The 120,355-nt window shown below is 35.3% G+C and overlaps 10 protein-coding genes, 2 long non-coding RNA genes and 1 other non-coding gene across 36 annotated transcripts; 7 read left to right on the forward strand and 6 right to left on the reverse strand.

The window, feature by feature from the left end:
• The first annotated feature begins 8,071 nt into the window (after nucleotides 1–8,071).
• On the forward strand, nucleotides 8,072–20,759 carry LOC100875014 (organic cation transporter protein). 4 transcript variants are annotated; one of them, XM_076541536.1, is made up of 3 exons: nucleotides 11,286–11,510; nucleotides 13,371–13,531; nucleotides 17,286–20,759. In XM_076541536.1, the coding sequence occupies exon 3, from the start codon at nucleotides 17,549–17,551 to the stop codon at nucleotides 19,208–19,210; it is 1,662 nt and encodes a 553-aa protein (XP_076397651.1). In that variant the 5' UTR covers nucleotides 11,286–11,510; nucleotides 13,371–13,531; nucleotides 17,286–17,548; the 3' UTR covers nucleotides 19,211–20,759. The 4 variants fall into 4 exon arrangements, with proteins under 4 accessions (XP_003706502.1, XP_076397651.1, XP_076397652.1 ...); XM_003706454.3 differs by lacking the exons at nucleotides 11,286–11,510; nucleotides 13,371–13,531 and adding an exon at nucleotides 8,072–8,207; XM_076541537.1 differs by lacking the exon at nucleotides 13,371–13,531.
• A 3,817-nt stretch (nucleotides 20,760–24,576) lies between these two features.
• On the reverse strand, nucleotides 24,577–67,847 carry Vha100-2 (V-type ATPase subunit a family protein Vha100-2). 6 transcript variants are annotated; one of them, XR_013041081.1, is made up of 16 exons: nucleotides 67,674–67,847; nucleotides 36,768–36,910; nucleotides 34,891–35,070; nucleotides 34,038–34,166; nucleotides 33,845–33,960; nucleotides 32,387–32,513; nucleotides 31,782–31,820; nucleotides 29,815–29,991; nucleotides 29,048–29,260; nucleotides 28,644–28,857; nucleotides 27,580–28,000; nucleotides 27,152–27,279; nucleotides 26,861–27,093; nucleotides 26,195–26,583; nucleotides 25,947–26,100; nucleotides 24,577–24,801 (listed from the first exon to the last, which is right to left on the reverse strand). XR_013041081.1 is itself a non-coding variant. In XM_076541535.1 (15 exons), the coding sequence occupies exons 2-15, from the start codon at nucleotides 36,882–36,884 to the stop codon at nucleotides 26,001–26,003; spliced, it is 2,550 nt and encodes an 849-aa protein (XP_076397650.1). In that variant the 5' UTR covers nucleotides 36,885–36,910; nucleotides 67,674–67,847; the 3' UTR covers nucleotides 24,577–26,000. The 6 variants fall into 6 exon arrangements, 5 of the variants coding, with proteins under 5 accessions (XP_076397650.1, XP_076397647.1, XP_076397649.1 ...); XM_076541535.1 differs by having other exon boundaries at nucleotides 24,577–26,100; nucleotides 33,845–33,927; XM_076541532.1 differs by having other exon boundaries at nucleotides 24,577–26,100.
• Nucleotides 50,662–50,781, forward strand: LOC143266099 (U4atac minor spliceosomal RNA). The gene has a single exon (XR_013041203.1). It is a non-coding gene; the product is annotated as a U4atac minor spliceosomal RNA (small nuclear RNA).
• On the forward strand, nucleotides 55,667–62,040 carry LOC143266064 (uncharacterized). The gene is made up of 3 exons (XR_013041082.1): nucleotides 55,667–56,947; nucleotides 57,044–59,235; nucleotides 61,023–62,040. It is a non-coding gene; the product is annotated as an uncharacterized LOC143266064 (long non-coding RNA).
• A 2,580-nt stretch (nucleotides 67,848–70,427) lies between the features above and the next one.
• On the reverse strand, nucleotides 70,428–76,009 carry LOC100875127 (uncharacterized). The gene is made up of 7 exons (XM_076541542.1): nucleotides 74,850–76,009; nucleotides 74,677–74,772; nucleotides 71,631–71,804; nucleotides 71,300–71,562; nucleotides 71,112–71,228; nucleotides 70,878–71,040; nucleotides 70,428–70,814 (listed from the first exon to the last, which is right to left on the reverse strand). Exons 1-7 carry the CDS (start codon nucleotides 75,316–75,318, stop codon nucleotides 70,678–70,680), a joined length of 1,419 nt encoding a protein of 472 aa, XP_076397657.1. The 5' UTR covers nucleotides 75,319–76,009; the 3' UTR covers nucleotides 70,428–70,677.
• Nucleotides 72,134–74,566, forward strand: LOC100875243 (mitochondrial protein C2orf69 homolog). The gene is made up of 5 exons (XM_003706456.3): nucleotides 72,134–72,737; nucleotides 72,820–72,947; nucleotides 73,239–73,401; nucleotides 73,478–73,721; nucleotides 73,796–74,566. Exons 1-5 carry the CDS (start codon nucleotides 72,609–72,611, stop codon nucleotides 73,996–73,998), a joined length of 867 nt encoding a protein of 288 aa, XP_003706504.1. The 5' UTR covers nucleotides 72,134–72,608; the 3' UTR covers nucleotides 73,999–74,566.
• A 140-nt stretch (nucleotides 76,010–76,149) lies between the features above and the next one.
• Nucleotides 76,150–79,159, reverse strand: CCT7 (chaperonin containing TCP1 subunit 7). Of its 2 annotated transcripts, none has more exons than XM_012292690.2 (6): nucleotides 78,995–79,159; nucleotides 78,116–78,376; nucleotides 77,576–77,905; nucleotides 77,033–77,505; nucleotides 76,695–76,964; nucleotides 76,150–76,622 (listed from the first exon to the last, which is right to left on the reverse strand). In XM_012292690.2, exons 1-6 carry the CDS (start codon nucleotides 78,995–78,997, stop codon nucleotides 76,334–76,336), a joined length of 1,626 nt encoding a protein of 541 aa, XP_012148080.1. In that variant the 5' UTR covers nucleotides 78,998–79,159; the 3' UTR covers nucleotides 76,150–76,333. The 2 variants fall into 2 exon arrangements, with proteins under 2 accessions (XP_012148080.1, XP_076397654.1); XM_076541539.1 differs by lacking the exon at nucleotides 78,995–79,159 and adding an exon at nucleotides 78,454–78,486.
• Nucleotides 79,160–90,013: 10,854 nt separating this feature from the next.
• LOC100884103 (uncharacterized) lies at nucleotides 90,014–102,562 on the reverse strand. Of its 5 annotated transcripts, none has more exons than XM_076541583.1 (10): nucleotides 102,224–102,548; nucleotides 101,735–101,953; nucleotides 101,188–101,613; nucleotides 100,885–101,086; nucleotides 100,415–100,752; nucleotides 100,029–100,130; nucleotides 99,858–99,958; nucleotides 99,624–99,771; nucleotides 99,408–99,537; nucleotides 90,014–91,152 (listed from the first exon to the last, which is right to left on the reverse strand). In XM_076541583.1, exons 2-9 carry the CDS (start codon nucleotides 101,891–101,893, stop codon nucleotides 99,433–99,435), a joined length of 1,581 nt encoding a protein of 526 aa, XP_076397698.1. In that variant the 5' UTR covers nucleotides 101,894–101,953; nucleotides 102,224–102,548; the 3' UTR covers nucleotides 90,014–91,152; nucleotides 99,408–99,432. The 5 variants fall into 5 exon arrangements, with proteins under 5 accessions (XP_076397698.1, XP_012137200.1, XP_012137199.1 ...); XM_012281810.2 differs by lacking the exon at nucleotides 90,014–91,152 and having other exon boundaries at nucleotides 95,507–99,537; nucleotides 100,415–100,620; nucleotides 100,681–100,752; nucleotides 102,224–102,543; XM_012281809.2 differs by lacking the exon at nucleotides 90,014–91,152 and having other exon boundaries at nucleotides 95,507–99,537; nucleotides 102,220–102,562.
• On the forward strand, nucleotides 90,406–93,914 carry Ak1 (Adenylate kinase 1). 5 transcript variants are annotated; one of them, XM_012281803.2, is made up of 5 exons: nucleotides 90,406–90,544; nucleotides 92,575–92,823; nucleotides 93,071–93,196; nucleotides 93,271–93,456; nucleotides 93,534–93,914. In XM_012281803.2, the coding sequence occupies exons 2-5, from the start codon at nucleotides 92,638–92,640 to the stop codon at nucleotides 93,603–93,605; spliced, it is 570 nt and encodes a 189-aa protein (XP_012137193.1). In that variant the 5' UTR covers nucleotides 90,406–90,544; nucleotides 92,575–92,637; the 3' UTR covers nucleotides 93,606–93,914. The 5 variants fall into 5 exon arrangements, with proteins under 5 accessions (XP_012137193.1, XP_003701800.2, XP_012137194.1 ...); XM_003701752.3 differs by lacking the exon at nucleotides 90,406–90,544 and adding an exon at nucleotides 91,015–91,137; XM_012281804.2 differs by lacking the exon at nucleotides 90,406–90,544 and adding an exon at nucleotides 91,232–91,373.
• On the forward strand, nucleotides 94,066–95,973 carry LOC100874697 (C-type lectin domain family 6 member A). Of its 4 annotated transcripts, none has more exons than XR_013041109.1 (4): nucleotides 94,066–94,373; nucleotides 94,462–94,647; nucleotides 94,709–94,999; nucleotides 95,090–95,227. XR_013041109.1 is itself a non-coding variant. In XM_076541584.1 (4 exons), exons 1-4 carry the CDS (start codon nucleotides 94,127–94,129, stop codon nucleotides 95,257–95,259), a joined length of 834 nt encoding a protein of 277 aa, XP_076397699.1. In that variant the 5' UTR covers nucleotides 94,066–94,126; the 3' UTR covers nucleotides 95,260–95,973. The 4 variants fall into 4 exon arrangements, 3 of the variants coding, with proteins under 3 accessions (XP_076397699.1, XP_076397700.1, XP_076397701.1); XM_076541584.1 differs by having other exon boundaries at nucleotides 94,709–94,939; nucleotides 95,090–95,973; XM_076541585.1 differs by having other exon boundaries at nucleotides 94,477–94,647; nucleotides 94,709–94,939; nucleotides 95,090–95,973.
• A 466-nt stretch (nucleotides 102,563–103,028) lies between the features above and the next one.
• On the reverse strand, nucleotides 103,029–112,180 carry LOC143266071 (ras-related protein Rab-8A-like). Of its 4 annotated transcripts, none has more exons than XM_076541590.1 (6): nucleotides 111,573–112,180; nucleotides 110,319–110,379; nucleotides 109,378–109,516; nucleotides 109,109–109,312; nucleotides 108,677–108,815; nucleotides 103,029–105,745 (listed from the first exon to the last, which is right to left on the reverse strand). In XM_076541590.1, exons 1-5 carry the CDS (start codon nucleotides 111,694–111,696, stop codon nucleotides 108,717–108,719), a joined length of 627 nt encoding a protein of 208 aa, XP_076397705.1. In that variant the 5' UTR covers nucleotides 111,697–112,180; the 3' UTR covers nucleotides 103,029–105,745; nucleotides 108,677–108,716. The 4 variants fall into 4 exon arrangements, with proteins under 4 accessions (XP_076397705.1, XP_076397703.1, XP_076397702.1 ...); XM_076541588.1 differs by having other exon boundaries at nucleotides 103,029–108,607; XM_076541587.1 differs by having other exon boundaries at nucleotides 103,029–108,815.
• LOC143266072 (uncharacterized) lies at nucleotides 111,256–112,692 on the forward strand. Its single transcript, XR_013041110.1, has 2 exons — nucleotides 111,256–111,383; nucleotides 111,471–112,692. It is a non-coding gene; the product is annotated as an uncharacterized LOC143266072 (long non-coding RNA).
• Nucleotides 112,247–115,999, reverse strand: LOC100882437 (uncharacterized). Its single transcript, XM_003701751.3, has 3 exons — nucleotides 114,744–115,999; nucleotides 114,216–114,661; nucleotides 112,247–114,135 (listed from the first exon to the last, which is right to left on the reverse strand). Exons 1-3 carry the CDS (start codon nucleotides 114,937–114,939, stop codon nucleotides 113,950–113,952), a joined length of 828 nt encoding a protein of 275 aa, XP_003701799.2. The 5' UTR covers nucleotides 114,940–115,999; the 3' UTR covers nucleotides 112,247–113,949.
• Nucleotides 116,000–120,355: the final 4,356 nt, after the last annotated feature.

Here is a 120,355-nt window from a genome sequence, read left to right on the forward strand (position 1 = left end):
GTGCTGGGGGTTTATAGGGGTATAGGGATGAGGGGATTCTAGGGATATGGGGTATTAGGAGTGGGGGATTCTAGGGATATGGGGATTCTAGGAGTGTGGGGATTCTAGGGATATGGGGATTCTAGGGATATGGGGATTCTAGGAATAGGGGGGATTAGGAGTGTGGGATTCTAGAGATATGGGGATTCTAGGGATAGGGGGATTAGGAGTGTGGAGATTCTAGGGTTATGGGGATTCTAGGAGTGTGGGGATTCTAGGAGTGTGGGGATTCTAGGAGTGTGGGGATTCTAGGGATATGGGGGATTAGGAGTGTGGGATTCTAGGGATATGGGGATTCTAGGAATAGGGGGGATTAGGAGTGTGGGATTCTAGAGATATGGGGATTCTAGGGATAGGGGGATTAGGAGTGTGGGGATTCTAGGGTTATGGGGATTCTAGGAGTGTGGGGATTCTAGGGATATGGGGGATTAGGAGTGTGGGATTCTAGGGATATGGGGGATTAGGAGTGTGGAATTCTAGGGATATGGGGATTCTAGGAATAGGGGGGATTAGGAGTGTGGGATTCTAGGGATATGGAAATTCGAGGAATGTGGGGATTCTAGGGATAGGGGGATTAGGAGTGTGGGGATTCTAGGGATATGGGGGATTAGGAGTGTGGGGATCTAGGAATATGGGGATCTAGGAATATGGGGACCTAGCAATATGGGGACCTAAGAATATGGGGACCTAGCAATATGTGGACCTAGGAATATGGGGACCTAGCAATATGGGGACCTAGGAATATGGGGACCTAGGAATATGGGGACCTAGAAATATGGGAATTCTAGGGATATGGGGGACTAGGAGTGTGGGGATCTAGAAATATTGGGGGACTTGGAGTGTGGGGATCTGGGGACATGGGGTACTAGGAATGTAGGGATCTAGGAGTGTAAGGGTCTAGGATAGTATAGTAACTCAGTACAGTAATAGTAATAGTAATAGTAATAGTAATAGTAATAGTAATAGCAATAGTAATAGCAATAGCAATAGCAATAGCAATAGTAATAGTAATACTAATAATAGTAATAGTAAAATAGCACAGTAGACAGTACAGTAATACAGTACTACACAACCATACTAAAATCTTCTCCTCTACCGGCAATATAACAAGAGTCCACCGTACCTATCTCCACCACATACTTCCACTCACACTTCAACAATAAAATTCACCCTAAAAACAATTTCACATCATCAAGAACAAAATGTGTCCAATAACACAATTCACTTGAAATTTGAATTCGCAATACTGAAATTGAAAAAAAAGCGCGTGTTTTACAGCTGCCATATATCAGACGGCAGTATTACCTCGTTTCCATCAAAATGTCAGCGGACGAGCAATCACTGTCGCCCACGATCTATCGATTATTCGACATCCTGTTATTGGTCGTAGAGGGTGGAAACGGACGTTCGTACGGTTTCCTGCGATCCGGAAGACACAGCTGGTCAGGATGTAAAATGTTAGGTTACGGAGGGTGTGATACTTCTTGAAACTCCGTAGATAAAAATTCATTTTAGTGAAACAGTAAAACTGAATGAATTTCTTTCATTTTCGATCTATAGTTTCTTATACTGTGTTCTTGAATTGATGCTCATAGACCTAACCTAACTTTAATATTTAATTAGTAACCTCAACTTTATTTAGGAATATATATATTTACTTTAGGACATGTATATTTATTTTAGGTGCACATGTGTTTATAAACTTGTATGTTTAGTATGTAAAAATAAATAATGTTAATCAATGTTCATAGACCTAACCTAACTTTAATATTTAATTAATAACCTCAACTTTATTTAGGTATATGTATATTTACTTTAGGACATGTATATTTATTTTAGGTGCACATGTGTTTATAAACTTGTATGTTTAGTATGTAAAAATAAATAATGTTAATCAATGTTCATAGACCTAACCTAACTTTAATATTTAATTAATAACCTCAACTTTATTTAGGTATATATATATTTGCTTTAGGGTATGTATATTTATTTTAGGTGCACATATGTTTATAAACTTGTATGTTTAGTATGTAAAAATAAATAATGTTAATCAATGTAATTATAAATAAATGTTTTAGTAAGATTATGTTGCTGTATGACATCTAACCTAACCTTAATAAGAGACATTTTATCATATTAGATGTCTTATAGATTTATAGGTTAGTATGCACTACATTCTCCACATACATATCACATTTGTTTCCTCCTTAAAATAACGCCTCGTACTCTTACACGACATAACCAAGATCTCGTCATAAAAGACCTCAGACAATATTTCAAAACTGAACACCCGATGATATCATACGCAGAATTATTATTCTCTATTATTCACCATTATAAGTCAACCACAAACGAATCATCACAGTCTTCGATGATGTTTCAACAGTCGCAAAGTGAATCATCTCCTATGACTTAGCTAACTGAACCGAACAAAGATGCATAAAAATGCGTAATCGTAGAATGTTCGCTACCTGATGTTTTTACTTAAATTCGACACGTCGATTGTATCGGCCATTGTGATTTGTTTACGATTTCCGTAATGGCGGCGGGAGAGGCGCGTGCCGTTAGCCCTTTACAAACACCCTGGGCAATGTGTACGAGCACGAGGTAAAACAAATACGTGGCTCGTCGTCACGCTCTAATTCCTCCGGAATTAGCTCATAATTCATGCTTCGTGAGCAGCACGCACGTTTTTTCAAGACGCGCAAGGGGAGCAATGAAACACGCTCGTTACTGCGAATGATCGATAGGGCGATTTAAAATTAAAACGTAGGGATAAATTAATCACGTACTGCAGATTCTGGGATTATTTGCTATGATTGTATTCGACAAGTGAGAATTCTTTGAGGTTGGATATTCGTCCTTGAATTGGAGGTTACGAGTCATTGATTTGGAGGTTATGGGTCATTGAATTGGAGGTTATGGGTCTTTGAAGACCTACGTTTATGTGTGTGTTAAAATTATGGGTTGTAGATTTGACAGATTGAAAATTTGGGAATTTGGAAAATTACAGTTTGAATGTTATGTCATGTATTTCAGTCCAATAGAATCCATCTGCCAACTCACGAGCCACGCACCTAAGTTCTACGCAATTCCTTTCCACGTCGATTATAACCGATTAGAACTAGCAGGAAGTACACAAAATTGAACAGAAAGGAATTCGAACGAGAGGCTTCGTATTGACAAGTTTCTTCCGGAAGGAAGAAGCCCTTCGAATCTCGAAGAGGAATCTACTTCGAATATTCGCTATGGTTACAATAATAGTTTTTTCCTTCTTGGGTAAACGTACACCACAACGAAATTTAAGCTGGTCCTCTAGATCGAGCACGTCCTGTCAAAACGATCGTGTTACGTCTACATGTGCGCAGGATTTTCGATTCGCCCCTATCAAGGTGTCTCGGGAGATAGAGATTCTCCCCGAAGAAATATGATGTCCTCACCGTAGAAATTCGATTACCATACTACCGATGTCAACCCATGAGTTGGCGCGCGACCAACAAAACTTGACAACCAAACCTCCATTTGCAATCGGGGTACATTTAAGATGGCGTCCAAAAGTACAATACCGATGTCAATCCACGAGTTGGCACTTGGAGCTGTGTTTAGATTGGTTACGGTTGCAATTTTCCAAATTTAGAGATTCTTGAACTTGTAAATTTCTGTATCTTTAGATTTCTACATTCGTAAATTTCTATATTTATAAATTCTCAAATTATCGATTTCCCAATTTCCTAATTCTACTTTCCCCAATTGCCACATTACCCAATTCCACTTTTCTCAATTCCCACATTTTCTAATTCCACATTTCACAATTCTCACATTCCCCAATTCCACTTTCCCCAATTCCCACATTTCCCAATTCCCACATTCCCGAATTCCCACATTCCCCAATTCTCACATTCCCCGATTCCACTTTCCCCAGTTCCCACATTTCCCAATTCCCACATTCCCCAATTCCCACATTCCCCAATTCCCACATTCCCCAATTCCCACATTCCCCAATTCTCACATTCCCCGATTCCACTTTCACCAATTCCCACATTTCCCAATTCCCACATTCCCCAATTCTCACATTCCCCGATTCCACTTTCACCAATTCCCACATTCCCCAATTCTCACATTCCCCGATTCCACTTTCACCAATTCCCACATTTCCCAATTCCCACATTCCCCAATTCCCACATTCTCACATTCCCACATTCCCCAATTCTCACATTCCCCAATTCCCATATTCCCCAATTCCATACCCCCAATTCTCAATTTCCCAATTACCAAATTTCCAAATTCTCAAACTTTCAAATCTCCATATTCTCAGCTGACGCCAAACCGCCATTTGCAATCGGTGTACATTTAAGATGGCGCCCAAAAGTACAATACCGATGTCAACCCACGAGTTGGCGCGCGAAGCCGACGTGTTTAGAAGAGCTAGTCAGAATAGAAAAATGGACGCCTCACACGTATTTTCGGCGGAACAATTGGCTCTCGCCGGTCACGCGCACCGATTAGGCGAAAAACAATGAGAGTCGGCAAACGTCTCTCGAGTGAGCGAGATAGCCATTGCCTTCAGCAGTTGTTGTCATTATTATTCTTATGCGCCGAAATGTAACTGGAAGTGTTCACGGTGAGGAGCTTCTTTTATTTTGGGTCACGCGCCATCTCGTGGGTTATCTGTATGTCAATTGTCGACATCTGAAGCTGTCTAAAATTTGAAGGTATCATGTGGACAGTTACCGAAGGCACCTATCTAAAGTCTCTTTCGAATGGAACATAAACTTACATGTGGACACTTGTGAAGGGCTATCTAAAATTTGAAGACATTTGGATTATCGAAGTCTATGTAAACTATACCTTGCAAGATTAAACTACATATGGACACTTGTCAAGACCTAAAGCTATCTATAATCAAGATCTAGAGCTACTTAAAACTGAGACCTATAGCTGTCTAAAATATGAAGCTATCTACATGTGAACCTGTTGTCGCGCCAACTCGTGGGTTGACAACCGTATATCAAGCTTGCAGTAGCTCCCCCTTTCACGAGTCTGACTCCAACTGTAATTAACCTTCCCCGAATTTTTAATACTCCCTGAAGTTTGAGTGCAATTATAATTTGCATGGTCAAGGTTTACTATATACAGAATATGACATTTCAACTTTCGTTGTCTCCTTTAATATTGTAGCTGTGATTAGTTTGTTCCGACTGACGCACCTGACAAATAAGTCATAAGCCGTTAACGAAGACACGACTGAATTTGAATAAACAGTAGTCACGGTAATTAACCGACTTAAAAGAGAATAGGTCAGTAACGTTGTTCTTTCAGTCTTTTTTACAGGTGAACAATTAGCTTCTGTTTCTTGTAACTGCTTGTAAAATGTTTATTTTATTGTGATGTACAAATGAGTAATGATGATTGTAAAGTATGCGAATAAAGAAGTTTACGATGAAGAAAGCTTGTAAGAATTTCTTACCGTTTTCTGTGATATTATTCCAAGATTGTCATTCGAAGTGTGAGGTACTTGGATGATTTAGATATCTTGATATGTGAGACATTGCCATATATCGAGAGGGGTGTGCACCTGGGATGGGGAATCAAATGGTCTCGTTAGGGAGATTTTGGGAGGAATTGGGGGTTTAGGGAGATGTTAAAGTTCAAAGGGGAATTTTAGAGAGTTTAAAGAAAGTTTAGGGAAAGTTCAAAGAAAATTTAGGGAAAATTCAAAGAAAGTTTGTGAAAATTTTAAGGAGACTTCAGGGAGAGTTTAAGAAGAGTTTATGGATATTTTAGACTTATTTTAAATTTCAAAGAGAGTTAAAAACAAAATTCGAAAAAGTATTCAAGAACAGTTTACAGAAACTCTAAAAAGAACATAGAAAATGTTTACAAGGATTTTAAGAAAAATTTACGGAATAGAAAATCAATAAGTTACTCTTCCTTCCAGCAAAATAAAAAATTCACAAAACACGCGGATAGCGAGAATAGTCAGTTATCGGTCGCGATGACACCGGTGTCAGTTCGCTGAATAACTGATAAACCAACCACGTATCCACCGATGTCATTATCCACTTGGACCTCCTGCTTCTCCTTCTCCCATTATACCGCGCTACTTCCATGTCGTAAAAGTAAATCGTATAATCAAATAACGAGAACCATATCTCACTGATGCCTCAATGAATAACACGCGATAACTCGATCCTCAAATTGAGCTTTTCCGGCTATCTTTATTTCGGTTCTTCTTTTCGGCGAAAGGGAAAGTTCCCAACCTCTTTCTAAGTCCACGTTCTGTATCTACTTGAAGTCACAGAAAATCGCCGCTTCGTATGTTTGACAATTAATTCCTGGAATTTAATGTTACAAATTTATAAATTTATTATGCAAATTTACAAATTTACAATTTTTATAATTTTTAGAATTTTTAGAATTTTTATAATTTTTATAATTTTTAGAATTTTTAGAATTTTTAGAATTTTTAGAGTTTTTAGAATTTTTAGAATTTTTGCAATTTTTACAAGTTTTACAGTTTTTACAATTTTCTCAAATTTTAATTTGATAAATTTAGTTCTTCAAAATTTGCACTTTTTTGTTTTGTCAGATTTCAACTTTTCAAATTTACTGTTCTTTCAATTTTCCTAAATTTGCAATATTCTTAGTTTTCAATCATTTTAATGGGTCAAGTTTCCAAATTCTTCAAACACTCTAATTAGAAATTACAAATTTTGCAGAAAACGCGAAAGCTTCTGAATGACAGATAAATCGAATCTGTATGCGTAAATATGTAGATTGAGCAAGTCGACCCCTTATCTAATTTCCGTGTGTCGATAGGTCGTCGACACGCGCCTCGATATTGCTCCCTCCAGATATTTAAACTAATTGTTCTCGTTTAAATAACAGCGTGTATTGACCAAATTCAAACAAACCCTTCGTCGACCATTCCTCCACTTGCACTTACTCCTTACGTATAAACTTTCCCTCAACTATAAACCACCTCACTTTCCCTTTCCATCCAAATATTCCATCCAAAATATTGGGAGTGAGGATTTGAGAACGTAGAGATTTGAGGACGTAGACATTTAGGAACGTGGCATCTGTCTTTCCTCCACCAGCTGTTTGCACTTATTCTCATCAACCCTCAGCTACCTACAAACCACCTCACTTTCCCTTTGCGTCCAAATTCCTACCCCAATATTTCTGCATCCGCACTCTGTTTTCAATCCGGTGCAATCAGACCCGTCTCCAATCCCATTTCCCAGATCCTCCCATCCTAATTACCCTAATCCCCCTAAAATTCCGTTGCCGCTCCCATTTTTCCAGTGCAACCCCCCTAATAAAACTGGGACCCGAGGACCCAGGGTCAGTAATCCACAGTCTCTTTGCCGGTTCCACCCGTCCGTAACAATTATACCAAAATAACATAACTGTACTCGAAACTTGTAAGCTCGAAGAAATAAAGTACTTAAAAGCAACTCGTGTCGGGTGATTCGACAATATGAAACGGCTAAGGGAAACAGGAAGGCGAGTAACGCTCTTGAAATCAATGCACCGACGTTTTTTTCCTGTTGGAAGAAAAATGGAGATTTAAATGAGAACATCTTGCTCCGTCAGTCGTACTTGGGCAAAAAGTGGAATATCTGTTTTGTAGACGGTAACAGACACGGTGTACTTGCATGGAAAGCGATTAACGTGTTTCATAATGACGTACTGCACACGTTCGAGACAATCGAGACTAATAAGTTAGACGACTTTGAATAGTAATTTCTTGCTGCTCGCTTTTTGTTCGTTAATGCGCGATCGAAGCGTCTCGACTCGTAAATGAGTAATTATCTAACGTGGAGAAGTTAGAGGTTGACGTCTTGCAAAATAGGTAACTGTATTCGTTTGCCGACGATGTGCATGAACTGCTTCAATGACACGTCCGACTTTTCCCTCGCGGTTCGTAAAATTGGACACGGTATCGATAAACCTTGAACGACAAAGTTTTAGGGCATCTTTTATTAGACACCGCCATTTCTTTGTTATCTTCCAGTAATAAGAAGTGCGCGAGTCGATCACCAGAGTGCTTCGGGAACGCGTAGTGCGTTGACGGATGCCACAGTTTCGGCTGTCGTTCTATCCAGTGGTCCTCACCATATTTCACCGAAAAATTCACTAGAAGATCGTCGCAAACCTGCTCGGTAAATATACTTTCGTTTTTACAGACTTTATCGATTTGTACTTTTCTTAACAAACATTAATGAACAAAATTAACCGTTCTCTCCGTAATAGTTTATATATTAACACAGTTAAACTAGTTAATAAAATACAATAGATTAAGTAGGTTTTAAATAAATGAGGGATTTAGAAACGGATCGTTGTGGAAAAAAGAACTTCTTTCAAATAATAGATTATTTTGTGTAAATTAGAAAAATCGATGAATTTGTCTAGTTTGGTTATTTTTCAATATTCGTCGGGGTTGAAACGGCAATACTGAGGAGACGATGCGCGAGTAGCCTCGAAATCCATTTAGGTTTATTGGATCAGGGGGTGAGCTCCGAGGGAGGTCCTAAAAATCCAATATTCACCGATCGGTTTCCAGCAACGTAAACAGCTCTTCTACATGGAATTCATTAGGGTTTTATGTTTTCAATTGGGACGCTACCTTAACAATTGATGGGCGAGTAATTTATGAAAATTGCATTCTTGAGAATTTCGGGATTTTGGGATTTGGGGAGTGAGGATGTGGACTTGTGGAGATTTGGGGATGTAGGGATATGAGAATGTAGGGATTTGTGGATGACACATTTAGTATGTAAAAATTGCAAGATTGCAAAATTTCAAAATTTCAAAATTACAAACTTGAAAAATTGAGTAACCTCGAAATTATGCACCTGTCCACTTACGACATACAAAGTAATAAATCTTCAACTCTGATTAAATAAAGCTAATCAATTAGGATTACCTATATCCTGTTTATCTAAGAGAAGCCACGCTTGATCCCAGATTAGTTAGAAGCAACTACCGCGCTTTTATTACCGCTTCTCTGACTATTGTTATCATTTCTAAGTAATCCGTGTAGAACGATAAAAAGCGTCGGTTGCGGTAATTGAAGTTACCGTACTGCAATTGCGTGTACGTTCGATCGAGGACACTGCACCGGCGTAGAAGTTTTTCCATTCATCGGCACAATTCGACGCCGTCCCTTTTACAGACGCTTCCTGCTCCGCAGCTATCCTGGAATGTCGATACATGACTGGTCTTACGGTTCTTGCGAGATTACCTACCACGCGCGGCCACCTAATGATCGTTCTGTTTCCTTCGTCACTTCACGCGAGTGCAACAGACTCTCTCTGCGGTGTATGTACAGATGTCAATCCACGAGTTGGCGCGAGGTGTACAGCTTCAAATTTTAGATAGCTCTAGGTCTCGATTTTAGATAACTCAAGGTTTATGTAGTTTGGGTTTAATTTTGCAAGGATATAGTTTACATAGACTTCGATAATTGTCCATGTCTTTAAATTTTAGATAACCCTTGATAAGTGTCCACATGCAAGTTTATGTTCCATTCGAAAGAGACTTCAGATAGGTGCCCTCGGTAACTGTCCACATGATACCTTCAAATTTTAGACAGCTTCAGATGTCGACAATCGACATACAGATAACCCACGAGATGGCGCGTGACCCAAAGTAAAAGAAGCTCCTCACCGTGAACACTTCCAGTTACATTTCGGCGCATAAGAATAATAATGACAACAACTGCTGAAGGCAATGGCTATCTCGCTCACTCGAGAGACGTTTGCCGACTCTCATTGTTTTTCGCCTAATCGGTGCGCGTGACCGGCGAGAGCCAATTGTTCCGCCGAAAATACGTGTGAGGCGTCCATTTTTCTATTCTGACTAGCTCTTCTAAACACGTCGGCTTTGCGCGCCAACTCGTGGGTTGACATCGGTATTGTACTTTTGGGGGCCATCTTAAATGCACACCGATTGCAAATGGCGGTTTGGCGTCAGCTGAAGCGGTTCATCGATGCATTAGTTCATTAATACATTCATCTATCTACCTGTCAATACCTCAATATGTCAGTTTATTGATCTATCAATCTATTAATCTATCACTTTATCAATCTTTCAGTGTATCAATCTATTAGTGTATCGATGTATCAATCTTTCAATGTACCACTTTATCAATCCATCAATCTATCAACCTATCAATCTATTAATTTAGCAATGCAACCACCTGTCAGTCCACAAATTCATCAATTTATCAATGTACCAATTTGTCCATCCACCAATTCATCAATCCATCAATCCTCCAATCTATCAATCTAGCAATCTAGCAATCTATCAATCGACAAGTCCATTAATTTATCAATCCACCAATCCATAAATCTCCCAATCCACAAACCTTCCAATACATAAATGCTCCAATCCACCTATCTATTAATTCACTAACGCAACAACCCACCAATCCATTAATCTATCAATGCATCAATCCATCAATCCACCAATCCACCGATCCTCCAATCCAGCTATCTATCAATACACCAATCCAGCAATCCACCAATCCACCAATCCGCCAATCCGCCAATCCATCAATCCACCAATCCATCAATCTACCAATCCATTAATCTATCAATCCATCAGTCCATCAATCCATCAATCCACCAATCCACCAATCCACCAATCCACCAATCCACCAATCCACCAATCCACCAATCCACCAATCCACCAATCCACCAATCCACCAATCCACCAACCCACCAATCCATCAATCCACCTATCTATCAATCCACCAATGCATCAGTCCACCAATCCATCAATCCACCAATCCATCAATCCACCAATCCATCAATCTATCAATCCACCAATCCACTAATCCACTAATCCCCCAATCCACCAATCCACCAATCCATCAATCCACCAATCCATCAATCTATCAATCCATCAATCTATCAATCCATCAATCTACCAATCCATCAATAAAAAAAAAATAGCATTGCACACATCTGCAAAAGCAACAATAAACGTACCAGAAATGTTTATCACCGCGAAAATTTCGGCATTGAACTATTTTTTGATACTCCACGATAACTCTCCACGCTAAAACATCTGATAATTTGTTCATACAACATTTCATACGTAACCCGCGTTGGTGTTACACTATGCAAACAATCGTATCTCCGAAGTGATCGAAAGATAGAAGGTAGAAGTATAGAATTACCACGTGTACCAAGTGCACACGACTGCTAACGGTTTGCTCCAGTTTATCTGGAACACTGTACATCAGTCGTAAGACGCAAGTCGATGAACAAACATCATCTACAGACGATGCACCTTCCTCGCGTTTCCATCATTTAATTACGTTGACAAGAATTGGGGACACCAATCGTAATTGGACAAACGGTCCTTGAATAATAGCTTAAAAAACTGGCGACGCTGCGGTCGGTTAATTGACTTTGTGCGCTTTGGCTCGGATCGGGTGGACCTTGTGCAGTTACATCGTAAGTTTGTCTTTCGATTTTTTTATTGATTGTTAGGTATGGTGTATGGATTTGAGTAAGTAGGTGTCTAGTGTTATTGAATAGGTATGTTTTTATGGGGACTAGTGATTTGGAGCTTTCGAATTTTTTATATTTTTAGTAAGTGTCAAGTTTTTAATGTTAGGGTGGCAATTTACCTAGTTATTAAGTTCTCTTATTTCCAAATTTTCAAATTTCTATTTACTTAGTTCGCGCTTTTCTACATTTCTGGCCTTTCAATTCTGTTATTTTCCACATTTCTAGTTTTCCGATTTTCCTACTTTTCCACGAACATATTTTTCAATTTTCCAATTTTTCAATTTTCCAACTTTCCAATTTTCCAACTTTCCAATTTTTCAATTTTCCAATTTTTTAATTTGTCAATTTTCCAATTTTTCAATTTTTCAGTTTTTCAATTTCCCACCTTTCCAATTTTTCAATTTTCCAATTTTCCAATTTTTTAATTTTCCACCTTTCCAATTTTCCAATTTGTCAATTTTCCAAACTTCCCATTTCTCAATTTTTTAATTCCTCAATTTCTTCATTCTTCAATTCTTCAACTCTTCAATTCTACAATTCATCAATTCATCAATTCCTCAATTCTTCAATTCTTCAATTCTTCAATTCCTCAATTCTTCAATTCTTCAATTCTTCAATTCTTCAATTCTTCAATTCCTCAATTTCTCAATTCTTCAATTCTTCAATTCTTCAATTCCTCAATTCTTCAATTCTTCAATTCTTCCATTCTTCAATTCTTCAATTCTCCCATTTTTCAATTTTTTTTCTCGCAAAATTTTTCAGCTTTCCTACATTTTCCATTACATTTATATAAACTTGTATTACATCAATAATATTAAATTGGTGCAAAAGTACATCAAAGGAATGCTGAATGCAGCGCAACGCAATAAATTCGCAGCTTTCTCTACAACTTCTGCAGTTCTTCTCCGAACATCATGGTCGATTTACCAGTTCCCTGAGTGCAAAAATTATTTAAACAGTTACGTTTCATCACCGTCGGTTCTTATGAAACTACACGGGAAAACGAAAAACCGGGAAGTTGTCCCTCTTTATAAAATATTTTTTATATTTTACAAAACAATTTTGCCATTAAAAAACGTCGAAAATATTATACTTCTTTTTTCTTATTTTTCGTACAAAACAAAAATGTCAAACATGTATCTCAAAACATAATTTTAAAATAAAAAATTTTTGAAATTTTTAAAAATAATTCCTACACTTTTAAAATTTTGTTTAAAATAATTTCTACATTTAAAAAATTTTTTTAAACAATTTCTATACTTTCTAAATCTTCTTAAAACAATTTCTACATTTTTAAAATCTATTTAAACAATTTCTACATTTATTAAATTTTTTTAAACAATTTCTACACTTTCAATTTTTTTTACAATTCATTTATTAATAATTTCATATGACATTAACTTAAACAATAAATTACAATATCTTCAACTAAATAATTAAAGTCATTACAAGAAAACTTGCAACGTAAATCAAAAATACAATACAAAATATTTTTTAATATCACATCTATCACAAAATGACCCATCGCACCTCCTCTACATCCATCACTGCCTCCACAACATTATATTTATCTAAAAGCCTCGAAATAGCAGATTTGTCTGGAAATCACGCGACTCGAGCCACGTGAATGACGCTCATATAAAAAAAAAAACACGATATTTTTACGCTACGCGTATACAAAACAACGGACGCATGTAGATAATTTATACAAAAAGCTGGATGATTATACTCGACGTCGAGTCATTAGTATCCACTACCACGCGGGTTCATTGGCATTAATCGTTAGTTTCACTGCCTCATAAGGAACATAATCATCGTCGCTCACTGATTTCTGTGCGCGGCGGCGGATCGAAAGGAAGATCGAGTGAAAGCGCGCTTTTATATGCGCGCACGGTGCATCGCCGTCACGTGACGCGGTTCGAAAAAGGGCGGCGAATTTAAACTCGAAATTTGGGTCTCGACAGGTACGAAATGTTTTTATGCAATTTTTTTTGTACTTTTTTGGCGTTTCTTCTTTCTTTTAAAGAAATTTGGCTCTCGACAGGTATGGAATGTTTTTACACAATTTTTTTTTGTACTTTTTTAACGTTTCTTCTTTCTTTTAAAAAAATTTGGCTGTCGAGAGGTATGGAACGTTTTAACGCAATTTTTTTTACTTTCTTGACGTTTTTTCTTTCTTTTAACATTTCTTCTTTTCTTAGAGTTTCTTAATAGCTTAACCTCTAATTCTTTTTACACTTGCGAACATCAAAGTTAACCAATCACTCTTGCTATATTAAGATAAATATCTTAAACTTGATATGTTAGACTTAGAATTTAAAGATTAATTGTATAAATTGTAGGTGGTATTGAACTGAAAGTTGCAAGGCGAATAAAATTTGTTCTTATTAAACTTGAACTGTGGAGTCAAGAGTGTCAATGTCATAAGCCAAGGGGTTAACTCTTTGTTGTACTTTGACGCACTCTTGACGCACTCATGACGCACTCACAGTCCAACCGATTAAATTATTACCAGATTAGTCTCCCTCGTCGAAGGTGACCGATCGGAAAAATCCGATTTATGTCAAGTAAGTTTAGCATTTTTAATTAACATCAATACATTTCTGATCGTGCGAAATTCGTGCCTGTCTGGCTGTGATACGCTCGCACGCGAATACAATAGCATACATTAATGGTAATAACGGCTTGAAACAACACTTGTTTCGTAATCCTCAGAAATGAGGTTCTGGTTGAACGATTTGTTACTGGCTGTCTAGGAGTTCGTAAAAATATTTTTATCTGTTGCATTCAAACGTTAAAACATTTTATAGACGCTCTCCATATATTGCATTTTCCTGAAACGGACAGTATCGATTTATAATTGCACCTTACCGTCTAGGAGTTCGTAAAAATATTTTTATCTCTTGCGTTCAAACGTTAAGTCATTTTACAGATCCTCTCCATATATTGCATTTTCCTGAAACGTATAGTATCGATTTATAATTGCACCTTACCGTCTAGGAGTTCGTAAAAACATTTTTATCTGTTGCGTTCAAACGTTAAGTCATTTTACAGATCCTCTCCATATATTGCATTTTCCTAAAACGTACAGTATCGATTTATAATTGCACATTACCGTCTAGGAGTTCGTAAAAATATTTTTATCTGTTGCGTTCAAACGTTAAATCATTTTACAGATCCTCTCCATATATTGCATTTTCCTAAAACGTGCAGTATCGATTTATAATTGCACATTACCGTCTAGGAGTTCGTAAAAATATTTTTATCTGTTGAGTTCAAACGTTAAGTCATTTTACAGATCCTCTCCATATATTGCATTTTCCTGAAACGTACAGTATCGATTTATAATTGCACCTTACCGTCTAGGAGTTCGTAAAAATATTTTTATCTGTTGCGCTCAAACGTTAAGTCATTTTACAGATCCTCTCCATATATTGCATTTTCCTGAAACGTACAGTATCGATTTATAATTGCACCTTACCGTCTAGGAGTTCGTAAAAATATTTTTATCTGTTGCGTTCAAACGTTAAATCATTTTACAGATCCTCTCCATATATTGCATTTTCCTGTAGCGTGCACCATCGACTTATTATTACCATTTATCGAATTAAATCTCATTTAATGTCAATTCTAATAATTTCTAACAATAATAATTTCTGTTCTAATAATTTCTATTCATAAGTTTACACGATCGAAATCTTAGAAACCGCGAGAAAACTGATAACAGTGCAAATTCGTTGGGTGCAGTGGAAGGCTACCAGATAGAACGGGGTCGCATACATCAAGAAATACTCGAGACTGATAATATCGTTATGCTTGAACTCTGATGACACTGTATCTACGTTTATCTCGTCAAATAGACTATCAACGGAAATTTGAAACTGAGGTAGCCAATCTTGAGTTTGTTTGCAACGGATGTTAACGATAGAGTGTTCAAACTTGTCGAGATAGTATCGCGATAGCAGACCCTCCAAAATTTATTTCTTCGAGATTTTGATATCGATGTTGAGAAAGTAACACTTTAGGTGATAAATGTTTGGGGAGCCTCTTATTACTCTTCAAATAATGTAGATTTAAACGACGAAATTTTCAATTTTTCAATTTTTCGATTTTTCGATTTTTAGATTTTTAGATTTTTCAATTTTTCAATTTATAGATTTTTAGATTTTTCAATTTTTAGATTTTTCGGTTTTTCGATTTTTCAATTTTTCAATTTTTCAATTTTTAGATTTTTCCATTTTTCAATTTTTCAATTTTTAGATTTTTCAATTTTTCAATTTTTCAATTTCTCAATTTCTCAAATTCTCAATTTCTCAATTTCTCAATTTCTCAATTTCTCAAATTCTCAAATTCTCAATTTCTCAATTTCTCAATTTCTCAATTTCTCAATTTCTCAATTTTTCAATTTCTCAAATTCTCAATTTCTCAATTTCTCAATTACTCAATTTTTCAATTTTTCAATTTCTCAATTTCTCAATTTTTCAATTTCTCAAATTCTCAAACTCTCAAATTCTCAATTTCTCAATTTTTACATTTTTTTGTTTCATTCGTAAAGAAATTATTAAGAGTCCATTTTCCAGTTAGGCGAACATTACAGTTAAGTAAATAATAAAATATATCAAAGCTGATCAAAGAAGTTGTTTATATGCAATTATATGTGAACGCCATGTTGTTCCAATGACCGCCATTTTGTCCATGTCACAAGACAATGAAATCAACTGTTACGAGATTCCTTAAATTAATTCCTACATTTCTTGCATTTTTTGTTTCATTCATAAAGAAATTATTAAGAGTCCATTTTCCAGTTAAGTGAACATTACAGTTAAATAAATAATAAAATACATCAAAGTTAATCAGCGAATTTGTTTACATACAATTACATATGAGCTCCATGATGTTCCAATGACCGCCATTTTGTCCATGTCACAGCAAAATGAAATCAGTTGTTACGAGATTCCTTGAACCTATTTTTACGACGTAGCATAATGCACACTGAGTACATAGATAACGTATCATGGCCATATGGTAGAAATTGATTGATGCAGCGAATAGGTTAGTGCATCGACGCTCACTTTCACATTTCTAACGGTTGAAGGACGTATTAATAAAATTACTTTTCAGCACCTCCACGTTTCGCGTCTTACGCATATGGCTACCTTTGCCGAGAGTAATAAATACATAAATTAACGCGTTCGATTGCATATGTAGGATTAATGACCCTTGCAGTTTCATATCGAAATCGTGCTCAAGTTACAAACTTTGAAACACTTCAGGTTAAAATAAAATATTGTATACAATCAGTTTACTATCCTTTTGACATTTTATACAAATGTAATTAAAATCAGAACTATATTTAATTTTTTTTTACTTAATTATAAACAATTTGATTTTTATACAAACATATAGAACATGTGGACAATATAGACAACATCCAAATAAAATTTTAACATATCTTCAATATTGATATTAAGTATAAAATTAATAGTGCATTAAAAGACATTTACTGCATCATGGCAGCCATTTTGAATATAACTCATCTTACACCTGGACATTTCAAGCAACCCACCAGTTGAGAACCACTGACATTTAACCCAAAAGCCAGAACAAACTGAGAACCCTAACCCCGAAATTAAAAATAAACTCCTATCATATCCCTGGTATCATAAAATGTCACTGCAACAAGTGCACAAAACACCTGACAAGTATTTCTGTTTCCAGATCAGCAGCTCTAAAGAACACTAATTAGAAGTCGTGCAAAAACCGCAGAGATATCAACCGACCAAGGACAAACCGAATAAAAAGTAGAAAACCCCGAGTGCATTCCCTGGCCACAAAGAAACTATTCACTCTCCAGTCCGCCTGCGGAGCAAGTTCCAGCTCAGTCGTTCTCCGTCGACCGACCAAACGGATGCAAAAACGCATTAGTACCGGAAATGACTCGTGTCTAAAAGAAGCATAATCGCACCAAGAAGTCCAGAAAGATGGCAAGCGTCGACAGGAACCTGGAGGACCTGATGTCCCACCTGGGGGAGTTCGGTAAATACCAGTGCTGGCAGTTCTCGCTGCACATCCTGGGTGCCTTAACCGCCGGACTGCACATGCTGACGCTGCTAACCGTGGCAGCGGTGCCGTCGCACGAGTGCAACGTGCCCGGACCTAGCTACCTGAACGCCTCGGAGCCTAACGCGACGCTCCCGCAGGCTGTGGACTCGTGCCACTACCTGGACACCGACAACGTCATCAAGAAGTGCGACTCGTGGACCTACGACACACAGTACTTCCAGTCGTCCCGAGGGATGGAGTGGAACTTCGTGTGCTCCCAACGGTGGATGGGCGCCGTGGCGCAGTCCACGTACATGTTCGGCGTGTTCATCGGAGCAGTGACGCTGGGCAGCCTGGCGGACAAGCACGGCCGGAAGATAATCTTCTACGTGTCCTCCGTGGCCCAGCTGGTCCTGGGAGTGTCGGTGGCGCTCATCAACAACTACTACATCTTCCTGATCATCAGGTTCCTCTACGGCATCTTCGGGTCCGCGGGCGCGTACATAACCGGGTTCGTGCTGACCATGGAGCTGGTGGGCGCCTCGAAGAGGACCATCTGCGGGGTGATGTTCCAGCTGGCGTTCGCGGTAGGCTTCATGCTGGTCGCGGTGTGGGGCGCAGTGATCAAGGACAGGATGTGGCTGCAGATAACCTATGGTCTGCACAGCGCGCTGCTGATCGGCCACTGGTGGCTGATGGACGAGTCGCCCAGGTGGCTGTGGGCGCAGGGTCGCATCAGCGAGGCCCTGGCGATCATTCGCAAGGGGCTCAAGATGAACGGGAACAACGTGGAGATCGACACGGAGAAGCTGATCAGCGAGGGCAAGGTGCGGCAGACGGAGCAGGAGGAGCGGTCCTACGGGGCGGTGGACCTCCTGAAGACGCCCAACCTCAGGAAGAAGACTCTGAACGTGTGTCTGAACTGGTTCGCTAACTCCATAGTGTATTACGGGCTGTCGCTGAACTCGGGCAACCTGGTGGGCAATCCGTTCCTGATGCTGTTCCTGAGCGCCTTGGTTGAATTGCCGGCGTATATCCTGATCTGTTTGGTGATGGACCGTACAGGGAGGAGGTGTCTGGTGTCCAGCTTCATGCTGGTCGGAGGAGTGTGCTGCATCCTCGCGTCCACCATCCCTACGGGCACGAGCATCTCCTCGACTGCCATTGTGACCATAGTACTCGTGGGCAAGGCTTGCATAGCGGTCTCCTTCGCGGTCATCTATAACTACACGGCCGAGCTGTTCCCCACTGTGGTTAGGAACACCGCCCTAGGGATCGGCTCTATGTGCGCCCGTCTGAGCGGCGCGTTGACTCCCCTCATAATGCTACTGGACTCCTTCAATCCCAAAGTGCCCGCGGTGTTGTTCGGCTTCGTCGCTCTGGTGTCCGGTTTCCTGTCGATGTATCTACCCGAGACGGTCAACCAAGCCATGCCGGAAACCATCGAGGACGGAGAGAACTTCGGTAAGAACGACACCTGCTTTACCACGTGCCTGGGCTCCAGGAGGAAAGGCAGTAGCTATGAGGTTACTATGAACCAGCTGGGAGATAAGGATGAAAAGGAGAAACTCAACCAGGCGGAAAATGGGAGGGAAAGTTAACTTGAGAGAGTTGTTCTGATTTTTGTTAAACTGCCATGGACTTTGGTTAGGTTCTGGTTACGCGAGGAGGACGCTAGATGGCGCTGCGTTGGCTGGAGGAATTGTGGGAAATTTAGCTTTGTTGGGATGTTTCTTTGGATAAAAATAATTTGGAGGGTGTTTGAGTTATTGTTTATGTGTGAGGATGAGGGGATTGGAGGATCTAGGTCCTTATTTTGCATTATTAGAGTATGGGGAATCTATGGGGTTATTAAAATGGAGTTACCATGTGGGGAAGGATACCTCTTGCCTTATCTGTCCTATAAATTGCATATGTGTATAGACATGTGATGATACCTAAGGTCTTTGTTATCTCCTCATCCTAACACATATCAAGAAAAAATAATGAAAGATTCCTCCAATTTGTTTACAAGAAAACAGTCCACGTGTTAAACATATTTGTTATTACACTTTGTTTTTAATTTGGTCCATGAATTTGTTCTTTGTATACAACTTGGAAAGACTGACTTCTTTGCATCTTTCAAAATTATTTTATAATCAGTTTCAACTATTTGTTGCACTAATAATTTTGGTATAGTGACCATATGTGCCTTTGAACGTTTTTATATGAAAACAAAATAAGGAAGTTAAAGAAAATATTTTTCTATATAACGTGCACAATGAATTAAACATAATGAACATTATTGTGCCTTAATGAACTGTCTTTCTATCAGAAGATTTTCTACTGGGTTATCATTTTTCAAACTTTTCTTTTTCCCGCCTTTTTTTCATATCTACGAGAACACTTGCAGATATTTTAAATTGTTATATAGATTTATGATAAGTAATTCTAAGTGTTTGTAATTGTAAGGTTTTAGATAATTACGATAAAATTAACAATTAGATAATTAAGCTTAAATGATTATTTATTTACGATAAATTAATTACGTAATTTATACTTGACAAAGTTTATTTTCAAAGGAGATATGTTTAGAAAGTAGCTTAATATAAGAAATACAAATATTTTCCACTATTTTGTAAGTTGTTTTTTAGAAATAAGTAGGGTATATTCAAGGGACCAAATTTTTAAGAGGATTAAAAACACTCGATTCTTCAATTAATACTTCAAGTGGTTATCTCAATAATATGTACATACTCATAGATCGTTGATAAAAAATACCTCTATAAAAGACAATTATATTCAATTATGTAAATAGAGACTGCGATCGCACAACATCTCTTGTAATATATAATTGTCATAAAGATAACAGAGATTTGTTAAAATCCTTGATATATATCATTTTAAGGTTATCTCTGTCTATAGATAAGAAAATCGAATGCAAAGTATGTACCGCTGCCAACCCATGAGTTGGCGCGAAGAGACTAAAAATTTGAATGTACCAATGGGTTGGCATCTGTACACATGTATGTAATATAAGTTCATATAATATTTATGTGTTCTACTTTAACTGTTGATCAAATTATGTTATTTTATATCCTGTTGTTGAATAACAAGAGAAGTATTTATATGGTTGATGTTACTAATAAAGATTATTAATGTTACCAACAATATTTTATTTTTAAACTATCTTTTGACCTCCTTGTTATTTGTCCTTGTTATAGAAGATGGCGTTTAACAGTTGCTGCTCTTGTTTTCTTTATCCCTTTAATTATTTTTTGATTCTTATGTTAGTGATTATTTGCTGAAAATTATTTAATTGTTTGTCTATTTGACAAAAAAGAAAAATCCTCATGTAAGAGTTTTAGAATCAATGAAATTCTCATGTAACAGTTCTGAAATTGGATAAATTCTCATGTAACAGTGAATAAGAGGGGAAACCCTCTTAAGAATACTTCAAGAATTAGGTGAATCCCCATAAAACCTAACCTAACCATAAAACCTAACCTAACCATAAAACCTAAATAAACCATAAAACCTAAATTAACCATAAAATCTAAATTAACCATAAAATCTAAACTAACCACAAAACCTAGCCTAACCATAAAATCTAAACTAACCATAAAACCTAGCCTAGCCATAAAACCTAACCTAACCATAAAACCTAGCCTAACCATAAAACCTAAACTAACCATAAAACCTAAATAAACCATAAAACCTAAATTAACCATAAAATCTAAATTAACCATAAAATCTAAACTAACCACAAAACCTAGCCTAACCATAAAATCTAAACTAACCATAAAACCTAGCCTAGCCATAAAACCTAACCTAACCATAAAACCTAGCCTAACCATAAAACCTAAACTAACCATAAAACCTAGCCTAACCATAAAACCTAAACTAACCATAAAACCTAACCTAACCACAAAACCTAAACCAACCATAAAACCTAGCCTAACCATAAAACCTAGCCCAACCATAAAACCTAGCCCAACCATAAAACCTAGCCCAACCATAAAACAATTTCTCAATCAAAAAACCCAAAGAATTAAATAAATTCCAGTAGCTATAATTGTCATTGACTAGTATCGTCAATAATATATCGACTTCATGTCATTTAATCCGTCAGGAATTAACCTAACAATTAAGATAGTGGTAAAACGACGCCTTATATAAGGACAGGTCAACGCGTTTCAACTTTACGCGCCATTTGCTAACACGACATGTCGTGTTAAACTGATATACGTCTCGTTTAATTACTGTAAGAAGTTGAAACGTCGAACAAGTGCATCTACATTGCAAATTAATGCACGCAGTGTCTGAAGTACTTATAATGCAATTTACAAAGTGATTAGTCTGTACGAAGAGATAGGATCTTGAAGATATGAAGTTTGCTATATTTATTTTTATTAAATTTATGGATGTATGAGTATTTTATGGATGATTATTGTGAGAGTATGTTATATTGTGATGATAAGTTAACAGTTTCAGTATTGTTCCATTAAAAATTAGAATGAGGATCAAATTTATTGAAATGCAGATCCAATATGAATTATTAAGAGAGGTTATATGCAAAAAGTGATGTCATTCAAAATATGACTGTTTTCTGAAGAAAGAGGTAAATTAAAAATAATTTTGTAAAGTCAAAATGTTCATAAATATTCATAATCTTGTTTTCCAATGTAATTTGATATATATAATAGTCAATTAAGCTAATAAAATCAATTATATTAATTGAATTGGTCCGAAACGATGCACGTGGCGCCGCCTAGTGGCACATATGGGAACTAATCAAAGTAGAGTTTCAAAACAGTGTAGTTCACCCTGTTCGCCGGAGAGATGGCGCCACCGACCTCATTTTCCAAAAATTCGATTTTACGGCTTAATTTACTATAATATACATCAAATTACATCGGAATGCAAGTCTAATTAACTTAGGAATGCATATTTTAGTAAATTAAGCCTATAAAATCAGTATTAATTGAGTTTTCAGAAAATTGAACTAGTGGCGCCATCTCTCCGGCGAACAGGCTGAATTACACACTTTTGAAACTGCTACTTCATTAGTTCTCAAATATCCCACCAGAGGCGCTACATGTGCTTATGTACCGCCATCTAGCGGTAGAAAACGGGAACTAATTAAGGTAGTGTTTCAAAAGTGTGTAGTTCACCCTGTTCGCCGGAGAGATGGCGCCACCAGTCTCATTTTTTTTAAAAAATTGATTTTACGACTTAATTTACTATAATATACATCAAATTACATCGGAATGCTAGTCTAATTAACTTAGGAATGCGTATTATAATAAATTAAGCCTATAAAATTAATAATAATTGAATTTTCAGAAAATTGAACTAGTGGCGCCATCTCTCCGGCAAACAGGGTGAACTACACACTTTTGAAACAGTAGTTTCATTAGTTCCCACCTTCTACCGCTAGGTGGCTACCCATTCAATGCAAATTTTTTTATTTCTCGTTACATATGCTTTCCACAAAATCTGATGGAATTATTTCAGTTCGTATGAAGTCAAAGATCATTGTACTCATCTCAGAAAAGCATAAAAGTAAGTAATTTTAAAGAAAATTGCAATTTTCTTTTTTGTATGTACCATAATGCACCGCTAGATGTCGTCAGTACGGTGTTTTAGAAAAGCGCGCGCACAGATATGAATTTTAAAAAGCACCTATGAATAGAGCTTGCAAATCTCTTTCAATTTTGTAATTTAATTACTTTACAACGAGGTATTATGTTTTATACTCTGTCTAGGAGGTACATGATTAAGTTACTTTAATTTAAAATACAAATTTGACTAAAAAGTTTAATTATGTATTTAATTTAATTAAATTGTAATTCACACAGGTTCAATGTCCCAATAATATAATTATAGTGAAATAACTTCTATAAACACCTTTGTAAAAGAGAAGCAATAAAAGACCTATAAAATTTAATTAATAATTAAAATAGACATTGTGAGATATATTTAGATACGTAAATATTTCTCAAATGTTATATATTCAATCCCAGATTAATATTTAAAATTTTATTGCAATTAAACAGAACGTAAAAAACAAAAATCTATAAAATATTTACATATATATAAAACGGAAATTTTTCTCCCTTTATTTTATTTCGTTCAAAATAAATTTCATCCCCTAATTACTGAATACTCTCCAATTCAACCCTTCATAAATGATACTCTCCAACTCAACTTACATGTATACAATCAAACCCTCCAAATTTTTATCAAAAAATTCTCTCCAAATAACCAATAAGCCTCCACATCAAAGACTTCACTTCAGACATTTTATTTCTGTACCCCAACCAAGTCACCCCTATCACAAACATCAATACACAGTTCCAATATCTTTACTATACAAAAGGCATACAAAATATTTAACCAACTCTATCAAAATTGCCAACCATTCCTAGCAAGCTATCAAAAATATCGTGACACAATAAGAGATCGAAGTTGAGCCGTCAGCTTCCACCTGGGTCCATTAAAACTGTCGCGTCTCGGGGTGACTCCTACTGCGCATGCGTCGCTGCATGCACGCGTGTGTGTATATGTACTCACCTGTGAGCGTGTCCTCTGTCAGAAGAGGGGAAGACGCGCGCGCGAGCACAGCACACGACCGCGTCACGTCGACTAAACTCGCGCCGTATAAGTTGAGCGCAGAAAATCGTTGCATAAGCGCGCGCATCTCTGTCGAACGGGATGAAAAGCTACATACGTTCTACGTACTTTAATCTTACTAGTAAAAATCTTAATAAAAAGAAAAGGGGTTAGGTGTTTGATAAATATGTCCACAGCAGAGCTGCACAACTCGTTGCCCACGGGTCAAAGTTATATAACAAGTCAAAGTCGTATCTCAAAAGTCAGCTAATTTTAAAATGGGAGAGAAATATTTATATAACAGAAATATTTGATGCGGTCAGAATTGGTCATTGCCCGACGGGCACTAGTTGTGCACAGCTGACTCACAGTGTTGATAAAATATAGTCGTATGTATATTTGAATCACTCTCTTTATCAACATACATCTGTAACGGCGCTTCTCTCTATTCATCGAAGGACGTATACCTCTTGCAATCACTCTTACCAACAATTTGTACTCTTGGGTTACGTATCCCTCTCCAGATTTCGTTCGTACAATATTGTGCACACATTGTATTGTATGATGGTCGTCGTAGAAGATATTCTGACAATGATCACTGGAATGAATATAACGTGCACCGATCTCGTCATGTCGCGTGTTTAATTGACGCAACGCATTGCTGCGTGACCTAGACGAAAGACTAACATCTCGCTGCATCCCGAAACTACGTAAGGTACTGCTGGCAACCCATGAGTTGGCGCGTGAGATCAGCTGTAAACGATAGCTCCTCATGCGCCAACTCGTGGATTCGCGGTACGTTTTATTAATCTTCTATTCGTCATAAGACAACTTTGTATTTCTCGCGAGTCGCAAATAGTAAATTAATCGTGAGGAGACTGAACGTAACATTCTTCTCGTGAAAGTTTGATATTAATATTTTTAGCAAAAATTTAAGACTTCAAAATTGCGGTGATAAGTATTCTTCGTGTTGAGTTATGGGTTTTACTTTTAAGAGCCGCCGAGGAGGCTTATGGAAATAATAGAAGTTAGGTTAGGATTCTAGTAGGTTAGAAATGAATCTAGGAATCTAGGGATCTAGGGATGTGCTTCCATGGATATAGAGAGATTAAACCATCTAGGAATCCAAGAATACAAGGGTTTGAACATATAGAAATCTCAGGATGTACAGATTCGATACATAGGAACCTCAGCACATAGGGATTCGGCCATATAACGAATCTAGGCAATCTAGGAACCCAGAAATGTAAGTTCCACGCATATAAAGATTCAGAAACCCAGAAATCTCAAAATGTACGAACTTAGAAATCAAAATAGAAGCAAAACAACGTCCCTGCCCGATGAGGTACATTTACCCACAGCACTAACGGTAACGCTACGTAAACTTGCACCTCCGGGATTGAACTTATCCAACGACCAATTAAAGAGTTCGACAGCTCTAAACTCATGAAACGTCCTTAATATTTAATTTAAAACCTTAGGAAAGACTCCCTCGACGGCCTTGTAACCCAATTTCTGTGATTGTTCCCTTCGTTACGCGAATATTGCTAATGCAACTTTCGAAAGCGATAAGTGAAGCTCAAAAGATAAAAATGTTAAGTCTATCTTAAATATACGAAGTAACTCGTAGAAGACACCGAATACTGTTGCCTTACGATTTAAAAGGAACGACGATTCTTTTAAAATTCGCGATCACTCGCGTTCGTAAAAATTTCTTAAGATATGTTCTTTTGGCGAATGTACCTCGTTCTCGTATCGTAAAATTGATTATCTTTTATAAGGCCATCGATGAGCTAATTAATCCTCGCCGGTCTCTTCCGCATCTAGGATGCTCTTGAAACAGAATGGCTGGAAAGCTTGACCTTGGCCGTCGTAGAATTTACTCATGAACTCCACCCTGGAAAAATAAATCAGTAAACATTGTGAAGATCTTGTGTTGAATTTGAAGGTCCAGAATCTAGTAAAATAAGAATCTAGGAAAAATAAGATACCAGTGAAGTCGTAGAGTGTGAAGGAAAGCCGACAGCCCCTCCATCAGCACCAAGATGGCGAGCGTGAAGAAGGCCCAAGCAGCGAATGTGCAGAACAAGAAGACGCTCATTACATAGCTGTCCCCGGAAAGCCCCTTACGCAACACCATAGACCACAGCACTTCGGAGAGCTGACCATGGGCTAGTGACAGAGCCCATAGACGGAGATAAGAGGCAGTGTGCGATATCGTCGAGAGGACGTACTCTACGGTATGGATGGCTTGGTGGATCATCACGTCGCCGAACGTGTCGTGCTCGTCGTGGCCACCGGCGGCGTCGGTGTTCGACGGACCGGCGTTTTGCAGACCCTCGCTTTGTAATTCGATGTCTTGGGAGGTGCTTCCGTTACTCTGAAAGATGCATTATAATTATAATAGGATACTTCATAATTTATGTAGGTGCTTTGCAAGTTGTGTATTTTAGAGACAGGTCGTGAACCGATCTGTGCCTGAAAAGTGAAGGGACAAGTTAAATTCCCACCGAACCGACTATGCCGGAGAAGAGTACCGCTACCAATCCATGCGTTGGCGCACGAAGAAGTGTATTTAGAAAAACTACGGCTCGTGGGTTGACTGCTAGGTTATATTACTGATGTGCAGACAATATGCTAATAAAATTTACTCTTACCAGAATTTTACTCTGAGCCTTCCTGCGTTTCGTTATGAGGAAGTGTAATGGTTTCCCGAAGAGCAGTACAGGAATACATAGTGCGGCGACGATAACGCACGCTATTTGCACGTATGTTTGACCGGCGAACATATGCTCTGAACAACCTTCTGGTGGCGTGGCGTGTCCTTGAAGTATCATGTTGATGAACGTGATGAGGACCGACGGAGCACATGCAGAACCATATGCATAATCTGTAAGGAATATATGTTAGTATAACAGATGCTTGGTTATAAGATTATGTGTACTTACCCGGTGAGGAGGCATCGTATAGGACCCATTTGACGAACATCAAGACGACGAGATAAAAGAATAGCACTAGAAGGAAGAGCAGCTGGGGCAGGAATTCGAGTAGCAGGCTCGCGTACCTCTTGAAATTTCTGTAAACACATGGAGTTGATTATTAATGATTGAGGAATACATAGTTGGTATAAATATTTTTACACGGCTCTCGATATATTGCCGTGGAGTAAGGAAGCAGAGAGGGAGCGAAGATTTGGAGATTTGTAAATTACTGAATTTTAGAACTTCGAAACTTAGTAATCTGACAACTCCATAAGAAAAGAACGTCAAACGGCAATATAACAAGAGTCTACCCTACCAAGTAAAAATGCCAACTAAGCAATGAAGTATACAAGTAGTAATAAGTAATAAGTATGTATAAATCTGAAAGAACGTACATGATATTAACGACGCTGACGCAGACACCAAAAATCATGTGGACCACCCCAAAGATGATGGACAACTTCATTTTGTAGGAGTTCAGAAAAATGATCTTGTTATCAGCGAGCGCCCACACCGGATCCATGCCCATAGGATAGGGCGCCTGTGCATAAGCCTCGACCGGATTCAGCTGTAGAGAAGGATTCTCTAGGACCGTCGATACGTTGTACGGAATGGACCAACTAGATCCGAACAGGTTAAGCGACTTTGAGAACAAGTCGTTGTAGATGAGGCCGGTGTAAATGGAAAACAAACCCATCAGGAGGATAATATAACGGCCGGCAAAAAATATGTTCCATATTTCGGACGATGATTTTTCAGCCATAAACTTCTTCTCCTTTATGATCATGAACAATGCGAAAAGGGCCATGATCAAACCTGTGTCAGAACATACATTTCGATCAGTTTGGACTTGCACATAGGTAGACTTCAATAATTGTGCAGATGTCTTCAAATTTTAGATAGCTCTTGATAAGTGTACACATGTAAGTTTATATTCCATTTGAAAGAGACTTTAGATAGGTGCCCTCGGTAACTGTCCACACGATACCTTCAAATTTTAGACAGCTTCAGATGTCGACAATCGACATACAGATAACCCACGAGATGCCGCGTGACCCAAAGTAAAAGAAGCTCCTCACCGTGAACACTTCCAGTTACATTTCGGCGCATAAGAATAATAATGACAACAACTGCTGAAGGCAATGGCTATCTCGCTCACTCGAGAGACGTTTGCCGACTCTCATTGTTTTTCGCCTAATCGGTGCGCGTGACCGGCGAGAGCCAATTGTTCCGCCGAAAATACGTGTGAGGCGTCCATTTTTCTATTCTGACTAGCTCTTCTAAACACGTCGGCTTCGCGCGCCAACTCGTGGGTTGACATCGGTATTGTACTTTTGGGCGCCATCTTAAATGTACACCGATTGCAAATGGCGGTTTGGCGTCAGTAGATATTTTAGACTCATCCTCATGTGAACAGCTATTCGAACTCTACTGTACATTGTACCTAATGATCGCTTACCGTGTCCACAATCTCCGAACATGATGCTAAACAGAAAAGGAAACGTGATTATGGTGTAGAGGGCCGGATTAGCTTCGCGGTACGATGCCACTCCGTAAGCGTCGATCAAATTCTGGAAACCTCTGGTGAATTTGTTGGTCCTGTTAAACGTCGGGGGATTCTCGTCTGTGTAGATAACATTGAGGAAAGATGGTATCGAACTACCACAGAGACGCTGAAGGAAGTAAAATATTAAACAGAACATTGATTTTAAATGGGAAAATCTTATCTTCAGGGGAAAACAAATCTTTATGAGACAAATATCCGTAGATTTCTATAATTGAATCCGTAAATCTCCAGATTCAACATTGTTGATTGTCGATGTAAAAAATGCAAATGATAAGAAAAATAATATGAAAGCTAACCGATCCTTCGTTGAGACAGTTCCGGACAATAGTAAGATCCGCTATGGGTACCCAACATTCCCCTATAAGGCACTTCTTCGAAACGTCCATGTTGAAGAGGTTCATAGTATGGTATATTGCTTTCATTTTCCGGACCATGATCATCCAGTTGGGCAGCTCCTTGGCTACGTTGTGCAACACGCGTTGACGGTGGTCGTCAGTTTGATTGAGGACCTGTAAGATGGAAGAGCGGCAATATAACGAGAGTCGCAGGGAAGCAATTTTAGTGCTTCAATATTTCAATAGGCAGGAATATCAATATTTCAATAGGTGGGAAATTTGGAAATTCGGAAATTAGAGGATTGGGAACTTAAGGAATTGAGAAATTAGGAAGCTGGGAAATTAGGGAGTTGGGGAATTAGCGAGGTGGGAAATTAGGGAGTTAGGGAATTAGAGAATTGGGAAATTGGCGAGGTGGAAAATTAGGAAGGTGGAAAATTAGGAAGGTGGAAAATTGGGAAAGTGGGAAATTAGGAAGGTGGAAAATTGGGAAAGTGGGAAATTAGGAAGCTGGGAAATTGGGAAAGTGGGAAATTAGGAAGGTGGGAAATTGGGGGAGTGGGAAATTAGGAAGGTGGAAAATTGGGAAAGTAGGAAATTAGGAAGGTGGAAAATTGGGAAAGTGGAAAATTGAAAAATGGGAAAATGGGAAAATTGAAAAATTGAAAAATTGAAAAATTGAAAAATTGAAAAATTGAAAAATTATAAACCTCTTAAAAGATTCTCACCAAATTCAAATCCTCCAATCTAGTACGAACACCCTTAACCATTTCCGCCCGTTCAGCGTGGCTATGAGGACAGGGGTACAAAGAGGCATGAAATCCGCTGCAAACTTTCTTGATTCGGCTCTTGAGCTGCTCCCCTTGGAAGAACGCGACGAACGCGGTTTTGTACATCTTGTTACCCTGAAACAGTTCACGCGCGCAAAACTTGTACGTATCAAACTACAAGACTCGGAAGTGACGGTGAGGGATAAGTCGGGGTGTTTGGTTAGTCTCACAACTAATCCATTGAGACCCACACGGAGAACCTTAATAAAACTTGTAAAACGAGTCACACTCTTGGTGGCTTTTAGTTGCAAAGCATTTCAACCTTTTTAATAAATAATAATAATAATTTGATTTTGTTTTAAATGTCAATGGTTATTGTATGACACGTTGACGACCTTTTGGTGATTGTTGAATAATTGTGATGCAAAAATGGGTTGTGATATTATAAAAATTTGTATATGTTGCTATTATAGTTTCATTAACTATAGATTTAGGGAATTATTTTTAACATGTTCGTTTATGATACTGCGGTGAAATTGACATATTTGGATCAGAGATTTTCATGGTTTCCATAAATCTAGAGATAATGATGTGATACGAAGAATTATGGTACATTTGTAATGTATGGTCGTCAACGTGTTAATGCTCTGGAGCTGTTGTTCTAAATAAGTACAATCATACGGAGGTTGAAAAATAATGATTAACGAATGATTATTTTCTATAAATCATAATTTAGAAATTTGGGAGTTTAGTAGAGCAGGAAATTGGATAATTGAGGGATTGAACGATTGAGGGGAAAATTGGGAAATTGGGAGATTAAGTAGTTGGGGAATTAGGGGATTGGGAAGTTAGAGAGGTAGGAAATTAGAGAGTTGGGAAACTAGAGAGATGGGAATTTAGGGAATTGGGAAATTATGGAATTGGGAAATTATGGAATTGGGGAATTATGGAATTGGGAAATTATGGAATTGGGGAATTATGGAATTGGGGAATTATGGATTTGGGGAATTAGGGATTTGTAAAGGTAGGAAATTGGGGAATTGGGGAATCAGAGAATTGGGAAATTAGGCAGTTGGCAATTAGGTAGTTGGGAATTTAAGGGGTTGGGAAATTAGAGAGTTGGAAAATTCGGGAACTGGGAAATTAGAGAGTTGGGAAATTAGAGAGTTGGGAAATTAAAGAGTTGGGAAATTAGAGAGTTCGGAAAATAGAGAGTGTGGAAATTACGGAATTTGGAAATTAGAAACGTGGGAAATTGGGAAAGTGGAAAATTGGAAAAATGGGAAATTAGAAAAGTAGGAAATTGGGAACGTGGAAAATTGGAAAAGTGGGAAATTGAAAAAATGGGAAATTAGGAAAGGGGGAAATTGGGAACGTGGGAAATTGGGAAAATGGGAAATTGGGAACGTGGGAAATAGGAGAATTGGGAAATTAGGAAAGTGGGAAATTGGGAAAGTGGGAAATTGGGAAAGTGGGAAATTGGGAAAATGGGAAATTGGGAAAATGGGAAATTGGGAACGTAGGAAATAGGAGAATTGGGAAATTAGGAAAGTGGGAAAGTGGGAAATTGAGAAAGTGGGAAATTGAGAAAGTGGGAAATTGGGAAATTAGGAACGTGGGAAATAGGAAAATTGCGAAACTAGAAAACTGCAAACTGAAAAATTGAGAAATCTAACCAACAGAAAATTGAAGAAATGAAAAAATGGAAAAACTAGAAATCAAAAAACTTAGAAAATTAGGAAATGGAAAATTCATCTAGAAAAACAGGAAAACTGTAGTATTTAAATAATCGAAATGAAAATAAAATAGGACAATAACAATTAATGATTAATGAATGATTACGTTCTAAAAATAAGCTTGGTTTTATATTTGCATGTTTAATCAACACGTGGAAATTGAAAATTGATTGAAAGTATCTCAGTTACCAAGTGGCGAGAGTAATGTTGCTCTCCAGTTGCAACGCTCTGAAAACAAATGAGATCTCAATGGGTTAATTGAAGATACTGAAGCAACTCACGAACAAGCTTTCGTTTGCCACTACCGATAGCAAAGAATTTTCTTTCGACAAATGATATCGGAACGAATCAATGAAACGAGGAAAATATATACATTTATAATGATCGAACTCTATTTTAATATATTTTAATATTATTAAGGACATACCGTTACGTTTCCTGACTGCAAAATATTAAAATATTATCTGAATAATACTGTCATCAATAAATACATATTTCTAATAAATTAATTAATTAACAAATTATTTAAATGTTGCCCATCATTTTTCAAAGTTTCATATTTCAAATATTTTTGTATTTAATGAAGTTTTTCATAAACCTCAAAATGTGGCTAAAAATGAGAAAAAACGTGTGCGTCCGGAAAGATGGCACTTGGTTAAAGCCTTCTATTAAACCTTGTATTCGTACTTATTTTTAAAATTTTCTTCAATGGGCAACAATTTTAGTGAATTTCCTTAGTTAACAAAAGTAATTAGTGAAATAAAAGAGAATGGAATAATAAAATGTGGACTAACAGTGGCTGGATCCTCGAGCGGCCTCTCAAGCTCAGCCTGGCGCAGGAACACGTTCCCTCGGGATATCCGCCATAGCATTCTCTCGAAGGCCGGTACCCGTTCGCGATTTATCACTCCAGCAACGAATCTGTAATTAAAACGTTTTATCAAATCAAACGCATATGGTATTTGTATTGATTCTACACAAGTTTTGGGGATTTAACAAACGGGGAATTAAAGAAGGTTATTGGGGAATTTGGGGATTAAGGCAATTTGGAGGATTTGGTGGATTTAGGAATTTCGGGGGATTTGGAAGATTTGGAGGATTTGGGGAATTTGGAGGATTTGGGGATTTGGGGAATTTGGTGAATATAGGAATTTTGGGGGATTTGGGGATTTGGAAAATAAGGAATTTGGAGATTAGGGAATTTGGGAATTTTTTAACTGGGAAATTAGAGCATTAGGGAACTAGAAAATTGGGGAATTAGTGAATTAAATAATTATGGAATTGGGAAATTAGGGAATTGAGAACTTAGAGAATTGGGAAATTAGGGAATTGGGAAATTAGGTAATTGGCAAATTGGGGAATTGGGAAGTTAGAGAATTGGGAAATTAGGTAATTGGCAAATTGGGGAATTGGGAAGTTATGGAGTTAGGAAGCTATGGAATTGGGAAATTATGGAATTGGGAAGTTATGGAATTGGGAAATTATGAAACTGGAAAATTATGGAATTGGGGAATTATGGATTTGGGGAATTATGGATTTGGGGAATTATGGAATTGGGAAGTTATGGAATTGGGAAATTATGGAATTAGGAAGTTATGGAATTTGGAAATTATGGAATTGGGGAATTATGGATTTAGGGAATTATGGAATTGGGAAGTTATGGAATTAGGAAATTATGGAATTTGGAAATTATGGAATTGGGGAATTATGAAATTGGGAAGTTATGGAATTGGGGAATTGGGGAATTGGGGGAGTATGGAATTGGAAAGTTATGGAATTGGGAAGTTATGGAATTGGGGAATTATGGAATTGGGAAATTATGAAATTGGAAAATTATGGAATTGGGGAATTATGAAATTGGGAAATTATGGAATTGGGAAATTCTGAAATTGGGAAATTACAGAGTTGTGAAATTGGAGAATCAGAGAATTGAGAAATTAAGCAGTTGTCAATTAGTGAATTTGCAAATTCACAAATATGGGTCTTGAGAAATATAAAAATTCCATACTGTAAGATCTTAAAATTTTTTAAACTCGATAATTTAGTAATTCAAAAATTATGCTATCGACCAATTTACAAATCTAATAACCACAAAAATACAAAAACCATCCAATCCAAAAACAAAAAAATCTCGAAGTAAATACAAGAGAAAGAGTGAAAGATCTATAACTCCTCTTCAAACATCTTCCCAAGAGACACACTTCACTCATGTAGCGAACCGTTAAAGGGTTAAATATATAATATAAACGTACTCGAGACGTCCCCGACCCGTCGCGCTCGAATTCTGTGCCTCCTCGTTAATAAGCGTCCTGGTGATCGAGTCATTGGCCTCTTCCTGTTGATATAGAAGAAGATACGAATCTTGATTCTTCGACAGAACGGTAACATCGATTACACGAAGGAGGACGACCCTATGAGCAAAAGCTGCTGAACTACTTTAGCTACCTCCGTGAAAAACCCTTCCGTCTTCTCGAGCACGTGCTGTAATTCCGTCAACTCGAGATAGTTACTCTTCAGATTCACCGCGTTTTGACTCAGCTCTAATATATCGTTCTCCGTTTTCTCGAGATGGGCCTGTAACGATACAATCATACGTCGGTCAAATGAACATCTACTTCACAGACCGATACAGCTCTTCGTGAAAGTTCTCAGACACCCCGCAACGATGTTCCGATACCTTTGAAAGACCTCGTACTACAATGTACTTCCATATCGCACTTTTCACGTTGGAAATCGAGTTTAACCCTCGAAGCTATTTTTGCTTTAGGGAAGTAGCAACTTTGAAACTTTCTACTCGAGCTGTATTTGTACAATGCTGTACGGTCCTGGCCATCGAATTAGGACCACGTTATTTCGCTTTTATGACTGTACGTCATGTACGGAAAATTGGGGCGTGCAAAATTATTACCGAATACGGTGATGTAGCAACTGATTTGTTACTGTCGATGATCAAATTGGGTGACGGGCGATTAAGGCGCGGGCGTTTAGAGCGTCGATAGCTGGAGGTGAAATTTGAGTGCCGTAGAAAATGTCTGCCTATGAAAGACTAGTTTACGACTGTTCAACGTTGTGTGAGTTGAAAAGAATTATAGATGGTTTGGAAAATGAGATGTGAAGCGTATGATGGAGCTTGTCGGAGATGTGACCAAAGCAAGGGTGGACAAGATATTAATGTGTTAATGTTATGTAATAGTGAAATTTGATTGCCATAGAAAATGCCTGCCTACTCAAAAGACTAGACTCCAAGAAGTATAGTAAGAGTATTAGTTTTGAAACAGCTTATAAAAAGAAGTCTAACCTCGAGATCTATAATAGCGCGAGGATTGGGTGCCCTTGGTAGTTCCGTCAGGTTCTCCTCGATTGGTACTCCATCTTTCCTCACTTCCGCCTCGATGTACCGAAGCTTCCGCTCCATCTCATCGCACCGACGTACTTCGTTCACGAATTTTCGTTGGAAATAATTCACGTCGCCATTCAGCTGCGAGGAAACATAAATAATTTGCTTTCAACTTAAATAAATTACATGGTGAAATAAAACTGATCACAAATTTAAAGCATCTTGATAAAAAGTAGACATACTGCATGTGATATGAACAGTGGTTGAGGTACTTTTATGTCGGCCATTTTGAAAAAACAAATATTCAAGATGATTTAGTACATCAATTACTATTTAATATTTTTGCTATTACTTTTGTGGGTTTATATTATTTTATAAATGAAATAGTAGTGCAGTCGTGTCGGCCATTTTGAAAAAACAAATATTCAAGATGATTTAGTACTTCAATTACTATTTAATATTTTTGCTATTACTTTTGTGGGTTTATATTATTTTATAAATGAAATAGCAGTGCAATCATGTCGGCCATTTTGAAAAAACAAATATTTAAGATGATTTAGTACATCAATTACTATTTAATATTTTTGCTATTACTTTTGTGGGTTTATATTATTTTATAACTGAAATAGTAGTGCAATCATGTCGGCCATTTTGAAAAAACAAATATTCAAGATGATTTAGTACATCAATTACTATTTAATATTTTTGCTGTTATGTTTGTGGGTTTATATCATTTTATAACTGAAATAGTAGTGCAATCATGTCGGCCATTTTGAAATACATGTACCAAAATGGCGGTCCTCAGTGTCACATAACATTGTTGCTATCGCTTTTCTATTTAACATAGTTTGATGAATAAGGCAGTAGTTACGTTGATGTTGCATCAGCTATTTTAAAATAACAAATATTCAAAATGGCGGTCCTCTAGCATTGTAGCTGCCACTCTTTGATATAGTTTAACAAATAAAATAGACAGTAGTGACGTTGGTATTGCATCAGCCATTTTACGACAAATATTCAAAATGGCAGTCCTCATCAGTGTCATCTAACATTGTAGCTACCACTCTTTGATATAGTTTAGCAAATAAAATAGACAGTAGTGACGTTGGCATTGCATCAGCCATTTTATGACAAATATTCAAAATGGCAGTCCTCATCAGTGTCATCCAACATTGTAGCTACCACTCTGATATAGTTTAACAAATAAAATAGACAGTAGTGACGTTGGCATTGCATCAGCCATTTTGTAATGACAAATATTCAAAATGGCGGTTCTCAATGTCATCTAACATTGTAGCTACGACTCTATTTATTATAGTTTAACAAGTAAAATAGAGAACAGTTAACTTGACATTGCGTCAGCCATTTTGAAAGGACAAGTACTCAAAATGGCGGTCATCGACGTGTCTCCTAACAATCCTATTTCGTAATAACATTACTAAGTTAACGTTCTTCATTTCTTCTTTATGAATGTCCTCGTTTTTAACAACATTCCTCTTTTTATAAAATAACAACATTCAAAATGTGAATATTGTATAATAATTATCAATATTTTATTGAAAGACCCTACATAAATTCTCCACATATGAAAGCACCCTAATGTCACAAATACACTAAACATCGTTCCAATAAAATTTTAATGAATGGTCACGCATAGAACACCTGCAGGCGAGTAAAGAAGAGACAACAGTACTTAAATAATTATCACAGTTTGTAAATATTAATGCAAGTCACTGTATCGAGCGCTGGTGTATCCTTGACAGCGTCGACTTTTACTATTTACTAGTTGACCATGAAGGCTATCGTCATAAGAAAAAGCGAAGTTTAGTGGATCTTACATCGCGAAATTGCACCGTGCCAGTTTCTCCCAGTTCAGAGACAGACAAATAGGCTGATTCTGGTTGGATGAACAGCTGACACAGGGCCATCGTCTCGCTCCTGAATAGCGCCCCCATTTTGAAGGCGGGTTGTGGCTATTTTCCTGCAATAAACGGAGAGAAATCGTTATTTATGTATACTTTAGTGTACAGATGATAGAAGCACATAAGTAATGTTTAATATTTGCAATTTATTTTGTTAACATTGTAATTTTATATAATGGATGCATATTTTAAAGATGGCGTCAAGGTTATGACAAAGTTATGATTTTAGGGACATTTTGAATACTAGATTTCCCTAGACCTGGATGTAGATGTTTACATGTAGGTTTTCTATAGGCATCTCTCTTAGATCCAGATTTCCCTAGGTCCTACACAGTAGTATAACTAAATAGATTTCACCTAAGACAATCTAGGGTTTTTTCTAGGTCCACGTTCTCCCTAGGAATATATTTTCTACCTCAACGTTCTTTCTACAAATTCTTCCTAAATCTCCATATTACTCAGATCTAGATCTTTCTTACAACTAGTTACCCTAACTAAAAAGTAACTAAAGAACGTTACATATTCGATAGAAGATCTGTCATTGGAAGTTTACAAAATAGTAACGATAAATTCGTTATCGTTATTGTTATTGCTGATAAGACAATAATGAAATGTTCCACCGGACTCTGGGCCGGAACGTGATCTTATCGGAGAAACGTTCTTGATATCACGTAACACTTTTCAACTTACTCCGTAACGGGATACTTTGTATTCGAGTATCAATGATAAGCCGTTCGCAAATTAATCGCATCGACTTCCTCTCACTGAGGCTGCTTGAAACAAAGAGAGTAATATAAAAGTTACAATGAAAACGAATCGTGTTGACGGTTTGTGCGTGCTTTGGTTGGAGTCGTATATGGCTGAGGTGTTGCTTTTTATGCAGACTTGTAGGTCATTCTTGTGGACGCCATTTTGTTATTTAAATATTGTGTGAGGAGGTTGGAAGTAGGAAGTTGGAGGCGTTGAAATTTGGGGAAATTAGGGGATTGGAGAAATGGGAAATTAAGGGGTGGGAGTTAGGAAGGTGGGAAAAGGGAGATGGGAAATAGGGAGTTGGGAGATTAGAGAGTTGGGAAATTAGGGAGTTGGGAAATTAGGGAGTTGGGAAATTAGGGAGTTGGGAATTAGGGAATTGGGAAATTAGAGAGGTGGGAAATTAGGGAGTTGGGAGATTGGAGAGTTGGGAAATTAGGGAGTTGGGAAATTAGAGAGTAGGGAAATTAGGGAGTTGGGAGATTAGAGAGTTGGGAAATTAGGGAATTGGGAAATTAGGGAGTTGGGAGATTAGAGAATTAGGGAGTTGGGAGATTAGAGAGTTGGGAATTAGGGAGTTGGGAGATTAGAGAGTTGGGAAATTAGGGAATTGGGAAATTAGAGAGTTTGGGAATTAGGGAGTTGGGAGATTAGAGAGTTGGGAAATTAGGGAATTGGGAAATTAGAGAGTTGGAAATTAGAGAGTTGGGAAATTAGAGAGTTGGGAAATTTGGGAATTGGGAAATTAGAGAATTAGGAGATTGGAGAGTTGGGAAATTTGGGAATTGGGAAATTAGAGACTTGGAAATTAGAGAGTTGGGAAATTAGAGAGTTGAGAATTTAGGAAGACGGGAAATTAGGGAGTTGGAAAATTAGAAAGTTGAGAAATTAGCGAGTTGGGAAATTAGGGAATTGGGAAATTGGAGAGTTAGAAAATTCGAGAGTTGGGAAATTAGAGAGTTGAGAAATTAGCGAGTTGGGAAATTAGGAAATTGGGAAATTATGGAATTGGGGAGTTAGAGAATTGGGAAACTAAAGAATTGGGAAATTAGGAAATTGTGAAACCAAAGAATTGAGGAATTAAGGAATTAAACATATAATCCCAACCAACCAATCACTCCATTTGACTCAATCCATTGTCAATTCGGTGAATTAATTATCAGCCACTCAACTGGGTTAATCAAGCCGCGATAAACGCATTGCATATCTGCTTACGCAGGTATTTCACAAACACATCTGCAGCTCTCCGCTCAACTCGCCTATCTAAATGGTTATCAATATTTTCTCGAGATAGTTTTCACGCCGACAGCAATCGACACGATCATTCTTATTGAAAGATAAGGCAACAAAAGAGAAAATAATGAAAAGAAAAATGGGACATTGACGTACGTCCTACGTTGCGATAAGCTCCTTTAATCCAGAACGAGGTGCAAAGTACGCGTGTACGCTTTTGAGAACAATATTGTCACACGTGCGCGCATGCGCGATGCTTGACAAAATGGCGGACCACCCTAAATGATACTGCAACGAGTTACTCCACAAATTCTTTTTATATAATTATAATTTTGATAGATGCAGCTTGAGAGAAATAGATGTAGCTTGACAAAATGGCGGACCACCCAAATGGTACTGCAAAGAGTTACTCCACAAATTCTTTTTATACAATTATAATTTTGATAGATGTAGCTTGTGAGAAATAGATGTAGCTTGACAAAATGGCGGACCACCCTAAATGGTACTGCAAGGAGTTACTCCACAAATTCTTTTTATATAATTATAATTTTGATAGATGTAGCTTGTGAAGAATAGATGTAGCTTGACAAAATGGCGGACCATCCAAATGGTACTGCAACGAGTTACTCCACAAATTCTTTTTGTATAATTATAATTTTGATAGATGTAGCTTGTGAGGAATAGATGTAGCTTGACAAAATGGCGGACCACCCAAATGGTACTGCAACGAGTTACTCCACAAATTCTTTTTGTATAATTATAATTTTGATAGATGTAGCTTGTGAGGAATAGATGTAGCTTGACAAAATGGCGGACCACCCTAAATGGTACTGCAACGAGTTACTCCACAAATTCTTTTTATATAATTATAATTTTTATGTATGTATCTTGTGAAGACTTTCGAAAACAAAAATTTGTAAATCGTCATCGAGTAGATTGTAATTTCGAGTGTGTAGATATGGGGATTTAGGGATTATCGGGATTTGGAGATAGGAAAATATGAGGTTTGGAGATATGGAGATATAGAAATGCTGAGATTGTGGAATATAGAAATTTGAGAATGTAGATATTCGTGTATGTAGAGATCTAGAGATAATAATTATAATAATTTTATATCATGTGTGTGATATACGATAAACACGTGATCACGCGCCATCTTGAATTGCCTCCGAACTGAATACAATCAAATAAAAAATGAATATAAGAAAACTGAGAAACAATTCTAATTAAAAATCCACAAAAATTTATTAATATAAGCCTTCCTAAATAAATTATTCCTCGAAACGATCCAAACTATCCCTCTCCCCAAAAACGGCAATATAACGAGAGTCTACTGTATACTAACGTTGTCAATATACGATTGAGCCTTTCTCTCTAGAGGACTAAATTGTGAAAGGATTAAAACCAGTCCGGTATCCTATAATTCGTCGAAATGTCGTGTAATGGCCGTTCGTAGATCTATCGAGGGCGCTGCCTCGAAAAACCGCCTCTGAACACGTGGATCGCGTGTGAAACCGTGTCGTTCAGCCTTAATTAACGGAACAAGTATACATTTCCTGCGAAATGTGGGAAACTATCGGTGCTTCAATTTTTTTCAAACGTTAATTTCATTTCCATTATTCCTAGTTAGTTTATTACATTTTTATTGTTCGTTTCCGTTATTTCATTTTTGTTTCCGGTTTTACTATTCTTCTTTTTGTTTTCAGTGTCGAATCGACGATTACCGTCGTTAATAACCCGTTACGTTTGATCAATATTGAAGATATCAAATATTAACGGAGACGCAATATGACTGCAATTCTGAGACAATCATTTAATTCTGTGAAATACAACCGATACAAACTGTTGTGTATTCCTGGTAAACCTTAATCGCTTAAATCTTATTTACACTGGTGCAAAACGCTCTCAAATCTACCAATAAATTACACGCGGCACTTGAAAACACTGCAGCTGTGTTTTTCCAGCTTGCACTTCACGTCGTCGGGCTGTATCGCAACTTGGCGAAACTGCAAACGCTTTTAGTTAAACGTGATAGGAAATTCTATTGAACATTCGGAACATCCTGAATTTTCAGTTTCGAGAAGTTCGGGTGGAAAATAAGGATACGTGCACGCGTCCCAAGAGAAGTCTTATGGCACTAATCAGATATGTAATGCGTATGGACTAAAATTTTATGATACGGAATTATTTAAAGGATGTTAATGTTCAGTATTATATATATTTTTTTGAATTAATAAATTTTATGACTGTTTGGACACAAGTTTAAAGTTTAGCAACTTCTTTAGGATGTGATTCAGGGGTACAGTAAAAACTTGTAGTGGTAGAGTAAAATGCTTAGTGTATTGTTAGAAGGTATTTCTATTTACTACCTTTTTAGGAAATTAGGGAGATGGGAATTGGGGAGATGGGAAATTAGGGAGATGGGGAATTAGGGAGATGGGAAATTTGGGAGATGGGAAATTAGGGAGATGGGAAATTTGGGAGATGGGAAATTTGGGAGATGGGAAATTAGGGAGATGGGAAATTTCGGAGATGGGAAATTAGGGAGATGGGAATTGGGGAGATGGGAAATTTCGGAGATGGGAAATTAGGGAGATGGGAATTGGGGAGATGGGAAATTAGAGAGATGGGAAATTTGGGAGATGGGAAACTAGGGAGATGGGAAATTAGGGGGATGGGAAATTGGGGAGATGGGAAATTAGGGAGATGGGAAATTTGGGTGATGGGAAACTAGGGAGATGGGAAATTAGGGAGATGGGGAATTAGAGAAATGGGAAATTAGGGAGATAGGAAATTGGGGAGATGGGAATTGGGAAGATGGGAAATTTGGGAGGTGGGAAATTTGGGAGATGGGGAATTAGGGAGATGGGAAATTGGGGAGATGGGAAACTAGGGAGATGGGAAACTAGGGAGATGGGAAATTAAAGAGATGGGAAATTAGGGAGATGGGAAATTAAGAAATCAAGAAATTAGCGAGTTAGGAAATTAGGAAATTAATAAATTAGAGAGTTGGGGAATTAGGAAATCAAAAAATTAACAAGTTGGAAAATTACGAAATTGGGAAATTAAGGAGTTGGGAAATTAGAAAATTGATTATGTTACTCAACTACTTTATAGATTAATTAACTACATTTTAAGCTAAAATTTCAAAATTCAACATTCAAATAATTCCTCTATCTACTATTTGAATATTGAATTTCAAAATTTCCCGCCATTTCCAAGTTACCCATGCCCCACAAAAGATATGAAGCTACACAAAAATATAATAAGTGAACCTTACAAATATAGAATTAAACAAGCAATTAAAAAGGTATCAATAAACAGTTACTCTTATTAGCATCAGAATACTTTTAGCGCCATTTTGATCGTCATTTTATTGTCCACATTGAAATGGAGGACAGAAAGAAGCGGACGTACATTCCGCGTGCTAGCAGCCTGAACGACCATAATTAACACGTGCATGCGTTCACGACACGCGCCGAAATATTCCGTCGTTAAACCTTCCTAGGATTATAGAAGTCTCGATGAAACAATAAATCATTAAACTATCAACAAACATGCTTTAATCCTTCGTTATCTCAACTAGATTTAAGTCCTACTGTTCTGTACACCTACGATTTCATTTTATGGCACTTGCGGGCAGGGATGGATTAAGGAGGCATTAGACGGAGGTGCAGGACATGTTTTTTTAAAATGGCTCTCGTTATAAGAGTCATTCTAATGAAAAATTATTTAGAGATTATTTGGAGAAATTATTTGTATATTTTGGGAAAGTTAGATTCTCTGTTTGGAAGCTGTTTTAGATCAAATTGAAAGTGAAAATAAGTTAGATTGAAAGTGAATTTGTAAATATGGTGGACACTGAGAAAAAATATTAGAGAAGGTTTTTATACCAATTCAATTAGCATTTTCTATGGTATAGTAACACTAATACACAGCAAATAAATATTGCTTTCGAATAAAATATTAATATTAACAATGTAAGCTTGTTAAGAGAAATTGCCATATAGCGAGAGATTCTTATATAAATTCAATTAGCATTTTCTATGGTATAGTAGCACTAATATACAATAAATAAATATTGCTTTCGAATAAAATATTAATATTAACAATATAAGCTTGTTGAAAGAAAATGACCATATAGCGAGAGGTTCTTATATAAATTCAATTAGCATTTTCTATGGTATAGTAACACTAATACACAGCAAATAAATATTGCTTTCGAATAAAATATTAATATTAACAATATAATCTTCTTAAGAGAAAAGTGCCATATAGCGAGAGGTTCTTATATAAATTCAATTAGCATTTTCTATGGTATAGTCACACTAATATGCAGCAAATAAATATTGCTTTCGAATAAAATATTAATATCAACAATATAACCTTGTTAAGAGAAAATGACCATATAGCGAGAGGTTCTTATATAAATTCAATTAGCATTTTCTATGGTATAGTAACACTAATATGCAGCAAATAAATATTGCTTTCGAATAAAATATTAATATTAACAATATAACCTTGTTGAAAGAAAATGACCATATAGCGAGAGGTTCTTATATAAATTCAATTAGCATTTTCTATGATATAGTAACACTAATATACAGCAAATAAATATTCCCTTCAAACTAAATATTAATATTAACAATATAACCTTCTTAAGAGAAATGTGCCATATAGCGAGAGGCCAACACAACTTCTCTCATAACACGAGTACAACTGTACCCTTAATAACAGTATCATTAGATCTACATTCGATTCTGTTCAATCTTTCAAATTTGATAAAGTAATTGAAATTATGTGCCTTCCACAGATTACATCGTCCTTATACAAACTACTATGATTTTATCGAGTCTGGCAATTACGTGTGTCTATCACGTGACATCATATTCGGAAATATGTCAGATCGTATCGACCATGTTGTCGAGAAGATCAATATTTTTTTAAAGCAAGGTTTATTTATTAGCAAGTAAAATGATAGTCTGAAATCAATATTGTTGACTGATTGTGTATTGTACAATCGATGTGTGCTTATTATATTTGCTTGGACATGAGTGTCGAGTATTAATAATTCATTATCGGCGAGATTTATATTTCTTCCTCTGTCTTCTTCCTTAGAACAATATTAAAATACTCTAGATTAAAAAGTATGTTAAGATGGAAACCTAACCTAACTTACGAAGTATTTAAAAAGGCAAACCTAACCTAACTTAAGAAAGTTGTTAAAATGGAAACCTAACCTAACTTAAAAAGTATTGTAAAAGGCAAACTTAACCTAACTTAAGAAGTACGTTTAGGTAGAAACCTAATCTAACTTAAGAAGTATTTCAAGATGATGTCTTTTTATTAATTTAGTCAATTTTGCATCTTAGTAACTTAGGGATTTAGAAAATTTACAGATGTGGTGATTCTAGGGATTTGGGAATCTAGGGATTTGGGAATCTAGGGATTTGGGAATCTAGGAATTTGGGAATCTAGGGATTTGGGAATCTAGGGATATGGGAATCTAGAAATGTGGGAATCTAGGAATTTGGAAATCTAGGGATTTGGGAATTTAGGAATTTGGGAATCTAGGGATTTGGCAATCTAGGAATTTGGAAATCTAGGGATTTGGCAATCTAGGGATTTGGGAATCTAGGAATTTGGGAATCTAGGAATTAGGGAATCTAGGGATTTGGGAATTTAGGAATTTGGGAATCTAGGGATTTGGCAATCTAGGAATTTGGAAATTTAGAAATTCAGGAATCTAGGAATTTGGGAATCTAGGGATTTGGCAATCTAGGAATTTGGGGATGTAGAGATTTCGGAATTTAGGGATTTGGGAATCTAGGGACTTGGAAATCTAGGGATTTGGGAATCTAGGAATTTGGGAATCTAGGGATTTGGCAATCTAGGGATTTGGCAATCTAGGAATTTGGGAAAGTAGAGATTTCGGAATTTTGGGATTTGGGAATCTAGGAATTTGGGAATCTAGGGATTTGGAAATCTAGGGATTTGGAAATCTAGGGATTTGGGAATCTAGGAATTTGGGAATCTAGGGATTTGGCAATCTAGGAATTTGGGGATTTAGAAATTTGGGAATCTAGGGATTTGGCAATCTAGGGATTTGGAAATCTAGAGATCCAAGAAGATCTAGGGACCTAGAAAACCATGAATCTAACAACCTCCCAACTACCCTCTCTCCCTAGAAAATTTCATTCTCACCTTCCTACCAATCACATCTCTTATATCACCCCCACAATCTACCTATATTGCATAATCTCGAAATATTCATCAAAACCAAAAATTCAACAACTATGAACCCTCCAAAATATAAAATCCCATTCAAACCATAAAAGCAACATATCAAATTCACCAAAAAGGAACTCACCCTAACGTTTCACAGTACTCGACGATTGACCTCCTCTGAGCCGATCTTTCTCAGCGATGATAAACGAGGCGTAATAACGAGAGGAAATTACATAACAGAACGACGATCCAACGATTCGGCTCGATTCCACGGAATACCGAACCGACTGTCCCGTACTCAACGACTTACTTCACTGAATCTAATTCAACACACTCGACGAGCACACGTCCCACCTCTGTGTTTCGTGTGACCGGGTGGGAGGACAGGAGGAGCAGACCTCGTGATGAGTTCTTCATTCTACATAATCGCACCGTGTTAAGATACATACGTTTATTCGAATCAATTCAGGTAACAGACGTCGCGACAACGGAGCGGCACACGCGAACAATTAAAAACCCCAAGAACAATTTACACCTGTGGGAAGATGTAGGATGATGACGATTGCATGAAGATGTCATTTCGAAGTTGACAGCGGGTTCAATTTCATTCTAATTAAATTTGAATGTATTTTGAATTTTACAGATTTGAAGTTTGAGTACAGTTAAGTACATTACGGTTAAATTCCCGGTAGGTGCGTCACGGTGCGTCAGGTGGAGATTGCTATGATGCTAAGGATGTTAAGGAGATAATGGAGATTGCTATGATGTTAAGGAGATAAGGTGTAGGATTCAAGGGAATTTGAGAATTTGGGAATTTGGGAATTTGGGAATTTGGGAATTTGGGAATTTGGGAATTTGGGAATTTGGGAATTTGGGAATTTGGGAATTCGAGAATTTGGGAATTTGGGAATTTGGGAATTTGGGAATTTGGGAATTTGGGAATTTGGGAATTTGGGAATTTGAGAATTTGGGAATATCAGAATTTGGGAATTTGAGAATTTGGGAATTTGAGAATTTGGGAATTTGGGAATTTGGGAATTTGAAAATTTGGGAATTTGGGAATTTGAGAATTTGGGAATATCAGAATTTGGGAATTTGGGAATTTGAGAATTTGGGAATTTGAGAATTTTGGAATATGAGAATTTGGAAACTTGAGAATTTGGAAATTTGAGAATTTGGGAATTTGGGAATTTGGGAATTTGGGAATTTGGGAATTTGGGAATTCGAGAATTTGGGAATTTGGGAATTTGGGAATTTGGGAATTTGGGAATTTGGGAATTTGAGAATTTGGGAATATCAGAATTTGGGAATTTGAGAATTTGGGAATTTGGGAATTTGGGAATTTGGGAATTTGAAAATTTGGGAATTTGGGAATTTGGGAATTTGAGAATTTGGGAATATCAGAATTTGGGAATTTGGGAATTTGAGAATTTGGGAATTTGAGAATTTTGGAATATGAGAATTTGGAAACTTGAGAATTTGGAAATTTGAGAATTTGGGAATTTGAGAATTTGGGAATATGAGAATTTTGGAATTTGAAAATTTGGAAATTTGAAAATTTGGGAATATGAGAATTTGGGAAATTAGGGAATTGGGAAGTTAGGAAGTTGGGAAATTAGGAAATTGGGAAATTAGGAAGTTGGGAAATTAAGAAGTTGGGAAATTAGGAAATTGGGAAATTAGGAAGTTGGAAAACTAAAGAATTGGAGAATTAGAGAATTGGGAAATTAAGAAATGGTAAAATTAGGAAATTAGGGAGTTGGGAAATCCGTGATAGGTGCGTCGCGGTGCGTCAAGGTTTGCCTACAGTTAAGTCCATTACGGTTAAATTCCTGATAGCATCAAGAGTATATCGTGAATTAGGAATTAAAAGCAAGTAATTCCCCTATACGTGTATCGTCACGTCCCGTATTTCTCTCAACGTAGTAAGATAAGGTGCCATGCAATCGTGTACTGATTACTTTTTTCTACATCAGATTATTCGATAAAAGGATTATATTGTACGATTAGAATCAACTTTCCCAATCGATTAAATTCCGTTGATAATGACGTAGTTTGTGATAGAACTTCTATAAACAACCGGAAATTGTTGCAAAATATGGAGACGACATTTTGTATTGTTTGATAACAAAAACAAGTTGCGATATCGGTCAGTGAAGGATTAAGTGTAAATGCTTTGTTTGTATGACTCGATCACTGTTCCTATGAATGCGGTATATTGAGTGTTAGAGTTATCTCTCGTTATATCGCCATTCCCTATATCCAACACGCTTTAATCCCTAAATCTCAGCTCAGCTGACGCCAAACCGCCATTTGCAATCGGTGTACATTTAAGATGGCGCCCAAAAGTACAATACCGATGTCAACCCACGAGTTGGCGCGCGGAGCCGACGCGTTTAGAAGAGCTAGTCAGAATAGAAAAATGGACGCCTCACACGTATTTTCGGCGGAACAATTGGCTCTCGCCGGTCACGCGCACGGATTAGGCGAAAAACAATGAGAGTCGGCAAACGTCTCTCGAGTGAGCGAGATAGCCATTGCCTTCAGCAGTTGTTGTCATTATTATTCTTATGCGCCGAAATGTAACTGGAAGTGTTCACGGTGAGGAGCTTCTTTTACTTTGGGTCACGCGGCATCTCGTTGGTTATCTGTATGTCGATTGTCGACATCTGAAGCCGTCTAAAATTTGAAGGTATCATGTGGACAGTCACCGAGAGCACCTATCTAAAGTCTCTTTCGAATGGAACGTAAACTTGCATGTGGACACTTATCAAGAGCTATCTAACATTTGAAGCTGGCATAGAGGTTACGTGTACCGAAAAAGGAGTTAAACTGCGTCCCAAATCTAGTAAGCTTGCAAACCGAGGGTTTTTGCTTTATTTACCGAAACGATGGTACATATGCTTGGTCTAGATAAGATACACGATAACAGGTATCTTCTTTTCGGTTTGTTACCATGCTTTAAACGAATGTTTCTTTATCTAATTGTTCTACCCGTGTATCGAATGCTTGCATCGTTGTCATTATCCAAACGTAATACCAAAACATAGTACCTTCAAATAACTGTAGAACAGTAGTACTTTCAAAATACCAAAGTGAGATGTTTAAAAAACCCTTATCTCTATAGTAGGAAAGATTTTTTGGAGTACAAGTTATCTGCACGATAACAGCGAAAATAGGCTGCAACTACGGTGAACACGCTGTTTTATTGTTCTTGCTTCATACTAGAGTACACAATGGAGATTGAAAATTCATACTCGCGCGAGGAACAGAGACACGAGTACGTGTGTACACAGAGGCGGTGCTTGAAAGAATTTAAACGATTATGATATTTAAGGACACTCGACAATCTTAGCGGTGTAATAAAAGTGGTTTGGGTTTTATCTTAACGTTTCTTACGGTACGTGCTTTCAAATTTCGTTTATACGTTTTAGATTCAATTTTTTGGGATCGAGTTTTAATATTTTTTGATTGGAGGGTTTGCAGGTTGGAATCTTCAGCTTCTTAATTTCCCAATTCCCTAATTTCTCAATTAAATAATTTCTCAATTTCATAATTTCCAAATTCCATAATTTCTCAATTCCATATTTTCCCAATTCCATAATTTTCCAAATCCATAATTCCCCAATTCCATAATTCCCCAATTCCATAATTCCCCAATTCCATAATTTCCAAATTCCATAATTTCCCAATTCCACAATTTCTCAATTCCATAATTTCCCAATTCCATAATTCCCCAATTCCATAATCTCCCAATTCTATAATTCCCCAATTTCATAATTTCCCAATTCCACAATTCCCCAATTCCATAATTTCCCAACTCCCCAATTTCACAATACTCTTATTTCCCAATTCTCTAATTCCCTAATTTCCCAACTCCCCAATTTCACAATACCTACTCTTATTTCCCAATTCCCTAATTTCCCAACTCCCTAATTTCCCAATCCCCAAGGGGATTCCCACATCCCCAAATTCCGAAATCCCCAAATTTCTGCCCTCTCAAAGTTACAAAAATCTTCCACACACCCACATCCATTAAATTAGCTCTCACGCGTACGTATAAGTGAAAACATACTAACAAGACTTTAACAAGGATATTTATCTAATCTCAACATCGTAACACTGTTTACCCAATAGTATAAATAATTGTTATTAATTTGTTAGGTGCCATTACATAGACATATTACTTGATTCGATAACATATCTTCCTATTTGCATTCAACCTATAAATATGCAAATCAACCATCTTGCAAATTCATTAGTTCACCGTTTTACATAATGACAAATATTTGTAAAATCAACAGTAAGTAAGACATATCTAAAGTGTGCTTATGAAATTGTTCGTAAAATTAGAACTGAATGAGTTGTTCATTACAGAATAGAAATTGTATAACATTCTAGTGCAATTTCAGTGGAAATTTCGTGACAATGTAGTTCGAGGTAACTTAGAACATAATATAGTGGTTTTTAGGTCATTGCCACTTCGTAGCTTAACCCGTTTGTTTGATGATCACGTATTATATATTACAGATCTAGAAAATAAAATGAAACCCTTCAACTTTTTTATTATTAACAAAATTTTTTATGTCCAAAAAAGATTTTGCAAAAGAAATTCTTCTCTAGAAAATTCCCTAGCAATACTGTAGTGAATATAATAAATATTATATACATGAATTTTTACATTTTTATATTTTTATATTTTTATATTTTTATACTTTTATATTTTCATATTTTTATATTTTTGTTTTTATATTTTTATATTTTTACATTTTTACATTTTTATATTTTTATATTTTCATATTTTTATATTTTTATATTTTTATATTTCTATATTTCTATATTTCTATATTTTTATATTTTTATACTTTTATATTTTCATATTTTTATATTTTTATATTTTTATGTTTTTATATTTTTATATTTTTACATTTTTATATTTTTATATTTTTATATTTTCATATTTTTATATTTTATTACTTCATTATTATTTTATTTATAACATTTTGAAATAACAATTTCAGAACTTCACGAAATGATTTATTAATTTAATTTGTATAAACAATATACATCTTGAAACTCCCTAGAAACACTAAAAAAGATTTTACAATTTCATAATAAAATTTCATAATAAAATTTCATATTTACAAATACAGTAAAAATTAATTCCATTATAAAAATCTATATATCATCATAAAACTCCTAATTTAATAAAATTTTATCACAAAAATAAAAATTATTTATGACACATTATATAACACACGAATTCAACAAACCAGTCACCAAAAATCTACAAGTAGTACAATTGTCCCTAAACGAGGTTATCTACCGCTATCACCCATGATTTATAACAGGATTACCTTTAATCAATTTTATGTACATAGCTTTCGAGCCCTCGAATTACGATAACAATCGATCGATAACAGTTTCCGTGATTATAATGACCGGATTACGTTAGATACGTGCATACGCTTTTACGGTGCTATTATGAATGCACCTTCAAAGTGCATAGTTCACGCGCGGAACACTAGATGGCAGGGCTTTCTCGCAAGTCGATACATCCTCCAACGTGATATAACCATGACAGCATGCGGTAATCTGCGTCCTTGTCTTGGGGAGCAAAGTATTCGATGATCGTCTAGTGAGGGTACTGTTGCTGAAGCCCATTATTTAACAAGCCCGCATCCACAATTGTTTGTGAGATGCAATTTTTGAACAGCCTCTTTACTTCATAAGAGGCTCTATAAAGGAGTAGGACTACCGAGATTCAACAGTTTCATTTTTTGGAGTAGGCAGGTTTGGTGTTTTATTAGAAGTTGTTGTTTTTGTTTATTTATTTTGATTAGTAGAAACTTTTGGGAATTGTAGCATTGTTGTTCTGTTAAATTTTTGTTTGTTTGGGGATTTAGGAATTTAGGGATTTTAGAATTTGGGAATTTATGGGTTAGGGATTTAGGGATTTGGGAATTTATGAGTTAGGGGTTTAGGGATTTTAGAATTTGGGAATTTACAAGTTAGGGATTTTGGGATTTGGGAATTTATGGGTTAGGGATTTGGGAATTTATGAGTTAGGGGTTCAGGAATTTAGAGATTTTAGAATTTTAGAATTTGGAAATTTAAAAGTAGGGATTTAGGAATTTGCGAATTTATTAGTTAGGGATTTGGGAATTTATGGGTTAGGGATTTGGGAATTTATGAGTTAGGGGTTCAGGAATTTAGAAAATTTGGAAATTTATTAGTTAGGGATTTTAGAATTTGGGGATTTACAAGATAGGGATTTGGGAATTTATGAGTTAGGGGTTTAGGAATTTAGGGATTTTAGAATTTGGGAATTTACAAGTTAGGGATTTTGGGATTTGGGAATTTATGGGTTAGGGATTTAGGGATTTGGGAATTTATGAGTTAGGGGTTCAGGAATTTAGAGAATTTGGGAATTTATGAGTTAGGAATTTTAGAATTTGGGAATTTACAAGTTAGGGATTTAGGGATTTGTGAATTTATGAGTTAGGGGTTTAGGAATTTAAGGATTTTAGAATTTGGGAATTTACAAATTAGGGACTTTGGGATTTGGGAATTTGTGGGTTAAGGATTTGGGAATTTATGAATTAGGGGTTCAGGAATTTAGAGATTTTAGAATTTTAGAATTTGGGAATTTACAAATATGGATTTAGGAATTTAGGAATTTATTAGTTAAGGATTTGGGAATTTATGAGTTAGGGGTTCAGGAATTTAGGGATTTTAGAATTTGGGAATTTACAAGTTAGGGATTTACAAGTTATAGATTTAGGAATCTGACACCAAAGTTAGAAAGTAACAAAAATATCTAGTCATATTTACAAGACACCCTGTAGACACGAATTGCCTCCAACAAACCCAGTTTAATTCAACTCAAACATAAATAAAAAGCGAACAAGGGTCCGGTTTAGTGGCCGACATTTTCCGTTTACCTGTCTATTTCAATGGTGATATTGCACAATGCTCTTGTGCAACAGATACACTGCACATACAATGGCGCATACGTGGCACTGTAGACACCTAGTGAAAAAGAAAGATGTCACGCTGAAACAAATGCCTATACATCATGAAAGGAGCAGATATATGTACTTTGAATGCGTGGTACGTTTTTTCGAAACGATAATTTCGCATGTGTGTTACGTGGTCCATTGGTCGAGACGCGGTAATAGAACTGGCGGTGCTATAAATAAGCGAGACAGCATGGATCTCTTAGTATCGGTTTCATTTTGATGGAGTACGATTGTAGACTGAATGAAACTGTATACTGTGTACACTAAGCGGAACCATTGTACGGTTTCTTTGTAAAGGTAATTTACTTGTGTTTTTAAGAAATTGTCGACGTTGACTGTTCTCGATGTTTCTGATAGGTGCATGTTGGGAAGGTTTAAGTTATTTTATGAAATTGCGAATTTTTTTAAGCGATGATGATGATTAGTGTTATGAGCATCGACTGCCATGGTCATTAGCCCATTTTTTTTAAGTGGACAAGATTTTTGGTTTACTCTAATTTTTCAAGGTTCTACATTTTTTTCTTACAGTTTCAAATTCGTATTTTTCAAAATTACGAAGCTTAAAAATGTTTAAATATTCGTGTGGCAGAATTTGTAAATTCGTAAATCTTCGAATTTTTGAATTAGTAAATTTCTAAATACTGAACTCGTAAATCTTCAGATTCTCAAATTGCTAAATTCCTAAGTTTGTAATCTCTGGTCCACCAATTCCTAAATTTCTAATTCATAAATTCCCAAATCCCTATCCAAAATCCTATCCCTTTAAATCCCTAAACCACCAAATTCCTATATCCCTAAATTCCTGAACCCCCAAAATCCTATCCTTTAAATCCCTAAACCCCCGAATTCCTATATCCTTAAATCCCTGAACCCCCAAAATCCTATCCCTTTAAATCCCTAAACCCCCGAATTCCTATATCCCTAAATCCCTAAACCCCCAAATTCCTATCCCTTTAAATCCCTAAACTCCCAAATTCCTATCCCTTTAAATCCCTAAACCCCCAAATTCCTATATCCCTAAATCCCTAAATCCCCAAAGTCCTATATCCCCAAATCTCTACACCCCCAAAATCCTATCCATTTAAATCCCTAAACCCCCGAATTCCTATATCCCTAAATCCCTAAACCCCCAAATTCCTATCCCTTTAAATCCCTAAACTCCCAAATTCCTATCCCTTTAAATCCCTAAACCCCCAAATTCCTATATCCCTAAATCCCTAAATCCCCAAAGTCCTATATCCCCAAATCTCTACACCCCCAAAATCCTATCCATTTAAATCCCTAAACCCCCGAATTCCTATATCCCTAAATCCCTACATCCCCCAAAATCCTATCCCTTTAAATCCCTAAACCCCCAAATTCTTATCCTTTTAAATCCCTAAACCCCCAAATTCCTATATCCTTAAATCCCTGAATCCCCAAAATCCTATCCCTTTAAATCCCTAAACCCCCAAATTCCTATCCCTTTAAATCTCTGATCCCCCAAAATCCTATCCCTTTAAATCCCTAAACCCCCGAATTCCTATATCCTTAAATCCCTACACCCCTAAATTCCTAAATCCCCAAAATCCTATCCCTTTAAATCCCTAAACCTCTAAATTCCTATATCCCCAAATCCCTGAACCCCCAAATTCCTATCCCTTTAAATCCCTAAACCCCCGAATTCCTATATCCCTAAATTCCTAAATCTCCAACGCATCCAAAGTAAACAAAATGGCTTCCGTCTCTTAAAATTGGCGCGAATTCCACACAGAGCATTGGCGGACAACCTACGTGGACTTAGCAGAGCTCGAAATGCTTAAGTAGAACCTTGGATGGCAATCAACGGCTGAGTGATTCTAATAATCGTGACCATCTGTCCGTCTACCACATGTAACATGTGTCACTGCACATTCCCGGATTCTTTTGTTACCGCACCAATAAAATCTAGTTTGTAACACTCCGTAATACCTTAACTCATTACCAATGCTAATTTATTATTCTACTTACAACTTAATGAATTATTTATGAAGTAATATTTTACTGGAAAAGAAAAATGTCTTTTTCCAAATCGATATTTGCATTTCGTTATTAAGGTATAGCCTTTTTATGGCGACACGATAGCGCAAAGGAGAGGATATATCGAGCGGAAGTTCATGAACGTTCACGGTCACGCAAGAAAGGAGAGAAAGAAGTATCAGGAAACATGGCGTGTCCCCTCTACCCCCGGCCATTGAACTTTTACTTTTAAATTAATGCTGCGGACACGCACACATGCGGCTGCTTGTCGCGGGGAAAAATCAATTCGAAGAAGTTGGCAGACGTGAAATTTAATGTCTACGGGCTCCATAATTGAGCTATTATCGAATAAAATCTAATGTGCACTGTTAAATACCGTATTAACGTGGTAATATGTACTGTGCGAGTTATTATAGTGTAATGCATATTGAACGAGATTGAGGAGGCTTAGGATTAATTTACTTGTGTTTTCTTTAGTTTTGCAACGATTTTCATTAATCTTTTTTAGTTTTTGTCAATAGTTGTTGATGTTGGTCGATTTTTGATGATCTTCGTCGGTTTCCGCCGATTTTCGTTGATGTTCGTTGCTCTCCGCCGATCTTCGTTGATGTTCGTCGGTTTCCGCCGATCTTCGTTAATTTCCGCCGGTTTCCGCCGATCTTCGTTGATGTCCATCGTTTTTCGTTAATCTCCGTCGATTTTCATACAATCTGCCTACATTTTTTTCATTTTCTTTAACTTTTTATTGATTTTCATTGCTCCTCGTCGATTTTTATCACTTATTTTTTATTTTTGCATGGAGTAACTCAAGTTGATGACAATAAATATAAATTTTAAAGAAATGTTAAGTAAAGAAATACCAAGTTTCGAGTCATAATGAGACTACGGAAATAGTTTTATTCCTCAATCCCTCGCAATGAAACCATGACGTCACTTTAGAGACATTTTATGACATGCACACCGAAACAGATAACTGCATCGCGTTATGTACAGGCTCCTTCAAAAATAATATCAACACAAAACTTGTACTGACAATTCCTCTATTTAAGCAATTTACTCTTATTTACTTTGCAAATATGCAAATATAGAATCTCTTCAAGAATTAAAATTGAGCAACAGATCTCTATTAAAGAATAAATCTGTGAATTGTCTTGTGATATCAAGTGACTCACTTCATTCATCAAGCCCAGCAATGCTTTTTGAGAGAGCCTGTATAGGACTCCTAAAACCCGAGTATGTAAACCAATCATCGTTGCTCCGGCCATTTTCCTTCGTATCTGGTTCCTGAGTTATTGCTTGCTTGCTTTGTTTGGCCGGAAAGGAATCAAACTCTGGCGGACTCGGTTTTAAGGGACATAAATCCTGCGGTAAATTTATCACGTGCATGGATGTTTGAAAATACTAAACGAGTGTTAAGTTCTTGATTTATAATACATGCAGCACTCTATCGATGGAACTCGGTGTTTTTAACAACTCTAAAATTATAAATTCCGGACTGACGAGATCGAACAGGACAAATCGCAGACGTAAATGGCTATATCGTTAAAAAACATCCGTCATGTACGCGGTTGGCTTGTTTTGAAGACCTATCTTTCTGACGCCATTACTGAGAACACCGTAAACAGTCCCTCCCAAACGCGAACAAATTTTCACATTGACGACCCTGAAGCAAGGTTTCGACCAACATAAGGGTGCGGACTTAAATAAAATCGAACAAGGAGTCGAAAGGTGGAAGGTCCGAGCTTCGACTCGCTTCTGGTTTCAACGAATCCGACGAATATTAGCGAACGTAGCATTGGATTGTCTATACCCTTCCTATTTTAATAGCCGCTGTGGAAACCGGGAGTCGGGCTCGATAAAGTCTCGCGGCGCTTTTGACAGCCCGATCGAGGAACTTTCCCGCCAAGCTGCCGAAACCGAAGATGGCGGTGTCCGATATGGCGGATCAACTCCCATAACTTCGCCACGGTAATTCGTGTCGTGTGCAGTTGATCACGAGATCGAACCAATTTTTTCTCTTCTCGACGCGATCGCTTGTTAGATATTCGTGAAGTCCGATACTCGACCCGATCGAATAATTGTCCTCGTTATTTTGATTAATGGGTAAATGTTTCTATTACCACGCCCCGGTAATAACGGCAGAGCGAGATTATAGTCTAAATTTAATTTGAGCGAGATACGCAACGCGTTCTTATTGATACGATCTTTCAGAGGGTCACTGTTAACGATCTTATAGTTTCTGATGCAGTTGCTCAACGTTTTGTCAGCTATCACGTTGTCGTCACCATTTTAGGTCACTCGACGTTAAATAACTGAGACGCAGATTGAATCGTAGTGAGTAACAAAAACTACAATAATCAAGCTGTCACGACAGTAATTAGTTGCCGCATAAACACGTTTCGTCCATAAACAAACAGCATCGGTGTGAAAACGATGGAACGATAGTATTGTAATCAGTCGCCCTATTTTTTCCGGGCCGATGTAATTTTAATCTCGGGGGAATCTAACAGTGGCTCGTAACGCGAAAGAAAATATATACGTCTTATGCAGCGTCCGAGTTTTACCTCCAAAAAATATTTTCACGAGGTATATTTAGATTTGCCCCCATTGTGTGAGACTACATTAATCCGACGCGCTCATGCGAAACACGTGAAACACCGGCGTGCCATAAACTTGGAAACAACGTCTGTTTCTCCGTCTCTCTTTATGGGGTAGCGGAAATTTAAAAAAAGGAGATCGGTGATTCTTTGCAGACAGTCTGCGATTCCAGACGCGAATGTTAGGTCATTGCGGGAAACTTTTCTCCGTTTGGGGTATTGCGAAATGGCTCGCAATGTTAAATGAGGGAACTTTTTGTTTGATGTTGGTCTTTTTATAATTGTCAAAAATGTAGTATAGAAATGTAGTATATATGAAAATGAAGGAAGATACGAAAATGTAATTTTTTAATTGTTGAAGGTGGCAGGGTGAGCATAGGTTCTAAATGAAGTTGATCTAATTCAGGGTTTGTGGATGTCAAGATTGTTAAGATTTTGTGTTTTTAAAATTATGGATCATCAAGTTTATAGATTTCAAGGTTCTGAATTTTGGAAATCTGAAGGTTTTTAAATTTTTATGTTCACAAATGTTTATATAGCCAAATTAATACATTTCTAAATTTTTATATCCCTAAATCCCTAAACCCTAACTTATGAGTTCCAAAATCTGTAAAATCCAACTCATAAGTTTCCAACTCTCTAATTTCCCGATCTCCTAATTCCCCAACTCTCTAATTTCTCATTTCCCTAATTTCCTATATCTCTAATTTCCCATCTCTCTAATTTCCCATTTCACTAATTTTCCATTTCCCTAGTTTCCCATCTCCCTAAATTTCGCATCTCTCTAATTTCCCAACTCTCTAATTTCCCATCTCCCTAATTTCCCAACTCTCTAATTTCCCATCTCTCTAATTTCCCATCTCCCTAGTTTCCCATCTCCCAAATTTCCCATCTCCCAAATTTCCCATCTCCCCAATTCCCATCTCCCTAGTTTCCCATTTCCCTAGTTTCCCATCTCCCCAATTTCCCATCTCCCCAATTTCCATCTCCCTAATTTCCCATCTCCGAAATTTCCCATCTCCCTAATTTCCCATCTCTCTAATTTCCCATTTCTCTATTTTCCCATCTCCCAAATTTCCCATCTCTCTAATTTCCGATCTCCCCAATTCCCATCTCCCTAATTTCCCATCTCCCAAATTTCCCATCTCCCTAATTTCCCATCTCTCTAATTTCCCATCTCCCAAATTTCCCATCTCCCTAATTTCCCACCTCCCCAATTCCCATCTCCCAAATTTCCCATCTCTCTCTAATTTCCCATCCCCCTAATTCCCATCTCTCTAATTTCCCAACTCTCTCATTTCCCATCTCCCTAATTTCCCAACATTCTAATTTCCCATCTACCTAATTTCCCACCTCCCTAATTTCCCATCTCTCTAATTTCCCATCTACCTAATTTCCCACCTCCCTAATTTCCCAACTCATAAGTCCCCAAATCCCCAAAAACTCCAGCTCTTAAGTCCCCAAATCCCAAATTTGCAAATATATAAGTCCCCAAATCCCCAAATTGACAAATCCTCCATAAAAATTTGCAAGGTTCCAGAAGTTCTATAAGCGACACTGTTACCAGTGTCCCCGAGGTGAATTATTCTAAATAGTCGTTAACTATTTGCAGCGAAGTCGGTTCAGGACAATCACTGTTCGATAGTCTACTTTCAGTTACGATCGAAATGTCGAACGGTGAAACTTGGCGAGAGGACGAAGGATATACAGTATGGTCCAATTATATTGTTGTGGATATACGTTCACCGCCATTTCTGTCGATTCGCTGGTGGACACATTAATGACAAATTAACCTACATGCATTTGAATTTGTCTGAGAAAGGAAATGAAATGATTCAACTCGTTGACGAAAACATCAACGTTGTGCGTAATCGTTTTAATTATGTAATAACTAGTGCTGTTGTTAGACGAGGATCAGAATGATTTTATTTAGAGACCATCGTCAAATACAAACTAGACTCCTTCAAAATATCCCTAGGTCTCACAAAATGTGAACTAACCTATAAAAATATGAACAAGAAATGCAAAATAACCTAAAAAATGTGAAGCACTCTCCCACAAATGTGATGTAACCCACTGAAATGTGAACTAACCTATAAAAATGTGAAGAATCCATCAAGAAATGCGAACTAACCTACAAAAATGTAAATTAACTTAAAAACAAATCCATATAAAATGTCCCTCAAAGACTTCAAGCTAATCTTAAAGAAATGTGAAACGATTCATAAAAATGTATCCCAAATTATGAACTGTATCAAAATTATGTCACAATAAAACTTGAATACTTCAATCAAAATCGTGTGAAACATTCTTGCATGAAAGAGTAGTGAACAAAGTGACGGTAAATAAAAGGCCACCCTGTACGTTTGGAAATCGTGTCTCGCGTGTTGCCCTCAAAGTCGGTTCGATGACGCATTGCACTTTACACGAATGGTTCGGAGTTAAAGGCTAATAGAAGGAGGAATGAGAAATTTACGGCAGTTTCGGCGAATTATGTTTGAGCAGGAAATTGCGTCCACAAATCTCCATCGAGAATGCATCATTATTCATTACGTAAGTGTGCAATTACTGTTGATCACGATTAGAAGGTTTTCTTTCCTTAAGGACATGTTAGCAGAATCTGAGGATAACTAGAAAGCTATTAAGGAAACTGTGAGGGTCTTAAAAGCGGTGAGGAGAAATCTTAGAAGTGAACTTAGAATTTAGGGAAGATATTGGGGAGATATTGGCAAAATTATTTTGGAGAATCTAGGGAGTTTTTGGGGAGACTGGGGGTGGAAATGTTAGAGCACAATATGGGTGAAACTTAAGGAAACTTTAGGGAAATTTTAGGGAAAAGCTTAGGGGGACTTTTGGGGATCTTTGAAAAAATCTTAGGGAAGGTTTAAGGGAGTCCTAGGGAAATTCTAGTATACTTCAGGAGATCCTAGAGAAATTCTTGAGAAACCCTAGGGAAGGTTTAAGGGAGTCCTAGAGAAATTCTAGTATACTTCAGAAGATGCTAGAGAAATCCGTCAGAAACCCTAGATTCAAATCCCTAAACCCTAACTCATAAGTCCCAAAATCCTTAAAATCCAACTCGTAAGTTCCCAACTCTCTAATTTCCCGATCTCCTAATTCTCCAACTCTCTAATTTCCCATTTCTTTAATTCCCCATCTCCCTAATTTCCCATCTCTCTAATTTCCCATTTCACTAATTCCCCATTTCCCTAATTTCCCATTTCTCTAATTTCCCATCACCTTAATTTCCCATCTCCACAATTTTCTATCTCTCTAAATTCCCACGTCTCTAATTTCCCAACACTCTAATTTCCCAATTCCCTAATTTCCCATCACCCTAATTTCCCATCTCCACAATTTCCTATCTCTAATTTTCCATCTCCCAAATTTCCCATCTCCCTAATTTCCCATCTCTCTAATTTCCCATTTCCCTAATTTCCTATCTCTAATTTCCAATCTCCCAAATTTCCCATCTCCCTAATTTCCCATCTCTCTAATTTCCCATTTCCCTAATTTCCTATCTCTAATTTCCAATCTCCCAAATTTCCCATCTCCCTAATTTCCCATCTCTCTAATTTCCCATTTCCCTAATTTCCTATCTCTAATTTCCAATCTCCCAAATTTCCCATCTCCCTAATTTCCCATCTCTCTAATTTCTCATTTCCCTAATTTCCCATCTCCCTAATTTCCCATCACCCTAATTTTCCATCTCCCAAATTTCCCATCTCCCTAATTTCCCATCTCCCTAATTTCCCATCTCCCTAATTTCCCAATTCCCTAATTTCCCATCACCTTAATTTCCCATCTCCACAATTTTCTATCTCTCTAAATTCCCACGTCTCTAATTTCCCAACACTCTAATTTCCCATCTACTTAATTTCCCACCTCCCTAATTTCCCATCACCCTAATTTCCCATCTCTCTAATTTCCCATCTCCACAGTTTCCTATCTCTCTAATTTTCCATCTCCCTAATTTCCCAACACTCTAATTTCCTACCTCCCTAATTTCCTAATTTTGATTTCTAGAGAAGGCTTAAGGTCATCCTAGGAAGATTCTAGTATACTTCAGAAAATCCTAGAAAAATCCTTCAGAAACCCTAGAATAGCTTAAAGAAACCTTAAGATCTCTAAAAAAAGTCGTAAAACCTAAAAATCCTAGGGAAATTCTAGAACTTAAAATAATCCTACAGAAATCATTCAAAAGAAATTCTAGGGAATACCTTAATCCTGCAGAAATCATAAAATAATCAAAAGAATATAAAGTTAGTCGAAATACTCTTACGGAGATCTTAAAAAGAACCTAACCTTATAGGTTTTCTTAACAAAAAAATGTTTCCCAGAAATGTACGTGCATATATGTACTTCGCACTCGCCGTCTGTCTGCGAATGCACTGGATCCACAAAGATCGCCGCGTTTGTTTGGCAACAAAAATTGGCAGGCGTTTAGATCAGCGACGCTGAAGTAATAAGACGCTCATGAATGTCATCGGCAGCGTCTAGAAGAGGCGTGTCGGGGCTTTTTGGCAAACAGGGACAGACGCCGAAGACAGCAGACTACAAACATCCGATTGCAAGATATTTGCAAATGCACTTGTGGAAACTTTTAATCATTTATATTATTATACGCTTATGTAGTTTTGTTTGGATTGAGAGACAAGTACGAATTGCATCGGACTGTTGTTATTAATATTTTGATATAATAAATTGTTATGGAGTATGTAATAAACATATGAAGTATAAAAATGAATAGTTTCAATTTGACTGTGTAACTTTTTGTATAAAATCATGTTATAGTACAATAAATAAAATTGCACAAATAATATGTGTAATAAACATTCAAAATATGAAGACAGACAGATTCAACTCAACTGCATAAAATTTTGTATAAAATCATGTGATGATACAATAAATAAAATTACACATATAATATGTATAATAAACATTCAAAATATGAAGGCAGACAAATTCAACTCAACTGCATAAAATTTTGTATAAAATCATGTGATGATACAATAAACAAAATTACACATATAATATGTGTAATAAACATTCAAAATATGAAGACAGACAAACTCAACTCAACTGCATAAAATTTTGTATAAAATCATGTGATAGTACAATAAATAAAATTACACATATAATATGTATAATAAACATTCAAAATATGAAGACAGACAAATTCAACTCAACTGCATAAAATTTTATATAAAATCATGTGATGATACAATAAATAAAATTGCACATATAACATGTGTAATAAACATTCAAAATATAAAAATATACAAATTCAATTCAACTGTATAAAATGATATGGTAGACGATTATACTAAAATACAGCATATATTGCAGCTAACCGAACCTAACCTAACCATACTTATTTAGTAGCTAATAGTAAATAATAAAAATCTTTTCCATATAACGAAAACCAATAAAAGACAGCGAATCTCTTTCGATCGATTTCTTCCCTCAAAAACTCCCTACATCCAGATCTGCGAAATCCGCCATTGGTATTTCGGTAAACTAACCTAACCTAACCATATTTATTTAGTATGTGATATTAAGTAATAGAAATCTTTCCTGTATAATCAAAACCAATAAAAGACAGTGAATCTCTTTCGATCGATTTCTTCCTTAAAAAACTCCCTGCATCCAGATCTGCGAAATCCGCCATTGATATTTCGGTAAACGGCACAAAATGACCGTTTCCTCCTTTCTAATTTCGTGCTGTCACCATGAACGACACATCCTAGCCAGAAAGAGCTGGATATAAATAAAGCGGGTGGTATCGATTTTGTATGGGCGTGTGAGGGAATAAAACCGAAGGGTGGAAGAATTGCAATCGATATCATTATCGAGTCAACCACCTAACTGGCTGCTTTTATCTGCTAATAATCGAGCGCAACTTTCACGCGGATTCCGCGAGTTAATACACAGTATTACAGGAAACTGGTAATATCGCTTCATATACTGCAATTACTGGAACTAGTATGTTCTCAAGTCAATGCGGTACATTTATCGCGTGCATGTTTGCAAATACGAGTGTTAAGTTCTTGATTTATAATACATGCAGCAGTCTATAAATGGAACTCGGTGTTTTTAACAACTCTAAAATTATAAATTCCGGACTGACGAGATCGAACAGGACAAATCGCAGACGTAAATGGTTATATCGTTAAAAAACATCCGTCATGTACGCAGTTGGCTTGTTTTGAAGACCAATCTTTCTGACGCCATTACTGAGAACACCGTAAACAGTCCCTCCCAAACGCGAACAAATTTTCACATTGACGACCCTGAAGCAAGGTTTCGACCAACATAAGGGTGCGGACTTAAATAAAATCGAACAAGGAGTCGAAAGGTGGAAGGTCCGAGCTTCGACTCGCTTCTGGTTTCAACGAATCCGACGAATATTAGCGAACGTAGCATTGGATTGTCTGTACCCTTCCTATTTTAATAGCCGCTGTGGAAACCGGGAGTCGGGCTCGATAAAGTCTCGCGGCGCTTTTGACAGCCCGATCGAGGAACTTTCCCGCCAAGCTGCCGAAACCGAAGATGGCGGTGTCCGATATGGCGGATCAACTCCCATAACTTCGCCACGGTAACTCGTGTCGTGTGCAGTTGATCACGAGATCGAACCAATTTTTTCTCTTCTCGACGCGATCGTTTGTTAGATATTCGTGAAGTCCGATACTCGACCCGATCGAATAATTGTCCTCGTTATTTTGATTAATGGGTAAATGTTTCTATTACCACGCCCCGGTAATAGCGGCAGAGCGAGATTATAGTCTAAATTTAATTTGAGCGAGATACGCAACGCATTCTTATTGATACGATCTTTCAGAGGGTCAGGAATGTTAACGATCTCTTAGCGCGCTTATTCAACGTTGCTCAGCATTGGAAAATGTGGTCACGACATGACGCAGTGGCGCGCTCGAATTCTTGATAACAATGTATTCAAATTATCTTCGCTATTCATAGATTCTCGCATCCTCGATATTTTGAGCCGGGGTGCGAGTTGGCGAGGATTTTGGGATTTGGGAATTTGGAGGATGGGATTTGGGGATTTGGGAATTTGGGAATTTGGGAATTTGGGGATTTGGGGATTTGGGGATTTGGGGATTTGGGGATTTGGGAATTTAGGGATTTGGGGATTTGGGGATTTGGGGATTTGGGGATGTGAGAATTTGGGGATTTGGGGATATAGGGATGTGAGAATTTGGGGACGTGAGAATTTGGGGACGTGAGAATTTGGGGACGTGAGGATTTGGGGACGTGAGGATTTGGGGACGTGAGGATTTTGGGACGTGAGAATTTGGGGACGTGAGAATTTGGGGACGTGAGGATTTGGGGACGTGAGGATTTGGAAATGTGAGGATTTGGGGACGTGAGAATTTGGGGACGTGAGGATTTGGGGACGTGAGGATTTGGGGACGTGAGGATTTTGGGACGTGAGAATTTGGGGACGTGAGAATTTGGGGACGTGAGGATTTGGGGACGTGAGGATTTGGAAATGTGAGGATTTGGGGACGTGAGAATTTGGGGACGTGAGAATTTGGGGACGTGAGGATTTGGGGACGTGAGGATTTGGGGACGTGAGGATTTTGGGACGTGAGAATTTGGGGACGTGAGAATTTGGGGACGTGAGGATTTGGGGACGTGAGGATTTGGAAATGTGAGGATTTGGGGACGTGAGAATTTGGGGACGTGAGGATTTGGGGACGTGAGGATTTTGGGACGTGAGAATTTGGGGACGTGAGAATTTGGGGACGTGAGGATTTGGGGACGTGAGGATTTGGAAATGTGAAGATTTGGGGACGTGAGAATTTGGGGACGTGAGGATTTGGGGACGTAAGGATTTGGGGACGTGAGTATTTGGGGACGTGAGTATTTGGGAACGTGAGGATTTGGGGACGTGAGGATTTGGGGACGTGAGAATTTGGGGACGTGAGGATTTGGGGACGTGAGGATTTGGGGACGTGAGGATTTGGGGACGTGAGAATTTGGGGACGTGAGGATTTGGGGACGTGAGGATTTGGAGATGTGAGGATATAGGGATGTGAGGATTTGGAAATGTGAGGATTTGGGGACGTGAGAATTTGGGGACGTGAGGATTTGGGGATGTGAGGATTTGGGGATGTGAGGATTTGGGGATGTAAGGATTTAGGAATGTGAGGATTTGGGTTCGTGAGGATTTGGGAATGTGAGGATGTAGTGTTGTGAGGATTTGAGGATATGGGAATTGGAAGTCATAGAAATTTGATAACATGGAAATTTGTTCACATAGCAATTAAGATACATAGACCTTGAATATTTAGGATTTCAAGTATACAGAAATTTGCAAGTATAAGAATTCCAAGACACAAGACTCTGTAGTATAAACATTTATGATACAAAAATATAATGCCTCAAAACCTAACTAACAGACAAAATGTTCATAAACAATAAAATCCAACTATATCAAAATTCAAAATTATCCAAATTCCTCATACTATATCCTCCTCCTACATAAGAAATAATATAAAGTATCCCATATCCAACCCTCTACCACCCCAACTCTAAAATCAACCTAACCCACCAAACCTAACTCAAAAGACTCCCTACCCCACTACGCCAATGCTATCGTTAAAATCTAACGGTAAGGTCTGCCAAAACCGCGCGTCGAAGTATTCCGTGTCTCTAATATACACAGAAGAACGCTTTCTTCGGGGGCAACAGATATATGTATAAACCCAATTCGTTTGGTACGTCTATTCTTGCGTTCATAAGGTTATTTACACTCGGTGTCTGACACCATTTTGGTAGCAGGGCACAGAGTAGCCTCGCCAAATGGAGCTACTTGTTCTCGCGTGGAACGCGCGAAGGAAGAATAATAACGGCTCGACAACAGTATCGTTTGTACGCGGTTCACCTTGACCGAAAGCTAATCAACGTGTCACCATCGTACTGAACGCGCGTGTACTTCAAATCGCTCGGTTTCGATTCGTCCAGAAAGAGGAGGAAAAAAATCCGCTGAGGAAAGAAGCGAGACGAGACTGCGTTCGCTTTCATCGGGCTGACGCATGATCGATGCAATTTTATTTTCATTAATTTATTTATCGCTAACAGGTGGCATGCTGACCTCGTTATCAAGTATACAAGAATGGTTTAAAAATAATTAGTTTTTTATTAACCTGGGTATTGATTATCGGTGGTCCATGTTTAGGTCTAGCTGTCAGTTTATAGGCTCTGTAATTACGTTTTTGTTGTCTCTGGTAGGTTTGGTGGTTTGAAGGAGGTTTTAGGTGAAGATTTTGTGATGGGGAGTTTTATGGAGATGCGAGATAACGTTTGGGGAAATAGGATTTTGTTAAACAGATGATATAAAGTTTGGTTAGTTAGGATTTTGTCAGACAGATGATATAAAGTTTGGTTAATTAGGATTTTGTCAGACAGATGATATAAAGTTTGGTTAGTTAGGATTTTGTCAGACAGATGATATAAAGTTTGGTTAGTTAGGATTTTGTCAAACAGATGATATAAAGTTTGGTTAGTTAGGATTTTGTCAGACAGATGATATAAAGTTTGGTTAATTAGGATTTTGTCAGACAGATGATATAAAGTTTGGTTAAGTAGGATTTTGTCAAACAGATGATATAAAGTTTGCTCAATTAGGATTTTGTCAGACAGATAATATAAAGTTTGCTCAATTAGGATTTTGTCAAACAGATGATATAAAGTTTGGTCAGTTAGGATTTTGTTAAACAGATGATATAAAGTTTGCTCAATTAGGATTTTGTCAAACAGATGATATAAAGTTTGCTCAATTAGGATTTAGCCAAACAGACATTTGATGATTTGAAGTTTGGTGGACTAGTAATGTGGTCATTTATGAATTTGATGGTCTGAGACTGGATCACCTAGGATTTAGACAAACAGACATTACATGACCTGAAGTTTGGTGGACCAGTAATGTGGTCATTTATGAATTTGATGGTCTGAGACTTGGTTAACTAGGATTTAGACAAGCAGACATTACATGACCTGAAGTTTGATGAACTAGTAATGTGATCATTTATGAACTTAATGGTCTGAGACTTGGTTAACTAGGATTTAGACAAGCAGACATTACATGACCTGAAGTTTGGTGAACCAATAATGTGGTCATTTATGAACTTAATGGTCTGAGACTTGGTTAACTAGGATTTAGACAAACAGACACTACATGACCTGAAGTTTGATGAACTAGTAATGTGATCATTTATGAATTTGATGGTCTGAGACTTGGTCAACTAGGATTTAGACAACAGACACTTTATAGCCTAACATTTGCTGAACTAGGTATGTGTTTAAACAAAAATTTGCTAATCTAAGAATCTGATGATCTGAATCTTAGTGAGCCAGTAATTTGTTTAGGAAGGTATCTAACGATTTAGGGACTTAGCTACCCTAGATTAGCTAATATTTGATGAACTAGATATAATCTAACTTGGTGATCACCTGATAGTCTATCATTAGAGTCCTCAAGTATTAACCCCAGAGATCTACAAATAAGATCTAATGACTTGATGTAAGCACTGATACTCCACCATTTGAATCCTCGAAGCTTTAGAGATTTAGAGTCCCTGAATTTGTGAATGTATCAATGTTCAGTGTCCAAAGACTTTGCTCCGAAGCTGAGCCAGCTGACCCGTCAGACGGTCATTTTATTATCTGCAATATACGTGTTCGTTCACCGCGAAAACGCACGCGACGAAGATAACGGTAAAACGGATTCGTTGCACGTTTCTCGAGTTTCGAAAACCGCGAAACAGCGGCTATTGCCGCGCGATATCACGTTGCAGCGAAAGAAACACAGTTAAACCCGTACTACGTAACGCATAATGCGGTGAATAAGTCGAACGATAAGATACGTTGGTCCGCTGTTTTTCCGACTTAATGCGTATCGTCGAATTTTCGGACACCGTGAGTTTGTTGTAACAGATTCCACGTAGATCGTTTATCGGATAGCTTACCGATCTCGCTGGATTAGTCGGCCAACGACGACACGCGTGACGCATCCATCTCCCCGTTGAAATTATGCTAAACTTTCACCGTGAACTTGCGAACGATAACGATGACTAGTAATTAAGCTAACTAGCTGGGAAACGATACCGACCGCTCGAAAGACCGCAAAGAACTGAGTAGTGGCTGCGGCCCCACCACGCGGTACACCGTCGTCGAGGATGCCAACAAATGTAAACATCGCTACAGCTGATCGTCGTGACATATATACGTATATGTTCGTACAGGGTGTCTCTAAAACAGTGCTAAGAAATCTAGCAACTTTATTCATAAAATGTGGAGAAAGAACTCATCACTATGATACTCTATCTATTATTATTACTATAGCCATTTCAAGTCTTAGAGATCCTAAGGAACCTGGGATGTGAGGTGACTTAAGTGACCTACATAACTTATGAACTCTAGGAAACCTAGGAAGCTGGGTAACTTATGGAGACACAAGTTGCCATATGTTGGACTCTAGATACTTAGGTGGAAGTTAGAGACTTATGCTAAGGATCTAATAATAGGATAAAAATCTAAGGATCTGGGGATGTAAGAACATAGGAACATGTGGTCTAAGTACATATCAGAGCCTAGGATCAACTGAGCAGCTAGGAAGCTATAATAACGTCTGAGGACCTAGGGACATATGAAGACTTAGGAAGGTGTGAAAATCTAGGACCTAGAAACTGAGGAAGCTAGGAGTTTATGCTTAGAAACTTGTAGACTTAAGGACTATGGACCCAGAGTCTTTAGAACCTAAGAATTTACATTCAGAAACTTGTAGATCTAGGGACTATGGACCTAAAGACTTCAGAACCTAGGGATACCTATAAACTTAAGGTCCTATAGTCCTCAGTATCTAAAGTTCTTAGAAACCTATAGATATAAGGATCTAGAGTCCTCAGAACCTAGGAGTCTGTGCTCAGAAACTTGTAGACTTAAGGACTATGGACTCAGAGTCTTCAGAACCTAAGAGTCTACATTCAGAAACTTGTAGACCTAGGGACTATGGACCTAGAGTCTTCAGAACCTAGGGATACCTATAAACTTAAGGTCCTATAGTCCTCAGTATCTAAAGTTCTTAGAAACCTATAGATATAAGGATCTAGAGTCCTCAGAACCTAGGAGTCTGCGCTCAGAAACTTGTAGACCTAGGGACTATGCACCTAGAGTCTATAGAACCTAGAGATACCTATAAACTTAAGGATCTAGAGCCCTCAGTACCTAAAGTTCTTAGAAATCTATAGACGTAAGACCTAGAGTCCTCAGAACCTAGGGATCCCAAAAATCTATAGACGTAAGGACCTAGAGTCCTCTGAACCTAGGGATCCTAGAAGCCTATAGACCTGAGGCCCTAGAGTCCATATCCTAGAAATTCTAGAAACCTAAGAACCTAGCATAACTTCCCCTAGGAAGTTAAGGACTAACTCTCAGAGTCTAGGACCTTACGCTTTCAAATTATAGCAGTTATTACCTAATGCTTGCTGCAACTTCTATTTGACAATTGTTTCCCCAACTCAGTCAATGTGGTTATATTTGCTGATCCACCCTGTATACACAGTTGTACGTGTAGCATGTTGTACATGAGCATGTGTGCGTTAGCATGCGTGTATTCAGTGGTCTGCCGCCCTCGTCTCGTCTAATCCTGTCTGCACGTGCGTATCGTGGTGCCGCGACGCTACAATATAGGTAAAGTAAAATTACACAGGTTTCCACTTTGAAGCTTGGAACGTCTAGTTGAGAACGGACTATTCAAACTTATTTGTGATACAGAAATACCTGCTGAGAGTTTAACGGGTGTGCTATAAATCGTGCCGTAACTAGAACGACGGTAAAAGCGAACCGAGCTGCCCTTAGCACCGAGCGAACGGGGCACTTTCCCTGGGCACTGCACTCAGGGACTGGTATTAATAGCATAAATAATTTTTGGAAAATACTTTTCAAACATTTTGTCTGAATCATTGGTGCACATTGTTTTTTATTAACGCGTTTATACATGTAGAAGAAAATTAAAGCACAAAAAGTATGTAAATAAAAATAATTTTATTCAAAGAAAACAAAAAAAGTAGACTTATACTATATCTAAATGTATAATCAGGTATTTAATGTACATAGAACTATATTTAATATAATAATAAAAAAATATCATGTATTAATACTATCTTAATGAGGTAATTAATCTGTTTGGTTTTTATGTACATATTTCACAAATTTTTTTATTTATCCCCATTGTGCAATGTTATTTAAACAATTGATCTTTTTATAAATTATAATCAGTATTGTGCTTGGAAATTGAAATACTTCCAAAGTAAGTACAAATTAATTAAATAATGTAATGTATTAAATTTCAGAAAATTCTGAAACTTCATTAATATCATGTTTTTAACATATTAAAATTTTATGTAATAAACAGTCTAAAAAATAAGGTGTAATAATAGTATTGAATTCATAAATCCTGTCATGATTGAAAAAATACTTTGTAATAAGTACTGAAACAACAATCCAATTATCACTGAAGTTACCAGTGGAGATTACTTTCCATATACATTCATTCTTTACTCTTCTAGAGCTTTGTACTTCTAGAATAGTGTAATCAAAATTCAATATATTTAGAGAAGTTGAAAATCTTACAACCCTTACTAAGAAATTCTTTTTACAGACCTATGTAAATATAAATATTTGATTATATTAAATCAAATAAATAAATCACGTTTAAAAAATTCTTCTCTTCTCCTCTACACTGTATATTATAATTATCTATCAATAGCCAAACAAACTTTTAAAGAAAGCAATACATATCAAATTAAATTCTAACAAAAATATATTTTGGTTTAAAGCAAGCCCAGCAGCGCCATAACTTCGCTATTCACCATCTAACGATCATGATAGAAAAACTCTTGAACCTCAGGTACCACAATAAAAATTCATCATATGAATAAAATTAACAATGTCATTTTTTAATGACACTGTTTAACAATTCATACTTTCTTGAAGTGGTTCAATACCCATAGTCCATATCACTGGTGAATCTGTATTTACAGTTACTTCGGAGCAATCATATGTATTTGAAGAGCTTATTATGCCACCGAATTGTAGAGTTGAACAATCTGAAAGATAGAACACTGTTTAGTAACAATATACTAATTAAAACACTTACTGACTATACTTACTTAAGTTCCACTTTAAACCAGTTGTAGTTATACTATTGACGGGTGCACCAACTGGTAATAAACCACACCAGCTATTATTTTGTACTAAAATCTTAGGTATAATTATACTATGAAAACCTGGATTTAAAATCCATGTCAGTGAGTTGCATGCAATTTGAATTACCTGAAATACAGAAATGAAATTTATAATACAGAGTTAATTAAATTCAAAACACTATAAGAAATAAAAATTACCGGTACTATCGGAATGTATTGTCCAAGGAGCTTCTCAGTTTTATATAAAGTATTAATATTTTCAATGATATGATCTAACCTTCCTGATGAGTCTACAAATACGTATATTCCATTTAACTGTTGAAAATAATAATGTTATTATCAAATGCAATTCATATGAAAAAAATTAATAAAGTATCTGATGTTACCTTTATGTTTTCTGTTTTAGCATATTGTCCTAATTGAAGCAAGGCTTTTGTATAATCTGTTTTATCCTGATCAATTGTGTGAATAACCCTAGAACCCATGGCCTCCAATTTCTCGAGAATTAAAGGAGAACAACTGTCCATATCGCCAGTAATTAAATGTGGTACGTATGTTTTGTGGTTCCCACTAAAAAGATCTATACCTTGCTTTTGTAAATAATGCAGCCATGAATGCGTTCCACCATCGACAGTAATATTAACTTCAGCTAAAGATATTCAAGAAACATGATTAGGTACTTGTACGCAGTAAGTTTTATGAGCTTAAAGAACATACCATTTTCCCATATTCGAAGGATAGTGTCATGTTTCCAGTACAGTGGACGATTCAGTATAATCACAGCGTATTTGTAATGTTTAGGACATTGAAATATTTGCATTGGATCCCATACTGTTTTATTGCAATCTGAATCATGTTGCATCATGTGGCGGTATTGAAATTTACTTAAAACTATAAAGAAACGTTTAAGTCGTTAGGTTATGTAGCACGATTACAAAATTCCTCGTTTAAACAATTTTATAACTGTCAGAAGATTCTAATACTATTAATATCCTACATAACTATAACAAAATATGAATCGAATAAAGTTATGTTCAACGTGTACTATTTTTAATATAAGCCTTACATAATAATTGCCGGACTGTATTCACGACGAAACTCAATTTCGAAATGCTTCTTTCGAGATCATACATGATTTATATATTCATATAAATATCTACATTGAACGATTAAGATAGTAATAGTATCGAAACCATTTTTTTAATTTTAATATTTTCTTTTCTTCATATTTCTCGGGAGTATTTCTAATGACTCAAATAAGTGCAAATACATGTTAGATTAGTACTTAAATGTCATCACCACGTGGTGTGAGCCTACAAAAATGCATTTTGCATATTTTTAAAATAGAATTAATGGTTTTTCTTAGCAATCAGCAATGTTTAGCTGCATTGTTAATATTGTTGAAAATATGGATTAGTATTAATGAACTGGCAGTATTATATCTATTCACAAACACATTATGTTTTGACGCGGTTTGCGCATCGGTATATTAAAAAACTATTTATAATCGCACAGTGTATTTGAACAAATATGCCCTAAATTTGATACCATCACACTTATGGAGTCGTATCTTTCCTGCTGATTCATACCCGCAAGTGCAGGCTGCACGTTCACGGTCGCCCCGCGGGCATAGTTGCCCGTGAGTGATTTCCCGTATATTTTCATTACAACTTCGTAAAATAATCAAGAAACATTATGTCGTCGAAAATTTGGGTCTGGAAGAAAGTTCCTGGTGCTGTCGGTCGATGTAACGATGTAATTTATTCACGTCCGAAATTGCCACCAAGTCAGGATCTTCTTTTATATTTTGGAGGCGATGTTCAAGTACATTTAAATAATGTTCATAGTTCACGATAGTAATTTTTAAACGAGATGTTATGTATTGTACAATATAATTTCTTTCTAGGACATTCAGGAGAATATGGCACAACATTCAGATAGTAAAAAATATATAGAATGGAACTTACAAAATACTGCTCATATACTTTCAACAAACTTTCCCAAAAAACATATTCTTATCATTCGTCCATCAAGGTGGTATTTGTAAAATAATGTTTTACACGTTGACTGTCACTCTGAAGTGTTGAAAGTTTCATTACGTAGTATTTTTATTTTTGATAATCTTATCTGTTATTTTAACAGTATTTTGTTAGTTATATTATCCATTATTTCAAGCATAAATATCTTTAATAAGGTAAGCAAAAGAATTTCTAGTAATTGATGGACTCCCACAAAAGTTCAAGCATTCCAATATATATGGCAGTCAACATGTTTGACAAAATGTTTTATATACTTTTAGCATTATCATTCTCAATTTTGTTTTAGAATGTATGTAACAATGAATGTTATGTTCAGCTGTTTTGATAACTTTGTACCAGGGAATGAATATGGTATTCCATTGTATCGCCCGTCACATAACGGTTTAAAACATTTACAAGAATTAGTAAAGTCATGTTTAGATCATATTAAAACGTGCAGTGTGAATGAGGTGTGTTTAAAACCTAATTCTTTACATGCAATCTCAAGGATTTAGTTTTAATAGAAACAAATATTTCAATTTTTAGGATCCCTCTCTTTTCAATATTGGAAGTATAAAATTAATGTTAATGGGTTTTAGTAAAGGCTGTGTTGTTTTAAATCAATTTCTCCATGAATTTCACTATTACCAAAGTAAATCAAAACCTGTTGTTGAGATCAATAATTTTATTAAACTTATTGAAAGCATGTGGTGGTTAGATGGTGGACATGCAGGATCTAAGGATACATGGATCACAGACAAATCCATTCTGGAATCATTTGCAAAATTAAGTAATATAGTAATAACAAATTGTTCTTAATCTTTTAATATTGCATTATATTTAAAAACTGATGTATTATTATAGGAATAGATGTTCATGTACATGTCACACCATATCAAGTTCATGATTCTAGTCGTCCATGGAATGGCGAAGAGGAAAACCGATTTTGTACGACTTTAAAGACTATAGGAGTTCCCATAAAACGCGAATTACATTTTGCAGATAAACCAAAAAGTTTGCTCCTTCATTTTAATGTTCTCAAAGCTGTTAGAAATTTCACACAGTAACATTGTGATATGTGCTTTTTTATGTTGTTTCAATAAAAAATATTTGCACAATAAGTTAATGATATTAACACATCTATTGAATTTTATTGAATGGTTAAATAATTATATATCAAAAAAGTTAATAAAAAATTTGTAGTTAATTATGGTCTGATATATATCTACTATTTGTACCTCCTTTTTTCCTAGATAGTTAATTCCCAAAATTAATTATAGAAGATAATCAAATATCTGCTTCTGTGGTTCTTATATAAATGATTACTGTAATTCAAATTTATTTGTAAAAATGTTAATGATCTTAAATCTTATTTTCTACTAACATGTTACATGAAGAAAAACTCTGAAGTACAATTTATTATATAATTTTTGATATGTTAGACATATAACGACATTTTATGTTTAATAACTTAAAGAATAATTATATGCTTATAAAATCTTTATGAAAATAAATGATTGAAACTTTTAAAATTCATGTAACACAACTAGTAGGAAATCTACACAAAATAAACATTTTATTTGCACAATAAATATGTTTAACCTTTCAATAATATGGTACTAGCATCTATTTGGACATTTTTTCTTATCATACGTTATGTTCCCAGATTCTAGAACAAATTATTATTATTAGTAAACATAAGAAAATCAATACAACTATACTGTTTTACTAATAAAGTTATTTACCATTTTTAAAGTGAGGTAATGTGACTATAGCCCATTCATCAGATCCATCGCAACAATCACAATACCCATCATTAACTTTGTAAGATGCTATTTTCGCTACAATGTAATTAAAATCATTAAAAATATTACTTTTAAAAGATCTTGTATAAAATAAAATATAAAATAAGCAATACCTGGAAAATGTGAGGATGAAATTTCACAATAAAACACACCATTATTACATGCATTGGTACCAGGTTCATCGCTACCATCCAAAGGACAGTCACAATAATTGTCATTAATTTTAAAATAGTCTATGTTATCTTTTGAAGCAAAACACACAAATTCCCCTTGCATGTTTGGCAAATATTTTGAAATATCCTGATCACGTGTCCCACGCAAGGATACACTTCTACCATTCTTATCACGCAGAAGTTTAGAATGTGACAATTCGTTCCATTTTGACTGTACTTTACCAGTGATAAGGTAATCAGATGTTCGTACTGATCCACTAATTAATTTTCCTACAATCGCTTGATTAAGTTCTTTAAAGTAAACTAACTGATGAATAACAAAAATAATAGCTGCTATGAAAACACAGATCAATGTATATTTTAATTTTTTTCGCAAAAAGCGTCGTTTCCAAGATATTTCCGTTTTCATACTTGCCGGTTCAACAATCGCTTAATATTCTTTAACAGCTGAAAGCGATATTGTTTTATCATGTATTATCAATTTTTTGGTTCAGTACTTGTTTCTGTATAAGAAACATATCTTAAATATATCTGATAATGATACTGTACATAAAATATACATTTTTTATTTTAATCAAAGGTCACATCACGTTTTATTTACAAACAGTACATAAATATCGCAGTTCACTTTGAACACAGTCAAAATTACATTGCGGACAGAAAGGTTCTAAGTTAAATGAAGTTATCTGCTGTTTATCGATATTCGTGGTAATCGAAAAGGTAGTTTGAACTGTCATTTTTTTTTACTGCAGATACTTTATAAATGCTAATTTTTTATTTTTCTTTACTATCTATTTTATACTGAAAGCAAAAACTCATTTTCCTTAATATTAAAGATGTGTAAGATCCCCGTAGACAGGGATATCTATGGGGATCTCACAATTTCGAGATCGAAATCGAGACAAATCGAAAAATTGCGGGCGAGATCTCGATACTTTTATATTCCGATTATAAGAATAAGCGCGAAATCGCGCAATAAAAATGGCTATGAATCAGCCATTTTTTACCAAAGTTTTGATAGAAGAAATTATAGTAAATGAATGGTAACTACTATTGTTAAAATGTAATTATTTTAATTTTCAATCAAGCATATAAATTAATTTCATTTGTTTAATACTACATTTCATTTTTAAATCGATTTATCTTGTAACTATAAATGCAAAAATATCTAACTTTACGTACAAAACAAACTGATGTACAGTTTCACAGATTTTAAAGACAAAATATGAAAATACTCGAGGAAAAAGATAACAAGATCTATTTCATGGTAAATTACAATATAGAAAAGCAATATGCAGAAATTGTCACGTAATACAAATAGTTCGTAATAGTATAAACAGGTTGTTACAATACGTCAGTGCATATGTATTATTAGTGTTTAATTTATAAGGTTCTTGTTCCTTTTCAAGCCAAGAAAGCAATTATTACATCGGTCTTCTCATGCCACGCATAGGTGCCTGAGGACCATTATCCTGACCACTCTTAGGATTCTTTATGGTTTCATCAACAGACAAAATGAGACATGCTGCCTCAGTCGCGGCAGTTAAAGCATTAATTTTGACAACAGCTGGTTCCCAAACGAAAGCTGACATGTTGTCGCCGATGTCTTCAGTATTAATGTCAACACCGTAAGTATGCATGCCTTTATGCTGTTTCTGTCGCAATTTGTTTAAAATACTCGTTGCATCGAAACCAGCATTATCACACAATTGCCTGCAAATAATATAATTACATTTTCCATAAATCTGGTATCACATGCAACAAAAAAGGAATTAAGATATCCACCTTGGAATAACTTCCAATGCACGAGCTATTGCTCCAATTAAAAGTTGCTCTTTTCCAGCTATAATACGAGAATAATCTCTCAATGTCTTTGATAATTCCATTTCAATAGCTCCTCCACCAGCCACGTATGCATTAGTTTTAAACAAACGTCTTACAACCATGATGGCATCATGCAAAGACCTCTCTGTTTCTTCCAAAAATTGTTCCGCTCCTCCACGCAATATAAACGTACACGTCTTAGCACGTGATCCTTCATAGAAGAAATTGAATCTAGACACAAATATGTTGATGTAATATTTGACAATAAAATATTTAAGCTATATCAATTGATTAAATACCTTTCTCCACCAATTTGCTTTTCTTCAAACATTTCACACCTGCCAAGATCGGACTCCTTAATATCATGCACTGTAGTTAAAATACATCCTCCACAAGCTTTCATCGTTCTCTTCAAATCTTCCTCAGGAACTCTGCCCGCACAGAACATGTCCCGGTCGGCGAAATACTGAGTGGCAACATCGCCAATAGGTAACTTTGACAGAACAACCTGTGCTCCGCTCTTGTGAATTTTATCGAGTTTATTGTACAAAATTTGCCATTCGGCATCAACTATCTTTTGATATTCCGCAACGTTATCTACGCGAACTTCGGCATTATCTCTTTCTGCTTTAAGCTCCAACTCTATATTTAACAGGGCAATTTTACAATCTTGATATTTCTTAGGTTGCATTTCAAAGCCGGCATAGGAGAAGGTTTTTTTAAAAGCTACTCCTTTAACCAGTTCTGAATCTTCCAATGCTCCTCCAGAGACCTGCAATTATTAAGTACAATGATAAATTTATGATATTTACAGCTATAAATGTTAATTTAAATCAGCTTACCTTTTTAATACCAATCATGTTAAGAGGTAACAACTCATCAAGCATCATAACAGCTTTTACAACCATGCGACTAAAGAATTCTTTTTGTTGATGAATTAATTTTGAACTCATAGATGTAGCTGCACACTCTTCTAAAAGTTCTACTAGTTTTGTTTGATCGGATTTGTCTATTTTTACACTCACTGCATTTATTTTGTCAACTGCTACTTGAAGGGCAATACGAAGAGCTTTGATCATAATACGTGGATGAACACCTTCTTCAATAAATGATTTCATTTGTTTCAAAAATTCTCCTGCTAATAAAACTACGCTTGTTGTACCATCACCAACCTATAGTGAAAAATAGAAAGTCAAAGCATTTATATAGAAATATTCAATAATATGTTTGAACATTATTGAGGCAACTGCATATCTTCAGGAAGTTACCAGTCTACGAGTTCTTAAATATACTATTCTCTGTAGCTAACTAGTAAATGTTGCATTTGACACATTACTATTTTATCTTCCTACAGAGTTCATTCTTTTCATAGTAACACTTACTTCAGCATCCTGAGATTTAGCAATGTCTACTAAAGTTTTAGCTGCAGGATGTACTACTTCTAAAAGTCTTAAAATAGTTGCGCCATCATTTGAAATAGTGGCTTTTCCATTTTGACCAACAATCAATTTATCCATCCCTCTAGGACCTAACGTAGTCCTCACCGCATCTACCACTATTTGACAAGCATTTATATTCGATATAAGCTGTTGCTTTCCCTGTGATGCATCTGTGCCTTCTTTGAGTAAAATTATTTGAGGTTGCTGGAAGAAACATTTATAAATAATTTTATATATTTGTTATTAATAATAAAACAATGATCATGATAACAATTATGTACTCTCATGTATTTCCCCATTTTTTATATTCAAATGTACATGTGACTTTTACTGTAAAATGGCGATTCAAAGTTTTCTGTTACTATCCTGTCAAATTTCAAAAGACAGATGAATTAAGAATTTGCTTCTATTTTTTTGTTTCGTTACTATGCAAGGTTTTGATTCGCTCATGAAATTAATCAGTTTACATAAATTTCTGGAAAGGTAAGTATTTTATTCCATTCATTATTAATGTCGTTTCCACATGCACGTTATGGAAGTAAGCCGAAATTATCCTTATAAGGTTAGAGCAACCGAACCTATATGATGTTCGTTCTTCCGCGAAATAACTTACAAGTGTCTCTTAAAATGTTGATAACAGTTAAGTATACTAATTTTTAACGATTAAAATGGTCAACATAAATTACATTTTCATTTTTAATTTATTTTGAGCAAGAAGCGGTCGGTATTAAAATTCTGTACATTGTATTCACATTCTTGTTAAGAAAATGAAGATTTCGTGTTCCTTTATGTGTAAAATAAAAATTCTCGTTTCCGGCTTACCATTTTTATAACTTATTATTTGATTAATTGTTTCTTTTTAACTCGACACACCGTTCAAGCACTGGTACTTTGTTAACCTGTAAATTGCGATTCGAGATGATTCTACTAAAGACATAAGCGCCGAACAGTGTTGGGCAGTCGTGAGATTTTCTCACGCGAGAGCTTTATGCGCATGCGTCAGCGACGTCACAGCTTGCTGTCAGTGCCGTACCTAGCCGGTACACGCAGTGGTGACTGATGATCCTACATAATTTTTCAAAAATTCTTATAATTGCACTGCAAACTATGAATGTATAGATTGGGTTAGATTACATTAGGCTGGGTTAGGTTAGTCATATATATGACTGTATAAAACTATACAACTATATATACATATATTATAAGTAAAATTGCAATCGTAGCTCTTAAATTCTAAATTCTAATTTTCAATTAAATTCTAATCGTAGCTCTTAGCTCGGTATAGTTCTCTGAAGATTTTTTAAAGCCTTCAGAGAACTATACCAATTACCAGGTCACACCACGTGGAGGTGGCTACGATAGTGACCCACCCTAACTCCAAATCCCTTCCACCCTCCAATTGCAACCTCATTTATCGGAAGGATAAATGAGTTCTGACTCTACTTAGCTCATAAGCTCGCACATACAAGTTCTTTACCACAATCCAGTAAAGAACTTGTATCACACGCACACGCATACATTAACTTAATACTAATCGCAAGGGGCCCCACACACATACGCTTAACTTATTCTAAACGCCGCATGGTACCTCTTATTCTAAGATTGCACTCGAATAATCTATGACGAATTCCAAAAGCAAAGGGAAGAAAGTTAGAAGAACTTTCTATTGAAAGCAAAGAAAGTTAGAAGAACTTTCTATTAAAAAGAAAAGAAAGTTAGAAGAACTTTCTGTGAAAAAAGGGGATCAGTATTTTTCGCCAAGTGAACCTCGCCTTCCATGGGTCAAAGGGTAGTCCACAGTGGCTTACGTGAACCACGAGACAGAGATGAACCGAAAATACTGGCAAGAACGAGTGACACATCCGCGGAGGGTCTCCCATTTCTCCCCGCTTGCGTTTGAAGCAAGTCTGACCGCAGAGAGGAGACCCCTGCCGTGAGGCGGCAGATCGAGATGGTTCATCAATCGATCGGCCCCGCAGAGATGTGTCCCTGGCGCTACACCAGCACTTGCAGCTCACCTCGGCCGCGTGTTCACTGCGCTATGAACCCCCAATGATCCACTTGGGTTCGGAACGATTGACAAAAAATAACCGAGTATACTACAATCTAACGCGTAGAAAGCTTGAGAATTCAGAAGATGCAAGAGTGCAAGTTAGAATAAGAGGCACTTACAGGGACCCACCCGCCCTACCCACAAGCACACTTTACTTAAAACTAACGCACGCATACAATTAACTTAAAGCTAACGCACGCATCCCTCGATGATTCCTCGATGATCCCTCGATAATCGATGTCTTCAATCTTCGCGTATACGCCATTCACACATGCACTCATGCATACTACAATATGTTACAATAGACGCAACTTAAAACTAACTTAAAATTACTTAAAATTAATGCATTAGTTGATGATATCCCTCGAAGGAAGTCTTCAATGATGATCTATTCCTTACCTATAGAATGCATGCAGAATTCATGCGAACAATTAAATTTATATTAACATTTTCGGAATAAAAGTGAAATAAAACTCGAGTCGACTCGATAAAAATACGCAAATAAAATACAATATACTTGGGAAATATATAAATTAAGAGAAACATGAATTATTAAAATAAAAACCTGAAACATACAAATATAGTGGAGACAAGTATGGATCATTAATAATTACTTACATATAATTAAAATCTGAAACAGACAAAATGTAATTAGGCAGATATAACAAATTGAATTACTTACATAAAATAAAAATCTGAAACAGACAAATATTTATTAACATAGAAAAGACTACTTACTTAAAATAAATTCCTGAAACAGAGAAATAATTATTAATTATTAATAAAGAAAATAAATTACTTACTTAAAATAAATTCCTGAAACAGACAAATATTTATTAATAAAGAAAATAAATTACTTACTTACAATAAATTCCTGAAACAGACAAATAATTATGAACATAGAAAATAAATTACTTACTTAAAATAAATTCCTGAAACAGACAAATATTTATTAATAAAGAAAATAAATTACTTACTTACAATAAATACCTGAAACAGACAAATATTTATTAATAAAGAAAATAAATTACTTACTTACAATAAATTCCTGAAACAGACAAATAATTATGAACATAGAAAATAAATTACTTACTTACAATAAATTCCTGAAACAGACAAATATTTATTAACATAGAAAATAAATTACTTACTTAAAATAAATACCTGAAACTGACAAATATTTATTAACACAGAAAATAAATTACTTACTTAAAATAAATTCCTGAAACAGACAAATATTTATTAATAAAGAAAATAAATTACTTACTTACAATAAATTCCTGAAACAGACAAATAATTATGAACATAGAAAATAAATTACTTACTTACAATAAATTCCTGAAACAGACAAATATTTATTAACATAGAAAATAAATTACTTACTTAAAATAAATACCTGAAACAGACAAATATTTATTAATAAAGAAAATAAATTACTTACTTACAATAAATTCCTGAAACAGACAAATATTTATTAATAAAGAAAATAAATTACTTACTTAAAATAAATTCCTGAAACTGACAAATATTTATTAATGAAGAAAATAAATTGCTTACTTACAATAAATTCCTGAAACAGACAAATATTTATTAATAAAGAAAATAAATTACTTACATAAAATAAATACCTGAAACAGACAAATATTTATTAATAAAGAAAATAAATTACTTACATAAAATAAATTCCTGAAACAGACAAATATTTATTAATATAGAAAATACACTACTTACTTAAAATAAATTCCTGAAACAGAGAAATAATTATTAATTATTAACATAGAAAATAAATAACTTACTTACAATAAATTCCTGAAACAGACAAATAATTATTAATTATTAACATAGAAAATAAATTACTTACATAAAATAAATACCTGAAACAGACAAATATTTATTAATAAAGAAAATAAATTACTTACTTACAATAAATACCTGAAACAGACAAATAATTATTAACATAGAAAATAAAATACTTACTTAAAATAAATTCCTGAAACAGACAAATATTTATTAATATAGAAAATACACTACTTACTTAAAATAAATTCCTGAAACAGAGAAATAATTATTAATTATTAACATAGAAAATAAATAACTTACTTACAATAAATTCCTGAAACAGACAAATAATTATTAATTATTAACATAGAAAATAAATTACTTACATAAAATAAATACCTGAAACAGACAAATATTTATTAATAAAGAAAATAAATTACTTACTTACAATAAATACCTGAAACAGACAAATAATTATTAACATAGAAAATAAAATACTTACTTAAAATAAATTCCTGAAACAGACAAATATTTATTAATAAAGAAAATAAATTGCTTACTTACAATAAATTCCTGAAACAGACAAATATTTATTAATAAAGAAAATAAATTACTTACATAAAATAAATACCTGAAACAGACAAATATTTATTAATAAAGAAAATAAATTACTTACATAAAATAAATACCTGAAACAGACAAATATTTATTAATAAAGAAAATAAATTACTTACTTACAATAAATTCCTGAAACAGACAAATATTTATTAATAAAGAAAATAAATTACTTACTTAAAATAAATTCCTGAAACTGACAAATATTTATTAATGAAGAAAATGAATTACTTACTTAAAATAAATTCCTGAAACAGGCAAATGTTTATTAATAAAAAAAATAAATTACTTACTTAAAATAAATTCCTGAAACAGACAAATATTTATTAATAAAGAAAATAAATTACTTACTTACAATAAAACCTGAAACAGATAAAAGTAATTATGACAGAAAATGGAAGGAGCAAAAAATGAAATCTCCCTTTATTCGAAACGAAACTCTTGAAAAATCAAGATCATAGACTTTGAAAACCTTAAAATCCGAAATGAAATTATAGATTCAAAAACCTCAATTCCGAAATAAAAAGACGTCGGGATTAAGAAACCTCAAAACTTGAAATAAAATCACGGTACTCTTTGAAAACCTCAAATTTGAAATAAAAACCTAAAGAGATTAAAAATTTCAAGACGGAATTGAAATCACCAAGTGGTCCAAAGACTTCGACACTCGAAGTAATATTCTCGCATGAAATGAAAGAGAAACTGAAATCAAAGTACAAGAATTAAAAACCAATGAAAAAATAAAGTTAGAGAGGAAGAAATAAAGTCTCGAAAACTTTGAAGCTAGAAATAAAATGAGATAGAGTATTAAAGGCCCTATCAGTGAGTACAGGATGCAGGACACACACCATTCACACACTCACGCATACTATAATACATTCTAAATACCCTACATGTACCTCTTATTCTAAAATTGCACTCGCATATAAAACTTTGTAAAAATTGCAAGAAGATAGGAAAGAAAGTTGGAAGAACTTTCTTTTAAGTTTGGAGAAATTGAGAAAAAAAAGTACAAAAAATAACAAACTATTACTACAATCTAATACGTAAGTTAAAAAATTGTGACAAAGATGAGTGCAATTTAGAATAAGAGGTACTTACAATGTGCGCAAGCTTTTCGCCACAAATTGTGACGAAAAACCTGCGCCCGAGCCCACCCTTCCTCCCACAGCTCGGAATAAATATAAAATACACTCAACAGAACTTACCAAGAATTAAATGCTGAAACATACAAAAATTTATTAAAATAGAAATTTCAGAACAAAGAATATAACTTACCAAAAATTAAATGCTGAAACATACAAAAATTTATTAAAACAGAAATTTCAGAACAGAGAATATAACTTACCAAAAATTAAATGCTGAAACATACAAAAATTTATTAAAATAGAAATTTCAGAACAGAGAATATAACTTACCAAAAATTAAATGCTGAAACATACAAAAATTTATTAACATAGAAATTTCAGAACAGAGAATATAACTTACCAAGAATTAAATGCTGAAACATACAAAAATTTATTAACATAGAAATTTCAGAACAGAGAATATAACTTACCAAGAATTAAATGCTGAAACATACAAAAATTTATTAAAATAGAAATTTCAGAACAGAGAATATAACTTACCAAGAATTAAATGCTGAAACATACAAAAATTTATTAACATAGAAATTTCAGAACAGAGAATATAACTTACCAAAAATTAAATGCTGAAACATACAAAAATTTATTAAAACAGAAATTTCAGAACAGAGAATATAACTTACCAAGAATTAAATGCTGAAACATACAAAAATTTATTAAAATAGAAATTTCAGAACAGAGAATATAACTTACCAAAAATTAAATACTGAAACACACAAAAATTTATTAACACAGAAATTTAATAGGTGAGAACAATGTAAGAACTTACCAAAAATTAAAATCTAAAATAGACAAAAATTTATTAACACAAAAATTTCAGAACAGAGAATATAACTTACCAAGAATTAAATGCTGAAACATACAAAAATTTATTAAAATAGAAATTTCAGAACAGAGAATATAACTTACCAAGAATTAAATGCTGAAACATACAAAAATTTATTAAAATAGAAATTTCAGAACAGAGAATATAACTTACCAAGAATTAAATGCTGAAACATACAAAAATTTATTAAAATAGAAATTTCAGAACAGAGAATATAACTTACCAAAAATTAAATACTGAAACACACAAAAATTTATTAACACAGAAATTTAATAGGTGAGAACAATGTAAGAACTTACCAAAAATTAAAATCTAAAATAGACAAAAATTTATTAACACAAAAATTTCAGAATAGAGAAGAATGTAAGAACTTACCCAAAATTGAATTCTGAAACAGACAAAATTTTATTAACACAGAAAATTGTGGGAAAGGGAGCAAAATTTTTCTTTATTTCATACAAGAATTTTGAAAAATACAAAACGCAATGAAAATTGCGGATTTGAGGGGAAAACAGAACTTACCAAAGAAGAAATACTAAAACGAACAAAAATTGATTAACATGGAAAATTTGAGAAGCGAAAACAATGTAAGAACTTACCAAAAATTAAATTCTGAAACATACAAAAATTGATTAACAAAGAAATTTCAGAACAGAGAATATAACTTACCAAGAATTAAATGCTGAAACAGACAAAAATTTATTAACACAGAAATTTCAGAGCAGAGAACAATGTAAGAACTTACGAAAAATTAAATGCTGAAACAGACAAAACTTTATTAACATAGAAAATTAAGCAAAGAAGTGAAATATTACTTTAGCCCACCCACAAATAGAAAATTAAGCAAGGGACAGTAATTTTACTTTACCCCACCCAAAAATAGAAAATTAAGCAAAGGAGGGAAACATTACTTAACCCCAACAAAACATTCATAAAATAGAAAATGCAATAAAAATGCCTGAAAATTCGAAATAAAATCGCGAAATAAAATCGTGTGCTCGAAATTCGAGCAAAACGCGTTAAACGATACTTTCGTACCGTAAAAAAAAAACACATGTAAAATACAAGAAAATAATAGCGAGCATAGTGACAGAATGACTGTCCATCCTAAGATCTTAGGATGGACATTCATTAATAGTTCCCCTCTTCTTTGGCAATTTTTGCCGGGGCTCTTCGGCATATAGCCTCTTCTCTCTTCGGCAAAGCCTCACAAAAATCACTCGCGAAATTTTACGGTAACTCGGACATTCTTAGTTTTCAATTACATAAATTCTCAATTTCGCTATCAATCTCCATAAACAGATAGCAGACAGTTTTATCGAAATAAAATTGCATTACTATCCATTTATTTCGATCGATAACAAAATCGAAATTTTATGTAATATCTAATGAGTTAATTTGATAATCAAGAAAAATACTGAAAAAAGATATACGACCAGCGATTCTTAGAATGCGCTGTCCGTAAAAGAATGTCCGAGCAGATTATTTTATTTCACTGCACTTCACTTCACTTCACTGTATACTTCATTTTTGCAGTCGGATCTAGAACCCGACTGCGACTTACAAACTAAAAGGCCTGGCCTGAACGAACAATCGAGTTCAAGAGATATTAAATATATTCATATTTAATTTTTCTCTTCTCGATTTTTCGTGAACCCCCCAGATGCAAGCATCTCACGTGTGAGAGAGGAGGACAGAGAAACGTGAAAGCTTGCTCTGGCCCTACCTACTTAAAACTAACTCATTCACACCAGAAGTAAGCTACCTGCCTGCCTATCGCTATATTTAAAAAATTGCAAAGTCCATTCTCACAAAAACACACTCCACGGTTCTCACACATACCACCCGGGTGCAAAAAAGCCTAATCCTAGGGAGTACGTCCCGGGACGTCTCCGACACCCGAGTTCAATACAACATTCACACTCTAAGTTCATACCTTTTTGCTGAAATCGATCGACAATCGACAGTGAACTTAACATATTTCATTTTCGTATTCTTTCGAATATTTAATGTAATATGTACATGTAATAATTTCAACTACTCATACAATTTTCTTACTTAATCAATTTATATAACTTTGAAATGACTCTACTTGCATTTTGTATGCATTTTCAAATGACTCGACTTGCATTTTGTATGCATTTTCAAATGGAATTTTGCAAAATTTAAAAAATAAATCGACACAAGGTCCACGACCTAACCACACACACACGTGTAACTTGTGTCGATAATTCACTGTCAATTTGTCGATCGCCAAAATATCTTAAAACTAAACCGTGTCCACCTGCCCTAACCCATGCGAGTAGCATCTAAGCACGCGCATGAGTATAGAGCATAAAAATGAACACGGCCACATGTATTTTGACCTACCAGTTTTCTTCATGTGTGCTGAAAATCCTGAGCTAAAATACATGATTAGAAACATGCTAATAAAGTGTCTTCCAGCAAAAATTGACTCTAACTTTAAAAAACTTTCAAAATGGAAAATGGAAGATCACTTTGCAAAAATCTAAGTATATCGGTAGTTTCATTCTTAACAGATTTATGATATCAAAGTAAATTTCTAAATGACTCAAACATTCACAAATAACTTTGATATCGAAATCTGTTTCTCGCGATACTTTCTTGTACATTTATTTAAAAAATTTTCACGCGTACGTAAAAATTGAAAGTGACTCGATAACTTTATCAAAATGACTCGAAAACTACTGTGAAATCGGAGGGTCATCCGACTTCTATGTACTAATTTTAATTTTAAATTGTAAAGAAGTTAAAACGCGATGTACAAGAAAACCCTGACCTGAGCTAATAAATATAATAAACAGTTTGTACGAATTTTGCACGATCGTACAGTCGTGGTCACTATGCTCGCTCAAAAATATAAAATACAACCAGTTCCCGTGTCGCTTCGGACCATTCGTCCTACGACATGATGGGAACCGGAGGAACCATAAAGCATGCGACTCACCGATCGCTGACTTGCGCCACTGCGATCGCTTTACCGGTAAAGCATCAGAGATTTGGACTGCTTTGGACTGCTTTGGACTGCTTTGGCAACGTTTGGATTTGGTAGTTTGTCCATTGGATTGGTAGCGTGACCTGTAATCATAGCAGGACAACAATTTAGTAACTGTCAATCAATTTGCATTTCGAGTAACGTATACATTTTTGAAACGCAAACAGTTAATAAACAAGTTAAGCATGCATGCAGTACTACATTACAAAAACCAGTAATAAATTTGCAAACGTATATCAAAACGTATAGTCACTCAGTGAAACATTATAAAATATTCGAAAAAATATGTCAATGCACTTGAATAATTATTGTATGGCACAGGTTAAAACGTTTGCAAATTTATACCGAAACACATAGATAACTACATGGTAAAACACATTAAAACACCAGTGCAAGTATTCCAAAACATTTAAATAACCATTCCATAATACACACTAAACCACCAGTAACAATATGTCAAAACATTTAAATAATCATTCCACATAATACACTAAACCACCAGTAACAATATGTCAAAACACTTAAATAATCATTGCATAAAGTACACTAAAACACCAGTAACACTATGCCAAAACACTTAAATAATCATTGCATAAAGTACACTAAACCACCAGTAACAATATGCCAAAACACTTAAATAATCATTTCACATAATGCACTAAACCACCAGTAACAATATGTCAAAACAATTAAATAATCATTGCATAAAGTACACTAAAGCACCAGTAACACTATGCCAAAACACTTAAATAATTATTGCATAAAGTACACCAACACCCAATAACAGTTTGTAAAAGCACTTAAATAATCACTCCACAAAATACATTAAAACAGTAAAAAATTAATAAAACATTCAAATAACCGCACCATAAAACACAGTAATAAATCCGTATACACATGCACAATCACTTAAGGAAACACACTAGTAAAGTCACTGACACTTGTAGAACCACACCATAAATTTTATTAATACACCCCCATAATTAATAAAAAATAATTATTAAAGCACATTAAACACTAGTAATAACACACTAGGTACACTAATATATCCGTATATGCATGCAGGTAACACACTGGTTAAATCACTGACACTTGTAGAATCACACCATAAAATTTGTTAATACACCCGCGTATTTATTAAAAAATATTTATTAAAACACACTAAACACTTATTAAAGCACAGTAGGTAATACAGGGACAAGCACAATATCGGTAAAGTAAACCCTTGACTCGTACCGGTAAGTGTTGACAGGGCCGATCCGACCTCCTCGACTTCCAAAACAAAACTGAGCAGCGGCGACCTCTTCAAGTGTAAGTGCGATTGGTAGTTTACAGTAACCAATTAGACATCACGTAATCGACCAATAGATCAAATCGAAGTGCAAGAGTGATTGCTAGTGTACAGTAGCCAATCAGACATCATGTAATCCACCAATAGCGTGCAGCCACTCTCATTGGTTACTGTATAATTATTCTAACGTCATATTTTTTATAATTTCATATTTTTTGATAGTTTATTAACAAATTTATTGTTGTAATTATTTAAATTTATTAATTTTTTTTAACTTAATCTTGCAGATATGTTGCAAAATGATTATTTATTAGTATACATATATGTATATATCGTGAATTATATAATATAATATAATGGGAATAATATGATGGGATATAGGAGATTATTATATTTGAAATAACACAAAAGCACAATAACTTTTAAAACACTAAATGAATTTATTATTTAAGAAAAACGACTTGGAACGACTTTTATTCTCTTTCCTGCAATTTTCTTCAGATTTATTTTTTTTCCTTACTAGGGCCTAATGATACCTTATATTTCATCAAAGTGTATACGCTACTGAGGACTTCTACGGATAGCTTACTGCGCATGCACTGAGGCTGCGCAACACTGGCGCCGAATATCATTCATGTACAGGTTTTAGAAACTCCCGTAAGGGTGATTCACTAACAAAGCATAAAAGTTTCGTGATCTTTCCACCGATCATGCAGCGCTGCTATCGTTTTGCCACGAACAAAATGCAGTCCACCAATTATGATACTAAATTGTGCAAGACGATTGCAGTGCTCTCATTTCGTGGCAAATTTTGGAACTATACTTAACCGCGATAAAGAATCTCCTCTCCGCAATAGTTCATTCCACAAAAGAGGATTTGTCAGGAATCATTGACCAATCAGAAATAAAAATTTAAATACGGTAAAACACTTGGTATACTTTTTATACAAGTATCGACTATTAATATTTGTAGTAGACAATTACACAAAAATAAATTACATGCAATAAGAATTTTACAAGTTTTATACTGATGTAAATTGTATTATATTAATATGCAATTAGAAAATAAAAGGAATTGTATAAAGATCAAGAGAGGGTAATAAAGAATTGATACAATTATAATTATATGAATTTTAATATTTTAATATATAATATTTGATTAAATAAAAAGTGTGTATAAATTTTTGAACACAGTGTATAGTTCATATGGTAACATCATGACTGTTTTACCAGCAGCTTACGGAATAAATAATAGATGGCGATAATTTACATAAAATTAGTATTTCGTTGACCTAGGAAGCGATGGAACACTGGAGGACTTAGTGTTTGCGAAGATCGCAAGGGGGTGGTGTAATTCATGACACAATTACGCGAATAGAAATAAATTAGAATTCAACATTTACCGCACATTTATTTTTAAACGCGTCAATTCCGATACACGTTACTGTATACCAAGATTCAAGAAAGTGTCTTGCTAATTTATTTTAATCACGTTACAACTTTTAAGAGACGCGCGCATTCTTCTGAAATTACACACCATTATTCCAAAAAGTGTATACATTGTGTTATACGATACTTTTAATTTTAAGTGTAACTCGATAAGATCGTATCATCTTATAAGCTTCGGAAGACAATCGTATTACCAAGGTAAAAAAACACAAATTGTAATTTTCAATTCCCGAAAATAATTCTGCATGTTTATTTTTTTGAATTCGTTACTAATTTGCGTAATCGATAACTTTGATTCGACTTGTCATAAATCCATCTGCATGAGATATGTATAGATATATCGTCTCATTTAGACAACCGGATATATTCGCACAGTCAAGGCTAACTTGACACAGGAAGTATTTATTAACCGGAAATATTTTTTTGTCATTTCAAAATTTCATCGTGAACACGTTTAATGTCAATAAAATTATAAAATCAAAAAATAAATATTTTGCGGTTAACGGTAATCGATCGATATTTTTTGGTTATCAGCCAAACTACCCCGTTTTGCCAATGAAGTTGTTTCAAGTCCTATGAAAGTATGTACCTTTAATTATCTATAAAATTGTCAATTATCTTTACTGTAAATTCTTAGTATTTTGTGTGTCATCGTTTTTGCACGAGATCATTAAAGTCGGAGGTTCTTTTCTCATGAGTAAACGGAAGCGTAGAGGAAGATGTCCGATCCACCCATTGTTTGTGCATGTTCATCCGAAGAGACAGGAAGTTCCACATTACGATCTTCGAAGGCAAGTACAATTACCCTTAACCGAGAAAAACCTATATTGCACCTGAGTGTACGTACACTATATTCATTTTGCATGAAAGATGCTGACCTTACATCATTGCACATGCGTGAAATAACTCCCACCTGATGACAAGGAGCCAATGACAAATCGATATGTTCGAAATTTTAACGCGAAAGCTTTTGACTGTTTCTCTCATCAGTTAATAACGAAATCTCGAGTTCGATGTGTCTCGAATAGTAAGTATAACGGTCACGTGCGGTATCGCGAGACTTTAAGTTAAAGTAAACTGACCGAACTATCAAATTGTTGGATGTCCACGATCGCGCCATTTTTATTGTTTACCAGTTTCATCGACATTATAACTGTAACTATACACTTCGTACACATTTAATTAGCAATTATTACTTGCTTGACAACTATTACTCGCTGCTCATAAAATTCGTATATAATATTTGAAGATTATAATTATCAGCTTTATCATGCATATATTTTTATATTTGTATCTGTGCATTCAATGTCAGATGCGATATATTTAGGTTTATTTTTAGTTGCTAATTCAAAGGTGAAACTTTTTTGAGAGTTGTAAAATTGACGTAAAAGTTATGTGGGTGTTATGTAACCTTTGAATTTTTATAAAATTTTGATGATACGAATAATTTATCTTAAAGGGTGCTTACGGAAAGGGCGGTGAGATATTTATTGACACTAATAATGCAGAATGAATATCTCGAATCTTTTTTCGTATATTTTTAACGATTTTTTCTTATCAACAGACATATATTTATCGGTTTATCTTTGGACAGATATGAATTATAAGATACCAGCAATTTATCATTTTATATAAATGGATCTTAATCTTTGAATAATTTAATGACAGATTATTTTCTGAATGTTATATTTCTTCAAGTGTGGGACCCGGAAGTGAAGTTCTAAAGATGTTAAGATCACCTTTGTTAAACTATATATTGTTTCAAACTTTTTAACAAAATTTAAACGTAAGAATTATGCAACTAACAGTTATACGAAATTTGCACAAGACTAATGAATGTTACGGCTAACAACTATTTTTATCGCAAACATGTTCAGCAACGTAAATTTATGTGGTCAGTGAGCTGTAGCTAATGTTACCGTTTCGGTCTCGCTGTAAAACGTTCATGTATGAAAACTGAAAGTTCAAGGTAAGTATAAAAAGAATCTGCGAGAAAGTTTATCGATTGGTTATCGAGGATTAATTTCGTAATTAATCAAATCGTGACAAATTGTTTAAAGACGCGATATAACACACTGAGTGACAGTATAACGACTATACGGGATGATACGGTAATATAACGCGGGGTGACATAACACGTGGAATATTTTTTCTTTCAACACGACACAAAAACCTCAAATACTGTATTATTAAATACGAAAATATTAATGGAGATTTTTTTTCGACAGGACGAAGGACAATCGAAGGTAGAAGACAGCTGTGAATTAGAACGACCGAACATTTTTGGAACGATGAAAACGATTTGGGTAGTCGGTGGACCTGGATGCGGCAAAGGTACGCAGTGCGAGCGGATCATTGCCAAATATGGATTTTATCACATAAGCAGCGGCGATCTACTGCGAGAGGAGGTTGCCAGTGGCAGCCCTAGGGGCTCTTCTCTTCAAGAACTTATGTCCAAAGGTTTATTCGTCCCAACGGTAAATTGTTATGTCAATAACACCGAACAGAATGCTCGTGACGAAAAGTCACACAAATGTGGATACGTACGAAAAAATTTACGTGACCGTAAATTACGTGTTCGTAAATTTTTTATTTATCGGATAAGTTCACTGTAAAGATTTCTCGGTACAGAAACATGTCACTAGCATATAATGTTTTAAAGAAATCTAAACGAAAGAGATTTACGAACTTTGCATAGTGTGAAGATCCTATGGTTTCCGTTAGGATATAGTACTGGACCTGATAAGGGAACGGATGGAAAAGGCGAAAAATGAAGGAGCCACGAAAACTGGATACCTTATCGACGGCTATCCTCGTGAATTAGATCAGGGAAAACTTTTTGAGAAAAATGTAAGTTCCTAGTTGAGAAATTGTATCTACATTTAAACTCAGTCATACAGTAAATACGTCTGTGATTCATTTAGGTGTGTCCTGTTGATATGATCATCTTCTTTGATGTGGCGGATGAGACGCTGATGAAGAGGCTGTTAGGACGTGCGGCGGTGTCGCAGAGAGCGGACGATAATGAAGAAACGATCAAAAAGAGGATTGAAATATTTAACGAGAAGAATGGGGCAATTGTTGAACATTACAAGGACAAAGTTGTTAGGGTAAGTGACAACAAGTTGTTAGGTTCATGCGATAATTTGCTAGTGAGTTATATTTAAATAACTTGTTTTTATTTTAGATCGTCGCCGAAGGATCAGTGGACGAAATATTTGCTGAAGTTTCCAAAGCACTCGATGGTTTACTAGCTTAGAATTCTAGGTTAAAGAAATTAAGAACCTTTGTTAAAATCGCCTAATTACACGGAAGTCTTTCAGTGGTTTTACTATTGACACGCGATTTGCTTTACAACTGCTACTTTTATGAGATTTGTTTGGCACTTACACGTTAATTGACACCATTATGACAAATTAGAATATGTATTGTAAATTCAAAGTACCTGTCGACGCAAAGCAATATATTAGAGATGTAATTTATTTACAAAAACAATTAGAAAATATCTGTTAACGACAGATTGCCGTTATTGTTTTAAGTGGAAATTAAAATGTATATATTTTGTGAATTTTGGATGTTGATTCTTTTAAAAAGTGTTGCCCTTATCCACCATAATGAAACGTTATTGAACACTTTGAAAAATTCTACTTTGTATTGTACATGCATCATGATGACAAGATAATTAGCTGTATCCGACACTGAATTTCAGTCTTTCCGATATTTAATTACAGCGGGAAATCGTGCACTGAATCAACTTAGAATCATCGTTACGTTACAAAAATGAACAGCGTTGATACAGTTGCAAAATTTTTAACAGTATTTTTAATAATAGATTCAATCGTGTGTCATCCTTGTTGCCAAATCAACTCGTCGAAGTTGCCACGTTACAAATTAATGAAATCTAATGCTCGCTTAAATCAATTCATATTGTCGAGAACGGTGGTTCAAAATGTGAATGAATGTAAGAAATTTGCGCTGGTCAAAAAAGCCCTGGCATTCAATTACGGATTAGGAACGGATTATTACGGTGAGACGAAAATATGTGATATATGAATTGAACATCTTTCATGTATACAATATAAAAAAGACACCTGGTATCAACTGTAAGTATACAGTTATGTATATTACAGAAACCATTGATATAAAAGATTGGAATACTGTTACTGAACACAATAAAGGTGCCAGAACACCTAAAAAAGTGTGTGAAGCTCTACAATGTCCTGAAGTCCACAACTTTACCATGTTAACAAGGGACAGAAATTACAAATACTATAGCACCTATCCCAGCTCCTTGGCACCTGGTAATCAAGATATAAAATGAAATTGAAAAACAAGTGAAACAAAGACTTTTTCTACTTTTAGGTTCTAGCTTCACTCTGGCCTGCATCCCTAGGACAGGAATGTTTATATTTTCACACAATAATTTGAATTTCAGCCAGGCACAGGCAGCCTGCCAGAAAATGAACGCCTCGCTTGCTCACATAATTAGCGAAGAACGTACGCATGGTCTTGCAAAATATATTTCACAAAATGCACCCACTTTTGTTGGACTCAGCAACCGTAATGGCAACAGTGTTTGGCAAAATGAATTCGGTACTTGATTTTTTACATGCAATTCAGTTGGAAATTGAGCCTTTCAGTATGCATTCTAATGTATGGAATAAAAAATTTAACTTAATATATGTATGGAGTTTTTGTTATTTGCATAGAAACAGCGAATGAAGTAGGTGATGTAATTTTCAGATGAACCACTTTCATGTTTTAATTATCGAGCATGGGGCAAGGAAGAGCCATCACACTCAAAGGGATGCATTACTTTGGTACAACCTAAGTCAGGACTTGGTCCTTTTTGGAAAGTTGTACCCTGTGACAGTAGCCTACCTTTTATCTGTGAAATTTCACCAATGTATTAATCAAACCCTTTGAAGCTTATAAATAACGTGTCTGTAAGAGTGAATAGAATTTCAATTGTTAAACAATTAAGAAATATTTGAAAAATAAACGTTATATAATGATAAAGAAGATTATAACTAAGATGCTACTTAATAGTAAGTTCCTAGTATCAACATAATTTGAAGTATTTACATAAAGAAAAGACACTACAATAGCCTAAAATCATAGAATGAAAAGGATAAATAAATACAGTAAAAAACGCAAATGTTAAATATATACAGATGTTTAATATACGGTTACAAGTGCCTTTCTTCATTATTAGCAGAAAAAGATTTACCTAACAAATTATTTACACATTCCAATTGCTAAGAATATAAGATTCATAAGAAAGAAAAAAAATACAATTCTCACTTTTTCTTGATTATATACACGTATACAACTCTATAACTATACACCTAAAAATTGTGCTTTTCTTCGTTATCTTTTTATCTTCTATCACATGCTTTCTAAAGTAATCACTTAATAACTAAAAACCAGCTGCTACGCTGTGTCAATACTTTTGTGAATGGTATAGGAGCGAATAAAAATACGCTATATAATAACAATTTGATTATATCAGTGTCTCGGTGCTTAACACTATTCGATGCAAGTATTTATACAAAATGAAAATATTTAATTTTTAAAACATTTCACATATTATGCGAGCAATACGTATACAAATTATGCATATGTCATACAGTTCAGAAACTGTCAATCAATAACTATCTGAAATGCAGTACGTTTATCCCATATTATAAAAACATTTATTTTTAGTTTATAATTTCATTGTACACTTAGCAACGAGCATAATGGAACAATTTCCATTAGTCAGTTTCAGTACGATTGACTTTCAAATCATAATACAACAGCAAACTCAATAGATATAAAATGCAGTAAACATGCTTTCTAATGTCTTTTTATGAAAGTTGTCATTTCCATTTGCTTAAATAAAAACTACGAATTACAAGCAAACACAAATAACAAGTTTTGTTCTGGATATTACAAAATGTGCAATCATGTATCCGGCAATTTTAATCGATTAACGTGCAATTTGTGAAGAACTAATTTCTAACGCATTAATGATCATATTCGTTTTATACATAGAAATATAAAGCGATTGAAAACGTGATGGAAAATATAAAAAATTTGTACAAGGCAAGCTTTAGTAGTCTCATTTATACAAAAATGCTATCAATGGCACACACATCATTACTACATTCAAAAAATCGTTGCTCTGTTCCAACTAACATGATAGTTTATATTAGTTGTAAAGGAAGACAATGTTTCTTTTTCTCCTATGAAAACAATTTTAAATTAGGCACATTTAAAATTGTAACTATAAAAATGAAAAAAAATATATCATTAAAGTGATATAAACTAACTTAAAACAAAATTAAAAAATCCTTTTCCTTTCACTTAGGACTATTATTGTCAAGTATTACTTTTCTGCAAGAATGTACGAAATTCATGTTATATTTGTAAATAGAAGTCATGATTTTATAGGGTGTAAACGTATTTCTACATAAAAATCTTATATTAAAGCTTCGATTCTCATAATATATAAAAGTATAAAAACATTTGTATCTGATATTGATTTGCGTGGAACAATACTGATTACTGGACCTTTTTGAACATGGTCAGTGTGCTGTGTCGTTTGTGAACTAAATTGGTTGCACGTGAAACTATGAAAATATACTACCATTACATATTATAAAGATTTTTATAACTTTTTGGTTTTTTGTAGAAGTCTGCAAAAGGTTAAAAATTATTAGAAACATAGAGATTTGTTGTTCGATACTTGTTCTTTTGTTAAGATTAAATTTGATCAAATTTAACATTATTTATTTTTCATCATATTCATTTACTGCATTTATTCGAACAACTGATGAGAAATCAGATATGCTTAGGACGACGTTAATATTATATTATTATACGTAACATGCAAGTTATGTATATACAGGAATATATATTGGAAAAAAGATGAGAAACATGAAAAACTGTATTGAAATGTATTCAAGTAAAAACCTGTTTAATTTATATCAAACTAATATTTTGAATTTAATCTTTGCAACAAATTTATGCTCTTGTTCTTTTGGGGACGGATACTATGAACTAATACTTTTCAAGCATAATTTAAGAAGAAATTTTGTAGTAAGTTATAGCACACTGATGATTATAGTATTATATATATGCACATAGATATTTTGCAACTTTTAGTTTACAAATAAACGTCTTAGAAGACTTGTACTCATGGCATGATTATAAAAATTTTCTTAATTAAAGTTGTTATACATCGATCCTATATGTTTATAAAGATGTGTCATCTGGTACGCAATTAGAGTTAGTGATAAGCAACTGCAATGTAAAGTATACATTTAATAAGAAAGTAAACAAAGGTATATCTAACTCTAAAGCTGCCAAAATTTAACAATTCTTTTCCTTGTACATAGAACAAACACTTGTATTTTTATGATTATTTAATTTCACTTAGCTATACTTATACCCCACTTAAATAAGCTACATCCAGCTGAAACGTATAAAAGTTTTATACAACACTAACGTATTCTACTTATATAATACATTAGATATCCTTCAAAATGTAGTGACGTATAATTTATGCATGAAGCACATATTAGTTTACATAATAACCTGAAGTCATTTCTGTTACGAAAATTATAATTTATTTGACCAAGAAATTGTGGTATTTAATAAAGTGCAAAAATTGAATCATTACTTTTTGAAGAATATACCTATTAACAACGACATCATTGTGACAGTGTTAGTTTCATTAGCGCTGGCACTTCAACCTTATAATCATTGCAATCTGTTTGTTTTAGACTAGAATTTTTAAGCTGATATATTTATCATCTAAATCGCAAATTAGAACAGAATTTTACTGTTTTTTCCGATTCATTTATAATCTGTGTATTTACATACTTGCATATAACTAACACATAGTGTGACATAATGATTATGATCGAAGGAAACTTTTAAGTTTGTTGTTCCTTTAAATAAAAGATGTAAAAGTATATTTGGTCAAATACTGATGTAAAGAATTAAATATTGTTTGGCTTGTATTCATCTCATATATCTCTAATCACTCCGTTTCATTATATTTACTTAAGATTTTGTTTTTTTAAAAAAATAAAAAGATTTCAAGTATTCAACAACTTTGCGATTATATGGAACAAAGTTATTTAATATGCATTTTTTTTAAAGCGAGCTTCAACATATTTTGTTGCTCTATTGTTTATTTAGGACAAAAGTTTTTAATTGTAGTTCGCTGCCTCATTTAGTCGTACGTGATACAACATATCACAAGTGTTTTATTTCATAGCACCATTTCAAGTTATATGATAGGGAATATTTAATGATTTAAAAAAATAATTTAAATGCATTTAATCTATCTCACTTTAAGCTTAATAACATTTTCTAAATGATACTAATCAAAATTAAATACTGTTGACGTTTTTATGACAAAGTAACAAAGTTATGAAAATAGAAAAGAAGTAAACGCATATATTGGAACTTCAGTTACTTAATAAACGTAAGAGTAATCACGATTGTATCATAAACGTGAGGCAGCTTTTTAACAAAAAGGTAGATAACATAGTATGCATTGATCATTGTCAATTTAAGTACCGTTACACTCTTATAGTTTGAAGATATAGTTCAAAGAAATATATCAGTACGATAGATCAATTTTTTTAGAAGCACCGAAAGTGCTTCAAAATAATTATGGACATACATTGGACGTTCGTTAAACGTTACAACGAAACGCATAACATAGTTTTCATTAAATTAAATGAAAAATTGATGAAACAATTTTTAGTGAGATCTTTTTAAAATTGTAAGTGTTATTCAAAGTAAGTAATTTGTGTTATTGCAATGATATTACGCAAACTATAAAAAAACATTAGAATACTTTCTTAAATAAAGAACGATACATGGAATGTTTTGTTTTATGGCCAATTGGATAAATACTGTTACCATGTTAGTGAAAAAAAAACATAAGAAATGTCATTACTATGATGAATAAATATAACAATTGTATGGTAATTATAAGCTAACTTTTCCATTTATGATGGAAAGTAAATCCAGAACAATAAAAGTTTATATAAAAACGTACTGTGGAATTTGTGTGCTGGTATCCATTAATTTGTTACGTTGTTTAGTGAAGATATAGTAACTACAAACTGCTCCAAAATCTCTGTCAGTGATTCTTGTAACATTGCTTGTTTTTCTTCTAAGCTGGCAACCTATTATTTCAGGTAGTTTACATTAACAATTGTCGAAAACATTTATAAAAAACAGATTATAAGTTTAATGCTCTTTGTATACACACCCTTTCTAAAAGTTGATTAAAGACTTCATATGGAACATAAGCAGGAGTTCCACTAGTAGGTGAGGTCTGCTCTGGTTGTGAAGACGTATTGGATTTTTGACTGCTGTCCTTTTTAATTGGTTTCGCGACATTCGTTGTTGGTGACACTCTAAATTATAATTACAATTATCATACAGCTTTAAACAATCATATCCAAGTTGCTAGTGGCAATAATAATATTCTAGAACTTATTACCGTGTATTATTAAATTTCTTCTTTAGTTCAGATATATCAGATATATGATCAACTAATCCGATCTTTCTCCTTTCTATGTGATTCAATTTTAATTCTTTTACCTGTACACAAACAATTCATTAATAACTATTTATTATAAATAACATTTACAAACAAAGCATATCAAATTACCCAAGGTACTTTTCTCCTTGCCTTCGCCGCTAGTCCTTCAGGTTCTTTCTCTCGTATCTGTTTTAATATGGTATCTCCATTTCCATTTGCTAAAGTATCTTCCTGTTATAAGCACAAGTAATTCACGTTAAAGAATGAAGAAATTTTAAATATACTTTCTACTTTTTGAAACAGTATAATTTGAAGTATTATGTAGTTCATATTAATCCATCAAACAGTGGAACCGAATCAATCACAACCCAATTTTATATTTAAAAAAATAACAATTGTTAAGAAGTTTAAATCTATCAGAAAAGTAGCTATTGATAATGATTCGACTGCACCGCTCATGTTGCTATCACAAACGCCCCCCAACCGACGGTTAAAACAGTGTTAAGAGCACTAACAGGTGTTGTAGTAGTTGTAGTGGTAATTGTTGGTCCAGCAGTGTAACGTCGTAAACGTTGCGAAGAAGGTGGACGTCGGCGGGGTGCTTTAGCTCGAGAAGCTGTTAAGTGCGAAAGCGGTGCTCCTTCTATTCGTTCTACCACATCTAGCTCTTCACCCAAACTTATATTGGTATTTTCGTTACCGTTATTGGTTCCCACATCACCTAGGAAACGTTTCAAACTCGATATGATTGAATAACTTATAGTTTTTCTATCCTCATTACTTTCTCCAATTCCTGGAGAAGTTGACGATGTTGAAGAAGAGGCCGATGTCGATATGGCTTTCTTATTTACTTCTGCATTCAACACATAACAAATCAAACAGTTCATAATATATTTATTATAACCCATTTATTTATTATCTTATTTCTTGCATGATTTTGATATAAGCAGCACTGCAAAAATCAGATCCATGAATAATTAAGTACCTGTGTGTAGTTGAACATCTAAACTTTTCCTGGTGTGAACTTTCTCGCTCTTTTTTGCTGGATAAGAATGTCTTGCAGCTGACTTAACAGAAGTTTCTTGTCTTTGTTCATGATCTGTTTGATCTGGTGCAACATTAACTATTTCAACAAAATTGTCTGGAAATAAACCAATTCGACCATTTATTTCGCCTATCCACCAACCCTAAAAATTATTTAACACATGTTAATAACTTGCTTTGTTTTTAATACATATACAAAAGAATGTTTATTTAAAAATATGGTATTTAGCTAAATATTCTGCACCTCGTCAGAGGCATCCTTCGATAGGAGTGTTATTATGTCTCCTTCGTTCAATGTTAATTCATCATCATTGGCAGCTTTATAAGGGAAAAGCACTTTATACAGTTCTTTTTTATTTTGCTGTTTATGCTTATCAGGCTCTTCGTATACTGGAGGAGACACAAAATTCGAAGGGAAAACTCCAACCTTGCCTTTAAGTCGACCTCTCCACCACCCATCTTCCACTTCTCCCAAAAATTCTATAGTGTCTTGAGGTACCAGAGTTAATTCATCTTTATTACAAGGTTCATAATCAAACAGTACTTTACAAAATCGTCTTCTAGATCCATCATTTCTTAACGTAACATCTTCAGATTTATTATTATTGACTCCTTCACTTCCCCCGCTTCCTGTACTGCCAACTGTTCCACTTGGCACAGGTTTTAATACCTACATTAACGTTCTTTTTTAACACATATATCATTTCTCAAAATTATAATTTATGAAAATGTTACAACAGTGTCTAAAGAATATATAACAGATATGGACAGACAAAAGTATTAAAAATTACCTTAACAAAATTATCAGGAAACATGCCACGTTTATCTCTTAGAGTACCCTCCCACCAACCACCTGCCAATACTTCAATTTCTGTGATAATGTCTCCTTTCTTTAATGTTAATTCGTCAGGCTCTTGTGCTTCATAATTATATTCTACAATTGCCTCCATTTTTTTTTTATTTTAACAGTAGTTCAAATTTGTTAACGCATAAATATCACAACCTTGTATCTGTAATGAGTACACGCTGAACACACAGGGCAACAACAATAACTAAACATGCTTACATACAAATGAACAAAATGCATAAATGAATCATAGAGATGGTGCAGTTTTTGCATTGAGTCACATTTTTTAAATAGAAGTTTTGCAATAGGATTTATGAGGACGGTCAGTACGATAAGGAGTTTTTTATCGCTCTCGCAGCAAGTTATCATTTCAAACGAATAAATTACACTGTGTGAAAAAAAATATACTGAACACGAAACGTAACATACGTACGAATTAAGACAAGTTGCGCGCCTACAGAAGTCATTTGTTCCTCGTACATCCTCCACCTTTCAAACCACTGCACGAACTTATCACGTTCATTGTATTACAGTTTCTAAAAGATATGTCATTGAAAGCTGAAAATTTAGGCGTATCCCACATTCAATTGATACTTCGACGTATCTGTCATCGCGGCCATCTTGGGCTCTAAACTCGAGTGAACTTCAGCATACAATTTGTTTGTTAGGTGCGCATGATAACCTATCGATGACTCAAAGAACGCGCCAAACCTAATTCATGATTCATTTTTGTTAAGTGTGCGAGGACTATCAATGAACACTGTTCTAATTTCAATTCTACTGTGCGATCGTACGGGCAGTTCATGAAGAACACTATTAGTTAAATTACGAGCAATTCTATTGATCTATATAGTTCACTATCGAAAGTTGTAAGTTAACCTTCAATATTACACAGTATATGTTGATGTTTGTTTTAGTTCGCGTTTATCTAAAGGTTATGTGACACGTTCAACTGACTGATTCATTATAATTGGTTTCCTCTTATCATAAAACTCTCACGTATCAGATATACGTAGAGCATACAAATTTCCTATATATAGGGTGTCCTAACTTATGACAGTTCCGTTATGTTTACGTGAAAGTTGTATGAAGAGGGCAAGTGTTGGCTCTTAGGGAAACCCCCTGTTTTACATGAGCACCTCTTACTTGACTATAAAGCTACAAACTTTATGATTTAACACGAGGTCATGTAAATAAAATTATAACATACAGGTACAGTCGGAAAGAGTAACAATTAATTCGTAGGTAAAAAGTGTGCATCTTTATTTATTATCGATTTAGACATCAAGTTGTACAGTTGTCTCTACGAACTTAAAAACTGTTAAACGTATACATACATGTATATATATTTCGACTGATAGTATCGGTCAAACAAAACACGTGAATTAGTCTTATCGTTAACGATAAAGAAAGCCGTTTTTAGACTATATATATGTTCAATCGTATTTAAAGTGAACGAACAGAATATTTTTCTTCAAACGTGCTCTTTCGTTTTGTAACGTATATGTACGAAATTGATGTAAATACTTTTTAGCGCAAACAGGAAAGCAAGTTTGTCTGTACGTTCACCAAAAATGGATTTTCGTTTGGAAAGAAAAAAGATGTGTAACGGATAGAGGATTTTTCGAAATAAGCTTTCGTCCGATCGCAATTGTTTTGACGATAAACGAGAATTATTTTTTCACTTCAGTTTGCGACATTGACGTAGCGCCTAAAACATGTGCGTTGCGTCTAAATATGATAAAGGATCAACCAAGTGATATAAAAAACGTTTCCCACAAATTATTCACCCAAAGGCCAGCTTTGGGGAAGAAACGAAACGCTTCCATAAAGAGCCAAGGAGGGGTAAACGATCCAGCGTCCCTTCTACATAAATAATACAAACAATTCTACTAGCCGCAAGCTACGGGTTCAACTTTGGGCAGTTTATTATTTTCAGCTTAACACGTTGACTGTTCTACAGGTCCCAAACAATGCAAAGTTAACTTAAATCGCATAATTAGATCATTGGTATTTATAAACTTACTAATTCCTGCTAAATGCATTATACTTCACTATGACAGTCAACATGTTAAATACTATGTTGAATCGAATATTCAAACTATGGCTAAAATATGTTATCATTTGATTTGATCATACAACTATTGAAGTTGTCTTTGGAATGTGTTTCTTTGGAAAATATTTGCATGGAATGTGTGTCTTTGGAAAATAATTCCATAAGTCACTTAACAGATTATAGTATCAAGATGTGATCTTATAAGACTGTAGTCTATTATATTAAAGATCTGAGACAGTTTTGCTTTAACTTAGAAGCAACAGTTTGAACATTCTTTTCATGAATACTGTGATTCGTTGTTAAGCTCCTAAAAAAATAAGGCTAAAAATAGTTAAACTAAATGAATAACATACAAAAAACTATTAAAAAAGAGATCAAGTGAATAAGTAATAAGAAATCAACATTCAAGTTCCCTATAATTTCAATTTAACGCTTCCCAAACAACTAAGCATCATCACAGCTTACATAAAATACACATTTTATGAATCATAACATAATTAAAACAATAACTTACCACAAATAGATTCATTATGCTTATATCTAAAAATTATGAGTCATTACTCAAACATATCTTCAAGATTAATCTCAGCATACTTTGTATGTTGCTTGCACATGTGTTTAAGTTTCAACATTTAATCCAGGTCTTCCCAGATAATTCCAATCTCAAACCATACGGTGTGCTATCTTTTCTAAAGCTTCCTCCTTTTAAGTCAAAGAAGCAACATTGATAGGAACAGCTCACCGTACATTTTGAGATAGGACTTTCTCCACTTGCAAAGACCTGATTTCATTCATAATAAAACGAGTTTGGGAAACGTTGTTCAATTTTTCATTGAGTTGGCATAACACAGTGCTTTCCAAATATTGCTTTCGAAGCCAAAGTGAAACCCCCACTCTTTTCCCTTTGCAAACAGAGCCGATGTCACATGAAACAAGCACCCAATAATAACATTTGCAATGAAAACTGACCTAAAGTGATACGGGGAGAAAGTAAGGGAGTCATTCGGTGAAAAGCACTGGTGTAATAAGTTGCCTTAACACGTTCGATCCCGACGTAACAGATGCAGCCTTTCTGACACGGGTAAATCTACCCGAACGGGCACGAACGCGTTAACGCTAGCAAGCAGTCGAAGTCGTTTGTGTTCATACAAATTTGCGACGAGTTATATAAATATATAAAAAGCAACGAAGATGATCGTATCGTGGCTTCCAAATAAGTGTGCGTGTGTGTGTACGCGTGTACGTAGTATACACAAACAGTGTACTGTGAGACCATCAGTTGCAGTACCTTCGCGCTTGCTGCGTGTATGCGATTCAAACAAACGCGTCGAACACGAATTGTAAATGATTCGCTGACTTTTACTACGAGATCGATCGATTTCCAAAGTCTTCGGAAAATAATCGAGCAACGAAACTCGCGACAGGCATAACCTTGACAATCTTCCGAGCACGCTCTTTCACCCGCGATTAAATTGTCTTGACAGCAGTCTCCTTTTTTATGTTTCTTCGGATCTACAGGGAGTTTCGAAAAAGATGTACGCTGTAGAAACTGTCAACTTTTTGCAATTCGCAGGAGGTTAGCTTACAGGAATTTCAGAACTCTAAGACAATTTTGTGGAAATTAGACTCTTAGGGATAGTGGTGATTCTGGGAGAATTCCCAAACTCAGATTAACCTGATCCCTAATTTTATAAGTTCTCTTGAGATTCCAAACTTTAGATTTCCAAATTCTCAAATTCCTAGATCCTCAGATCTTCATAACTCCAGCTCCCACTTCAAGTGTTGAGATTCAGTTTTGCAGTACTTATGGTGAACATTTTTTTTGAGCCACCCTGTAAATTCCTTCGCATACAAGCAACGACAACTTGATTCTGGTCAATCTGCATGTCAGTTTGCACCCTAGAAAATGCAATGAGTAAGTGATCGAACTTTGGCTCCTGTTGAGTCTAATTTTGAAGAAACGTGAACAATTTTAATTTTATGTATCAACAAGACAGATCAAATACCTTATTGTAAACTTGAAAAGGGTTATTATCCATAAGAGGTTACAGTGGATGACTTCACAAATTTTAATAATTTTTTTATGTGTAAAAGGTAGTGGCAATGAAGCGTTAAAATGTAGCTGAAAGTTCGTTCACCTACTTTCGCTCCCACCTTTGCCATTCTCCCGTTCTTTGCTCCCTCTAATCGTTGGTAGGCACAATAAAGGCTTCATTTTGTTGCCAGCGTAAACGAGGAGTACGAATACGATGATGGTGGTCTTACGTTAAAGACAACGACTGTATACATATCTATGCGTCTACGAAAGTATTGTGCGATGCTTGTACGCGCTAATTATCGTGCCTCTATACAATGAGTTACTAATGAGTTAATGCGTCCTCCTAAAATGTACATAATGCTCGAGCGCGCTATATATAATCCTATCGTTAATATCTTCACTATCGCGTACAATTATATTCTGGTCTCGAGTCGCATCACTGTTGCCCATTCCTTTCAAACTCATTCATAGTTCTCGTTACGGGAAAATGTACGTTAGGATGGAGGCATATTTTGATTAAGAGAGGAGAATGCCCATCATGCTGTTAGGATAATCCAAGAGGATTAGATTAGGCACATTTGTTCAAATTTATCTTCTGGGAAACACCCTCACATTCCTAGAATCCTTAGGTCCCATGGTTCCAAGATTCCTAGGGTTAGGACTAATCCTAACACCTTTAGTCTCTAGGTACCAATGGTTTCTGGAATTCCTAGGTCTTACAGTTCCAAGATCCTCAGATTCCTATGGTCCAGTCTCTAGGACTCCGAGGCTGTTTCAAGATCCTCAGAGTCCTACGATGCAGTCTCTAGGACTCCTAGGCTGTTTCAAGATCCTCAGAGTCCTACGATGCAGTCTCTAGGACTCCTAGGCTGTACAGTTTCAAGATCCTCAGAGTCCTACGGTCCAGTCTCTAGGACTCCTAGGCTGTACAGTTCCAAGGTCCTCAGATTCCTACGATCCAGTCTCTAGGACTCCTAGGCTGTTCCAAGATCCTCAGGGACTCAAATGGTTGGTTACCTCCAGTTCTAAAAGGCTAGCTGGTTGCCAAACTCCTCCAAGATGTAAATTCTCGCGTGACAAGAACCATATGCCATACTCCAGAAGAACGACGACACTCTCGTATTATCCTGTACATGTTACTTAATCATTAATACTACATTCGAATTCGCCAGGTGTATCCGTAGTGATTATCAAAGCGCACTAATCGAAACTCGTCTCGCGTGATTCCCCTCTGTTAGTTTTGGCCTGCAGACAAACCGGTCCCAGACGATTCCTCTCCGCTTCACAAACATCGAATATTAACGCGATACAAAGGCAAGGGGGTATTTAATCGTCTTACGCGCACCAGCCGCAAGCAAATCGAAACTGAATCGCGCGTGGTCATCTGCACGCCAAACGACTTCGAAACACGCACGCCATCCCCCCTGACAATGGAAAAGCAATGGTCCTCGATTAATAGTGTTGTCGTTTGCAATTGCGCCCGATGAAGCAGCAAAACACGAATATCTGTCGTCTTAGGCCTTACGTGAACATTAAGCGAGTCTATCGGTGAGTGTTTGTACTGCTAATCCTCGAACCAGAAACCTAACCTCAAGAACGTTCGGTGGCCCAACAACTGTTCATCAAGCTGCGGTATAAAGAAGAGACACGATCGTTTCCGGAACGGTTGAATACACTGTTCCGCGGTTATTGCTAAATCACTGTCGAATTAAAAATGTTTATAAAACGGTTGTTGCATCGGTGTATGAATCAGCCTCAGTGGTTATCGATTGTTACAAAGCTTGATCGAAGTTATAGTATATTCCCTATAGAAAACGATGAACCATTAGGTGTCAACGTTAGTAATTTCTTGTTATTCTAATCACATATAACAGGCATGACCAAGTGGTGGCTTTACAGCCACGTTTTATTACTAGTCCTCATTTAATTACCCTTCATAAAGCATCAAAATCTTCACATTTCTAGATTCCTAGATCTTCCACTTTGTAAATTGACTCCATCTTCACAAATCCCTTATTTCCTACCTGCACCTCACAAATCCTCAAATCTCCAAATTCTTAGACTTCTAATTTAACCTGATCCCCAAACTTGCAGACCTCTAACTCCAGAATGCCCAAGGTCTTAAATCTCCAATTCCCTGTATCTCCAAATCCACCATTTGAAAATAGGGTTGTCCACATAAATGACTTTAACGAGACTAGTGCACCTAACATCATTCATGCGTTACACATAAATGATTGCTAGGAATATACACTTCCTGCATTACCATCCGTTGTACACCATATGGCTTTCAAAATGGCACCTGGTCATGCCTAACATATAATAATGCGTTACCTACATCCTTCCGGTTACCCCAACGACAACCTATCCACGTAAATATATACGATTCGAATCATTTGAACGTTAAGAATGAAACATTAGCTTAAAACGTCAGAGCACAGAGTTTTGTCGAGGTAAAAGTCTGTTCAGCGAATATGAACACTTATCGTTAGCATAGAATGTAATTGTGCTTCCTTGTTAATACGATTGCGTTGCTCTCGACGGGATTCGCCGTATCGTCGAGCCGTTCGAGAGGGTGCGAAAATTTATAACGCCTGTGTTGGCAAACGATTGCGAACGACCGTCGACGCATTCGTGGACGCATGTTCTACTTCCAGGATTAAAGCTCGTTCTACCTCCTGTTCACACTGTGTTCGCCCGTCGAATTCGTGCATCCGTGTACACTTGCACAGAGAAACGACTTCCCTTTATTCTCGCGCAGCCACGATAGATAAGGATTACTTCGTATTTACCGATACTCGAAGCGTGTCCCGATCCCCGTTATTACAGAAACTAACATGTGCATCTCCAAGCGTCACCTTGCTGGGATGGGGACTGAGCCTTAATTACGCTGTCTGCTCCTTCCCTCTCGGATGCCTCGAACAGGCTCGCCTGAAATTGTTACACATTGTACTAATTGTCTCAATAAACTCCTTATATTTAAACCCTTAATTAAACTTTGAAGCCTAACATCTCATTCAACTGAAGCTTCTGCAGTTTAAGACCTAAGATTTAAGATAAGTTTGAGGTTAAGTTAAGCTATGACACTTTCAAAACGATCTGCATAATATTACATGTACTGATACATGTTTATGATAGCCTTGAACATGTTAAGAATGCTATGAACCCCATCTCTAAGTTCCTACACATATATCCCTAGTTTTGCATAAAATAAGTAGCAGTACCCGACGTCCTCGTTGTTCTCGTATTCTTCTAGCCAAAGTAAGAAACGCTTCCTCGATGTTAATATTTTCTTTGCATGACACTTCGAAGAAAGGCATGTCGAAGTTTTCGGCTATTTTCATTCCCCTTTCGGCGTCCACAGCCCTGTGCGCAGTCGCGTCACATTTATTTGCCGCCAACACTTTCACCACGTCCGAGGAGGCATTCTGCCAACAAGACAAGTTCAATTTTCGTTGATAAACGTTTTCATGGAAATTCGTGGCGTTCTTACTTCTTGAATATTTCGTAGCCAGTATGATAGATGATTGAAGCTCTCTAGGCTGGTGACGTCGTACATCAAAAGGATGCCCATGGCACCGCGGTAGTAAGCTGTGGTCAGCGTTCTGAATCGTTCTTGGCCAGCAGTGTCCCTTCAAAGAAAGAGCATATTAATAGCAGTTGGTATGCAGAATGATGGTCATATTTTGCAATTGTTAGCTCTTAGCTGTTTAAGTAATTAGGTTATGAAGTGAGGTACATGAAAATCTGATAATTTAGGTAGCCAATAAATTTAAATTAAAAGTATAGAATCTCGATATTTTCATCCTAGATAAATTCCCTTTCTTGACTATATAATTAAATTGAGTAGACTTGTATCAGATTGCGTCACGCTTCGTAATTTCCTGTCCAGCCTCTAGAGCCCCCAGCGCAGGAAAATATCAAGATTCGGGTCAAGTTTGAATATTTTTAGTTTCTCTGTTATATCATTTTGTAACAAGTAGGCATTGAATTAGTTCAAAAGATAAATTTCCGGCTAAAAAAGATAAATTATGATTGTATTAAGGAGTATAAGTAATATCAGCAGTATGAGATAAGTACAGGTGACATGAAAATAGAATTTTACTGCATTCCTAATAAAGGTGAGGCCTTTGATACCCTATTTACAATACAAGGTTTCGCTTTTATTCTCTTTTCAGTATCACGCATGCTTATCTTCTATTCTTAGCTTTCTAGAGCAACTACAAACTGTAGTTTTACTGAAAACTTTAGTAGTACAATGTTAGAATATTTATATAAATTTTAGAATTTTAATTAATAAACTATTTTGGATCCGCATATACCGGCTGGACTATTTAGAAATTAAGAAGCAAGGTACATTTGTTTAAAAATATAAAAAAAAATTAAAATGTTAAACTCCCTAGAAAGGGGTATTTATAAATAGGCGATACTCACCAAATTTGAAGCTTAATTGGTGTTCCATCCAGGTTAATTATTTTTTGCTTGAAGTCGATACCTGTTAATTTGTTATTTGCAAAAATCAGGTTTGATTTCGTATGGACACATCAAATATATTGATATATAGCAGACTCTCGCTACATTGCCGGCTGAGTCTTCGTATACTACATTAGACCCTCCTAAGGGATTTATAAAATACAAATTAACGAATGACTCCACATTTCTAGATTTAGAGATCGTAAATTCTTTGATACTGTTAGATAAATTCCCGGAACTGTAAATCCCTAAGTTACAAATGTCCAAATCTCGGAATCTTTAAATCCCTCAATTTTCACATTTCAAATCCCCAAATCCCTATATCCTGGAGGCCCTAAATTTCTCAATCTACGCTTCTAAATCTCTAAATCCCCGTATCTTTAAATCCCTGAATCCCCATATCTCAAGTTGTAAATCCGTCAATCTTTATATTTCCCACATTTTCAAATTCCCAGTTTACAAATCTCCAAAATTTTCAACGACTCCCGCCAATTCTTGTCGTACAAAAATTCAGTTACTGCTGACGTCAAAGATTTCAAAAAACCTCCTCCTATATTGCCACTAAAGATTACCCTATCTGACTCATCGCAATATAACGAGATTCTGTACCAAACCTAACCCCACAAAAATCTGACAAATACATCGAAAAGGTAAACATTTTCTGATCAGTTGATCGATTAAGATGGGTTCCATGTTACTAGAATTTTCTTCCGAAAGATTTTGCACTTTTATGAATCCAGAAAGTGTCACTTGATACACTGGTAATTCAAGTACTCTGTATAATTATAGAAAAGTACAAAGAGTGAATGTTTTAGTCTAATTTAACATTCAAGTTATTACTACTAATACAAGTGTCAAATCTTTACCATACGCAGTAAATTGCAACATTGTACCGTGAACATTACCTTCAGTATACGAAATATGGACGCAATTAACGAATGAATAATAATCTGCATAAGAACCCTGTTCTCCAAATTGCCCAATGCGATATATGCTTGTCAACAAGCTGCAGCTGTACAATCGAAGGTAACATCCTGTTTGCGGTAACGGACGCAGTGCATCAAGTTCCTTCAAAAAATCATCGTCGTACCAACAATAATTTGTCGAAACTAGATACTTAACCGATCAGCCTGTCAATTGTCGAGAATCGAAAACATCGAAACGGGCACACGCACACGCGCACACAAAGAAGAATCGTAAGACGATGAGTCTCACCTATCGTTGAAATGTAAGTGTCGTAGTAACGTTCGTCACAATAACGGTGCACGATGCAGGTTTTCCCGACGTTCGAATCACCCAACACCAGAACCTTGTAAGTGGCTGCGAAATCCAGCGCCATGTTTGCTTTCGGGTGCTTTTGAACTGTTGTGTTCGAGTCGACAAGAGAGTCGTCGGCCGAGGGTTGTTCTTTCGACACTTCGGGGGTGGAGGATCGATTCGAAGCCTGCGCTTTTCAACGTGCCACTAAGGCTGCACTCACAATCGCAACTTTTCAAATGTCATGCGCGCAACATTGTATGACGCACAGGAAAGTGTGGGAAGGGTGCATGCGTTGGCGAGGGTCAAAAGGGGATGATTGCTGCATTGTCATTGAAAGGACGTACTTGTTTCTCTATTTCGTTTTTCCCTATATGGAATTAGTCTCTATAACTGGTGCTCATATACCTCTTTCAGCTTAAAAAGTGCTTTTAAAATTCTAACATATTTTCAGATTGCCCAAACTTCCAACTTTCTAAACTGCAACATTTATAAATTATTAAATTGTCAAATTTGTAATTCTTCAAATTTCCAGGTTCCACATCTTAGTAAATTGCAATTTGAACAAATGCAAATAGTCAGAATACACTAAATAGGAAGATTTGTTTAAACAAGTTAATGAAAAAGAAGACTGTCTTTGTAAATTGTAATTTTATTTACATAAATCTTTTCTTGCCACATTTTCAAATTAAATGATACATTCTGTTTACATTTCATGTCCACATATGATACATGTTCACAAACTTATTCTTGATTAAAAATTATAAAAATATTAAACAAACAAGACTTTTTTCGATGGATGTACAAAGTTGTTTAAAATAGTATAACAAATTGGCAACAAGTATGATTATTCCTCAATTACATTGTATTATCAACAATTGTATTATGTGATCACAAATTTTTGATATGCTATGATATGAGTAAAGGTAAATACTGATAGGTAATTATTGTACAATACTTTTGACAAAGGATTAATTTAATACTCTTTAATTTCATGGAAAGAAATCAACTATAAAATGTTGAAAAGAAACTTTATCTAAAACTTTAAGAATACTGTTGGGAAAAAGAGAAAAGAAAACTGTATATATATTTTAAATAAAAATTTTTCTTACAATTATTTTCTTGTTAGATAAATTAAAGCTCTATTTTTAATTTTTGAACCCTTAAATGGTAACTATCATCGTGTTTAGAATCAATTTATATATTATATTTAATGCAATGATATTGCTCAAAATAATTCACTTGCATATAGGCACTTTGTTGTAGCCTTATGTTCATTGACAACAACAATTTGTTTTCGATGATTAATAATTCATTTCATATGTTCGCATCATTATTCCTAATTACTTTTCAATGATCATTAAATATTGTATACGATATGTATTTTGTTGTATACTTTGTATAGTTTTACATATACCTCGCATTTTACAGTACTTTGCAATTAAAACAAATGCATTAAACACTATAAAGATATAATAGCAATGCTTTGCATTCACCTGTGATGTTAATAACACTTACAAAAATATATTGATAAATATTTTGAAAGTGGAAAAATGATTTTAGCTCTCAGCTTGCATTTAAATAAGCTTCCATAATTGTTATAAGTACTTCTTTAAAGTGAGAACACATTCGTTGTTACAAAATAGATAACTTATTATGTTTTATTAATTGTTTTAGAACTAATTTTGCTCACTCGCAAACACAGCCACACACACACATACACACATAAGTAATACATCATTCAATATATTTATACCAAATATTTGTTTAGCTACTGCAATGGCATTCGTTATACTTTAATATTTTATAAATATTATTTCATCAATTAAAACAAATAACAATAAGAGTAATGTTTATTTTGATATTTAAAAAATGTAAACTTTTGATTGTAATTCCTACACTTTTTTGCTTAGTAATAATGTACATTTCCTGTAATAGGCAAGTGAAGTTACTCTAAAAAAAAAGGAATAAGCAACTTGAAAAAAGCAAATCCTTCACAATAAATAAATTGTACTCTACAGGCATTTTAAACTAATACTACTACTAAAATGGTACCAGTAGATAAATAAAATATATCATTTTTAATAATACTATACAACCTATTGCAAAAGAAAATAAAAAAGCTCTGTTTCTACAAAATTAAGTAATTAATTGGCAATGGGAGTCATTTTGTAACAAAACTTACTAAACATAGTTACTTAAGTCCGTTTGTAGTATAAGTACAGGTGTCATGAAAAATATTATAAATCTTTCGCAAATTTGTATATGAAAATAAGTCAAATCAAAGGGTTCTTTATCTTTAAGACACTATTTTTTAGGCATTGTAATTGTTAAATTACAATATGGCACAGATGCATAATCCTATGCATATCATTCCTAACATATAAGCTAAATCTCTTCTGATACTTGGATCTCGTTTGGTTGAACCAGGAAGATTATATATGTGTTTCCATTTAATTGCCCATAATGGTATAACAACATGTAGAATGTCTGGGATCATAAACCCAAGATCGCGAACCACCTATCACATGTAAAATACTAACTAAATTAAAATGTTGACAATAATGTATTGTTAAGGATACAACTTGTGAACAATATTACCTGATGTGCATAACCCTCTCCTCTAACAACATTAGCAACAAATTGATCCCAACCACCTGCTACAATATGTAAAATAGCTATTGCAGCTATACCAAATGCCTTTCTATGAGTTACCGGATTTTTACTATCTGCCAGATGAATGACCAACAAAGTGGATATCAACTCAGTAATAGAAAAGAACAGCTGATGGTACCATTGGGAATAAAATTCATCGTTCCAGTAATTCATGTAAACCCACCAAGTATAATAATGTGAGAAAATAGCAGTTGAGAAGAGAATCATCATACAAAGTCTAAGGCGGTTTTGAAATGCTAGCCATGTTAAGTGTTTTACTACTTCATAAAAAGTAATTACTCCAATTACAACGGTCATCCATATTTTTAGACTATTCGATGTTGCATTAAAATACATATGTTTATAAGAAGCGATCCCAGATTCGTATGATCCTACAACAACACATCTATATTTCTGAGAAAATGCTAAAAATTTTTGTAATGTACAAATAACATTCTAATGATCTTAACTTACCTTTGAACACTGTGTCCCAACATGAACAAGAACAATATTGTTTGTCCACATCCCGAGCATATTCTTGCCAAAAGTAATACAAAAATGTAATATGTAACGGTGGAATTGTCAATGGTGCTAATATCCCTATTGCTTTGGTGCTGCATGACGCAAAATTTGCATACAGCATGCGTTTAAATATTTTTGTGAAACCCATATGTACAAATTTTTATTTACATGGAGACTCAATCTGTTTGTCTTTGGCAATTGCTTTGATAATTTTGGAAAACTTATAGTTTACTTTAGGCTGATAGATTACGTAACATCTGCATGATCCACTTTAGTTTAAAATATCATGAGACAGGGTAACGGAACAAAATTGGCAATAATTCTTTGGTGTACATAGAACTAAAATAGAACTTCTTAATTCGACAATGTATACTGTTAATTAGATTTTGTTGTAAAACATACTTCTTCTTTTTTATCTTTCCTTTTTCTTATATTTTGTATCATAAAGTGGTGTAATACTTCCAGTAATAAAACACATTGCAAGTAAACCACTATAATGATTCAATCAATGTCGCTAAACATTACAATTCTTTCCACTTTGTGTATAATAAATGTGGTTTTTGTAATGTGTAATACTATCACTTTTAGTCAAGATCTTCTAATTACAGCAATGCATTAAAATTACAGTATAAATTATGGAAATTTTCAATTAATATATGTTCTATCTCACAGTTAGTCTTGTTGACATTCATTTGTTTAAATCACACAACTCCAAATCACTACTGTATTATGTTTGAATAGAACTGCATTGTGTACATCAATTGTTTGCACGTACTAGAGTCATTTAGGCCATTTACTGCGACATTCAATAGAAATTTACTTCCGTGTTCACATGACAGTATAAAAAAAATATTTAAATTGGCACCAACGCAACGACTGACAACTATAAAGTAATGTTTCCATTCTTAGCATCCATTTACTGAACGGAGGGCTTTGCCCCTCCAAAAGCACTTACTGCGCATGTGTAGAACTTGTTTCCACGCGGTGAACCACGTGCATTTAACTTTGTATGAGTTTAGCACGCAGCACGGTACATTCCGATGGTGGTGGTAATCCCCTACCAAAGCTGTTAGCTCAAAGTTTTAAAGATCTCCCACCGAACATGCAGCGTTGCTATTTTATCACTTACAGAAAATAGTCAAGCAATTATTGCTTTAAATTATATGGAATACTGTCGCTTCGTGGTAAATTTTGAAATTACGTTCGATCGCAAGAGATTACAATAAGAATTATACGATCCAAATAAAATAAAAGTGAATTTAGAAAGTGCTATGAACTGCATTACGGATTTATTCATTTGAGATACAGATATGATAAACATGGTTTCTGATAGTTTCATATTTTTCTAAAAGTTTTATACTTGTTAAAAATTCAAGTTTACGCGCGCATTTTTAAAAAATGACGTCATCGACGGAAATGGAACAGGTGGCGCCATCTCTCCGGCGAACAGGGTGAACTACACGGTTTTGAAACAGCAGGTTCGTTAGTTCCCACTTATACCGCTAGACGGCGCCACTGGTGCTCATGTATCGCCATCTAGCGGTAGAAGATGGGAACTAATTAAAGTGCTGCTCCAAAAGTGTGTAGTTCACCCGGTTCACCGGAGAGATGGCGCCACTAGTTCGATTTTTTTTTTTAAATTCAATTAATATTGATTTTATTAGCTTAATTAACTTCCATATGCGTCAAATTACATCGGAGAGCAAGAGTAATTATCTTATTGTTCTTTCTGTACCAATAAATTAATTTTTGATAAATAAATTAATATAAAATCGATATTTCTTTATAGATTAGTTTCCCCCAAGTCGCCATTTTTATTCTGGACTCAGTTCCATGGAATATTCTATAAAATATTGCATTAAAAAAATTCTAATGAAATAATGTATCATATTATAATAAAAGTTCTATAAATACTTATAGATTTATCGAGGATAATAATGTCACTTATTGTGCGTTCATAATAAACTATTTGGAAAAGAAGATTGTGATCGATGTCGATCATTTTCCACGACCTTGAAGCCAAGGACGATATAATAACGATGCATCCGACGAATCACGAACTGTTTATGCGGTGGTTTCCCTCACGAATATACAGAACGAGGAGGGGAGTATAATGTTCCAATTTCAGGGTTTCCGGTCATTTTCTTCTGAACTGCACCGTTTTAGCACAAATTGGACAAACATCGCCGCAGCAGGTTTTTAGAATCTTCGAACTTTTGGGTTAGGGATACTTGGAACTTTCACATGTGGATGTTTTGGAATTTGGAAGCTAGAAAATTAAGAAACTTGCAAATTTTAACATTTAGGCAATTTGTAATTTTTGCAATTTTGTAATTCAGGAATTTGGAAGCTTGATAATTTGAGAAATTATAAATTTAAGAACTGGAGATTTAGAAATTTAGATTCACTCATCCAACACGTCCATTTTGTTTTCCTTCAAACTAAATATGGAGAGGCGCCAGAATATTGCATTTTAAACAACCCTGACGAAAATAATCGTCAAAATGTAAAATTCCAAGGTACCAAGTAAAAGAACTGCGTGGAACGATGACGCCTCAAAGAAACAAATGAATTTTTCTCTTTTTACAATATAAAAGGAAAGATGTATCAATGTACACATTTCGAACAGGTTTTCTGACTAACAAAAGTATCTTGAAGGCCAAAATTGATATCTACAGTGGCATAAATACGTAGACAGGAATTGGAAATTTTAAAGGCAACGAACAGAAAAGTGGAGATACTTCCGGGTCTGCTTTATTAACCTATTTGCGTGACAAAATGGCGATTATGTCAAAGGAAAACTTGGTTATTTAGGTCGATGATGTATGGGTTACGTGTTGCATTTCGATGCTTCCTTGAATCACAAGCTTTTAATTCAATTCAATTGTTTAATGCAATTGTTTATAGATAGGGAAACTTTTTATGTTATCAGGTTGAGGAATCTCAGAATTCCTACATTTTCATGTGGGGCAAGTATGCAAATTTCCAAGTGCCTAATTTTTCAATTTTTCAATGTTTCAATGTTTCAATTTTCCAATTTTTCAATTTTTCAATTTTTCAATTTTTCAATTTTTCAATGTTTCAATGTTTCAATTTTCCAATTTTTCAAGCTTTCAATTTTTCAATTTTCCATTTTTCCATTTTCCAATTTTTCCACTTTTTCCAATTTTCCAATTTCCCAACTTTCCCAATTTTCCTATTTCTCAACTTTCCCAATTTCCCAATTTTCCTATTTCCATTTTTCAAGCTTTCAATTTTCCAATTTTCCAATTTTCCAATTTTTCAATTTTTCAATTTTTCCACTTTTTCCAATTTTCCAATTTCCCAACTTTCCCAATTTTCCTATTTCTCAACTTTCCCAATTTCCCAATTTTCCTATTTCCATTTTTCAAGCTTTCAATTTTCCAATTTTCCAATTTTTCAATTTTTCAATTTTTCAATTTTTCAATTTTTCAATTTTTCAATTTTCCATTTTCCAATTTTTCCAATTTTCCAATTTTCCAATTTTCCAACTTTCCCAATTTTCCTATTTCTCAACTTTTCCTATTTCCCAATTTTCCACTCTCTCAATCTTTCATTCTCTCAATTTCCCAATTTCTCACTCTCCCAATCTCTCATTCGTCCAATTTTCCACTTTCCCAATTTCCCAATTTCCAAACTCCCACATTCTCAAGCCCCAAATTCTCAAATACTCCACTTTTCAAATTTTGAAATACCCCAAATTCTAAAATCCCTTCATCCCTATATCTCCAAACCTCATATATCCCCATCCCAGATCTCCAAATCCACGAATCCCCAAATTTCAATACCCCACTCTCTATATCCAAGTCTATAGTCCCTAAACTTCCGTATCTATATACCGATGTCAACCCACGAGTTGGCGAAGAGCAAAAATCAACAAAAATCTGCTGACGCTCAGCTGACGCCAAACCGCCATTTGCAATCGGTGTACATTTAAGATGACGCCCAAAAGTACAATACCGATGTCAACCCTCGAGTTGGCGCACGGAGCCGACGTGTTTAGAAGAGCTAGTCAGAATAGAAAAATGGACGCCTCACACGTATTTTCGGCGGAACAATTGGCTCTCGCCGGTCACGCGCACCGATTAGGCGAAAAACAATGAGAGTCGGCAAACGTCTCTCGAGTGAGCGAGATAGCCATTGCCTTCTGCAGTTGTTGTCATTATTATTCTTATGCGCCGAAATGTAACTGGAAGTGTTCACGGTGAGGAGCTTCTTTTACTTTGGGTCACGCGGCATCTCGTGGGTTATCTGTATGTCGATTGTCGACATCTGAAGCTGTCTAAAATTTGAAGGTATCATGTGGACAGTTACCGAGGGCACCTATCTAAAGTCTCTTTCAAATGGAACATAAACTTACATGTGGACACTTATTAAGAGCTATCTAAAACTTGAAACTGTCCACCTGACGCGCCAACTCGTGGGTAGGTGCCTGTATGCCGTGCAGTGGCCAACGTCTTCCAGGGTACTCGTGCCCCATCTTCGTTACAAACAAACTCCATTGTTTCCTTGGTCGCCTTAGCTATTTTTGGCCCGCTAAAAAATACAAATATCAAGGCGTATAACGAGATAATAAGATTGCAATTTAGAAAGGAAAACAATTGTGGTTCCTGATTCTTCAGAGCCCGTCTCATTATTCATTCGAAGAAGAACGAAGAACGCGAATATATAATACACAGATCAAGAAAACTCGTTTAAACTACAAAATAACACTTGGTCGAGTTCTTTGTTAGAATGATACACGCATCGTGTACGTAATTATGAAAGAATATTTGCATTCGTTGCGTGGCATCTGCGATTTGAGGAATTACACAGGAGAATCGTGTATGCCATTATGATTTACCGGATAAAAGTAACTATTTTCTGTCCCATTGTCATGGCAAGCTACGTTTCGCGGTAATACTCTTGAAAATGAATGACTGAGTTTTCAACGTCTAACGTTTATCGTCTTGTTCGGTCGCTTATGTACTAGTGGATTTTGTGCGTATGGTAATGGAGCAACAGATCATTTTACTGGACGTTCATGTGTTTATAAATTTCTAAATTTACAGTTTTTGAGATTCTCAAAGATTTCTAGCTCCAAATTCCAAATCTCCCAATTTCCAAATCCCACAAATTCTATGATCCCCATAGTCTACATCCCCCAAATTTCACATCTGCCAAATTCCACATTCCCCAAATTCCAAATACCCCAAATTCCACATCCCCCAAATTCCAAATTCCCCAAATTTCATATCCGCCAAATTTCAAATCCCACAAATTCCATAATCCCCACATTCCACATCCCCCAAATTCCAAATCCTCCAAATTCCACATCCCCCAAATTCCAAATTCCCCAAATTTCATATCCGCCAAATTCCAAATCCCACAAATTCCATAATCCCCACATTCCACATCCACCAAATTCCAAATCCACCAAATTTCACATCTGCCAAATTCCACATTCCCCAAATTCCAAATACCCTAAATTCCAAATCCTCCAAATTCCACGTCCCCCAAATTCCAAATTCCCCAAATTTCATATCCGCCAAATTCCAAATCTC

Source organism: Megachile rotundata, chromosome 16 (assembly GCF_050947335.1).
Source record: "Megachile rotundata isolate GNS110a chromosome 16, iyMegRotu1, whole genome shotgun sequence".
In the NCBI taxonomy this organism is placed as follows: Eukaryota; Metazoa; Arthropoda; class Insecta; order Hymenoptera; family Megachilidae; genus Megachile; species Megachile rotundata.

Excerpts from the sequence above, each read along its gene's own strand:
- LOC100875014 (XM_003706454.3), top strand. The coding sequence starts at position 17,549 with ATGGCAAGCGTCGACAGGAACCTGGAGGACCTGATGTCCCACCTGGGG.
- Vha100-2 (XM_076541532.1), bottom strand. The coding sequence starts at position 36,884 with ATGGGGGCGCTATTCAGGAGCGAGACGATGGCCCTGTGTCAGCTGTTC. Across the intron at positions 33,961-34,037 it reads CGGAAGGGTTTTTCACGGAG|AATCAAGATTCGTATCTTCT; the intron begins GTAGCTAAAGTA and ends GTTCTGTCGAAG. Across the intron at positions 26,584-26,860 it reads AGGCTCAGAGTAAAATTCTG|AGTAACGGAAGCACCTCCCA; the intron begins GTAAGAGTAAAT and ends TGCATCTTTCAG.
- LOC100875243 (XM_003706456.3), top strand. The coding sequence starts at position 72,609 with ATGTCGTCGAAAATTTGGGTCTGGAAGAAAGTTCCTGGTGCTGTCGGT. Across the intron at positions 73,402-73,477 it reads AAACGTGCAGTGTGAATGAG|GATCCCTCTCTTTTCAATAT; the intron begins GTGTGTTTAAAA and ends TTCAATTTTTAG. Across the intron at positions 73,722-73,795 it reads GGAATCATTTGCAAAATTAA|GAATAGATGTTCATGTACAT; the intron begins GTAATATAGTAA and ends GTATTATTATAG.
- LOC100875127 (XM_076541542.1), bottom strand. The coding sequence starts at position 75,318 with ATGAAAACGGAAATATCTTGGAAACGACGCTTTTTGCGAAAAAAATTA. Across the intron at positions 71,563-71,630 it reads CCTTCGAATATGGGAAAATG|CTGAAGTTAATATTACTGTC; the intron begins GTATGTTCTTTA and ends GAATATCTTTAG. Across the intron at positions 70,815-70,877 it reads TGGTTTAAAGTGGAACTTAA|ATTGTTCAACTCTACAATTC; the intron begins GTAAGTATAGTC and ends TCTATCTTTCAG.
- CCT7 (XM_076541539.1), bottom strand. Across the intron at positions 77,506-77,575 it reads ACATGATTGGTATTAAAAAG|GTCTCTGGAGGAGCATTGGA; the intron begins GTAAGCTGATTT and ends TAATAATTGCAG. Across the intron at positions 76,965-77,032 it reads AAGCAAATTGGTGGAGAAAG|ATTCAATTTCTTCTATGAAG; the intron begins GTATTTAATCAA and ends ATTTGTGTCTAG.
- Ak1 (XM_003701752.3), top strand. The coding sequence starts at position 91,066 with ATGTCCGATCCACCCATTGTTTGTGCATGTTCATCCGAAGAGACAGGA. Across the intron at positions 93,197-93,270 it reads GAAAACTTTTTGAGAAAAAT|GTGTGTCCTGTTGATATGAT; the intron begins GTAAGTTCCTAG and ends TGATTCATTTAG. Across the intron at positions 93,457-93,533 it reads ACAAGGACAAAGTTGTTAGG|ATCGTCGCCGAAGGATCAGT; the intron begins GTAAGTGACAAC and ends TTTTTATTTTAG.
- LOC100874697 (XM_076541584.1), top strand. The coding sequence starts at position 94,127 with ATGAACAGCGTTGATACAGTTGCAAAATTTTTAACAGTATTTTTAATA. Across the intron at positions 94,374-94,461 it reads ATTAGGAACGGATTATTACG|TTATGTATATTACAGAAACC; the intron begins GTGAGACGAAAA and ends GTAAGTATACAG. Across the intron at positions 94,648-94,708 it reads TCCCAGCTCCTTGGCACCTG|GTTCTAGCTTCACTCTGGCC; the intron begins GTAATCAAGATA and ends TTCTACTTTTAG.
- LOC100884103 (XM_076541583.1), bottom strand. The coding sequence starts at position 101,893 with ATGGAGGCAATTGTAGAATATAATTATGAAGCACAAGAGCCTGACGAA. Across the intron at positions 100,131-100,414 it reads CTACAACTACTACAACACCT|GAAGATACTTTAGCAAATGG; the intron begins GTTAGTGCTCTT and ends TGCTTATAACAG. Across the intron at positions 99,772-99,857 it reads AAGAAATTTAATAATACACG|AGTGTCACCAACAACGAATG; the intron begins GTAATAAGTTCT and ends ATTATAATTTAG.
- LOC143266071 (XM_076541590.1), bottom strand. The coding sequence starts at position 111,696 with ATGGCGCTGGATTTCGCAGCCACTTACAAGGTTCTGGTGTTGGGTGAT. Across the intron at positions 109,517-110,318 it reads CCAATTAAGCTTCAAATTTG|GGACACTGCTGGCCAAGAAC; the intron begins GTGAGTATCGCC and ends CTTTCTTTGAAG. Across the intron at positions 108,816-109,108 it reads GAGAACAACGAGGACGTCGG|GCGAGCCTGTTCGAGGCATC; the intron begins GTACTGCTACTT and ends TAACAATTTCAG.
- LOC100882437 (XM_003701751.3), bottom strand. The coding sequence starts at position 114,939 with ATGGGTTTCACAAAAATATTTAAACGCATGCTGTATGCAAATTTTGCG. Across the intron at positions 114,662-114,743 it reads TTGGGACACAGTGTTCAAAG|GATCATACGAATCTGGGATC; the intron begins GTAAGTTAAGAT and ends GTGTTGTTGTAG. Across the intron at positions 114,136-114,215 it reads GAGAGGGTTATGCACATCAG|GTGGTTCGCGATCTTGGGTT; the intron begins GTAATATTGTTC and ends TACATGTGATAG.